This window comes from Mobula hypostoma, chromosome 4 (genome assembly GCF_963921235.1).
Source record: "Mobula hypostoma chromosome 4, sMobHyp1.1, whole genome shotgun sequence".
Lineage (NCBI taxonomy): Eukaryota > Metazoa > Chordata > Chondrichthyes > Myliobatiformes > Myliobatidae > Mobula > Mobula hypostoma.
This window is the reverse complement of record NC_086100.1, coordinates 204,452,731-204,596,909: the sequence shown is the minus strand read 5'-3', so window position 1 is coordinate 204,596,909 and position 144,179 is coordinate 204,452,731. Positions and strand designations below refer to the sequence as shown.

Below are 144,179 nucleotides of genomic sequence, written 5' to 3'. Positions count from 1 at the left end.
CTTTGACAGATAAGAGTAATGTACAATGCTTAATCAGTTCATCTGCCATTACCTTGCACCCCCACCCCATTACTACCTCTCCAGCATCATGGTCTGATATCCACTTCCACTTTTACTGTATATGTACCCGAAGAAAAATTTAGTACTCTCTTCTATATCACTGCCTAGCTCACCTATGTATTCCATCTTTTCCTTAATTATTTTGTATTCTGTTTGTTTTTAAAAGCTTCCCAATCCTCTAACTTGCGAGTAATTTTTGCTCTATGCCCTCTCTTTGGTTTTTATGTTGTCTTTGGTTTCTCTTATCAGCCACGGTTTTGTCACCTTACCTTTAGAATACTAATTCCTCTTTGCGTGTGCGTGTGTACACACACTGTGCCTTCTGAATTGCTTCCAGAAATTCCAGCCATCGCTGCTGTTTTCATCCCTGCCTGTGTTATTTTCAAATCATTTTTGACCAATTCTTCTCTCGTGCTCAAATTCTCTTTATTCCACATCTGACTTTAGCTTCTTCTCTAATGTCAAGGTGACTTTGATAATATTAAGATCACTTGCCCCTAAGGGTTTGTTGAACTTAAGTGACCTAATTAATTCCAGTTCATTACAACACCCAATCCAGAATAGCTGATCCCCAACTGGGCTCAACCACGAGCTGCTCTAAAAAAGCATCTTGCAGGCACTCAGGGAATTCATCTTCTTGAGACCAACACCATCCTAATTTTCCTAATCACCTGCATGACAATCCTCCCATGACTATTGTAACATTGCCCTTTTGGCACATTTTCTATCTCCCATTAGCAAGTATGTGGTCCACAAATTACACTGTTTGGAGGTCTCTATACAATTCCCATCAGGATTTTTTTAAAACATTTGCTGTTCCTTAATTCTACCCACAGATTCTACACCTTCCAATGCTATGCCCCCTTGTTCTAATGATTTTATTCAATATTTTACCAACAGAGCCACACTACCCTACTACTGGCTTGTTATTTCAAGAAACACAAGTATCTGGGAAACAAGAGGACCTGCAGATGCAAGAAATCTACAGAAATACACACAAAGTGCTGGAGGAGCTCAGCAAGTCAGGCAGCATCTATGGATGGGAATCAACATTTTGGGCCAAGATCCTTTTTCAGGACTCTTGATACCCAAGTATTTGGAATATCAATGAACAAAGAAAATAAAAAGTAGTGTGAAATACAGAAAACCTTTGATAAAATTTAGTCAAGGCTTAAAAAAAACTGCCAAACAGAGCTAAATAGTTAACAAACACAACAAAGGCAATAAACACTTTCATCAATACCGACACTGACTTTTTTTAATGAAAAGATCTTGGTCCTATTTCAATTAGTAAAATTTACAAAGAAAAATAACAACTGCAATGACAACTTTAGAGAAGACTATTTACACTCAAACCTACTTAGGTTTACACTACCTTGGACAGATGGAGGAAGAGGAATAACACACATGAACAAAAATCACACAACAGTCAAATAAAACAGAATTCTAAGTATATATTTTCATCAAAAATGAACATGATTCAATGCTCTGTGTGTGTATATGCAATTGTGATAAGAAATACAGACCAGAAAACTTAAATGAGAAGCTAACTCAGAAAAAAATGAATCATCACTATGGAAGAAAACATTAACCAGTGGAATGAGTATGACCCTCCATGGGAGACATCCCAATGATCTGAGCAGATGAGATGGTGACAAGGAAGCATCGAGCACCTGCCTGAGAGTTGGAGACCTCTTCCCAGAAACGGAGGGATTCCTTGCAGAAACACAGGACAAGGTGGTTAACAAAAAGAAAAAAAATCAAAAATACACACAATACAAACAAACAAGGCAGTAAATGCAGAAAATGCCAGGAGAAACCAGACACAATCCAACACATTCCAGGATCCTGCAGCAGTTTAACTCAATCTGATTACTTATGAAGGTACAATCAAGTGGCAAATATCATTCACCAAAATATAGCTTTAAAATACAAACTCTTGAATTACCACCATAACTTCATTAAGGCACCATAAATTCAGGCCTGATCCAGTTAGGGACAGAATTTCACAATTTATCTGGTAATCAATACATTATTACAGATGGGATAATCTAAAACAACCATCCACATATAATATTACAGGATAAACAAGCAGGAACAACTCCCTCAATAGATAAAACCATTCTCACCAGTGGAGCACCTCACCACATGCATTGTTTGTGTCATCAGTCAGACAACTGAATTATTTTCTGTCAGATCAGCTTCCAAATGTTACTACTCTGTCACTCACTGCCATGCCTTGCTGTTGATTCCCTTCTCCTCATCATACGTTCCTACTCCGACCATCGTCTAGAGCCCCAATCTCTGGCCTGTACAGAACTGCCTCTGGTTTCTGACCCTGCTTCGGTGAACATTCAACTGATGCTTTCCCATTCTGCTTTCAGCCTTTAGAGGACAGTGGTGTTTTCAACAACCCTTTAGAAGTAGGGAAAATGATCCATAATGTGGAAATGAGTCATGACTAAGGAGGTTAACTACCAATGTTATTCTTCCTCAGCCCAGAGATTAGAGGGGCGAAGAACTTCTCAGACAGAACTGCAGTCAGCTCGACTTCTTCAGTCTGCAGAAAATTCAAGGGAAACCGCTTCACCCACAGAGTGGTGACTGCAACCCATCACCACACGGACAGCGAGAGATGAATAACAGGGGAGGATTTAAAAGGACTTTCGTGGAACTGAATCACTGGCAGGTTCCAGCAGGCCTGAGTACACTAGCTGTGTTATAAATTCACTAAGTACCAAAGACATGGTTTAAATTTGAACCGATTTATTTTGTCTCAGATCTAGAACATTAAGCTCCAGTCACATTAAAGATGAATGTGCAGCAGAAGAATCTCCTCCCATGCCCAGTGACCAGGGTGCAGAACTGGGTGTGGTGAGCAGCAGCAATAATAGCAGAGTTCAGCACCGACAGTCACTCTCGAAATTGCATTCAGCACAGTGATGGATAAATATCCAACATGCAGCTTATTGCAAGTTTCTCCCCAGTGTGAAACGGGTAGTGTGTCGTAAGTGTAACATGCTATAAGGTTTCACTGCTCATGTAATGGCTCTCTGTAATGTTTCACTGCTGAGGTAATGGTTTCCCTGTAGCAGCAATGTTTAGATTACGGCTAGAGATAACAGAGTTTTGGAGTGCGGGGCTATCCAGTGACAGAAATGTTCTTTCTTGTCAGTCTGGAAGACAGATTTTCGTGGTTTTTTGCTGGGGAGAGATGAGAAGACGTGAATGGAGAGAGTTGGCCCTTTTTCTTTTTTTTGTTTACTTCACTAACCCTACAGTCAAAGTAAGAATGATAAAGCTCAATCGTTTAATCCCATATTGTGTACTGTTTGTTATTTTGGGGTACTGATTTGTAACAGGGCACACATCATGCAGCATCCACCCAAATGAGATTTCTTAAGTTCGGCCGGGCTGGGGGGCTATCACCCCCTATATTAAGCTGCGAGAGTTACACAAGGTTAGATGACTGAGTGAATCGCTTCCTGCATTCACAGCAGGTGAACAGCCTCTCCCCAGTGTGAACTCAATGATGCACATTTGGTTGATTTGGCTGAGAGAATCTCTTCCCTAAGTCTGAGCAGGTGATCAGCCTCTACCCAGTATGAACTTGCTGGTGTCTCAGTAGATGTGATGACCGAGTGAATCCCTTCCCACACACTGAGCAGGGGAATGGCCTCTCCCCAGTGTGAACACGCTGATGTACCTTAAGTTGAGATGACGAAGAGAATCCCTTCCAACAGTCTGAGCAGGGGAACGGCCGCTCCCCAGTGTGAGCAGACCAGTGTGCTTGTAGGTGGGATGACTGAGTGAATCCTTTCCCACATTCTGAGCAGGTGAACGGCCTCTCCCCAGTGTGAACTCGCTGATGTACATTTAGTTGAGATGACAAAGTGAATCCCTTCCCACAGTCTGAGCAGGTGAATGGCCTCTCCCCGGTGTGAACTCGCTGATGAACCTTCAGTTGGGATAAGCAAATGAATCCCTTCCCACAGTCTGAGCAGGTGAACGGCCTCTCCCCAGTGTGAACTCGCTGGTGTACCTTCATTTGGGATGAGCAAGTGAATCCCTTCCCACAGTCTGAGCAGGTGAATGGCCACTGCCTGGTGTGAACTGACTGGTGTCTCAGTAGCTGAGATGACAAAGTGAATCCCTTCCCACAGACCGAGCAGGTGAATGGCCTCTCCCCAGTGTGAACTCGCTGATGCACCTTCAGTTCAGATGAGCATGTGAATCCCTTCCCACAGTCCGAGCAGGTGAACGGCCACTCACCGGTGTGAACTCTCTGATGTACCTTCAGTTTAGATGACCGAGTGAATCCCTTCCCACAGTCTGAGCAGGTGAATGGCCTCTCTCCATTGTGAACTCGTTGATGTAGCTTCAGTTTAGATGAGCAAGTGAATACCTTCCCACAGTCCGAGCAGGTGAACAGACGCTCCCTGGTGTGAACTCGCTGGTGAGCCATTAGGGTGGATGACCGAGTGAATCCTTTCCCACAGTCTGAGCAGGTGAATGGCCTCTCTCCAGTGTGAACTAACCGGTGTCTCTGTAGGTGAAATAACTTAGTGAATTCCCTCCCACAGTCTGAGCAGGTGAATGGCCTCTCCCCAGTGTGAACTCTTTGATGTACCTTCAGTTGACATGACTGAGTGAAACCCTTCCCACAGTCTGAGCAGGTGAATGGCCTCTCTCCAGTGTGAACTCGCTGATGTACCTTCAGTTCAGATGAGCAAGTGAATCCCTTCCCACAGTCCAAGCAGGTGAATGGCCTCTCCCCAGTGTGAACTGACTGGTGTCTCAGTAGGTGAGATGATTTAGTGAATCCCTTCCCACAGTCCGAGCAGGTGAACGGCCGCTCCCCGGTGTGAACTCGCCGGTGAGCCATTTGGTGAGATGACCGAGTGAATTCTTCCCCACAAATTCAGCAGATGACCAGCCTCTGCCCAATGTGAACTGACTGGTGAGTCCACAGGTGGGATGACCGACTGATTCCCTTCTCACCCATAGAACAGATGAATGGCCTTGTCCCAGTGTGAACTTGCTGACATACCTTCAGCTGAGATGACAGATGAATCCATTCCCACTGTCTGAGCAGATGATTGGGTTCCCCCCTGTGTAAAATGACGGGCGTACCAGTCGGTCAGATGATCGAGTGAATCCTTCCCCACAGTCTGAGCAGGAAGGATGATCCAGCGATTCGCTTGCTCCACTTCTTAAATATCTGGACAGAGACAACAAAACTGGTGTGTCGTGTTCGAGATTCCCGTAGACAAATTCCTTGTCATTTTTAACCTGTAAAAAGATTTACAAAATCTATCAATGGGTGTAGGACAACATTTCAGATGAGATCACTTGAGTTGTTAAGGTGTGATCTGGCATCACACTGTTACAGTAAAGTTCAAGCCAAGTTGCGGAGAGAAATCATCTTCTAAATGGGCAAAGTGCTGGTATCTGGAATGACCATCAAATTCTCTGATGCTCTTCCTGTCTCTAGAAGAATGGGGCATTTCTGCCTTCTCCAATCTGTGACCTGGCTCAGTTTGACTCTCTCCATTGGTATTATTCCCTGTTCCCAATGAGCTGCATGGGTTTCTGGCCCCACAGTAACTGAAACACTCTCACGCAAATAGCCGGCAGTGCATTCCACGCACCCACCACTCTCTGTGTAAAAAACTTACCCCTGACATCCCCTCGCAAGCACCTATCTCCAAGCACCTATCTTCAAGCACCTTAAAACAATGTTCCCTCGTGTTAGCCATTTCAGTCCTGGGAAAAAATCCTCTGGCTTTCTACACAATCAATGCCCTCATCATCTTATACATCTAAAAAAGGCTCTAAACACAAGCAAGGAAATTATACATTGCTTTGAGGATTTGTTAGAAGTTATCAAAATTATGAGGGTATAGATAGGGTAAACGCAAGCAGCTTTTTCCACTGAGGTTGGGTGGGATGACTATCAGAGGTCATGGCTAAGTGGGGAAGGTGAAAATTTAATGGGAACATTTGGAAAAGCTCTTTACTGAAATTGTTCTGAAAGTGTGGAATGAGATGCCAGCAAAAGTGTTGAATATGAGCTGGGTTTCACTATTTAAAAGAAGTTTGGATGGGAGCCTGGATGGTAGGGGTATGGAGGGCGATGGTCCCGGTGCAGGTAGTTGCATTAGACAGCTTAAATGTTTTTTCACCATTGACTAGATGGGCCAAATAGCCTGTTTCTGTACTGAACTTCTCCATGTTTCTATGACAGAGAAGCTGGCCAAACTTGTTTGGAAGGGAAAACTGGTAGGAGTGAAAATGGAGCAGCAATGGATGGAGTTTCTGGGAGCAATTTAGAAGCTGAGTGATAGATACATCCCAAAGAAGTAGAAGCATTCGAAAGGCAGGAGGACACAAATGGGGCTGAAATGAGAAGCCCAAGCCAACATAAAAGCCAAAGAGAGGACAAACAAATGAGCAAAAAGTATTGGGAAGCCTTTAGAAATCAACAGAAAAAAAATCCGATGAGCTCAGGGTGTGAAGTTATGATACTGCAGTCATTAATGAGTCTTGGCAGCACCCAACAGTCTGAGGCATTTAGAGGAACAAAATATCCGGGGTCTCAATATCTCCTGAAAACCAAGGTACCCTGCACCAGTTACCTTTCAACCTTTATTGTGGCAGGCACGTATAAACTCTACACCGTCAAAATTTCACTTCTGAAGTCCTCCCACTTACCAAGTACTGCTTTGCCAGAAAACAGCCTGTCCCAAACCACACTTGTCAGATCCTTTCTCATACCATCAAAATTGACCTTTCTCCAATTTAGAATCTCAACCCGTGGTCCAGACATCTCTTTTTCCATGTTTACTTTGAATTTCATGGCATTATGATGACTAATTTCTGTCACTTCAGCCCTGGATCATTTCCTAACAGCTTACTGCACACTTCTACGTCAGGAATTCTACGTACTGATTAAGGGCACATTTGACAAACTCTACCCCTCTAGTCCTTTTACAGTATGGGAGTCCCAGTCAATATACGTAAAGTTAAAATCACTTACTGAATCAACCTTTGTTTCTTGGCATGGTCTGCGATCTCTCTACAAATTTGTTCCTCTAAATCCCTCAGACTGTTGGGTGCAACCAAGTCCCAATAATGGCTACAATATCATAATTCCCTGTCCTGAGCTCATCTGGCTTTCCTACAATGCTTCTTGCATTGTGATATACAGAGCTCAGAACATTCATCGCACCATTCTCTGACTCTGTCTGAGGTCTGAACAACACCTGACAAGAAAACAAACTCTCCCTCATTGTCACAAAGACAAAGGAGCTGATTGTGGATTACAGGAGGAATGGAGACAGGCTAAACCCTATTGACATCAATGGATCTGGGGTTGAGAGGGACATCACCAAGGATCTCACATGGTCTGTACATGCCGGCTGTGTTGTGAAAAGAGCACAGAGCACCTCTTTCACCTCAGATGGTTGAAGAAGTTTGGGATGAGGCCCCAAATCCTAAGAACTTTCTACAGAGACACAATTGAGAGCATCCTGACTGGCTGCATCACTGCCTGGTATGGGAACTATACTTCCCTTAATTACAGGACTCTGCAGAGAGTGGTGCGGACAGCCCAGCGCATCTGTAGATGTGAACTTCCCACTATTCAGGACAGTTACAGAGACAGGTGTGTAAAAAGGGCCCAAAGGATATTGGGGACCCAAATTCACTACAACCAGAAACAGTTCCTGCTGCTACCATCCAGGAAACGGTACCACGGCAAAATACCAACAGGCACCGGGACATCATCTTCTACCAGGCCATCAGACTAATTAACTGATTTCTATATTATATTGACTTCCTATGTACAAACTATTTATTATAAATTACTATAAATTACACATTGCACATTTAGACAGAAACCTAACATAAAGAATTCTACTCCTCATGTCTATGAGGGATGTATGTAATAAAGTCAGTTCAATTCAATTCACCCTCTCCACTATCTGTTCTGTCATTCTGGTTCCCATTTCCCCTGCAACTTATTTTAACCACATCACCCCACCCCACCCCACACACACACTAGTTCCAGGAAGCTTTACCACTAGGATATTAGTCCCCTTCCTGTTCTGACCCCCTAACTAACGAATCTCCTATCACCCCTTTGACTTTACACTGCCAGGTAATCCCTCCCAACAGTTTCTAAAGTGGTCCACCTGTTGTTGTGGGGGATGGCCACAAGAGAACTCTGCGATGGGTATTCAACCTCATTCCCCTTCCTGACCTCTCACGCAGTTTCCTGAATCTTCCACCTTGGGTGTAACTCACCTCTCTTCATGTCATATGTATCATCCGCTCCAACTCCTGGATGATCCAGAATTCATCCACTTCCAGCTCCAACTCCTTAAAGCTGAAAATACATCTTGCATGTGTGGTCTCCACACCTTCCCACCAATGTTCCCTCTAATTTGTAATGACCAGTGTGCACAAAAATCTTGTACTGGGCATTTTTTTTTTACCTAGTGACAACATGTGCACAGTGAACTTATATAGAGAGGTATTCATTTTAACAGCTAGCAAATCACTGTCCATAAGAACTTTGATCTCCTCTGAGTTCGATCGAGTTCATCTGCAGCCTCACACAAACTATGTAGCAGGCCTGTAGCGGGTAAAGGATTTTCTCACCAGGGCTATATGTGATTTTTTTTTAAATGATGCTTTAAAATGTCAGATTTTCAAATATCACTCTATTTCTTCCCACTTGCAAATTCTCCAGCAACTTTTGCATTGCGACAATACACACAGGTAACACCAGTTTCTGTATTGGACATAAACATTTCCCCTGAACCCTGCCCCAGGTGACTGACGGTGGTGAACTCATTGATGGCAATGCCAATAAATATGAGGTGAAGGTAACACATATAAAAATTGCTGGTGAACGCAGCAGGCCAGGCAGCATCTCTAGGAAGAGGTACAATCGACGTTTCGGGCCGACACCCTTCGTCAGGACTAACTGAAAGAAGAGCTAGTAAGGGATTTGAAAGTGGGAGGGGGAGGGGGAGGGGGAGATCCAAAATGATAGGAGAAGACAGGAGGGGGAGGGATGGAGCCAAGAGCTGGACGGGTGATTGGCAAAAGGGATATGAGAGGATCATGGGACAGGAGGCCAAGGGAGAAAGAAAAGGGGAGGGGGGGGAAAAGCCCAGAGGATGGGCAAGGGGCATAGTGAGAGGCACAGAGGGAGAAAAAGGAGAGAGAGAAAAAGAATGTGTGTATATAAATAATTAACGGATGGGGTACGAGGGGAAGGTGGGGCATTAGCAGAAGTTTGAGAAATCAATGTTCATGCCGTCAGGTTGGAGGCTACCAAGACGGAATATAAGGTGTTGTTCCTCCATCCTGAGTGTGGCTTGATTATGGGGAGCAAGGACATGGTGAATTGATTATGGGGAGCAAGGACATGGCAGACCAGTTGAATAATTACTTTGGTTCTGTCTTCACTAAGGAGGACATAAATAATCTTCTGGAAATAGTAGGGGACAGAGGGTCCAGTGAGATGGAGGAACTGAGGGAAATACATGTTAGTGGGGAAGTGGTGTTAGGTAAATTGAAGGGATTAAAGGCAGATAAATCCCCAGGGCCAGATGGTCTGCATCCTAGAGTGCTTAAGGAAGTAGCCCAAGAAATAGTGGATACATTACTGATAATTTTTCAAAACTCTTTAGATTCTGGACTAGTTCCTGAGAATTGGAGAGTGGCTAATGTAACCCCACTTTTTAAAAAAGGAGGGAGAGAAAAACCAGGGAATTTATAGACCAGTTAGCCTAACATCGGTGGTGGGGAAACTGCTAGAGTCAGTTATCAAAGATGTGATAACAGCACATTTGGAAAGCGGTGAAATCATCGGACAAAATCAGCATGGATTTGTGAAAGGAAAATCATGTCTGACGAATCTCATAGAATTTTTTGAGGATGTAACTAGTAGAGTGGATAGGGGAGAACCAGTGGATGTGGTATATTTGGATTTTCAAAAGGCTTTTGACAAGGTCCCACACAGGAGATTAGTGTGCAAATTTAAAGCACATGGTATTGGGGTTAAGGTACTGATGTGGATAGAGAATTGGTTGGCAGACAGGAAGCAAAGAGTGGGAATAAACGGGACCTTTTCAGAATGGCAGGCAGTGACTAGTGGGGTACCGCAAGGCTCAGTGCTGGGACCCCGGTTGTTTACAATATATATTAATGACTTGGATGAGGGAATTAAATGCAGCATCTCCAAGTTTGCGGATGACACGAAGCTGGGCGGCAGTGTTAGCTGTGAGGAGGATGCTAAGAGGATGCAGGGTGACTTGGATAGGTTGGGTGAGTGGGCAAATTCATGGCAGATGCAATTTAATGTGGATAAATGTGAAGTTATCCACTTTGGTGGCAAAAACAGGAAAACAGATTATTATCTGAATGGTGGCCGATTAGGAAAAGGGGAGGTGCAATGAGACCTGGGTGTCATTATACACCAGTCATTGAAAGTGGGCATGCAGGTACAGCAGGCGGTGAAAAAGGCGAATGGTATGCTGGCATTTATAGCAAGAGGATTCGAGTACAGGAGCAGGAAGGTACTACTGCAGTTGTACAAGGCCTTGCTGAGACCACACCTGGAGTATTGTATGCAGTTTTGGTCCCCTAATCTGAGGAAAGGCATCCTTGCCATAGAGGGAGTACAAAGAAGGTTCACCAGATTGATTCCTGGGATTGCAGGACTTTCATAAGATGAAAGACTAGATGAACTAGGCTTATACTCATTGGAATTTAGTAGAGTGAGGGGGGATCTGACTGAAACGTATAAAATCCTAAAGGGATTGGACAGGTTAGATGCAGGAAGATTGTTCCTGATGTTGGGGGGGTCCAGAATGAGGGGTCACGGTTTGAGGATAAAGGGGAAGCCTTTTAGGACCGAGATTAGGAAAAACTTCTTCACACAGAGAGTGGTGAATCTGTGGAATTCTCTGCCACAGGAAACAGTTGAGGCCAGTTCATTGGCTATATTTAAGAGGGAGTTAAATATGGCCCTTGTGGCTAAAGGGATCAGGGGGTATGGAGGGAAGGCTGGTACAGGGTTCTGAGTTGGATGATCAGCCATGATCATACTGAATGGCGGTGCAGGCTCGAAGGGCCGAATGGCCTACTCCTGCACCTATTTTCTATGTTTCTATGCTTCATCTTTAGAGTAGAGGAGGCTGTGGATAGACATATCAGAATGGGAATGGGACGGGGAATTAAAATGTGTGGCCACTGGAAAATCCTGCTTTCTCTGGCAGACAGAGCATAAGTGTTCAGCGAAATGATCTCCCAGTCTGCGAGGGGAAGGGAGTCTGTCTCATTGGAGTCTGGCAAATTTGTGCTGTTAATGCTACTTGTTGCCCAGGACAAAGTTGCTTGATATCATTATGTTCCCAGAGAGAATGAGTCAAAACATGTTCTCACGGGAAGAAAGTTCCAGAACAAGAAGAGGTAGAACAAGCAACACACACATACACAATTCTGCAGGAACTCAGCAGGCCAGGCAGCATCTATGCAAAGGGTACTAATGCTGAGTTCCTCCCGCAATTTGTGTGCGTTGCTTGGATTTCCAGCATCTGCAGATTTTCTCTTGTTTGTGATTGGAGGTGCAACAAAGGTGACTTTTTAAACTGCTGATGATGATTTTGTTCCCTTTCTCCGATTCCCAATCCTTGCATTTAGACAGCTGGAGCTCAGCTCTGTCTGAGAGATCCATCGGTTCCCATTCCCTCATCAGCCGGAAGCTCCCCGGGGCCCGTGTACGGATCGTGGGGCTGAGAGAGAGGGACGAGAGCAGGACTGTTCCGGGATTGCGGGCCACGGTGTCCGGAGCTCACAGCAATTGTCTCGAATCCGCAAACTCGACTCTTACCTGTCGCCAAACTCTAAGGCCGTGTGTGTATTGCGCGCATGCGCGATATTCAGGAACATCCGCAACCCTGACGCCTGCGCATTTGATCAGTGCTTCAGCGAAAAGAAAATTGAATCGCAGAGCTTTCTGGGTAATCACAGACCCATTAAAGAATCGGTTCCGTGTCCATACCTCAGTTTTTTTTGTGTAGAAAACTCAGCAGCTCTTTTAACGCAGAAAGCAGCTCCCATAAACAATACACTTAATATCAGCAAACTTCCCGCGTGTCTAATGCCAAAGTAGAAACTTCTTACAAATGCAGATATAAAACACAAGAGATTCTGCTGTTGCTGGTAATGCAGACGCGCACACACAAAATGCTGGAGGAACTCTGCAGTTCAGGCAGCAACTAAGCAGAGAAGTACACAGTCTAGAAATGCTGAAGGGGCTCGGCCTAAACGTTGTCTATTTATTCCTCTCGACATTTGCTGCCTGATCTCTTCTCTGACTAGTTGCAACCTGTCATCACAGGGAGTGAGAAGGGAGCGGCAGGGATAGATTTTGATATACTGATATGGAACAGAAACATGGGCAGGGACAAGATGGGCCGAGTGGCCTCTCTAGTGTACATTCTGAGTGTGGTAGAGATACTAAGTAACTGAGACACGGGATTTGATACAGCCTATCTTTCAAAGCTCTACAATATTAAACACCAGTCTAGCTAGACTAGGGTTCAGTCCTGGGTGCGATGAGCAGCCGCAAGAACTGCAGTATCTGACAGTAACTTCTCCTCATGAACCTGCAGCTGCCTCCAGTCGCCATGATGGTTAAACATTTAACCAGAGCTGATTTGAACTTCCTCCCTGATGTGAAGTTGCTGGTGTTGAAGCAGCGGGGATCATTGAGTAAAACTCTTTGCTCACTCCGAACAGAAATGTGGTCTCTATTTATTGTGAACTCACCGGAGCATCACAAGGTGGGTTAATTGAATGAGTCTCTTCGCACACACAGAGCAGGTGAACTTTCGATTGCCAGTGTGAAGCTGTTAGTGTATCTGCGATGGCCGACTGAATCCCTTCCAAAATGAGAGCCGGTGAATGACATCTCACTGCTATCAACAACAGGGCAATGTATCCAGTCAGATCACGGACATGGACACGTGATTGGGCTCTCCTTGCAGCGAGTGGGGCGCTGTCTTCTCCAGCATCCCCGCCTCCACATTCAAGGATCGGCGACATTCAAGCGCTGGTGAACTGACGGATACAGCAGAACTAAGGTGCTGTTGTGCTGAAGATCCCCATACACAAATCCTTTTACTTTTCTACACTGTTAAAAGTTTACAAAGCATGTCAATGGGTGAAGGACAACATTTCGACTCAGATAATTTTAGTCGTCATGGTGCCTTCTGATAAAAACACTGTCACAGCTCAAAACAATTTGGAGCAACAAGACTTCATCTTCTAACTGGCTACAGTTCCGGCATCAGGCACAATATCAAACTCTCTGCTTCCCTCTCTGTATCAAAATGGATCCTTCCTCCCCTTCATCAGTCTGTGACTTGGCTCAGTTTGTTTGCCTGTCTTCTTCGCATTCTGAGCATGCGCCAAACACCCACTAAGATCACATTTTATTTACACGGCTGCGACTAGAGACTTTCTGATTATTATGTCCCTCCTGGCATTTGACGGTGGTAAACTCAGAGTTAGCAATGGTATTGAACCTCAGGAATAGTTTATTCGACTTTTTCGTTGGAGATCAATAAACTGCCGGTAGTGTGTGGCTGAATGAGCGGGTTGTTTCAGACTGGAAGGAGGTAGCACTTGGAGTAACCCAGAGATCAGTCCCTGACCACAGTTGTTCAGTTTAATGGCTTGGCGGAGGCAGCGAGATGTGAGATGTCCCAGTCTGCTGGTGATGCAGAAAGAGTGGAGTTGGAAGAGGGGAGGCTATTCACATGCAATTTCGTAGCTTTCCCATCAGTTCATAGTGCACTGTGGGACTGCAGTGGTGGGTTCCATTGCTGGGATCAGTGCACAGTCACAGTGGGCAGTGAGGATTTTGTGAATAAAGCGCCCTTCTCCAATTTAGAATCTCAAGCTATGGAGCAAGCCAATCGTTTGTATATTTACTATGTAATTTATAGCATTGTGATAACCGGATGCTATAGACCTCCACGACCTCTCTATCCAGGCCTTTCAATATTCCACTTCATTCATAAATTTGGCCACAGGGCCATCGATACTGTCATCCGATGCACTGACATAGAACATAAACAGAAACGTTGCCAACACAGACCCCTGTAGACCTCTGGGGTAGTAATCTCAGGATTGCTGCCTGCACCACGTGCTAGTGATGAAGGAATAGAATGATCAGCCGTATTAATGTGTGGCTGAGAGACTTGTGTAGGGGGCGGGGATTCAGATTCCTGGATTATTGGGGCCTCTTCCAGGGGAGGTACGACCGGTACAAAAAGGACGGGTTATACCTGAACCCAAACGTGTCCCATATCCTCGCAGGCACATTTAATAAAGCTGTTAGTGAGGGTTTAAACAAATTTGGTGGGGAGATGGGAACCAGAGTGATTGGGCTGAGGAAGGGGAAAACAGAAATAAATCAAAGATAGCATGCAGCAGAGATCACAGAAAGAACAGGCAGGAGACAAAGTTTAATCAAAGCCAGTGGCATGAGTTACAGGGCAATAGAGTCGTGATGCAATTAAAACATAGAGCAAAAAGTACTGGACTGAGAGTGTTGTATTTGAATGCACGCAGCATAAGAAATAAAATAGATGATCTTGAAATTCAGCTACAGATTGGCAAATATGACGGTGTGGCCATCAGTGAAACTTGGCTGAAGAATGGCTGTCATTGGGAGCTGAACGTCCAAGGATATAAGGTGTATCAGAAAGATAGGTTAGTAGGCAAATGAAGTGGTGTGGCCCTGTGTACAAGAAATAATATTAAATGATTGGAAAGAGATGACATAGGATTGGAAGGAGTAGAGTCTCTATAGGTTGAATTAGGAAATGGCAAGGATAAAATGACCCGAATGACAGTTGTATACAGGCCTACAAACAACGGCCGGGATGTGGATTGCAAATTTAGCAAGAGATAGAAAAGGCATGTCAGAAAGGCAATGTCAGAATAATCGTTGGGGATTTTAACAAAAAGTGGATTTGAGAAAACCAGGTCAGTACTGGACCTCAAGAGAGAGAATTTGTTGAATGTCTAAAGGATGGCTTTTTAGAATAGCCTGTTATTGAGCCCAATAGGGGAGTGGCTGTGCTGATTTGGGTGTTGTGCAATGATCTGGAGGTGATAAGAGAGCTTAAGGTTTAAGGAGCCCTTAGGGAACAGTGATAACAGTATGATCGATTTCACATTGAAATCTGAGAGGGAAAAATAAAATGCAATGTGTCAGTATTTCAGTGGAATAAAGGAAACTACAATGGTATAAGAGGGGAACCGGCCAAAGTTGACTGAAAAGGGACATTTGCAGGAAGGACAGCAGAGCAGCAACAGCTGGAGTTTCTGCAAAAAATGAGAGAAGTGCAAGACAGATCTCTTTCCAAATAAGAAGAAATTTTCAAAGGGAAGAAGGACACTACCATGGCTGACAGGTGAAGTCAGAGCCGAAGTAAAAGAAAAAGAGAGGGCATACAAGGAAGCCACAGCTAGTGGGAAGATAGAGGATTGGGGAACTTTTAAAAACTTGCAGAAGAAATCTAGAAAGGTCGTTCAGAAGGAAAAAGTAAATTATGAGAGGAAGCTGGTGACTAATATCAAAGAAGATATTAAAAGCCGTTTTAAGTATATAACGGGTGAAGAGAGTCAAGTGTAGATATAGGACCAATACAAAATGACGCTGGAGATATTGTAATGAGAGATGCAGAGATGGCAGTGGAACTGAATGAGTAGTTTGCATCAGTCTTCACAGTATATCGGACATTCAAGAGTGTCGGGGAAGTGAAGTTTGTGCAGTGAGAATTATGACTGAGAAGGTGCTCAGGAAGCTTAATGATCTGAATGTGGACAAATCTCCTGGACCTGATGGAATGCACCCTTGGGTTCTGAAGGAAGTAGCTGGAGAGATTGCGGAGGCATTAACAATGATCTTTCAAGAATCGATAGATTCTGGCATTGTACCGGATGACTCGAAAATTGGAAATGTTACCCTGCTATTTAAGAGGGTGGGCGACAACAGAAAGGAAAATGTAGCCCTGTTAGCCTGACCACTGTGGTTGGGAAGTTGTTGGAATTGATTGTTGGAGATCAGATTATGGAATACCTGAGACACATGACAAGATATGGTTTCCTGAAAGGAAAATCCTGCCTGAATAACCTATTGCAAATCTTTGAGTAAATTATAAGCAGGGTACACAAAGGAGATGCAGTAAACATGGTGTACTTGGATTTTCAGAAGGCCTTTGACAAGGTGCCGCACATGAGGGTGCATAGCAAGATAAGAGCCCTTGGAATTACAGGGAAGGTACTAGTGTGGGTGGAGCATTGGCTGGTCGGCAGAAAACAGAGTGGAAATAAAGGGATCCTATTCATCCAGAAGCACCAACTGGATTTGAGTAAGAATTTTGATAATGTTCCCCAAATTAAGCCACGTCAAGCTGGCAGGAAGCATAGATCCAGGGGAACTGGGCTTTGTGGATACCGAAATGACCTGACAGAAAAGGCAGAGGATGGTGGTAGAGTGAGCGTATTCTCTCTGGAAGCCGGTACCCAGAAGCGTTCTCAACCGATCTGTTCCGACAACCCTGTTCGCTGTGATTTTTACTTCACTCAGGAGGTGATGTTCTGGATCATGTTGATATTAAGGGAGAGGAGTTTTTAAAATACATTAGGACGGATAAGTCCCCGGGACCTGATGGAATATTCCCCAGGCTGCTCCACGAGGCGAGGGAAGAGATTGCTGAGCCTCTGGCTAGGATCTTTATGTCCTCGTTGTCCAAGGGAATGGTACCAGAGGACTGGAGGGAGGCGAATGCTGTCCCCTTGTTCAAAAAAGGTAGTAGGGATAGTCCGGGTAATTATAGACCAGTGAGCCTTACGTCTATTGTGGGAAAGCTGTTGGAAAAGATTCTTAGAGATAGGATCTATAGGCATTTAGAGAATGATGGTCTGATCAAGGACAGTCAGCATGGCTTTGTGAAGGGTAGATCGTGTCTAACAAGCCTGATAGAGTTCTCTGAGGAGGTGACCAGGCATGTAGATGAGGGTAGTGCAGTGGATCTGATCTATATGGATTTTAGTAAGGCATCGCGACAAGGTTCCACACGGTAGGCTTATTCAGAAAGTCAGAAGGCATAGGATCCATGGAAATTTGGCCAGGTGGATTCAGAATTGGCTTGCCTGCAGAAGGCAGAGGGTCGTGGTGCAGGGAGTACATTCAGATTGGAGGATTGTGACCAGTAGTGTCCCACAAGGATCTGTTCTGGGACCTCTACTTTTCATGATTTTTATTAACAACCTGGATGAAGGGGTAGAAGGGTGGGTTGGCAAGTTTGCAGATGACACAAAGGTTGGTGGTGTTGTAGATAGTGTGGAGGATTGTCAAAGATTGCAGAGAGACATTGATGGGATGCAGAAGTGGGCTGAGAAGTGGCAGATGGAGTTCAACCCGGAGAAGTGTGAGGTGGTACACTTTGGATGGACAAACTCCAAGGCAGAGTAAAAATTAAATGGCAGGATACATGGTACTGTGGCGGAGCAGAGGGATCTCGGGGTACATGTCCACAGATCCCTGAAAGTTGCCTCACAGGTGGATAGGCTAGTTAAGAAAGCTTATGGGGTGTTAGCTTTCATAAGTCAAGGGATAGAGTTTAAGAGTCGCGATGTAATGATGCAGCTCTATAAAACTCTGGTTAGGCCACACTTGGAGTACTGTGTCCAGTTCTGGTTGCATCACTATAGGAAGGATGTGGAAGCATTGGAAAGGGTACAGAGGAGATTTACCAGGATGCTGCCTGGTTTAGAGAGTGTGGATTATGATCAGTATTAAGGGAGCTAGGGCTTTACTCTTTGGAGAGAAGGAGGACGAGAGGAGACATGATAGAGGTGTACAAGATAATTAAAAGAATAGATAGAGTGGATAGCCAGCGCCTCTTCCTCAGGGCACCACTGCTCAATACAAGAGGACATGGCTTTAAGGTCAGGGGTGGGAAGTTCAAAGGAGATATTAGAGTAAGGTTTTTTACTCAGAGAGTGGTTGGTGTGTGGAATGCACTGCCTGAGTCAGTGGTGGAGGCAGATACATTAGTGAAGTTTAAGAGACTACTAGACAGGTATATGGAGGAATTTAAGTTGGGGCCTTATGTGGGAGGCAGCGTTTGATGGTCGGCAAAAGATTGTGGGCCGAAGGGCCTGTACTGTGCTGTACTATTCTATGTTCTATGTATAAATGCGGGTTTAATTGCAACATTGAAGAGAAGTTTGTATGGGTACATGAATGAGGGAGGTATTGACATCTCTAGTCTGGGTGCACGTGGATGGTTCCAGGCAGAAAATGGCACAGACTGGATGGGCTGAAAGTCCTGTTTCTGTGCTGTAAGAGAATGAATTACATTCTGCATCCTACACAAGACCATTTCCCAGAAGACTTAAATTATTCCAACGAAATGTTCTAAAAAACGACAAATACAAGAAACACTCAACAGATAAAGAATATTTGTGGAGAGGAACAAAGTTAATGTTTCAGCTCCAACAGCCTGTGTTGGAATAGCTTCAAACAATTTCTGATCTGATTTCAGGTCTCCAGCATCTTGAGTGTTTCTTTAATTTCCAGCTGCTCACAGACAGACAACAATGAGTGGGAATTTCCAAACACGGTGAGAATACTGAACCCGAGGTAGATAACCAATGAAGCAAACACTGAACAGCTCATTCCAGGTACTCACTACCTCTGTGTATTAAGATTATCTCGCAGGTCTATTCAATCTCTCTGCTCTTTTCTATCTGCCTCCGTTCAGCCCCTCTAACCATCAACAACATGGCAGCTGCTCTCGTAACTCAGCCACGTGTTTCTGCCCGATCCTCATTTCCTCGATCCCTTCGGTCTGCACACATCTGCCGGCCTCAGTTTTATGTGAGGACGATCACTGAGTCTTCACAGCCCTCTGTGGTGGGATTTACAGACATGCACCACCCTCGGAGTGGAGACATTTCCCCTCATCTCAGTCCCGGACAGTCCACCCCCTTTTTCAGAGACTGGGATCCCTGGTTCAACTGGTAATGATGTTCTGCATTTCAATGTGTTCACCTCTCAGTCCTCGATTCTCTAAATGAAAGGTTTATCGCATTTGATCTTTCTTCATATGATGACCCCACCACTCCAGGGATCAGTCTAGTGAATCTTCATTGCACTCTCTATAACAAATACTCACTAACCTCTTTGTTAACCCTCTATGGAATTACAAATGCCCCAACTTCCCTCAGAGGGAAATGGAAATAAATCAAAAACCAGACATTTACTTAGATATTTGTTCCACTTTGAACATGGAACATAGAATAGTACAGCACAGTGCAGGCCCTTCGGCCCAGAAAGTTGTGCCGACCCTCAAACCCTGCCTCCCATATAAGCCCCCACCTTAAATTCCTCCATACCTGTCTAGTAGTCTCTTAAACTTCACTAGTGTATCTGCCTCCACTACTGACTCGGGCAGTGCATTCCATGCACCAACCACTCTCTGAGTAAAAAACCTTCCTCTAATATCCCCCTTGAACTTCCCGCCCCTTATCTTAAAGCCATGTCCCCTTGGATTGATCAGTAGTGCCCTGGAGAAGAGGCACTGGCTATCCACTCTATCTATTCCTCTTATTCTCTTGTACACCTCTAAGAGTAAAGCCCTAGCTCCCTTAATCTCTGATCATAATGCATACTCTCTAAACCAGGTAGCATCCTGGTAAATCTCCTCTGTACCCTTTCCAATGCTTCCACATCCTCCCTATAGTGAGGCGACCAGAACTGGACACAGTACTCCAAGTGTGGCCTAACCAGAGTTTTATAGAGCTGCATCATTACATTGCAACTCTTAAACTCTATCACTTGACTTATGAAAGCTAACACCCCATAAGCTTTCTTAACTACCCTATCCACTTGTGAGGCAACTTTCAGGGATCTATGGACATGTACCCCCAGATCCCTCTGCTCCTCCACACTACCAAGTATCCTGCCATTTACTTTGCACTCTGCCTTGGAGTTTGTCCTTCCAAAGTGTACCACTTCACACTTCTCCAGGTTGAACTCCATCTGCCACTTCTCAGCCCACTTCTGCATCCTACCAATGTCTCTCTCCAATCCTTGACAATCCTCCACACCATCTACAACAGCACCAACCTTTGTGTCGTCTGCAAACTTGCCAACCCACCCTTCTACCTCTACATCCAGGCCGTTAATAAAAATCATGAAAAGTAGAGGTCCCAGAACCAATATTTGTAGGACCCCACTAGTCACAACCCTGCAAATGTATTACCTCCACCACGACCCTCTGCCTTCTGCAGGCAAGCCAATTCTGAATCCACTTGGCCAAATTTCCCTGGATCCTATGCCTTCTGACTTTCTGAATAAGCCTACCGTGTGGAACCTTGTCAAATGCCTTACCTAAATAGATAGAATCCACTGCACTACCCTCATCTATATGCCTGGTCACCTCCTCAAAGAACACTATCAGGCTTGTGAGACATGATCTTCCCTTCACAAAGCCATGCTGACTGTCCCTGATCAGACCATAATTCTCTAAATGCCCATAGATCCTATCTCTAAGAATCTTTACCAACAGCTTTCCCACCACAGACGTAAGTCTCACTGGTCTACAATTACCCGGACTATCCCTACTACCTTTTTTGAACAAGGGGACAACATTCACCTCCCTCCAATCCTCCGATACCATTCCCGTAGACAATGAGGACATAAAGATCCCGGCCAGAGGCCTCGTGAAGCTTCCAGAATAGTTTTTTGTTAGTTGGAATGCCAGAAGGTCATCAGGTACCAGTTCTGTTTGCATTTGTGTGGAGGTGCTAGTTTTTTAACAGTGACTGGCTGACACACTACAGCATTTTACTGGCAGCAAAGCTACTGGGAGAGTTGGTGCTTGGGCTATAATCCTGTGATCTACATTCCAGGCATATGGAACTGTCGGTGTTTTGGCTTTGACTTTGGTTAGTGCTTCTACAGATGGGGCTGGATGGTTGTCCTTCTGCAATGAAGCAGAAATTTCATGCAGCTGGACTTTGGTTGTGGGGAAATCCCAGATTTCACTACTCAGTGTGAGATGCGGGGACGATGTGTGAGACTCTCAGGGTCAGTGAGTGGCAGATTCAGCTGTGTGACTCTGTGAGGTTGGGTCCTTGGATATCACAGTTTTTGATCCAGGTAAAATGGACCCAGGGATCGAGTTGCTTGGGCTTATAAGGTGTTGAGCAAGAATTTCTGGTCTGGGATCAGATGCTTGTTTGTGGAGTTCTTTTGGAAGAAATGACTGCTAATCTGAGGAGAGGATGAGTTCCCATTCCAACAGGGAGAAGCTTTGAGTAAATGGGCTGTTCTGTGTTTGGACCACAGTTCCTCGCCTCACTTCCCTGGGTGTTATTTGAGAAAACTCAGGCTGAGAGTTCCTCACTCTGGTTGAGCGGGATTACTGACATTGGAATCATAGTTTTACCATGCTGCGGAAATTCGACACAAACCCAGCAGGCCCCTAGTTCTACCTGTTTGGCATAGGTGTGACAGAGAGACAGAAAGGTGTTAACATGGGGGCCCCCGGATGCTGGGGTGAGCCCTCTCAAAGACACAAACACCACTATCAACCAATTCATTTTCCTTTAGTCCGACAGACTCCTTCTACTCAGTTCCTTCAGTAACGCGTTTGTTGTCTGTTCAATGTATCCACCGAGATTGCCCCTTCAGTTTCACAGCCGTGGGAGTGGTCAGTAACACCTGATATGTTCCTCTCCACCGAGGTCCGAGTTTCCCTCAATCCCATTTCTTGACCAGGACAAAATTCCCAGGTTCTATGGTGGGATAGTCACTCCTGTCTGTGGAGTAGTTCCCTTCCTTGTAAGCCTGTTGTACCTGTGAATGTAATGCTTGGAAAATTTTGGTTAGTTGGCATATATATTTCCCCATCTCTTCCCCTAGGGTATGCATATCCAATTTTTCTGGTAGACTTTCTGGGAGCAATGGTACACAAGGTCTTGGTCCCCAGGGTGTCCTCATGGGCTGTTCATAAATTATTTTAGCTGGTGACAACTCTGTTTTCCCCTGTGGGGTAACCAACATGTGGAATAGGTCGGACCTTCAACCAAGTGAGTCCAGTCTCCACTGTTAGTTTGGCCAATTTGCTCTTTAGAGTGCGATTAGCTCTCTCCACAATGCCAGCGGCCCGTGGGTGGTGTACACAGTGGAATTGTTGCTTGATAGCTAGTTCGTTACATACCTCTTCGTTTACTTTCACCACAAAGTGTGGGCCATTGTCAGAGCTCAGCGTCTCTGGCTGGCCGTACCTGGGAATTATTTCCCGTAATAATACCTTCGCAACAGTCATAGCAGTATTATTGGTAGTTGGAATAGCTTCAATCCATCTACTAAACACATCTATAATAACTAAGCAGTATCTATAGCAAAGTACTCTAGACAATACAATAAAATCAACTTGTAGACATGAAAAAGGTCCACCTAGCAAGGGAGTCGTACCCGGTGTTCGCGGTACAGGTTACCAACCATTCCCTCCTTTTCCAGGTGTGTACAATCATGTATATAATCAACCAATATTTGTAAAAGCTGTGTAGGAACACAAACCTGTCCTACTGAGGTGACCCAAAAGCCTAGGTCAGTGTCTTTCTGGCACCCCATCTGGGACCACAGTTTGCACTCCTCCTCAGAGGCGTCCCCCTGAAAAGTACGTACCTCCAGCATATCTGGAAAACCCGTTCTGCTTGAGTCACGGAGGGTTGCTTGACGGGAACCCGAGGGGACTACAACTACCGAGGATTGTGTTGCACTTTTCGCTGTCTTATTTACTAAAGCATTGCCTTTAGTGACCCGGTCGGACATGCGGGTGTGGGCCGCACATTTAATAATAGCCAAAACTCGAGGTAGCTGTAGAGCGGTGAGGAAGTTGTTTGCAAAGATGGCATTACTAATGGGGTGGCCAGAGGAAGTCAGGAATTCCCGATGTTCCCAGAGAGCCCCGTAGTCATGTACAACTTCAAATGCATAACGGGAGTCTGTGTAAACGTTTGCACTTTTGTCTGTTGCTAGGATACAGGGATGAGTCAGAGCAATTAGCTCAGCCTTCTGGGCGGAGACAGCTGCTTCAAAAGAGGCCTGCTCAACTATTTCACTGCCCGTCACTATCGCACAGCCAGAATATCGTTTTCCTGCTGGATCCACAAAAGAGCTTCCATCCTCATAAAACGTTGCCTCGGGTATTGCGGAATGGATGGGAGAGTCTGTCCTTCTTCCACAGTGATCTGGACAGGGGGGCAGTTAGTGCGGCTGAATTACATAGAACATAGAATAGTACAGCACAGTACAGGACCTTCAGCCCACAATGTTGTGCCGACCCTCAAACCCTGCCTCCGATTTAAGCCCCATCTTAAATTCCTCCATATACCTGTCTAGTAGTCTCTTAAACTTCACTAGTGTATCTGCCTCCACCACTGACTCAGGCAGTGCATTCCACGCACCAATCACTCTCTGAGCAAAAAACCTTCTTCTAATATCCCCCTTGAACTTCCCACCCCTTACCTTAAAGCCATGTCCTCTTGTATTGAGCAGTGGTGCCCTGGGGAGGAGGCGCTGGCTATCCACTCTTATCTATCCCTCTTATTATCTTGTACACCTCCATCATGTCTCCTCTCATTCTCCTTCTCTCTAAAGAGTAAAGCCCAAGCTCCCTTAATCTCTGATCATAATGCATACTTTCTAAACCAGGCAGCATCCTGGTAAATCTCCTCTGTACCCTTTCCAATGCTTCCACATCCTTCCTATAGTGAGGTGACCAGAACTGGACACAGTACTCCAAGTGTGGCCTAACCAGAGTTTTATAGAGTTGCATCATTACGTCGCGACTCTTAAACTCTATCCCTCGACTTATGAAAGCTAACACCCCATAAGCTTTCTTAACTAGCCTATCCACCTGTGAGGCAACTTTCAGGGATCTGTGGACACGTACCCCGAGATCCCTCTGCTCCTCCACACTACCAAGTATCCTGCTATTTACTTTGTACTCTGCCTTGGAGTTTGTCCTTCCAAAGTGTACCACCTCACACTTCTCTGGGTTGAACTCCATCTGCCACTTCTCAGCCCACTTCTGCATCCCATCAATGTCTCTCTGCAATCTTTGACAATCCTCCACACTATCTACAACACCACCAACCTTTGTGTCATCTGCAAACTTTCCAACCCACCCTTCTACCCCTACATCCAGGTTGTTAATAAAATTCACGAAAAGTAGAGGTCCCAGAACAGATCCTTGTGGGACACCACTAGTCACAATCCTCCAATCTGAATGTACTCCCTCCACCACCACCCTCTGCCTTCTGCAGGCAAGCCAATTCTGAATCCACCTGGCCAAACTTCCCTGGATCCCATGCCTTCTAACTTTCTGAATAAGCCTACCGTGTGGAACCTTGTCAGATGCCTTACTAAAATCCATATAGATCACATCCACTGCACTACCCTCATCTATATGCCTGGTCACCTCCTCAAAGAACTCTATCAGGCTTGTTAGACACGATCTGCCCTTCACAAAGCCATGCTGACTGTCCCTGATTAGACCATGATTCTCTAAATGCCCATAGATCCTATCTCTAAGAATCTTTTCCAACAGCTTTCCCACCACAGACGTCAGGCTCACTGGTCTATAATTACCCGGACTATCCCTACTAGCTTTTTTAAACAAGGGGACAACATTCGCCTCCCTCCAATCCACCGGTACCATTCCCGTGGACAAAGAGGACATAAAGATCCTAGCCAGAGGCTCAGTAATCTCTTCTCTCACCTCGTGGAGCAGCCTGGGGAATATTCCGTCAGGTCCCGGGGACTTATCTGTCTTAATGTATTTTAACAACTCCAACACCTCCTCTCCCTTAATATCAACATGCTCCAAAACATCAGCCTCACTCATATTGTCCTCACCATCATCAAGTTCCCTCTCATTGGTGAATACCAAAGAGAAGTATTCATTGAGGACCTCGCTCACTTCCACAGCCTCCAGGCACATCTTCCCACCTTTATCTCTAATCGGTCCTACCTTCACTCCTGTCATCCTTTTTTTCTTCACATAATTGAAGAATGCCTTGGGGTTTTCCTTTACCCTACTCACCAAGGCCTTCTCATGCCCCCTTCTTGCTCTTCTCAGCCCCTTAAGATCCTTTCTTGCATCCCTATATTCCTCAATAGACCCATCTGATCCTTGCTTCCTAAACCTCATGTAAGCTGCCTTCTTCCACCTGACTAGATTTTCCACCTCACTTGTCACCCATGGTTCCTTCACCCTACTGTTCTTTATCTTCCTCACCGGGACAAATTTATCCCTTACATCCCGCAAGAGATCTCTAAACATCGACCACACGTCCATAGTACATTTCCCTGCAAAAACATCATCCCAATTCACACCCGCAAGTTCTAGCCTTATAGCATAATTTGCCTTTCCCCAATTAAAAATTTTCCTGTCCTCTCTGATTCTATCCTTTTCCATGATAATGCTAAACGCCAGGGAGCAGTGGTCACTGTCCCCTAGATGCTCACCCAATTCATGGCCGGAAATTGCCCAGAGATGCGGGACAACATCTTGAATTCAGTCAAGATTAAAAGAGCGTCTTACCACATGTCCCATCTTCTGTGGATTCTCCAGGAGGCGCTCATGGAGTGAGGTTGTTTTTGGCTTTGCTCCATTATCGTTACTTTTTTCTTAACCTATGATCACCCTTATTTAATTTATTTTACCTAATCTAGAAGATTTATTCTGCACTATTGATTTATCCTTGAACTGTAACTGTGAAATTTGAAGAAATGAGCAAAGAAATAAGTACAAGATCCAAAGTGCGAGATCCTAAAAATGGGAAAGATTCCGATGGGAACAGGAGGGAAAAAGGTGAATGCAAGCAATCTGAACTATTTTATGACATTCTGCTGAATGTTTTAAATGAAAAATTTGAACAACAACGTCAAAGTTTTAAAGAAGATTTAAAGTCAATTAAGGATTCTTTGGAATCGCTTGGTTGTGAAGTTAAACAGAAACAAAGTAAAATTACTGAATTGGACAACAAAGCTCGGAAGATTTGAAAATTGAGAGTTTGGAATAGAAATTGTCTTATACAACTAAATAGCTAGAGCGTTTTAAATCCAAGATTATTGATCTTGAAAACCGATCTAGAAGACAGAACTTACGTATAATTGGTCTCCCCGAGGATGTCGAGGAAGGGGGCCCTTTAAAATTCTTCTCTCAACTTTTAAAGGATGCGGTTAGCTCTGTATTCCCGGACGATCCTCCATTGCTTGACCGTGTTCACTCTACATTGCGTCCCAAACTGACCTCCGAATTTAAACCGAGGCCAGTGATCCTCCATTTCCATTACGTTCATGTTAAGGAGCATCTCATCTGAATTGCCCGTCGGTAAGGTATGATTAAATTTCAACATTATCAGTTCCGTTTAGTGGAGGACTGCAGTCCAGAAGTGATGAAGGAGCAGCTGGCTTTCAAACCTCTGATGTCAGAATGCTGCCAAAAAGGTCTCAGACGAGCCTTATTGTATCCTGCCTGTTTAAGAATTTCTCCTTCAGAGGGACCACGCCGTGTCTTCTATTCCACAAGTGCGGTTCGAAGTTTTTTGGATGAGCACTATTCAACTGCTACGGATACTTTGCTCTAATTAATGTATGGCTCTAGCAGCATTGGCTCTGTTTTTACGTGCTTTTTCTTTAAAGCCTATAATCATTGTACTAAGATGGACTTTTATAAGTTCAAGCTTTTCGTTTCTGGTTCATAGACATTTTTCACATTTCAATTAAAGTTTTTTTTCTTGTTAATGAATTCATTTTTTTTAACTTTGTTAGTTCCTAATTATTTGATTTCTGATATTGTTACTAATGATTTGATGGTGAATTTCTAATGTATGGAGGAATATCTTGTTTATTTTTTTCGCTTTGTATGATTAAGATGGCGGTCTGTCTCCCTTCTTTCAGAATACCTTTTGTCTTTTTACTATGCCATTTTTTCATGTTCCTTCTCCCCATAATTCCTTTCTTTTCTGAAGTGCCATTTTCAATTATTTATATTTGTAATTAATTAAAAATATGTGTCGGCACTTACTTTTTTTTCGTTCATTTTAGAAATCACAATTTGAAGATTATTATAGTACAATGTTTAATTTTTTTGGATTTCGGGGGGGTGGTTCTTTTTAACATATATCTTTGGAGTTGCCTTCTGGAGAAATGGGGGTAGATTTAGTATTAGTTCTTAGTTCTTTTTCTAGCCCTTTCTGGCGTAGGTTCGGGACTTTATGGGTAGAGGGCAGGGGGTACTTTACTTTTGTTATTAGACTTTTCTATTGGGCTGATTCAGAACTACAAAGATGTCTGCAGTGTCGTGACTTCCGGTTCCGCTCTGAATATTTATTCCTCTTCTGATTTCACGTGTTTACCTTAAGCTTAACTTTTTATATACCAAAGGGTTGTCTTTAAACTATGGCTCAGATTATTAATTTTGTCTCTTGGAATACAAATGGCTGAAACCATCCAATAAAATGGAAAAAGATTTTTCAAGTATTCCACAGACTGAATGCTCATATTATTTTTGCACAAGAAACTCATGTGAAGAAAGAGGATAATCAATGTTTCTTTAGGTTTTGGAAGGAATAAAAGTATCACTCAAACTCTCAGGCCAAAGCCATTGGAATAGTTTAGATTAGATTAGATTAGATTATGAGGACACTCAGTCCTCGTTTATTGTCATTTAGAAATGCATGCATTAAGAAATGATACAATGTTCCTCCAGAAAGATATCACAAAAAAAGGGACAAACCAAAGACTAACACTGACAAGACCATATAATTATAACATATAGTTACTGCAGTGCAAAGCAATACCATAATTTGATAAAGAGTAGACCATGGGCACAGTTTCAAAAAAGGTCTCAAAGTTCCGATCGACTCCCGATAGTCCCTGATAGCAGGTGGCAAAAGGGAGAAACTCTCCCTGCCATAAACCTCCAGGCGCCGACAACTGCTGATGCGGCACCCTGGAAACATCTGACCACAGCCGACTGAGTCCGTCCGAAAACTTCGAGCCTCCGACACCAAGTACCGAGCACCATCTCTGCCGAGCGCCTCGACCCTGCCCCGGCCGCTCAGCAACAAGCAAAGCCAAGGACTCGGAGCCTTCTCCGGAGACTCTGGATCACACAGTCGCAGCGGCAGCAAAACAGGCATTTCAGAAGTTCCTCTGTTCTCTCACGTCTGTCTCCATCAATTCAGGATTGTGCACGGCACCCTACTTGACAGATTACAGATATCATTCACCAGAGTGGCCGCTGCGCGCTGTGACACGCTGTCATCTTCTCCTCTTCCAGTCTCAATTTTTATAGATTCCTCAATTACATTTGTTCATCATGACATCGTTTCATATCCAAGTGGTAGCTTTTTGTTAATTACTGGGTTACTTTTTAATAAAAAAAGTTGCTATGGTCAATGTTTATGCTCCAAACGTGGATTTTTCCGAATTTTTTAAGCATTTATTTACTTCTTTTCCTAATTTAAAAAAGAATATGTTGATAACGGGTGGAGATTTTAATTCCTGTTTAAATCCCCTGATGGATAGATCCATATCTAGTCAGGCTTTACCGAATAAGTCAGCTACTCTTATCAAATCTTTTATGATTGTTTCTGGACTTTCAGAAATTTGCAGATTTTTATATCGTAAGGATAAAGAGTTTTCATTCTTCTCACATGTTTATCATTCTTATTCTCGAATTGACTACTTTTTTATTGACTCTCGTTTAATTCCATCTGTAATTGACAATAATTAGAACATTATCGCCATTTCTGATCATGTTCCAATGAAACTTTCTATCAAGTTAATGGATACTTCTCTGAGTATTAGACAATGGCGATTTAATGCTAATTTGCTCCAAGACCTGGATTTTGTTAAGTTTATGAAGGAACAGTTTGATCTCTTCTTTTCAACTAATATTACGGAAGAAATCTCCAACGGAACAGTATGGGACACTTTTAAAGCATATATCCATGGACAGATTATTTCTTATTCTGTTGGTTTGAAAAAATGTATTAAGAATGAAACACTTTTGTTGGTTGATAAAATTAAAGAAATTGATAAGAAATATTCTATTGCTCCTAGTAAGGAGCTTTATAAACAGAGAGTCCAGCTTCAAATGGAACACAACTTATTATTAACATCCTCAATTGAAAATCAATTAATGAAAACTAGAATTGAGTTTTATATACATAGTGACAAATTGGGTAAATTATCAGCTAACCAATTGAAAACTGCTTCGGTTAAACATCAAGTTATTAAGATTCGCAAACATGATGATACCTTGACAGTTAATCATGACGACATAAACAAATCTTTTCAAGAATTTTATACCTCATTATACCATTCTGAATTTCCTCAGGATCCCAACACCATGCATGACTTTTTAAGGTAATTGAATTTTCCGAAATTATCACCCGAAGAATGTTTAATATTAGAAACTCCTATTACGGATGAAGAAATAACCATATAACTATATAACAATTACAGCACAGAAACAGGCCATCTCGGCCCTTCTAGTTCATGCCGAACTCTTACTCCCACCTCGTCCCACCGACCCGCACTCAGCCCATAACCCTCCATTCCTTTCCTGTCCATATAGCTGTCCAATTTAACTTTAAACGACAACATCGAACCTGCCTCAACAACTTCTGCTGGAAGCTCGTTCCACACAGTTACCACTCTCTGAGTAAAGAAGTTCCCCCCCCCCGTTCCCCTGAACTTTTGCCCTTTAACTCTCAACTCATGTCCTCTTGTTTGAATCTCCCCCACTCTCAATGGAAAAAGCCTATCCACGTCAACTCTATCTATCCCCCTCATAATTTTAAATACCTCTATCAAGTTCCCCCTCAACCTTCTACGTTCCAAAGAATAAAGACCCAACTTGTTCTACCCATCTCTGTAACTTAGGTGATGAAACTCAGGTAACATTCTAGTAAATCTTCTCTGTACTCTCTCTATTTTGTTGACATCTTTCCTATAATTTGGTGACCAAAACTGTACACAATACTCCAAATTTGACCTCACCAATGCCTTGTACAATTTCAACATTACATCCCAACTCCTATACGCAATGCTCTGATTTATAAAGGCCAGCATACCAAAAGCTTTCTTCATCACCCTATCCACATGAGATTCCACCTTCAGGGAACTGTGCACCATTATTCCTAGATCCCTCTATTCCACTGCATTCTTCAATGCCCTACCATTTACCATGTATGTCCTATTTTGATTAGTCCTACCAAAATGTAGCACCTCACATTTATCAGCATTAACCTCCATCTGCCATCTTTCAGCCCACTCTTCTAACTGGCCTAAATCTGTCTGCAAGCTTTGAGAACCTACTTCATTATCCACAACTCCACCTATCTTAGTATCATCTGCATACTTACGAATCCAATTTACCACCCCATCATCCAGATCATTAATGTATATGACAAATAACACTGGACCCAGTACAGATCCCTGAGGCACAGCACGAGTCACCGGCCTCCAATCTGACTTACAGTTATTCACCACTACTCTCTGGTGTTGCCCATCCAGCCACTGCTGAATCAATTTTACTACTTCAATAGTAATACCTAACGATTGAACCTTCCTAACTAACCTTCCGTGTGGGACTTTGTCAAAGGCCTTTCTGAAGTCCATACATACAACATCCACCGCTTTGCCCTCGTCAACATTCCCACTAACCTGTTCAAAAAAATCAGTAAGATTTGTCAACCATGACCTTCCCCGCACAAATCCATGTTGACTGTTCCTAATCAGACCCTGTCTATCCAGGTAATTATATATACCATCTGTAAGAATACTTTCCATCAAGTTACCCACCACTGACGTCAAACTCACAGGCCGATAATTGCTCGGTTTACTCTTAGAACCCTTTTTAAACAAAGGAACAACATGAGCAATACGCCAATCCTCCGGCACCATCCCCGTTTCTAATGACATTTGAAATATTTCTGTCAGAGCCCCTGCTATTTCCACACTAACTTCCCTCATGGTCCTAGGGAATATCTTGTCAGGACCTGGAGACTTATCCACTTTTATATTCCTTAAAAGCTCCAGTACTTCCTCTTCTTTAATTATCATGGTTTCCGTAACTTCCCTACCTGTTTCCCTTGTCTTATACAATGCAATATCCTTCTCCTTAGTCAATACCGAAGAAAATAAATTGTTTAGAATCTCCCCATCTCTTTTGGCTCCACACGTAGCTGTCCACTCTGATTCTCTAAGGGACCAATTTTATGCCTCACTATCCTTTTGTTGTTGATATAATGGTAGAAACCCTTGGGATTTATTTTCACTTTACTTGCCAAAGCAACCTTGTATCTTCTTTTAGCTTTTCTGATTTCTTTCTTAAGATTCTTTTTGCATTCTTTATATTCCTCGAGCGCCTCATTTACTCCATGCTGCCTATATTTATTGTAGATCTCTCTCTTTTTCGGAACCAAGTTTCCAATATCCCTTGAAAACCATGGCTCTCTCAAACTTTCAACCTAACGGGAACATAACGATTCTGCATTCTCAAAATTTCACCTTTAAATGACCTCCATTTCTCTATTACATTCTTCCCATAAAACAAATTGTCCCAATCCACTCCTTCTAAATCCTTTCGCATCTCCTCAAAGTTAGCCTTTCTACAATCAAAAATCTCAACCCTGGGTCCAGACCTTTTCTTCTCCATAACTATACAGCTGTTATTTCCTCAATGAATTCTTGCAAAGCACCGGGTCCAGATGGTATTACAGGGGAATTTTTAAAGTTTTTTTCTTCTATCCTTTCTCCTTGGTTGTCTAAAGTTTTTGAAGAAGCTATCAGATTAGGTAAATTACCACAATCATTTTATGGAGCTTCTATTTTTTTAATTCTTAAAAAGAATGAAGATCCTACTGGTTGTGCATCATACAGACTGATATTTCTCCTGAATGTAGATTCTATTTTTTTTCTAAAGTATTAGCAACTAGGTTAGAGAAAGTATTACCTCAAATTATCTCTGTGGACCAAACTGGATTTATTAAAAATCGTTATTCATCTTTTAATATTAGGAGGTTAACGAATATTGTTTATACTCCTTCACTTAGTACTCCAGAATGTGTTATGTCATTAGATACTGAAAAAGCTTTTGACAGAGTTGAATGGCCATATCTATTTAGTGTGCTTGAGAAATTTAATTTTAGTCTGATATTTATATCTTGGATTAAATTGATATATCATACCCCTGTAGCTTCGGTTTGTACTAACAATAAAAGATCTTCCTTTTTTTACTTAGCTCGGGTTCTAGGCAGGGATGTCCTCTTAGTCCATTATTATTTGATATTGCCCTTTAGCAATTGCTATCCAAGACTCACCTAACATTTTTGGTATTACCCGTGGGAAAGAAATACATAAGTTATCATTAAATTCAGATGGTTCGTTATTATACATTTCTAATCCTGAGAAATCCATTCCCGCTATTTTATTCTTGTTTGCTCAGTTTAGTAATTTTTATGGTTATAAATTGAACCTTAATAAGAGTGAATGATTTCCCCTAAATGTGCAGGTTCCAATTTATGGTTGTTTACCATTTAAATTGGTACCGACTTTTTCACTTATTTAGGGGTTAAAATTACAAAAAAAAAGTATTTATTTAAGGCTTTTTTTTTTAAACTATTAATTGATCAGATTAAACTTCTGTTTACTAAATGGTCACCAAAGTCTCTCTCATTGATCGGTCGGATCAATGCTGTCAAGATGATTTTTTGTATTTATTTCAAGCAGTGCCAATTTTTATTCCAAATGCCTTTTTTGATAATGTTGATTCCAAAATTTCCTCATATATATGGCAGAACAAAAATCCTAGGTTAGGTAAAAGATATTTACAGAAATCTGAAAAGGAGGGGTATTTGGCATTGCCGGATTTTAGATTTTACGATTGGGCAATTAATATTCCATATTTAAAATTTTGATGATGGGACTCTGACGTAACTTCAGGTCCACATTGGGTAAATCTTGAATGTAATTCTTTACAAGGGCTTTCATTGGGTTCTATTTTAGGGACTTTGTTTCCCTTTAGTCTTTCTACATTGTATAAACAAATGGATAACCCAATAGTGAAATATACTTTATGAATATGGTTTCAATTTTGAATTTTTCTTTGGGTTGAATCAATTTTTTCTAGCAAGTCCTATTATATCTAATTTCTTCTTTCAACCCTCTATCATATTTGGCTTGGAAAACTAAAAGTATAGTACGATTTTGTGATCTATTTTTGGATAATTGTTTCATGTCCTTTGAACAATTATTTAAGAAAAATATAACTTGCCTACATCACATTTCTTTAGATGTTTACAGATTAGAAACTTTGTAAATACTGTTTTTCCTACCTTCCCGAATTTATATTCAACAGATATTTTGGAAAATATTTTAGATTTAAACCCTTTGCGGAAAGTTGTAATAGCAACTATTTATAATATAATTATGAAAATACATCCAGACGTATCTAATAAAGTTCAGACTGCTTGGGAAAGGGAACTTAAGATTATTTGGAAGAGGTACAGTCGACGTTTCAGGCCGAGATCCTTTGTCAGGACGAAGGGTCTCGGCCTGAAACGTTGTCTGTACCTCTTCCTAGAGATGCTGCCTGGCCTGCTGCATTCACCAGCAACTTTGATGTGTGTTGCTTGAATTTCCAGCATCTGCAGAATTCCTCGTGTTTAAGATTACTTTACCGATTGAAAAATTTGAAAAAATTCTTCAATTAGTTAACTGATCCTCTATATGTGCTAAACATGCGTTGATGCAGTTTAAAGTAGTGCAAAGGGCTCATATGTCTAAGGATAAATTAGCTTGTTATTACTCTCATATAAATCCTGTATGTGTTAGATCTCACTCTGAGATAGCTTCTTTAACTCATATGTTTTGGTCATGTCCTGTTTTGAAAAAATATTGGAAAGACATTTTTGATATTATTTCAACTGTTCTGAATATTGATTTACAACCTCACCCTATTACTGCAATTTTTGGGTTACCAATGATAGAATCAAGTCATTTAACCTCTTCAGCTCGTCGGATGGCTGCATTTCTTACATTAATAGCTAGAAGATCCATTTTGCTGAATAGGAAAGAGATTAATCCTCCCACCACATTTCATTGGTTCTCTCAGACTATGTTGTGTTTAAACTTAGAAAATATTAGAATTGTTATTTATAATCCCTCTATTAAATTCAAAAAGACTTGGAGGCCATTTATTCAACACTTCCATGTGATGTAATTTGACCTTATCCAAACCTATTCTATTTCTTCTTTATATATTGAGAGGAGCGGAGGCGACGACACTAATGGTTCTTTTTTCGTTTTGATATTACATAACAGCCCTTGTCTTTTTTTCCCCTTAGTTTAGTTAGTTAACATTCTTTAGGTTAGTTTTTCTTTTGGGGTATATATATTTTTTTCCTTTTTCATGTTATATATTTTTAAATTTTTTTGTATATTATATTTGTATCCTGTATGATTGGGACGTTTAATACCCATGTGTCAACTGGGTTTATATTTAAATTTGTTAATTACAACAATGTAATCCCAATAACTTTGTATCAATACTATGTTATGTTTATTATTATGAAACCAATAAAAAGATTGCAAAAGAAAGAAAGAGAGTGGTTGCGGTTGCCCCCATATCATAAATGGAATCAGAATTCCAGCAACTTGCAATATTACATTGGGCCCTTCCTGAGGAGTAGTACTTACGGTGGGAAGTTTCCTTGCTTGTCAATTTCTAAATGGGTTGTTGTCCCCACTTGTACCTTGGTAGGTTTTTGTTCCCATTTCTGATCCCCAGATCCAGCCCGCTCGCATCCTTCTTCCCGCTGAACATATTCACCTTTAATATTAGTTCCCTTCGAGGCTGATCAGGATTCGAAAGCCGAGTCCCGATAATATGTCAAAGCATTCGATTTCGGTCATTGTCAGGCCAATCCATATTATTTGCTTTAATCATGTTGGCTAACTTTGCTGGTAAGCATTGGAGCAGCAAGACATTAAACTGCGGGGATGGATTCCCATCATTAAAGTCTTAGTCTTCTGCGAAAGTGCCGTAGCAGGCCACAAATCGCTCCCAATAGACTGGTCTCGATTCCCCAGGCTTAGGTTTGCATTCAAGTACTTTAGTGACGTTTGCAGGTTGCTGGAGAGCCCTTTCCAAGGCTTGAATAATCTGGTCTGTCTGTTCATTCTCATTATGGTTTCCCGCCTGCAACTCCTGATAGGTATGGTATCTCAATTCAGCTTTCCATTTCCGCCCCTCATCAGCTGAGAGAATCATGCAGCAGAGACCTGCAGTACCTACCTCTATCCCTTTGTCACATGCATAATTCCTCCAACTTGCTAATAATATACTGTTCCACTTTAGATCTGCCTTTTCCTTCCGTTCCCTTTTCAACAACTTCCACTTCTTTCCACAGTTCTTTTTCCATATCAAATTTGCTGCTTGTTCTCATGAGGTAATATCCCACATTCCATCCCCAGTGGACACATTTTGTTCCCCAATTTCTTATTCAGTGCTGCACTCAACATTCGCAAATCTTTCCTTGTCTGGAACACTCTCACACATATTGTGCAGGACTGCTTCTAGCCGACTCGTATCAATCGACTGCAATTGACCCATGTTATCTAAGTAATTTACCCGGCACAAAGCCTCCTGCTCAATTAACAATCAGATAAATTTACCAGGCTGGCACCTCCTGCTCAATTGATAAATTTGCACGGCACGTCTTCCTCCTGCCCACTTAGTAAAATTTACCCGGTACCGCCTACTACCCACTTCGTAAAATTCTGCCTACTTGATACGAGTCTCCTGACAGATTCTTTTCAGATTCCGTCAAGGTATGTGATCAGCCTTGGGCGAGGGACCGTACCTCCAAAGCAACTAACGGACAACATCAAAAGGTAAAATACCTATTAGGCGCCTGGTCGGTCTCCACAGTCCCCAGAGTGGTCCAACCGCTTACTAAGTCCGCCTGAACATAGAACATAGAATAGTACATCACAGTACAGGCCCTTCGGCCCACAATGTTGTGCCGACCGTCAATCCCTGCCTCCCATATAACCCCCCACTTCAAATTCCTCCATATACCTGTCCAGTAATCTCTTACACTTCACTAGTGTATCTGCCTCCACCACTGACTCAGGCAGTGCATTCCACACACCAACCAATCTCTGAGTAAAAAACCTTCCTCTAATATCCCCCTTGAGCTTCCCACCCCTTACCTTAAAGCCATGTCCTCTTGTATTGAGCAGTGGTGCGCTGGGGAAGAGGCGCTGGCTATCCACTCTATCTATTCCTCTTATTATCTTGTACACCTCTATCATGTCTCCTCTCATCCTCCTTCTCTCCAAAGAGTAAAGCCCTAGCTCCCTTAATACTGATCATAATCCACACTCTCTAAACCAGGCAGCATCCTGGTAAATCTCCTCTGTACCCTTTCCAATGCTTCCACATCCTTCCTATAGTGATGCAACCAGAACTGGACACAGTACTCCAAGTGTGGCCTAACCAGAGTTTTATAGAGCTGCATCATTACATCGCGACTCTTAAACTCTGTCCCTCGACTTATGAAAGCCAACACCCCATAAGCTTTCTTAACTACCCTATCCACCTGTGAAGCAACTTTCAGGGATCTGTGGACATATACCCCCAGAACCCTCTGCTCTTCCACACTACCAAGTATCCTGCCACTTACTTTGTACTCTGCCTTGGAGTTTGTCCTTCCAAAGTGTACCACCTCACACTTCTCCGGGTTGAAATCCATCTGTCACTTCACAGCCCACTTCTGCATTCTATCAATGTCTCTCTGCAATCTTTGACAATTCTCTACACTATCTACAACTCCACCAACCTTTCTGTCATCTGCAAACTTGCCAACCCATCCTTCTACCCCAACAACCAGGTCGTTAATATAAATCACGAAAAGTAGAGGTCCCAGAACAGATGCTTGTGGGACATCACTAGTCACAATCCTCCAATATGAATGTACTCCCTCCACCCCGAACCTCTGCCTTCTGCAGGCAAGCCAATTCTGAATCCACCTGGCCAATCTTCCCTGGATGCCATGCCTTCTGACTTTCTGAATAAGCCTACCGTGTGGAACCTTGTCAAATGCCTTGCTAACATCCACATAGTTCACATCCACTGCACCACCCTCATCTATATGCCTGGTCACCTCCTCAAAGGACACTATCAGGCTTGTTAGACACGATCTGCCCTTCACAAAGCCATGCTGACTGTCCCTGATCAGACCATGATTCTCTAAGTGCCCAGAGATCCTATCTCTAAGAATCTTTTCCAACAGCTTTCCTGCCACAGATGTAAGGTTCACTGGTCTATAATTACCCGGAGTATCCCTACTACCTTTTTTGAACAAGCGGATAACATTCGCCTCCCTCCAATCCTCCGGTACCATTCCCGTGGACAACGAGGACATAAAGATCCTCGCCAGAGGCTCAGCAATCTCTTCCCTCGCCTTGTGGAGCAGCCTGGGGAATATTCCATCAGGCCCCGGGGACTTACCCGTCCTAATGTATTTTAACAACTCCAACACCTCCTCTCCCTTAATATCAACATGCTCCAAAACATCAACCTCACTCATATTGTCCTCACCATAATCAAGTTCCCTCTCATTGGTGAATACCAAAGAGAAGTATTCATTGAGGATGTTGCTCACTTCCACAGCCTCCAGGCACATCTTCCCACCTTTATCTCTAATCGGTCCTACCTTCAATCCTGTCATCCTTTTTTTCTTCACATAATTGAAGAATGCCTTGGGGTTTTCCTTTACCCTGCTTGCCAAGGCCTTCTCATGCCCCCTTCTTGCTTTTCTCAGCCCCTTCTTAATCTCCTTTCTTGCTTCCCTATATCCCTCAATAGACCCATCTGATCCTTGCTTCCTAAACCTTATGTACGCTGCCTTCTTCCACCTGACTAGATTTTCCACCTCACTTGTAACCCATGGTTCCTTCACCCAACCATTCTTTATCTTCCTCACCGGGACAAATTTATCCCTAACATCCTGCAAGAGATCTCTAAACATCGACCACATGTCCATAGTACATTTCCCTGCAAAACCATCATCCCAATTCACACCCGCAAGTTCTAGCCATATAGCCTCATCATTTACCCTTCCCCAATTAAAAATTTTCCTGTCCTCTCTGATTGTATCCTTTTCCATGATAATGCTAAAGGCCAGGGAGCAGTGATCACTCCCCCAGATGCTCACCCACTGAGAGATCTGAGACCTGACCCGGTTCATTACTACCTAGTACTAGATCTAGTATGGCTTTCCCCCTAGTCAGCCTGTCCACATACTGTAACAGGAAACCGTCTTGTACACACTTTACAAACTCTGCCCCATCTAAACCCTTGGAACTAATCAGGTGCCAATCAATATTAGGGAAGTTAAAGTCACCCATGATAACAACCCTGTTATTTTTGCACCTTTCCAAAATCTGCCTCCTAATCTGCTCCTCTGTATCTCTGCTGCTACCAGGGGGCCTGCTTGGTACTCCCAATATCGGGATCCTGTTCGTGACGCCAGATGTTAAAGTTGAATCTGAATAAAACTCGGGAGAGGACCTTCTTATCGTCACCGCAGTTTATTGCGCATTCTCCTGCAGGAGTTAGAGACCCAGTTGCCAAAGCGAACGCACGTAAGCACTGCTACCATCTTATAAGTGGACTGAATTAGTCAGGTTACAGCCGTATATTTATACATAGTATGATACATACATTATGATTGCAGGATGTTATTTGAACTGGTATGCCCACCAAGTCTGTTGGTGCAAAACTTAATTACGTAGATAAGAGAGTTCACTAAATCAAGTTTTTAATTACAGATGGATGTACTGTCGAGTCCCCATCAGTTATTCCCTTTGCAGGACCCTGACTTAATTACAGACAGAAGTTCATTCCTGTCCTTTTCGGCGAGCCCTCCTCCCTTTACTCAAACGAGGTTACAATGTATAATCCTTCCAGGTGAGGCGACACTTCAGCTGTGAGTCGACTGGGGTGATATACTGCACCCGGTGCTCCCGATGTGGCCTGCTATAGATTGGCGAGACCTGACGCATACTGGGAGATCGTTTTGCTGAACACCTATGCTCTGTCCGCCAGAGAAAGCAGGATCTCCCAGTGGCCACACATTTTAATTCCACATCCCATTCCCATTCTGACATGTGTATCCACGGCCTCCTCTACTGTAAAGATGAAGCCACACTCAGGTTGGAGGAACAACACCTTATATTCTGTCTGGGTAGTCTCCAACCTGATGACATGAACATCGACTTCTCTAACTTCCGCTAATGCCCCACCTCCCCCTCGTACCCCATCCGTTATTTATTTTTATACACACATTCTTTCTCTCTCTCTCCTTTTTCCTCCTCTGTCCCTCTGACTATACCCCTTGCCCATCCTCTGGGTTCCCTCCCCCCCTTGTCTTTCTCCCTGGGCCTCCTGTCCCATGATCCTCTCATATCGCTTTTACCAATCACCTGTCCAGCTCTTGGCTCCATCCCTCCCCCTCCTGTCTTCTCCTATCATTTTGGATCTCCCCCTCCCCCTCCAACTTTCAAATCCCTTACTCACTCTTCCTTCAGTTAGTCCTGACGAAGGGTCCCGGCTTGAAACGTCCACTGTATCTCTTCCTAGAGATGCTGCCTGGCCTGCTGCGTTCACCAGCAACTTTGCTGTGTGTTGCTTGAATTTCCAGCATCTGCAGAATTCCTCGTGTTTACAATGTATTGTGTTATCAATTAACGAGGGTACAATGTAAAATGTTATCAGCTCGCAGTGTCTCTCTCTGCAAGTCGCAGGGAACTGGTAATGAGCCTGTGTTAGCTAACCGCTGAAGACAGAGTTTACTTCAGTTCAAAAATTCTGATTCAGTCCCAATTATTCTTTCAGCCAGAGGTTACATAGTTCGAAATGATTTGTTTATGTATCCTCAATTCCTCTGGAGGGTCCAGGGGAAATATTTATGTCCGATACAGAAACTGGTGTTACCTGTGTGTAAAAGTTGCTGGAGAATTTACAAGTGGGAAAAAGTGGACTGATATTTGGAAAACTGACTTTTTAAAGCAAAATTTAGGAAGCAAACCACATATGGACAATGTGCAAAAGCTCTGGTGAGAAAATCCTTCATTACCCATTACAGGCCTGCTACATAGGTTGTGTGAGAGTGCAGATGAACTCGATCGAACCGAGAGGAAATTGAAGTTCCTATCGACAGTGATTTGCTAGCTGGTAAAATGAATACCTCTATATTTAAAATTCACTGTGCACATGTTGCCACTGGGTTAAAAATGCACAGTACAACATTGATGTGCACACTGGACATTACAAATTAGAGGGGACATTGGTGGGAAGGTAGGGAGACCTCCACTGTCCCTGATCCCCTCACCTACAAGAAGTGCAATCTGCCGCAGCTTGTAACCCTGCACTTTAAGGAGTTGGAGCTGGAAATCGATAGATTTCAGATCATCCGGGAGGTGGACCGGGTGATAGATATGACATGAAGAGAGGTGAGTTACACCCAAGGTGCAGGGCACAGGTGTTACGATATAGATTTCGACTTCGACTTTGAAACTGACCAGCAGCAATAGATGTGAATTTGAGTTGGGTTGTTATGAATAAGCAACGTTATTTATTAACCTCAACTCAAAACACACAAAAATAAACATAGAAACATAGAAAATAGGTGCAGGAGTAGGCCATTCGGCCCTTCGAGCCTGCATCGCTATTTATTATGATCATGGCTGATCATCCAACTCAGAACCCTGCACCAGCCTTCCCTCCATACCCCCTGACCCCCGTAGCCACAAGGGCCTTATCTAACTCCTTCTTAAATATAGCCAATGAACTGGCCTCAACTGTTTCCTGTGGCAGAGAATTCCACAGATTCACCACTCTCTGTGTGAAGAAGTTTTTCCTAATCTCAGTCCTAAAAGGCTTCCCCTTTACCCTCAAACTGTGACCCCTCGTTCTGGACTTCCCCAACATCGGGAACAATCTTCCTGTATCTAGTCTGTCCAATCCCTTTAGGATTTTATACGTTTCAATCAGATCTCCCCTCAATCTTCTAAATTCCAACGAGTACAAGCCTAGTTCATCCAGTCTTTCTTCATATGAAAGTCCTGCCATCCCAGGAATCAATCTGGTGAACCTTCTTTGTACTCCCTCTATGGCAAGAATGTCTTTCCTCAGATTAGGGGACCAAAACTGCACACAATACTCCAGGTGTGGTCTCGCCAAGGCCTTGTACAACTGCAGTAGTACCTCCCTGCTCCTGTACTCGAATCCTCTCGTTATAAATGCCAGCATACCATTCGCCTTTTTCACCGCCTGCTGTACCTGCATGCCCACTTTCAATGACTGGTGTATAATGACACCCAGGTCTCGTTGCAACTCCCCTTTTCCTAATCGGCCACCATTCAGATAATAATCTGTTTTCCTATTTTTGCCACCAAAGTGGATAACTTCACATTTAGCCACATTAAATTGCATCTGCCATGAATTTGCCCACTCACCCAACCTATCCAAGTCACCCTGCATCCTCTTAGCATCCTCCTCACTGCTAACACTGCCGCCCAGCTTCGCGTCATCTGCAAACTTGGAGATGCTGCATTTAATTCCCTCATCCAAGTCATTAATATATATTGTAAACAACTGGGGTCCCAACACTGAGCCTTGCGGTACCCCAGTAGTCACTGCCTGCCATTCTGAAAAGGTCCCGTTTATTCCCACTCTTTGCTTCCTGTCTGCTAACCAATTCTCTATCCACATCAATACCTTACCCCCAATACCGTGTGCTTTAAGTTTGCACACTAATCTCCTGTGTGGGACCTTGTCAAAAGCCTTTTGAAAATCCAAATATACCACATCCACTGGTTCTTCCCTATCCACTCTACTAGTTACATCCTCAAAAAATTCTATGAGATTCATCAGACATGATTTTCCTTTCACAAATCCATGCTGACTTTGTCCGATGATTTCACCACTTTCCAAATGTGCTGTTATCACATCTTTGATAACTGACTCCAGCAGTTTCCCCACCGCCGACATTAGGCTAACCGGTCTATAATTCCCTGGTTTCTCTCTCCCTCCTTTTTTAAAAAGTGGGGTTACATTAGCCACCCTCCAATCCTCAGGAACTAGTCCAGAATCTAACGAGTTTTGAAAAATTATCAGTAATGCATCCACTATTTCTTGGGCTACTTCCTTAAGCACTCTGAGATGCAGACCATCTGGCCCTGGGGATTTATCTGCCTTTAATCCCTTCAATTTACCTAACACCACTTCCCTACTAACATGTATTTCACTCAGTCCCTCCATCTCACTGGACCCTCTGTCCCCTACTATTCTGGAAGATTATTTATGTCCTACTTAGTGAAGACTAACAACTAACTAAAACGGTAGTTAACAGTGCTAAGCGTCTATAGCGATCAACAGTTCAACATCGAAACTTAGCAAATTCTTAGCAGATCTTACTCAAACACAGTCTTATAATGTTAGTTCAAGCAGTCCATGATTTACGAAGTTGACGAGAGGACAGACTTTCCAAATACCAGCGATTACCAGAAAGACGAATCAGCCGATGCAGATTTCCGCCGAGAAATTCCTTGCCCCCAAGGAGCACTTCCGCCGAATGTAGTAATTTCTCACATTGACTAGCCTTTCCCAAATGTGGTTACCACACAACAATATCCAACTATGTCGGAACTCAGCCAAAATTGCGTGCCACGGAATCAAATGCCAGTCACAGACTTTCCTGCACTTCTGGGTCTCGATTGAAGCTGGGCATTTCTTCACTCTCACTCTCTTTCTTATTCTTCCCAGTAAACTTAACCACGATGGTTAGCGAAAACACCACCGGTCTCTTCTCCACCTAACTCCTTAAACAAACTGCGCAATAGTTTCCCGCCTTCCTCTTTTATCTCGAAATCGATCATCACGTGACCTCACCCCCCCCCCATCACAAGACAATTACATCATCGATCACGACGGAAACATATCAGAATATACAATGTTCCTGAAGGAGCGGAGGGGTTGTCTATGATGGATTTTGTAGAAAAGTTGCTGAGGGACGCGCTTGAGATTCCTCCGACTATGGAGCTTGAAATTGAGAGAGCGCATTGCGGCTTGTCCTGAGGCCTTCTGGAAACAGAGAGGATAAAGCACGCTCAGTAGTAATTTGAATCCTTCGATATAATACCAAGGCAGAGATTCTGGGCCTGGGGAAAGAAGAGGGTGCTTTTTGGACGGGAAATTAATATATTTCGACCAAGATTACCCCCCAGCGGTTCTGCAGAAACAGAAGGAATACTCGGAGGTGAAACAACATTAAAGCAAGAAAAGATTAAATTCCAAACCCCGTACCCCGCTAAACTGCGAGTATTTTACAACAACGGAACGCAACTGTATCAGACAGTGCAAGAGGCGACTACAGACATGAAAAACAGAGAGTTGCCCGTCAGAGTGGTCAAACCAAGGGAAAGCCCAGCTGAATAGTTATTCTGATCTGCCTGGGAAATAGAGAATCGAGGAAGCAAGGAATGGGAGGAGGATGAGAGAAATATATCAGGAAGAGACTGTGAGTTTTCCGAAGACAGCCCCCACCCCCTCCAGAAGATTCATAAGGTCTGGGTACTTTCAAAAGTGTTGATAAGGTAACTTCTCCGTGGATTGTCACCTTGTTGCGGTGGAGAGGCTTGTGTGGTCCTGAGATCTTGAGAGCGGTGCCGTCTGGAGCTATGCTCCTGGTAGGGTCACCCATGGGGGTAAGGTAGAGGGTGAGGTCCCTAACAAAGAACAATCCAACCAAGACCTCAACGGTGGAACAGGCGGACGAAGTTACCTCGAACTCAAGTTCTCAACTCAAGTCACCTCTCGTCCAATGTCGACCTTAACGAAGAGATCCAACATCGTTTTAAATGCACTGGAACAGCTTTTGGACGTCTCCGAACAAGAGTCTTTCACGATTGTGACATCCGAACAGACACCAAAATGTTAGTGTACAAAGAAGAGGTAATCCCAACGCTCCTGTATGCATTAGAAGCCTGGACAACATACCGACGACATCTGAAGGCACTTGAAAAGTTCCATCAACGCTGTCTTCGAAACACCTTAAATATCAGCTGGGAAGATAGAAGAACCAATGTCAGCGTGCTAAATGAAGCAAAAACAACAAACATTGAAGCCTACCTTATCAAGAACCAACTAAGATGGAGCGGTCATGTTGTCCGGATGAAAGACGTACGTCTGCCGAAACAAATCTTCTACTCCCAGCTTAAAGAAGGCAAATGTAAAAGAGGCAGACAACAGAAGAGATTCAAAGACGTCTTAAAAGCCAACATGAAGAAACGTAACGTCAACATCAACAATTGGGAAACCAATGGCAAGGACAGGAAACTCTGGCAATCCATCATCCGAGAAGGATCAGCAACTTTCGAAGCCAACAGATGTGCAGAATTAGAAGAAAAGAGAAGAAAATGGAAAGAGAGGCAGCAACAACCAAAGCCCAATCTGCCACCTGGAACTACCTGTCCGAAATGTGGAAGAACCTTCAAAGCCAAGATTGGACTCATAAGCCACTTGAGAGCCCATAAGTAGATCAACAGAATGAAGACCATCATCCTCGACCTCGAGGGATAACCACGATGATGACGACGATAAAATAAGCAGAAGCAAAAATATATTGTGCTATACTTATCTCAAGAAATACTTACTACAGTGTGAATTTTATATTACTCAATTATTTTAGTTTTTATTTGTACATTCACTCCTTCTTCCCTCTTAAATGAGAATAAATACATGGGAGGAATACACGGGGAAATCTTTTCTGTGTAATGCACATAGATTTTTTCACTTACTTTTATAGGTACTGCAATGGGGGCCCTCAACTCACAGGTAGGAGGGGCTATCCCCCATGGCTAGACGTTTCCACTAGCTCAACCCAGGGTCATCTGCTAGACACCTCAGCCTTCACATCATGCCTTTGTTGCCTTTTTGTTCATTATTCGCGTTTCTTGGTTCTTGTTTGTTCAAGGAGGAGGTCGATTAAGTTTTATTCTGCTAATTTCAGTGATATACTGACATAAATACACATGGCTAAGAGCAAAGTAAAATTCATTTCTTTTAATGTCAATGGGCTGTGAAATCTATCAAACGCAGTAAAATTCTATACAAAATGAAAAAAAGAACAAGCCCATGTAGTATATTTACATGAAACTCACAAGTGACAACGAGCATAGAAAACTAAAGAGAATGGGCTTCACTAATTTGTTTTTCTCCTCATATAAATCAGTACATAGGAGAGGAGTTGCTATTCTCATCTCAAGCAAACTAAATTTTGAAAAAATATTCGAAATGGGAGATATGGAGGGTAGATATATTCTGGTAAGGGGGAATATAGATGGAAATTCAGTTACTCTATTCATAGTCATAGACATAATCATAGTCATACTTTATTGATCCCGTGGGAAATTGGTTTTCGTTACAGTTGCACCACAAGTAATTAAATAGTAATAAAACCATAAATAATTAAATAGTAATATGTAACTTATGCCAGGAAATAAGTCCAGGATCAGCCTATTGGCTCAGGGTGTCTGACCCTCCTATATATATAATACATATTGAAAATATAGGCACCCCCAGAAAGTGATATTGGTTTCTTTCAGAAAATTACTAATATTATGGTAATGGAAACAGAAGGTCTCCTGATATGTGGGGGAGACTTAAATTTACAATTACAACCAAAGTTAGACTCTTCCAATAGAAGAACGTATGAAACAAGATCCTTACCAAAGAAAGTCAATACACTTTTTGAGGATGTTGCTCTAATTGATATATGGAGGGACCTTTTCCCCGACAGAAGGGATTACACTCATTATTCTGCTCCCCCCCCCCATTCTGTATATACAAGAATGACTATTTCATAACATTTGGAAAAGACAAAGACAAAATAAATACCTGTGGAATTGGTTAAATAGATGTGAGTGACCACACACCTATATATTCATCTGTTGATTTAGACCTACAACTAAAGAAAACAATTTGGAAACTGAATTCAACTCTAGTCAATAATCCCTATTTTAAGGAACAAATTAAAAAAGAAATTGGTCTTTACTTCGAATTCAATGATAATGGGGAGGTTTCACCTCCCATTCTATGGGATACTCTGAAGGCTGTCTTCAGAGGGAAATTTATAGCGATATCATCATATAAGAAAAAAATAAGGAATAAAACATTGGAGGAATTACAAAATAAACTGAAGGAACTAGAAAAAACACAAATTGAGTTTGGCACAGGATACACTAGAGGAAATTTTAAAAATTAGGATTGAAATTAATTGTTTGGCTACGCAAGAAATCAGGAAAAATTTAATGTTTCTGAAACAGAGACATTATGAAAGTGGATCTAAGTTGATGAAAATGCTGGCGTGAAAATTGAAAAAAAAAGATAGCAGAAAATACAATTCATAGAATAAGGTATCCAAGAACAAAAGTGATTAAAAAAATAAGCTAAGTGAAATTCAAGAAGCTTTTGAAATGTTTTACAAAACTCTATATTCCAAAGTTCCAGGGGGAAGCATAACCCAAAATGACACCTTCCTGAATTCTCTAGAGTTACCCACTTTAAAGGAAGAACAAAATAGAACGATGATTTCTGACATAACTGAAGCTGAACTAAAAACTGCAGTTAGTAGGCTTAAATTAAGCAAGTCACCAGGATTGGATGGGTATACGGCAGAGTAGTACAAAGAATTTAAAAATGAGTTCATTCCTGTCTTACTCCCTACACTGAACTGGGCTCTAACAAAGGCGCAAATGCCACCCAGCTGGAAGGAAGTGATGATCTCAGGTATACCGAATGAAGGCAAGGATAACATGGAATGTGGGTCTTTTAGACCAATATCTGTTCTTAATGTAGATTATAGATTATTTACCTCAATCATGGCCAAATGATTAGAAGAGTTTCTACCAATACTGATACATAATGATCAGACAGGTTTTATACAACAACGCCAAACACAAGACCATATACGAAGGACACTTCACATTATGGATTATATACAAAAAAATAAAATTGAAGCAATAGTGATGAGCGTGGACGCTGAAAAGGCATTTGATTCGGTTAATTGGAATTTTCTTTACAGAGTTTTACATAGATTTGGTTTCCATAACGCAATTACTAACACTATACAGGCACTATGTGACAATCCTATTACTAGGATTAAAATCAATGGATAATTATCTAATGGTTTTACCCTAGAAAGGGGCACGAGACAGGGTTGTGCATGGTCACCGCTACTCTTCACATTATATCTGAAACAATTAGCTCAATACATCAGACAAAATGAAGATATCAGGGGAATTACTATTAAACGGACAGAGCATAAATTGGTTTGTTACACAGATGACATTTTGATCTATCTGGGGCAACTAACATACTCTTTACTTAAATTCATGCAATCCTTTGAACAATATGGTCAATTATGAGGATACAAGATGAACATAGATAAAACACAATTACTTTCATATAACCATAGCCCACCAAGAGATATTGAAAGTAAATATCTCTGGGCATGGCAAACAGAATCTTTCAAATATTTGGGCATTATTATGCCGAAAGATTTGGCAAAACTATCAGAATGCAATTATCAGCCTAGATTTAAAAAAATTAAGAAAGAGATAACAAGATGGAACCTAATTCCTTTTTTTGGTCTCAGTTCAAGGATTGAATCTATTAAAATGAATATACTGCCCACACTATTATCTCTCTTTCAGACCCTACCAATAGAGATTAACCAAAATCAATTCAATAAATGAAACAAAATGTTATGAAGATATATATGGCAAGGTAAAAGGCCTAGAGTTCATCTCAAAATATTCAATTCGCCAAGGATGGGGCTTACCTTCTCTTAGAGTTATTATTTTGCAGTACAGTTGACAGTTGATATGTTGGTGCAACTCATCATATGACGTTCAATGGAAAAACATTGAGGAGGGGATACCTCCCATCCCTATACAGCCAATTTTGGCTGATAACAACCTACAACCTTCAGTCATGGTAACATATAAGCTGTAGGAACAGAATTAGGTGACTCGATCCATCGAGTCTGCTCCACCACTCAAACTTGGCTGAGATTTATTACAACACCATATTCCTGCCTTCCTCCTGTAACCCTGAAGCTACTGAGCAATCATGAATAGAAACATAGAAAATAGGGGCAGGAGTAGGCCATTCATCCCTTCGAGCCTGCACCGCCATTTATTATGATCATGGCTGATCATCCAACTCAGAACCCTGCACCAGCCTTCCCTCCATACCCCCTGATCCCAGTAGCCACAAGGGCCAAATCTAATTCCCTCTTAAATATAGCCAATGAACTGGCCTCAACTGTTTCCTGTGGCAGAGAATTCCACAGATTCACCACTCTCTGTGTGAAGAAGTTTTTCCTAATCTCGGTCCTAAAAGGCTTCCCCTTTATCCTCAAACTGTGACCCCTCATTCTGGACTTCCCCAACATCGGGAACAATCTTCCTGCATCTAGCCTGTCCAATCCCTTTAGGATTTTATACATTTCAATCAGATCCCCCCTCAATCTTCTAAATTCCAACGAGTACAAGCCCAGTTCATGCAGTCTTTCTTCATATGAAAGTCCTGCCATCCCAGGAATCAAACTGGTTAACCTTCATTGTACTCCCTCTATGGCAAGGATGTCTTTCCTCAGATTAGGGGACCAAAACTGCACACAATACTCCAGGTGTGGTCTCACCAAGGCCTTGTACAACTGCAGTAGTACCTCCCTGCTCCTGTACTCGAATCCTCTCGCTATAAATGCCAGCATACCATTCGCCTTTTTCACCACCTGCTGTACCTGCATGCCCACTTTCAATGACTGGTGTATAATGACACCCAGGTCTCGTTGCACCTCCCCTTTTCCTAATCGGCCACCATTCAGATAATAATCTGTTTTCCTATTTTTGCCACCAAAGTGGATAACTTCACATTTATCCACATTAAATTGCATCTGCCACCCAGATGCATCTCCTCACAGCTAACACTGCCACCCAGCATATATTAATCTCTGTCAAAAATATACCCAAATGACAGCCTCAACCACCCTCTGTGGCAACAAATTCCACAGATCAGCCATCTGTTGGCTGAAGACATTTTTCTCATCTCAGTTTTAAAGGGAAGTGTTTTTATTCTGAGACTGTGCTGTCAGATCACTGACTCTCCGTGTAATGGAAGCATTCTCGCCATGTCCACTGTAACCAGGCTTTTCAGCATTCAGTAGGTTTACACAACCACACACCCCCTTTCACCGCGCCCCCCCCATCTGACCTCCATTGAGCACAGCCCCATAAACATCAAATGTTCCTCATACATAAAGCCGATCAATCCGGGATTTCCCCACAACCAGTGTCCAGCTGCTCGAAATTTCTGCTTCATTTCAGAAGGACAACCATCCAGCCGCATCTGTAGAAGCACTAACCAAAGTCAAAGCTGACAGTTGCATATGCCTGGAGTGTAGATCACAGGATTATAGCCCAAGCACCAACTCTCCCAGTACTCTTTGCTGCCAGTAAAATGCTGTAGTGTGTCAGCCAGTCACAGTTCAAAAACTAGCAGTCCCAGACCAATGCGCAACAGAACTGGTACCTGATGATCCTCTGGCATTCCAGCTAACAAAAAATGATTCTGGAAATAACTCAGCGAGGCCAAAGGTGTAAAAGAACACTTCACAATGAAGACAAAGGTTTCGAAGAAAGATTGCTGACATATAACATTGAGCTGGTGGGATACAGTGTGCACCGAGGTTGACCCAGATGGTGGATTCATATCACTGAAGTGGTGGTGGGGGGGTGGAAAGTTGGGGTTGGGAGTCTGGACAGAGGTTGAACAAGATGGGCAGGGATAAGCAGATGGAACCAGGTGGGAGAAGGGATCAAGGACAATCACTGATGGTCCTCCAGTAATACACAGATACTGAATTACTAGTACATACTACTGTATAAAAGTTCTGAAATGACAAAGCACAAACAAGAAGAAATTTGCCATATATACTTTGACCCTCACCCAATTTTTATCAACACACCACAGAAAGTTTCCCATCCGGATACTTCACGCTTTGCGTGGTATCTACTCGGCCTGTGACTGCGAGGAACTGCAGAGATCTTTGGAGGGTAAAGCAGGCAGTGAAATCAATGATATCCACAATCTGGGAAGTTCTCCTTTCTCACTCACTCCAATCGGGGAGAAGACAGAACAGCCATAAAGCTCAAAGACGAATGTCAGGAGCCTCAGGAAGCGAGGTAAGTTAGGGGAAGTTAACGGGACTCAGTGGCCAGCATCAGATTTTCCCAACACAGCATGGAGAAAGCATCACCACCCATCCAGGGATTCCTACAGACCACGTGATCTTGCGACACAGAGCGGAGGACGGGGCGGATCTGCGGCACACAGCCTCACGTGACCGGTTGGCGGGACGTCCATTTCAATTCTGCAGAAATAGACAACCTGGGCTCCTGATTTGGATCATTCAATGCAGAATAAGTGAAGTCTACACATTTTTGACCAGCCCAGATAACTGAAAAATAAATGAGTAATTGGCTCTCAGTTCGGGGCTCACGGCTAACATCGGATCTCCCCGCTCGGGATCGGTCTCAATGCTCACCGATGGGAAATTCATATCTTCAGCCTGCAGACAGTGATCCCGACCCCCGGCAACCCACCCAAGAGGCGAGGATCCGTTCCCGATCCTGCAGACAATCGGCTTCAGCACTGAGCGGAAAGGAAAACAGCCCGCACCCGGAGAGGGAGTGAGCATGCGCAAAGTGAATGTTGCGTCATCCGGAGGGCGGGGCCTCTGAAACAGACGCGCTGATGAGGCCCATCTGCGGTTAAATGGGGGGGGGGCAAACGTGATCACGTGACCACAACGCAGGCAGAGCAAGTTTGTAAACAACAGGAATTCTGCAGATGCTGGAAATTCAAGCAACACACACCAAAGTTGCTGGTGAACGCAGCAGGCCAGACAGCATCTCTAGGAAGAGGTGCAGTCGACGTTTCGGGCCGAGACCCTTCGTCAGGACTAACTGAAGGAAGAGTGAGTAAGGGATTTGAAAGCTGGAAGGGGAGGGGGAGATCCAAAATGATAGAAGACAGGAGGGGGAGGGATGGAGCCAAGAGCTGGACAGGTGATAGGCAAAAGGGATATGAGAGGATCATGGGACAGGAGGTCCGGGGAGAAAGACAAGGGGGGGGGAACCCAGAGGATGGGCAAGGGGTATAGTCAGAGGGACAGAGGGAGAAAAAGGAGAGTGAGAGAAAGAATGTGTGTATAAAAATAAATAACGGATGGGGTACGAGGGGGAGGTGGGGCATTAGCGGAAGTTAGAGAAGTCGATGTTCATGTCATCAGGTTGGAGACTACCCAGACGGAATATAAGGTGTTGTTCCTCCAACCTGAGTGTGGCTTCATCTTTACAGTACAGGAGGCCGTGGATACACATGTCAGAATGGGAATGGGATGTGGAATTAAAATGTGTGGCCACTGGGAGATCCTGCTTTCTCTGGCGGACAGAACGTAGGTGTTCAGCAAAGCAGTCTCCCAGTCTGCATCGGGTCTCGCCAATTTATAGAAGGCCACATCGGGAGCACCGGACGCAGTATATCACCCCAGCCGACTCACAGGTGAAGTGTCGCCTCACCTGGAAGGACTGTCTGGGGCCCTGAATGGTGGTAAGGGAGGAAATGTAAGGGCATGTGTAGCACTTGTTCCGCATACAAGGATAAGTGCCAGGAAGGAGATCGGTGGGGAGGGAGGGGGGAGACGAATGGACAAGGGAGTCGCGTAGGGAGCGATCCCTGCGGAAAGCAGAGAGAGATGGGGAGGGAAAGATGTGCTTAGTGGTGGGATCCCATTGGAGGTGGCAGAAGTTACGGAGAATAATATGTTGGACCCGGAGGCTGGTGGGGTGGTAGGTGAGGACCAGGGGAACCCTATTCCTAGTGGGGTGGCGGGAGGATGGAGTGGGAGCAGATGTACGTGAAATGGGGGAGAGCAGAGTTGATAGTGGAGGAAGGGAAGCCCCTTTATTTATTTTTATACACACATTCTTTCTCTCACAAACAACAGGAATTCTGCAGATGCTGGAAATTCAAGCAACACACATAAAAGTTGCTGGTGAACGCAGCAGGCCAGGCAGCATCTCTAGGAAGAGGTGCAGTCGACGTTTCAGGCTGAGACCGTTCGTCAGGACTAACTGAAGGAAGAGTGAGTAAGGGATTTGAAAGTTGGAGGGGGAGGGGGAGATCCGAAATGATAGGAGAAGACAGGAGGGGGAGGGATAGAGCCAAGAGCTGGACAGGTGATAGGCAAAAGGGATACGAGAGGATCCCCTGTCCCATGATCCTCTCATATCCCATTTTGCCAATCACCTGTCCAGCTCTTGGATTCATCCCTCCCCCTCCTGTCTTCTCCTATCATTTTCTGATCTTCCCCTCCCCCTCCAACTTTCAAATCCCTTACTCACTCTTCCTTCAGTTAGTCCTGACGAAGGGTCTCGGCCTGAAACGATGACTGTACCTCTTCCTAGAGATGCTGCCTGGCCTGCTGCGTTCACCAGCAACTTTGATGTGTGTTGCCAGAGCAAGTTTGTGCAACCTCGCGTTACAGCTCATGCCCTCTAATCCAGACAATATCCTGATAAACCTTTTCTGCACCCTCGTCAAAGCCCCGACATCCTTCCGAGAATGGGGTGACCAGAACTGTATGAAACACTCCAGATGTGGTCTAACTCATTTTATAAAGCTGCAACACAACTTCCTGACTTTTGAACTCAGTGCTTCAACTGATAATGACAACCATACCATTTGCCTTCTGAACCACCCGATCAATCGGTGCAGTCTCTTTCAGGGAACGATGAACTTCGACTCTAAGATCCCTCTGATCATCAACACTGTTCAGGGTTTTGCACTTAACAGTGTACTGTCTCTTAACATTCGACGTACCGAGTTGCCAAGATGATCATCACGAATCAAATCTCACTGAATTCTCTCAGGTCCTGTTGAATTTATTCCCAAGTGCACAAGTACGGGAAGGTACAGGTACAGAGAAACATTGACTTGTAGCAGCATCACAGGCACGTACATTCAGATAAGACACGGAACATAAATTATACAATTCTCTGACAGTAACAATCTATAAATATGTTTTTCTGTCATTAATATTGTATAAAATACATTGTGTCATGATCAACATTAAAATGTGCATTTTGTGTCAATAACAGACTTGGAAATGTTAAATTTGGTCCCTGTCTCCATTCCTCCTGTAGTCTACAACCAGCTCCTTTGTTTTTGTCACAATGAGGGAGAGGTTGCTTTCTTGACACCACTGTGTTGGGGTGATGATTTCTTCTCTGTAGGTTCCCTCGTTATTATTTGAGTTTAGACCAATCAATGTAGGGTCGTCAACGAATTTAATTAGCAGATCGGAGCTGTGGATGGCGACACAGTCATGGGAATACAGAGAGTAAAGAAGGGGGCCAAGGAGACAACCCAGTTGGGTATGTGTGTTGAGGGTCAGAGAGACAGAGGTGAGGGAGCCCACTCTTACGACCTGCCGGCGATCTCGCAGGAAGTCCAGCATCCAGCTACACAAGGCAGGGTGAGGGCCGAGGTCTCAGCTTCTTGTCGATGCTTCATGCCTTCGTAGGGCTACTGCTCTGCCCATGGCTGCAAGGAACTGCAGAGAACTTTGGGGAACAGAGAACATCAGAGAAACAAGCCTCCCGTCTATGGACTCTTCCTACACTTCCCCTGCGTCGGAAAAGCAGGCCATGTACTCAAATATCTTCACAACCTGGACATTCTCACTGCAAACCCGCTCCCCCATCGGGGAAGAGAGACAAAAGCCTGAATGCGCGTACCACCAGGCTCGAGGACAGCTTCTTGTCTCTGGTTCCAAGCCACTTGAAAGGTCTCCAGTACGATAAAATGGACTCGACCTCACAATGTAACTCGACGAAACCCTGCACCACATGTCTATCTGCACTGCACTTTCTCTGCAGCCATAATGCTTTGTTACAGTTATTGTTTTGTCATATATCAGCTCAATGTACTGTCATAATGTATTAATCTATGTGGGTGGTACGTCAGGCAAGATTTTCACTGTAGCTCAGTACGTGATAAGAATAAAGAAATTCCCCATTTTAATTGTGTGGAAATATTAGACAGACTGAGCTGCTTTGGATCCTCAGAAGGAAACAACTGAACTGTTGTCATTTCTGAGGAATGCAAATAAATGGAAAAGGCTTCAATCTCGCATTACGACCTCCGGTAACCGGGATCAGGTGACCCGTGGTGGGTCTCCCATACCAATTATCAGAATCAGGTTTAATAGCACCGGCATATGTCATGAAATCCGTTGTCTCTGCAGCAGTAGAACCTAATTCATAACAATAGATTTTAACAGCTATGAATTACAATAATATGCATATTAAATAGTTAATTACATAGTAGTGCAAAAATAAAAATAAAATATGTAATAAACTCTTTGAATTGTGTGGAAATTCTGGTCCAAAGGTTAACTAAATTGAACACAGTTATGAGAAGCTCAGAAAAATAGAAAATGCTAAATTTTCATATGAATGGGTCATATACCCAGAAATATTGGCTGCACTTTGGCATGTGAAAACAGTGGAATAGACCATAAGAGCCATAACATATTGGAGCAGAAGTACGCCATTCGGCCCATCGAATATGCTCCGCCATTCAATCATGGGCTGATCCAATTCTTCCAGTCACCCCCACTCCCCTGCCTTCACCCCATACCCTTTTATGCGCTGGCTAATCAACAACCTATCAATCTGTGCCTTAAATACATCCAATGACTTGGCCTCCACAGCTGCTGATGGCAACAAATTCCACAGATTTACCACCCACTGACTAAAGTAATTTCTCCGCCTCTCTGTTCTAAATGGGCGTCCTTCAATTCTGAAGTCATGCCCTCTTGTCCTCGAGTCCGCTACCATGGGAAATAACTTTGCCATATCTAATCTGTTCAGGCATTTTAAATTTCGGAATGTTTCCATGAGGTCGCCCTCATTCTCCTGAACTCCAGGAAATACAGTCCAAGAGCTGCCAGACATTCCTCATACGGTAATCCTTTCATTCCTGGAATCATTCTCGTGAATCTTCTCTGAACCTTGTCCAATGTTAGTATATCCTTTCTAAAATAATGATCCCAAAACTACACACATTCGTCTGTGTAATGTCATGGGTGTCTCACGGAGCATCCCCATTGCATCCTTGCTCTTATATTCTATACCTCTAGAAATGAATGCCAACAATGCATTTGCCTTCTTCACCACTGACTCAACCTGGAGGTTAACCCTTAGCGTATCATAGAAATATAGAAACATAGAAAATAGGTGCAGGAGTAGGCCATTCGCACTTGGAGCCTGCACAGCCATTCAGTGTAATCATGGCTGATCATCCAACTCAGAACCCTGTACCAGCCTTCCCTCCATACCCCCTGATCCCTTTAGCCGCAAGGGCCATATCTAACTCCCTCTTAAATATAGCCAATGAACTGGCCTCAACTGTTTCCTGTGGCAGAGAATTCCACAGATTCACCACTCCCTGTGTGAAGAAGTTTTTCCTAATCTCGGTACTAAAAGGCTTCCCCTTTATCCTCAAACTGTGACCCCTCGTTCTGGACTTCCCCAACATCGGGAGCAATCTTCCTGCATCTAGCCTGTCCAATCTATTGTTTTGTCATATATTAGCTCAATGTACTGTAGTAATATATTGATCTGTGTGGATGGTACGTCAGGCAAGATTTTCACTGTAGCTCAGTACGTGATAAGAGTAAACAAATTCCCCATTTTAATTGTGTGGAAATATTAGACAGACTGAGCTGCTCGGAAGGAAACTTAACTGTTGTTATTTCGAAGGAATGCAAATAAATGGAAAGGGCTTCAATCTCGCATTACGAACTGCGGTAACCGGGATCAGGTGACCGGTGGTGGGTCTCCCATACCAATATCAGAATCAGGTTTAACAGCACCGGCCCATGTCATGACATTCATTGTCTCTGCTGCAGCAATAGAACCTAATTCATAACAATAGATTTTAACAACTGTGAATTGCAATAATATACATATTAAGTAATTAAATTATATAAGTAGTGCAAAAATAAAAATAAAAAGTGTAATAAACTCTTAATTGTGTGGAAATTCTGGAGCTAAACTAAATTCTAACTAAACTGTACACATTTATGAGAAGCTCAGAAAAATAGAAAAGGCTAAATTCTCATTTGAGTGGGTCACATACCCAGAAATATTGGTTGCACTTTGGCAGGTCGATCAGTGGAATAGACCATAAGATCATAAAATATTTGAGCAGAAGTAGGCCATTCGGCCCATCGAGTCTGCTCCGCCATTCAATCATGGGCTTTGGGTTCCGGAAAGAGGTGGGGTCTAGAGTTTACGAGGAGGAGGAAGAGGAATCAGATCAGCAGGATGTGCCTGCAAATGAAAGATCAGAAACATTTGGAAACTGATTGATTGAAAAAAATGTGATTAATTTCTGCAAAATAATGGATGAAATTAGCAGATCAGGCAACAAATGTGGAGAGGAGTAAATAGACAACGTTTAAGCAGAGCTCCTTCAGAATGCCTAGACTGTGTACTTCTCTGCTTAGTTGCTGCCTGAACTGCAGAGTTCCTCCAGCATTTTGTGTGTGCATCTCTGTATTTCCAGCAACTGCAGAATCTCGTGTTTTATATCTGCATTTGTAAGTGGATCGTACTTTGGCATTAAGCACACGGAATACCTGTTGATATTGAGTATATTGTTTTTGGGAGCCGCTTTCTGCGTTGAAACAGCTGCGGAGTTTTCTGTGCAGACAAAAAAAAGCGGTATGGACATGGAACTGGAACTTCTAATGGCAACTTGATTACCCATAAAGTGCTGCGTTCAAAAATTTCGTCGTCGCCGAATTACCGATCAAATGCGCAGGCGTCAGGTTTGATGACGTCATGGATATCGCGCATGCGCAAAACAGACAAGAGGCCTGACGCTACCGACTGCAGGTAAGAACCGATTTCAGAGGGTTTTTAACACCGACTGCGGGACAATTGCTGTGAGCTCCAGACACCGTGGCCCGCAATCCCGGGACAGTCCTGCTCTCTTCCCTCTCTCTCAGCCCCACGATCCGTACACGGGCCCCGGGGAGCTTCCGGCTGATGAGGGAATGGGAACCGATGGATCTCAGCCACAGCTGAGCTCCAGCTGTCTAAATGCAAGGATTGGGAACTCGGAGAAAGGGAACAAAATATTTTACATCAGCTGTTGAGAAAATCACCTTTATTCCACCTCCAGTCACAAACAAGAGGAAATTTACAGATGCTGGAAATCCAAGCAACACACACAAAATGCCGGAGGAACTCAGCATTAGTACTCTTTTCTATAGATGCTGCCTGGCCTGCTGAGTTCCTCCAGCATTTTAGATTTAGATTAGATGAGATTCAACTTTATTGTCATTGTGCCAAGTACAGATACAAAGCCAATGAAATTCAGTTAGCATCTGACCAAAAATACAAAGAATAGTGTTATTTACAAAATAGCTGCGAATGAAAAGTAAGTGCTACAGCACACAAATATAAAAGTACTGAGACAGTACAATATGAATGCAATACTACTTAGCGCTGTGATGTGAGGTTCAGCAGTGTGTGTGTTGCTTGTTCTACTTCCTCTTGTTCTGGACCTTTCTGCCAGTGAGAACCCATTCTCTCTGGGTACATAATGATATCAAACACCTTTGCCCTGGGCAACAAGTAGCTTTCACATCACAAATGTGCCAGACTCCAATGAGACAGACTACTGCCCTTCCCTTCATATTCATTGGCATTGCCATCACTGAGTTCACCACCGTCAGTCACCCGGGGGAGGGTTCAGGGGAAATGTTTGTGTACAATACAGAAACTGGTGTCACCTGTGTGTATTATAGCGATGCAAAAGTTGCTGGAGAATTTGCAAGTGGGAAGAAGTGGAGTGATAGTTGGAAATCTGACTTTTTAAAGCATCATTTAGCAAGCAAGTCACCTATGGACAATGTGCAAAAGCTCTGGTGAGAAAATCCTTCATAACCCGTTACAGACCTGCGTGAGGGTGTGAGAGTGCAGATGAGCTCGATCAAACCCAGAGGAGTTCTTATTGACAGTGATTTGCTAGCTGTTGATATCTTGGACAATGGCTCCCATCCACTACATAATGTACTGGTTGGGCACAGTAGTACATTCAGGCAGAGACTCATTCCACCGAGATGCAACACAGAGCGTCATAGGAAGTCATTCCTGCCTGTGGCCATCAAACTTTACAACTCCTCCTTTGGAGGGTCAGACGCCCTGAGCCAATAGGCTGGTCCTGGACTTATTTCCTGGCATAATTTACATATTACTATTTAATTATTTAAGGTTTTATTACTATTTAATTATTTATGGTGCAACTGTAACGAAAACCAATTTCCCCCGGGATCAATAAAGTATGACTATGACCATGACTATGACTATGAATACCTCTATATATAAAATTCAGCGTGCACATGTAGTTGTCACCATGCAAAGAGAAATGCACAACGCAAGATTTATGGGCACACTGGTCCTGAATGGAAAATGTAGGGAGCTAGGAAGGGAGTTGAGAAAAAGGACCGCAAAGGTAGTAATCTCGGGATTACTGCCTGTGCCACACGACAGTGAGAGTAGGAATGGAATGAGGTGGCGGATAAATGCGTGGCTGAGGGATTGGAGCAGGGGGCAGGGATTCAAGTTTTTGGATCATTGGGACCTCTTTTGGCGCAGGTGTGACCTGTACAAAAAGTACGGGTTACACTTGAATCCTAGGGGGATCAATATCCTGGCGGGGAGATTTGCGAGGGCTACAGGGGAGACTTTAAACTAGAATGGTTGTGGGGTGGGAATCAAATTGATGAGACGAGGAGACAGGAGGTTATTTCACAAATAGAGAAAGCTAGTAGACAGTGTGTGAGGGAGGATAGGCAGGTGACAGAGAAGGGGAGCACTCAGACTGATGATGTAGGGGAGAAGGAAGAAAAAGATAACAAAGTTGTTTGCTCCATTAGGGATAAACGGAGAGTAAGGGGTGGACAGTTTCTTAAATGCATCTATTTTAATGCTAGGAGCATTGTAAGAAAGGTGGATGAGCTTAGAGCATGGATTGATACATGGAAATATGATGTTGTAGCTATTAGTGAAACGTGGTTGCAGGAGGGGTGTGATTGGCAACTAAATATTCCAGGATTTCGTTGCTTCAGGTGTGATAGAATAGGAGGGGCAAGAGGGGGAGGTGTTGCATTGCTTGTCTGAGAAAATATTACAGTGGTGCTTTGGCAGGATAGATTAGAGGACTCGTCTAGGGAGGCTATTTGGCTGGAATTGAGGAATGGGAAAGATGTCGTAACACTCATAGGGGTGTATTATAGAACACCTAATGGGGAGCGAGAATTGGAGGAGCAAATTTGTAAGGAAATAGCAGATATTTGTAGTAAGCACAAGGTTGTGATTGTGGGAGATTTTGATTTTCCACACATTGACTTTGAAACCCATTCTGTAAAAGGACTGGATCGTTTGGAGTTTGTAAAATGTATGCAAGATGTTTTTTGAAGCAATACATAGAGGTACCAACTAGAGAAGGGGCAGTGTTGGATCTCCTGTGAGGGAATGAGATAGGTCAGGTGACGGGGGTATGTGTTGAGGAGCCCTTCTGGTCCAGTGATCACAATACCAATAGTTTCAATATAATTATGGAGAAGGATAGGACTGGACCCTGGGTTGAGATTTTTGAGGCTAACTTTGAGGAGATGTGAAAGGATTTAGGAGTGGATTGGGACAATTTGTTTTATGGGAAGGATGTAATAGAGAAATGGAGGTCATTTAAAGGTGAAGTTTTGAGAGTACAGAATCTTTATGTTCCTGTTAGGTTGAAAGGAAAGGTTAAAAGTTTGAGAGAGCCATGGTTTTCAAGGGATACAGGTTTCTCCTGCCATCTTAAGGTAGAGCGTTCCTATGAAACGGTTTGTAAGCCAGAATGTTGTAAACTGAAGATGCAATTACCATTATTTATATGGGAAAAATTTTGAGCGTTCGCAGACCCAAAATCTAACCTACCAAATCATACCAAATAACACATAAACCTAAAATAACAGTAACATATAGTAAAAGCAGGAATGATATGATAAATACACAGCCTATATAAAGTAGAAATACTTTTCTACAATCATTGCTGCACTGTTCTCCGTAGTGAAAATCTCACGCAAGCGCTCTCGGCAGAAACACTCTCTCCGGTAACCTTTAAGCTATGAAGCTGCCAAATCATACCAAATAACACATAAAAATACACAGCCTATATAAAGTAGAAATAACGTATCTACAGTGTAGTATCACTTACGGGAATTGGGAAGACAGTGCCGAGCACACTGATGATGCTGTGTTAGCCTGAGTTGTTGGATGTCGTGGTGGTGCAGTGGCACCCACCCTCTGGGCAGCGAACTGATACCGATCTGCAAAGCATGCAGTGGTGCAGCGGTGGCCGGGATGCACCCAGCATATCTTTAAGAAAAAAGCCAAAATAAACAAGCTAATTAATTATGTGCTGGGTGGCACCTAATTAATTAGCTTGTTTATTTTGGCTTTGTCTTAAAGATGTGTTGGGTGCGTCCTGGCTACCGCTGCATTCTCCACAGCAATGTATCGGTCTGCGGCCCGGGGGTTGGGGAGGTGGGACACTGGGGTGTCATCTCATTGTCGTCTGTTTCCATCAGGACAGGCAGGTCATCTTCTTCTATGTCTGCCTGCCTCGATGTCAAAGTTCGAGGTTGGTCGTCTGCTGTAGCTGATGTGGAAGGCTTGAAAAACGACAGTATGCTTGACTGCTTAGCCTCGCGCATTTTTCTATCATCTCATGCAGTTGCTTCACATTCAGTTCCTGGATGACATCACTTTCGGTCTGTTCGCTACTGCGTTCGGTTTTGATTGTTATCTTTTCCTCTTCCAATTGTATCAGCTCTTCATCGGTAGCATATGGAGTAAAGAGTAAACCTAGCAATTATCGGCCTGTGAGTTTGACGTTAGTGGTGGGTAAATTAATGGAAAGTATTCTTAGAGATGGTATATATAATTATCTGGATAGACAGGGTCTGATTAGGAACAGTCAACATGGATTTGTGCATGGAAGGTCATGTTTGACAAACCTTATTGAATTTTTTCATGAGTTGACAAACCTTATTGAATTTTTTCATGAGGTTACCAGGAAAGTTGACGAGGGTAAAGCGGTGGATGTTGTCTGTATGGACTTCAGTAAGGCCTTTGACAAGGTTCCACACGGAAGGTTAGTTAGGAAGGTTCAATCATTAGGCATTAATATTGAAGTAGTAAAATGGATTCAGCAGTAACTGGATGGGAGACGCCATAGAGTAGTGGTGGATAACTGTGTGTCAGATTGGAGGACGGTGTCTAGCGGTGTGCCTCAGGGATCTGTACTGGGTTCAATGTTGTTTGTCATATACATTAATGATCTGGGTGATGGGGTGGTAAATTGGATTCGTAAGTATGCAGATGATACTAAGATAGGTGGAGTTGTGGATAATGAAGTAGGTTTTCAAAGCTTGCAGAGAGATTTAGGCCAGTTAGAAGAGTGGGCTGAAAGATGGCAGATGGAGTTTAATGCTGATAAATGTGAGGTGCTACATTTTGGTAGGATTAATCAAAATAGGACATACATGGTACATGGTAGGGCATTGAAGAATGTTGTAGAACAGAGGGATCTAGGAATAATGGTGCATAGTTCCCTGAAGGTGGAATGTCATGTGGATAGGGTGGTGAAGAAAGCTTTTGGTATGCTGGCCCTTATAAATCAGAGCATTGAGTACAGGAGTTGGGATGTAATGTTGAAATTGTACAAGGCATTGGTAAGGACAAATTTGGAGTATTGTGCACAGTTCTGATCACCGAATTATAGGAAAGATGTCAACAAAATAGAGAGAGTACAGAGAAAATTTACCGGAATGTTACCCGGTTTCATCTCCTAAGTTACAGCGAAAGGTTGAACAAGTTGGGTCTTTATTCTTTGGAGCGTAGAAGGTTGAGGGGGGATTTGATAGAGGTATTTGAAATTATGAGGGAGATAGATAGAATTGACATGGATAGGCTTTCACCATTGAGAGTAGGGGAGATTCAAACAAGAGGACATGAGATGAGAATTAAATGGCAAAAGTTTAGGGGGGTAACACGAGGAGGAACTTCTTTACTCAGAGAGTGGTAGCTGTGTGGAACAAGCTTCCAGCAGAAGTGGTTGAGGCAGGTTCAATGTTGTCATTCAAAGTTAAATTGGATAGATATATGAACAGGAAAGGAATGGAGGATTATGGGCTGAGTGCAGGTCGGTGGGACTAGGTGAGAGTAAGAGTTCAGCACGGACTAGAAGGGCCGAGATGGCCTGTTTCCGTGCTGTAATTTTTATATGGTTATATTACAAATTAGAGAGGACATTTGTGGGAAGGTGGGGAGACCTCCAGTGTCCCTGATGCCCTCACAGAACAACAAGTGAACCACTTTAGAAAGTGTTGGAGGAAATTAGCTGGCAGTGGAATGTGAAAGGGGTGATACAGGATTTGTTTGTTAGGGGAACAGAACTAGAAGGGGACTAATATCCTAGGGGTAAGGCTTGCTGGTGCTAGTGGGGGGAGGGAGGAGGTTAAACTAAAGTTACAGGTGGATGGGAGCCAGAATGTCAGAACAGATAGTGGAGAGGGTGAATTGAATTGCATTGACTTTATTACTTATATCCTGCATATACATGAGGTGTAGAAATCTTTGTTACATCTCCATCTAAATGTGCAATGTGCAATTTATAGTAATTTATAATAAATTGTATGTACAACAGGACAGTCAATATAACTTTGAAATACAGTTCTTTCAGCATTGAATTAATCAGTCTGATGTACTGGTGGAAGAAGCTGTCCCACAGAGGTTGTTTTGACACCGGACAGATGTTGTTCAGACCTCAGACAAAGTCCGCAATCAAAAGGTTGAGCATGGTGTGACGACTGTCCTGAGCTCTGTATATCACAATGCAAGAAGCATTGTAGGAAACCCAGATAAGCTCGGGACAGGGAATTATGATATTGTTGCCATTACTGGGACTTTGTTGCACCCAACAGTCTGAGGGATTGAGCGGAACAAATTTGTAGAGAGATCGCAGACTACGCCAAGAAACAAAGGTTGATATAGTAAGTGATTTTAAGTTTCCGTATATTGACTGGGACTCCATACTGTAAAAGGACTCGATGGGGTAGAGTTTGTCAAATGTGCCCTTAATCAGTACGTAGAATTCCTGATGTAGAAGTGTGCAGTAAGCTGTTAGGAAATGATCCAGGGCTGGTGACAGAAACTAGTGTATGGGAACACTTTGTACCTAGTGATCATAATGCCATGAGATTCAAAGTAAATATGGAAAAAAAGAGGTCTGGATCATGGGTTGAGATTCTAAGTTGGAGAAAGGTCAATTTTGATGGTATCAGAAAGAATCTGACAAGTGTGGTTTGGGACAGGCTGTTTTCTGGCAAAGGAGTACTTGGAAAGTGAGGGGCCTTCAGAAGTGAAGTTTTGAGGGTGTAGAGTTTGTATGAGCCTGTCAAAATAAAGGTTGAAAGGTAACTGGTGCAGGGAACCTTGGTTTTCAAGAGATATTGAGGCCCGGATATTTTGTTCCTCTAAGTGCCTCAGACTGTTGGGTGCTACCAAGACTCATTAATGACAACAACGCCATCATTCCACGCCCTGAGCTCATCTGACTTTTTAGTTGGTCAAATGAACTCAGGTTGGTTTCTAAAAGCTTCCCAGTAGTTTTTGCTCTTTTGTTTGCTCTCTCTTTGGCTTTTATGTTGGCTTTGGTTTCTCATTTCAGCCACCATTGTGTCCTCCTGCCTTTCAAATGCTTCCATTTCTTTGGGATGTATCTATCAGTCAGCTCCCGAATTGCTCCCAGAAACTGCAACCATTGCTGCTCTGTCGTCACTCCTACCAGTTTTCCGTTCCAAGCAAGTTTGGCCAGCTTCTCTGTCATAGAAACATGGAGAAGTTCAGTACAGAAACAGGCTATTTTGGCCCATCTAGTCAATGGTGAAAAAACATTTAAGCTGTCTAATGTAACGACCTGCATCAGAACTATCGCCCTCATACCCCTACCATCCAGGCTCCCAGCCAAACTTCTTTTAAATGGTGAAACCGAGCTCATATTCACCACTTGTGCTGGCATCTCATTTCACACTCTCACGACCATTTCAGTTAAGAGCTTTTCCAAATGTTCTGGTTGAATTTTCACCTTCCCCACTTACCCGTGATCTCTAGTTGTTGTCCCACCCAACCTCAGTGGAAAAAGCTGCTTGCATTTACCCTATCTATACCCTCATAATTTTGTATACTTCTAACAAATCCTCAAAGCAATGTATAATTTCCTTGTTTATTTTTAGAGCCTTTTTTAGGTGTATAAGATGATGAGAGGCATTGATCGTGTGGATAGCCAGAGTTTTATTCCCAGGGCTGAGATGGCTAACATGAGGAGGCATAGTTTTAAGGTGCTTGGAGATAGATACTGAGGGGATGTCAGGGGTAAGGTTTTTACACAGAGAGTGGTGGGTGAGTGGAATGCACTGCCGGCTATTTGTGTGAGAGTGTTTCAGTTACTGTGGGGCCAGGAACCTGTGCAGCTCAGCAGGAACAGGGAATAATACCAATGGAGAGAGTCAAACTGAGTCAGGTCACAGATTGGAGATGGCAGAAATGCCCCATTCTTATAGAGACAGGAAGAGCATCAGAGAGATCATTCCAGATACCAGCACTGTGCCCAGTTACAAGATGATTTCTCTCTCACTGTAACAGTGTGATGTCAGATCACACCTTGACAACTCAATCTGAAATGTTGTCCACTCATTGATGGATTTTGTAAATCTTTTTACAGGTTAAAAATGACAAGAAATTTGTCTACGGGAATCTAAATACAACACGCCAGTTTTGATGTCTCTGTCTGGATATTTAAGAAGTTGAGCAAGGGATTCACTCGATCATCTTTCCTGATCATCTGACTGACTGGCACGCCCGTCATTTTACACAGTGTTGTTCACCTGCTCAGACAGTGGGAATGCATTCACTTGGTCATCTGAACTGAAGGTACATCAGCAAGTTCACACTGGACAGGGCCATTCACCTGTTCTGTGTGTGAGAAGGGATTCAGTCAGTCTTCCCACCTGTGGACACACCAGTCAGTTCACATTGGGCGGATGCTGGTCATCTGCTGAATTTGTGGGGAAGGATTCACTGGGTCATCTGACCTAATGACTCACCAGCGAGTTCACACCGGGGAGCGGCCGTTCACCTGCTCGGACTGCGGGAAGGGATTCACTTGCTCATCTAAACTGAAGGTACATCAGAGAGTTCACACTGGAGAGAGACCGTTCACCTGCTCAGACTGTGGGAAGGGATTCATTAAATCATCTCAGCTACTGAGACACCAGTCAGTTCACACTGCAGAGAGGGATTTTTGCTGCTCAGACTGTGGGAAGGGATTCACTCATTCATCTCGACTGAAGGAACATCAACGAGTTCACAATGGAGAGAGACCGTTCACCTGCTCAGACTGTGGGAAAGGATTCACTTGGTCGTTTCAGCTAAAGGCACATCAGAGACTTCACACTGGGGAGAGGCCGTTCATCTGTTTGTTGTGTGGGAAGGGATTCACTCAGTTACCTAACCTACAAGCACACAAGACAGTTCACACTGGGGAGAGGCCGTTTACCTGCTCAGACTGCGGGAAGGGATTCACTCATTCATCTCGACTGAAGGAACACCAGTCAGTTCACACTGGGGAAAGGCCGTTCAGCTGCTCAGTCTGTGGGAAGGGATTCACTCGGTCATCCACCCTACTGAGACACCAGTCAGTTCACACTGCAGAGAGGGATTTCACCTGCTCAGAATGTGGGAAGGGATTCACTCGATCATCCACCCTACAGATACACCAGCGAGTTCACACTGGGGAGAGGCCGTTTAAATGCTCAGACTGTGGGATGGGATTCACTTCGTCATCTCACCTACTGACACACCGGTTAGTACACACGGGGGAGAGACCGTTCACCTGCTCAGTCTGTGAGAAGACATTCACTCAGTCATCCAACCTACAGAGACACCAACGAGTTCACACTGGGGAAAAGCCATACATCTGCTCAGAATGTGGGAAGGGATTCACTCGGTCATCCGAACTACTGGCACACCAGTCAGTTCACACTGGGGAGAGGCCGTTCACCTGCTCAGAATGTGGGAAGGGATTCACTCGGTCATCCCAACTACTGGCACACCAGTCAGGTCACACTGGGGAGAGGCCGTTCACCTGCTGTGAATGTGGAAAGGGATTCACTCAGTCATCTCACCTACAGAGACACCAGCGAGTTCACACTGCATAGACCTGCCAGACATTCACCTGCCCAGACATTGGAAAGAGATTCTGTCAGCCAGATCAACCAAATGTGCATCATTGAGTTCACACTGGGGAGAGGCTGTTACCTGCTGTGAATATGGCAAGGGATTCACTCAGTCATCTAACCTTGTAACACATGACCTGGTTCACACTGGGGAGAAAGTTTCAATAAGCTGCATGCTGTATATTTGTCCATCCCTGTTGCTGAATGCAATTTTGAGAGTGACTGTCGATGCTGAACTCTGCAATTATTGCTGCTGCTCACCACACACAGTTCTGCACCCTCGTCAGTAGGCATGGGAGGAGTTTCTTCTGCACATTCACCTTTAATGGGACTGGAGTTTAATGTTCTGGATCTGAGAGAAATAAGTCAGTTCTATTTTAAAATCTGTCTTCAGTACTTAGTGAATTTATAACGCATCTAGTGTATAGTAGAGAGTCAACTCAGGCAGGCTGGACCCTGCCAGTGATTCTGTTCCTCGACAGTTCTTTTCTTTACCAATATTTTTTATTGATTTCTATATAGAAGAATACGGAGTTCAAGAGAATACATATTATAAAACAAAACAAAAAATATAATAATACCAGATACAGTATATTGAATTACATTAACGAACTCCTTACTCTATATTCATATGGATTAGATTAATTTGTATATTAGAATATAAAGAATTTATTCAAAAAAAAGGTTCTAGACTCACTACCAAAGTTGAAGCTGTTTGGGAAAAAAAAAGAGAAAAAAAAACTTATCAGATAATAAGATACACTATTAACCAACTTCTATATTTTAACAAGAAGTCAAAGATTATGAAAATAATTTAATAACAGCCCCCACAATTTTTGAAAATCTTGGTTAGATTCAGGAATTGATCAACGTATCTTTTCTAAATTTATGCATGCCATAACATCCCGTAACCACTGAGCATGATTAGGCAAGACAGCATCCTTCCATTTCAACAAAAGCGTCCTTCTAGCCATAAGAGAAATAAAAGCCAGAATGTGCAGATCAGATGTCTTCAAAATGATATCTTTCCTTCCAACAATACCAAATAGGTCAGTCAAAGGATTAGGCTTAAATTTTACTTTAAGGAGTACAGTAAAAGTTTGGAATGCTTCCTTCCAATATTTTCCAAGACTTGGGCATGTCCAAAACATATGAACAAGTGAAGCTTCTCCATTGTTACACCTATCACAGTAGGGAGATATATCCATATAAAAACGAGATAACTTATCCTTGGTCATATAAGCCCTATGAACCACTTTGAATTGTAGGAGGGAATGACGAGCACATAGCGATGAAGTATTAACCAATTTAAAAATCTCATTTATAGCAAGAGGATTCGAGTACAGGAGCAGGGAGGTACTACTGCAGTTGTACAAGGCCTTGGTGAGACCACACCTGGAGTATTGTGTGCAGTTTTGGTCCCCTAATCTGAGGAAAGACATCCTTGCCATAGAGGGAGTGCAGAGAAGGTTCACCAGATTGATTCCTGGGATGGCAGGGCTTTCATATGATGAAAGACTGGCTGAACTAGGCTTATACTCGTTGGAATTTGGAAGATTGAGGGGGGATCTGATTGAAACGTATAAAATCCTAAAGGGATTGGACAGGCTAGATGCAGGAAGATTGTTCCCGATGTTGGGGAAGTCCAGAACGAGGGGTCACAGTTTGAGGATAAAGGGGAAGCCTTTTAGGACCGAGATTAGGAAAAACTTCTTCACACAGAGAGTGGTGAATCTGTGGAATTCTCTGCCACAGGAAACAGTTGAGGCCAGTTCATTGGCTATATTTAAGAGGGAGTTAGATATGGCCATGGTGGTTAAAGGGATCAGGGGGTATGGAGGGAAGGCTGGTACAGGGTTCTGAGTTGGATGATCAGCCTTGATCATACTGAATGGCGGTGCAGGCTCGAAGGGCCGAATGGCCTACTCCTGCACCTATTTTCTATGTTTCTATGTTTCTATTCCAAATTTCTTCAGAAATTGAGGTCTGTAAATCTTGTTCCCAAAGATTTTTAATCTTGTGTTACATACCTCATGGATATCTTGTGACTGTCTTATGAGGATGATGTAATGGTCTTTTGGAGATCACCTGATATAATTTTCCTGCCGACGTGAGGTCACGTGATGACATGTTCACCACGGGTATAAAAGGAGACCCCTGGGTTTTCCAGTTAGAACGTTAGCTAGAGACTCCGCTCCATTGCATATTTGCCTTATGGCGCAGTTTCAATTTAAAATTGAGTTTTACGTTCTATTGTAAGGTACAAAAGTGCTGGACCGGCAGTTTGACCACTTTCTGCCAGGTTTGTTGATGTATCTTTTCAGTAATATTGGAGAGTGAAAACAGGACCCTGAAGGAGTCGTTCGACAGTTGAAAGGATCGACCATTATTGAATTCATTCAAGAAAGAGTGATCTGCATGAGATAGCCTCTGCTAAAAGTGGCAGAAAAGGCTATGCAGAATCTGTTATCCAGAGGGAATGTCAGTGCCTTCAAACTGTTTTATTTCCGTCATCGTGAATCCTACGGACATGGCAGGATCTGGCTGGGAGCGGCAGTGACGTCGTGTCTTTGAGGAATTCTTTGCTTCAGGAAAGTCTCTCCTAATTGACTGTATAAATCTCTTGGACTTTCAAACTTACCATTCTACAAACTGTTCGAATTTACCACTTTAAGAACTGTTTTCGCATTTATCTCTTTAAGAACTGAAACTGAGTGGCGGTTTGTTAAATGGCCACATAGCAGTTTACTTCCGGTTAAGATTTTTTTTTAATATTGAGCAGAGTTTAATAAATGTTTGATTGTTTTTATAAATCCTGACTCAATTCAATTCTATATTCATTGTTGCCAGTCACGTGACACTTGTATAAAGAATCATTTCTCATTCCCAGCAACATATCATAAATATTGGATATTGAACCATTATAGAATAGTTCCATATTAAGATTTTCATCTAATACGTTCTTATCAGGTCTATTAGGAAATGTATATAATTGAAATCACAGAAAATCTCTAATTTGTAAGTACCGAAAAAAGTGGGGTTTTGGTAAACTTTATTTAGTTGACAATTGTTCAAACGAAGAAAGACTTCCTCACACAAACAGATCCCGGAAGCATGTAATGCCCAATCTTTCCCATTGTTTAAAGACTACATCAGTCATAGAAGGCTTAAAAAATAATTTTAATAAATGGGACTAGAAAGGGAGAATCTCAATAAACCAAAGTGTTTTCTAAATTGTATCCAAATCCTCAAAGTGTGCTTGTCTACCACATTTTCAGTTATCTTACTTAAGGATAAAGGAAGTGAAGATCCCAATAGGGAGATAAGAGAAAATTTATTAACCGACTTAGCTTCTAAAGAAACCCACCTGGGACAGTCCTCGTGATTAATGTAGTATAACCAAAACGTGAGATTCCGTATACTGTATTAGCTGCCCAGTAATAAAACCTAAAATTTGGTAAGGCTAAACCTCCATTCTTTTTAACTTTCTGGAGATGGACTTTATTCAGTTGACGATGTTTATTTTTCCATATGTAGGAGGATAAAACAGAGTCCAGAGAGTCAGAAAAGGATTTAGGAATAAAAATGGGTAACGCCTGAAAGAAATATATAAATTTAGGTAAAACATTCACATTTCGTTAAAAATGAATGGATAAACAAAGCTGATTTATTAAGTGTCACTGGTTTAGAAGAGGACCGATCTAAAACTAGGTCTAACCAGCAATTACAGTCTCCAGCCATCACTAATGAATACACACTCAGATCATGCAAAAACGAAAAAAAAATCGCTCAAGAGTCCTGGATCATCTATATTTGGGGCATAAACATTGGCAAATACCAACAATTTATTCTCTAACTTCCCTGATACTATAACAAATAGTCAATTAGTATCAGAAACAACCCTGTGTTGAACAAAAGGAACTGTATTTTCTATAAAAATCTAAACACCTCTTGCTTTGGCCTGAAAGCTTGAATGAAAGTGCAATACTCTCCATCTGTCACGGTCTGGTCCGTATTCCGGTTCACTGTCCAGTCCATAGTTCCTTATTTCAGGGTTTCTGGTTTTCCCCAGTTTTTGTTGTAGGCACATGATTCTCGTTTTGGGGCTGAGACATAAATACCTCTGCAAATCAGGGATTCCGTGCTGGACTGTTCTGTTCCCCTCCCTGTCCTTTCCCCCCTCGCTTGACTCTCTGCCTGCTCACCTCGCCTGACTCTTTGCCTGGATACCTCACCTGACTCTCTGCCTGGATACCTTGCCTGACTCTCTGCTTGGATACCTCACCTGACTCTCTGCCTGCTCACTTAGCCTGGATACTCCACCTGTATATCCTGCCTGTATCGCTGAAGTTTTGTCACCAGAGCAAGACTGGAACCTTGTCAGTTCAAGATCAGGAACTGTTTTTCGTTGTCTGAAATTGTCTCTCTGTGTCCATGCCTTCGCTAGGTAGGTCTGGCCATTTGCCGCTACCTAGTGTTGGGAACTGTCTCTGTGTCCACGCCTTCGCTAGGTGGCTCCGGCGTTTGCCGCCACCTTGTGTTGGGATCCGTCTCTTCATGTTCAGTGTTCTGTGTATGAGTCCCAGCCCTATGTCCTGTTCCCAAGGAGGGGTCCCGGCTCTGTGTCCCGTGCTCCCACCTCTTCTAGTCCAAGGCTCCATGCTCCTGTAGGCCCTCGTCCAGTCCATGCCTAGTCCAGTCCTATCCGAGTCCTGTCCATGTGCCTTTACCTGTCCTTGTGTCTCACCTTACCCAGGAGTTCCCCACACAAGCCATGTCCAGTCCTGTAGCCTCGTCTTGTCCTCGCCTAGTTCTGGAGTCCGAGGCAGAGTCAAGTTCCAAGTTCTGGGTCCTTGCCCAGTCTCTGGCTCGGAGTCCATATGCAAGCCTCGAAGTACCCCAGACCCGAGACCCAAGACCCTAAGCCTGTCTCCAAGCTCAAGGCTCAAGACACCAAGCCTGTCTCCAAGCTTCAAGGCTCATGACCCCAAGCTTGTATCCAAGCCTCAAGCCTCAAAACTTCAAACCTGTCTCCAAGCCTCAAGCCTGAATACATCAAGCCCATCTCCAAGCCTTAAGCCTCAAGACCCTAAGCCTGTCTCCAAGCCTCAAGACCCCAAGCCTGACTCCAAGCCTCAAGATCCCAAGCCTGTCTCTAACCCTCAAGCCTCTAGACCCCAGCCTCCAGTCCTGCAGTCCTGTCATGTCCTCGCTTGGTTCTGGGGCCCGAGCCTGAAGCAAGACCCAGGTTCTGGGTCCTTGTCCAGTCTCTGGCTCGGTCCAAGCCCAAGTCTCCGGTCTTGTCCCTGCTCCTTGTCTGTATCCTGTCACGTCCCTACTCTAGTCAAGTCCTGTTCCTTGTACCTCAGTGTCTGTGTCTTGCATTTGGGTCTGTTCCCAACGCCCCCGTTGTGACACTATTGGCTAAAAAGGCGTGAGTTATCAGAATTACGTACGTGTGTTTCTTGTAAAAAAAATAATTGGGACCTTATTTTTTTTAATATAGGCAAAAATTTTATTTTGTTTCAAAGGATGATTTAATCATTTCATGTTAAGACTAAGTAATTTATATTATAATCCATTTCATTATTATTTTAAAAAGAATTTAAAAGGATAATCCTTAAAAAGATTAATAAAACTAAACAATGACATATGAGATAAGAAAACCAAACAACAGGTTTGACTAAAAATCCCAAACAGCTTCCAAGAAAAAAAACCCAAACACCTCCCCCCCCCCCAAGAGAGAAAGTCGACCAAAGAAAGTCGATGCCTACAACTAATGACGACATCCCTCCAAAAATCCTGCTGGCTTAGCTCCAAATAAATTACAAGGTTAGAATATTCCAACCTAGTCAAAACAACAGATAATAAAGAGACGGTTAATTCTGGTATCAGAAAAAAACTCTCGAAAAGTAAGTATGTTATAAAATAATACGAACACACAGAATATTTGCTCATTAAAATCTTAATCTCAAAGTAAAACCTTAAGAGGTTCTGAAAGAAAATTGACTACAAGATTCACCAGAGGCAAAATACACAATTATTCATGTGAGTATTTGTTAAACATCTCCAACATGACACTTTTCAACTTAACAAAGTCTTATTCTCAAAATAAATCCTTAGAAAGTTCAAAAAGAAAGAGTTAAGTACAAAGTTTAGCAAATGTAAAATAAAAAGTTATTCATGTAACAAATAATAAGCAGTCACTTTACAGACTTTAAATATTCCTGAGCCTGGAAACTCGGAACTGAACCATTTTTGCGATCCATCCTGCAGTGTAATTCTGAGCTTCGCCGGGTACCGTAAGGAAGGTTTAAAATCTTTTTTGTAGAGCTCTGACATGACACTTTTGAATTTAGCACGTTCCCTCATAATCTCTGCTGAGAAATCTTCAACGACTCTAATCATTTTTTCATTAAAATCAATCATACCTTTCCGATGAGAATCACAAATTACACGGTCCTTTGAAACTCATGAAAAGCGATTAACACTGAGCGAGGTTTGCTTGTAAACATTCTGTTCCCAGGTATCCTGTGCGCTCGGTGGATCATTGGTGCTCATTTTAAAATATCAGGAAATAACTGAACCAGAAAGTTTGCAAAAAATTCCGTTGGATGATCGCCTTCAGTTAACTCTTCAAGACCAAGAATTCGTACGTTATTCCTTCTACTTCTGTTTTCCAAGTCAATAATCCTCTGCCTTAGTTCGTCATTAACCTTGGATTGATTCTCATAACGCTTTTGCAGGTCGTCCATTTTCTCACCCAGAATCGACAAGGTTTCTTCATTCTCTTTTATTCATTTACCGTGCTCATTTGGTGTTTCTTGAATTGAATCCAGTTTGGTGCTTAATTGTTTAATTTCAGAGCCAAGTTGTTGAAACTCTTCGGAGGATTCCTTTCTGAATCGCTGCAATTCCTCGGACGCTTCCTTTCTGTGCTTTTGCATCGAATCATTAATATAATCCAAAGATGTAGAAGAATCTTCTTTTTTTACCTTTAGCAGTTCTCGTAGTCATAGTGTCAGATCAGGTTGGAAAGTAGGAAAAGTAAAGTAAACTGGTAACGGCTGTAAAATGCCGCTATTCCATCCACCGCCAACCAGAAGTCCACGACAGTCCTTTTAAATCCTCCTCTGTTGTTCCCCTCTCCCTCTCCCTGTGGTGATGGGTGCCAAACAGTCACCACTCTGTGGATGAAGAGGTTTCCCTTGAATTTCCTGCAGAGTGAAGAAGTCGAGCTGACTGCACTTTTGGCTGACATATTCTTCGCCCCTCAAATCTCTGGGCTGAGGAAGAATCAGATTGGTAGTTAACCTCCTTATTCACGGCTTATTTCCACATTATGGGTCATTTTCCCTGCTTCCAAAGGGTTGTTATAAAACACCACTGTCCTCTAAAGACTGAAAGCAGAATGAGAAACCATCTGTTCGATGTTCAATGAAGGAGGGTCAGAAACCAGAGGCGGTTCTGCACAGGGCAGAGTTTTGGCTCTGGACGATGGTTGGGGTAAGAACATATGATGAGGAGAAGGGAATCAGCAGCAGGGCGTGGCAATGAATGACAGAGTAGCAACATTTGGAAGCTGATTGACAGAGGAAATAATTCGGTTGTCTGACTGATGACACAAACAGTACCCCTGGTGAGGTGCTCCACTGGTTGAGGAACATGTGTGTGTTGGGAATGGTTTTATCTACTGAGGGAGTTGTTCCTGCTTGTTTATCCCGTAATATTATATCTGGATGATTATTATGGATTGTCCTATATGAAATATTGTATTAATTATGATATAATTTGTAAGATTTTGACTCTAAAACTGGATCAGGCTTGAATTTATGGTGGCTTTATGAAGTGATGAAGGGCATTCATGAGTTTGTATCTTAAAGCAAGATTTTGGTGAATGATATTTACACCTGATTGTACCTTTGTAAGTAATCAGATTGAGTTAAACTGCTGCAGGATCCTGGAATGTGTTGGATTGTTTCTGGTTTCTCTTGGCATTTTCTGCAATTGCTGCCTTGTCTGTTTGTATTTCATGTATCTTCGATTTTTTTTCCTTTTATTAACCACCTTGTGTTAATGTAACGTTGAGACTTTATAAAGCTCTTGGCTTATTCTCAGCAGTTTTGCACCCCTTATCTCAGAAAGGATGTGCTGACACTGGAGGGCGTTCAAAGGAGGTTTATGACAATGAGTACAGAATTGAATGGCCTGTCATATGAAGAGCATATGATTGCATTGAATCCTATCGAATGGTGAATGGCCTTGATCGAGTGGATGTGGAGAGGATGTTTCCTGTATTGGGAAAGTCCAGTACCAGAGGACAAAGCCTCATATTAAAGGGGATAGAGGGGCATTCTTTTAGAAATGAGATGAGGGGGAATTTCTTTAGCCAGAGAGTGGTCAATCTGTGGAATCCTTTGCCACGGGCAGCTGTGAAGGACAGGTATTTATGAGTATCAAAGGCAGAGGTCGCTAGATTCTTGACTGATGTCGGGTTACAGGGAGAAGGAAGGAGACCGGGACTGAGGAAAATTGGAACAGGAATGATTAAATCGCAGAACAGGTGCGATGGGCCAAATGGCCTAACTTTGCTCCTATGTTTTATGGTTTTATGTAGGGGTACCAGAATGACATCATATGTGGGTGTGAGTTTGTATTCAAAAACTGTTTAATGGACAGTTTTAATGATTTCAGGGGGTGAACAAAGGAAACAACAGTTTTTATCAATGAATCCAACATTGTGTGATTTAAAGTCCACTGCAAGATACCCTGCTCTGCCATGTTGTCCGTAGAGTGGGCGGTGTGGTGCTTGTCTCGGGTTGGATCACAAAACCCCAATGTTTCTGAGGAGGACTTTCCAGGGTGATCTGGTCCGGGGTGGTTCAGCCAGTGCAGTGTCTCGTTGTTTAGTATTTTCAGAATCAACAGTTTTACTAATATAAACTGGAATTGCCAGCAGGGTAAAGACGGGTCCATATCAGCTAACAGAAGACCTCTCGTCCCTGCAGTCCCTGTCTCCCGGCAATCTAAACACCCCGACAGTGTAGGTACCCCTTCCTCTAAAAGTGAGTGAATCATTCAGATAGCTGATTGTTGAGAGGAGTTATATTTTTTGGTTGTTAAAGTTCATCCAGATTTGGCTGGATACAGTTATGCAGAGTTTGGGGGTGTCACAGTGAAAGAACTGAACAGCCAAATCCTCTATGTTGTCCCTCTGGCCTCCGGCCACTGGTGGCACCGCGGGGACCTCCTGCAAATCACAGCACAGTGCCGATCCCAGCAGTTGTCGGCGATTCTCCTGGTTGGGCGGCGATGAGGAAGGGGCTGATCTCGGGTTTGTGTAAATCGAAGATCGATTGCAGTGGGAAAGCTGTGAGAGTGGATGTCAGTGACGTGATCTGTTTACACGTATGGGTATGGGGTAAATGGTGGGAAAGTTGTGGGGCTACTGGTGGGATGGAGGGAGGTTGGGGATGTGGGTTATCGGACACAGTGTGACCTGAGAGGGTGGGTCCTAGGGCAGATTACGTTGTAAGCAATGGAGGATCTGGTCCATTGCATCAGACAGCTTTCAGGAAGCAATTATATTAATCACCGTCTAATCTTGCTGCTAACATTGTGTTTGTCACAGAACCCAGAGTCTGGGATGGTTGGACCCAGTGCCTCGTGGAGTTCCCCAGGGTTACGCCCATTGCTACTTGTCATCTAAATCAATTATCTGGTCGAGAATGTACAGGGTATGGGGAGTGAGTTTGCAGCAAGCAATTTGAAGCAATTACTTCTTTTTGGAAGATAGTAATATAAACACCCCTCTTTCCCTCTCCACACTCAGAACCGACCAAAGCTACTTCAGGAGATGCAAGTTCTTCAAATGAGCAAACACTGAGGGAATATCTGTGAGATTAAAGAGCTGGGATACTGACAGTACATTAGCAGATCTGGAGTGATTGCATCTGGGTCTGACAGAGACATAACTGGTATTTCTGGGCATTTTCAATCTCACCAAAACTATTTCCTACCTTACTTTGTACAGAAATGTAATGTCTAAAGGATCAGAGTTTGAGTAAATGAGACTCACCGAACTTTCTCCTGATTGAATCAATGGAAACCCTGAGTCAGAATGGTTCTCTACAGTTGGTGCTCTCAGTCCTCGGGCTGGTTCACTTGCTGCTGTTCCCTCATCATCAGTTCTGGTTTGCTTCCAGTTGTGGGTTCTTCTTCCAATAAATCTCTCACCACAGGCCTAACTTTAACATGAAACATAATGAAGCACGTTAACAATACAAAGGAGAACAAAATATTTCTGCTCACTGAAATCTAAACATTGAAGACAAATATAATGATCTCAGTGAACAAAACTGTAATTGTCCCCGACATGTCACAAGACCTGATTGGGATAGCAAGGAGTCATGGTTCAGTCATGGTGAGAAAAAAGATGTAGGAACAGAATTAGGTGACTCGATCCATCGAGTCTGCTGCACCACTCAACCTTGGCTGATATTTATTACAACACCGTATTCCTGCCTTCCTCCTGTAACCCTGAAGCTACTGAGCAATCATGAATATATTAATCTCTGCCCTAAATATACCCAAATGACAGCCTTAACCACCCTCTGTGGCAACAAATTCCACAGATCAGCCATCTTTTGGCTGAAGACATTTTTTCTCATCTCAGTTTGAAAGGGAAGCATCTTTATTCTGAGTGTGCTGTCAGATCACAGACTCTCCGTCTAATGAAACCATCCTCCCAAGTCCACTGTATCCAGGCTTTTCAGCATTCAGTAGGTTCACTTAACCACACACCCCCTTTCACCGCCCCCCCAGTCTGAACTGAGGACAGCCCCATAACCATCAAATGTTCCTCGTACATAAAGCCGATCATTCCTGAGATTATTCATATGAACCTTGTGAGCAAGAACTGCACTGAACACATCACCAAGCATAACAGACAATCAGGAAATTTAAACCATTCCAGAGTGAATGTAATGAAAATACTGGAATCACGAGAATTGCTCAACAGGTAAGGAACTGCTGTGGGGAGAACAACAAACTTAACGATTCAGGTTCACAATCCTTTGTCAGAATGGATTCAGAATTTTCTATTTTTAGTGCATATCTCCAGCAACTTGAGCTTCTGTTTGATTTCCACTGCCTGTGAGACAGGTGACAGTGAGGAGGGTTTTCCAAACACTGAACCCCCAGGTCTATTTCTACTGGTGCAAACACAAAACAGCCCATTTAATCACAGCCTCCCCTTGTGAGGAATGGAATACAGAACTCTTTCTCTCCTCAGATTAGCCGTCATTGCTTTCAAAAGAACTCCAGAAACAAACATCTGATCCCAGACCAGAAGTACTCCCTCAACACCTCATAAACCCGGGCAGCTCGATGCCCAGGTGCATTTTACTTTGATCTAAAACTGTGATATCTCAGGATCCAACCTCAGAGCGTCACACAACTGAATCTGCCACTCACCAACCCTGAGGGTCTCACACATCGTCCCCACATCTCACAATGGGTAGTGAAATCCAGGATTTCCCCACAACCAAAGTCCAGCTGCTCGAAATTTCTGCTTCATTGCAGAAGGATAAACATCCAGCCCCATCTGTAGAAGCACTAACCAAAGTCAAAGCCAAAACACCGACAGTTCCATATGCCTGGAATATAGATCACAGGATTATAGCCCAAGCACCAACTCTCCCAGTACTCTTTGCTGCCGTAAAATGCTGTAGTGTGTCAGCCAGTCACAGTTCAAAAACTAGCACCTCCAGACCAATGCACAACAGAACTGGTACCTGATGATCCTCTGGCATTCCAGCTAACAAAAAACGATTCTGTTAACTACTCAGCAAGGCCATACGTGTAAAAGAATAGTTCACAATGAAGACAAGGGTTAGAAGAAAGATTGCTGATCTTTAACATTGAGGTGGTGGGATAAAGGGTGGACCGAGGTTGACCCGGATGGTTGATGTATATCACTGAAGTGGTGGGGGGGTGGGAAGTTGGGGTTAGGAGTCTGGACAGAGGTTGAACCAGATTTGCAGGGATAAGCAGATGGAACCAGGTGGGAGATGGGATTGAGGACAATCACTGATGGTCCTCCAGAAATACACAGATACTGAATTAATCGTACACACTACTGTATAAAATATTCTAAAATGACAAAATTATAACAAACAACAAGAACTTTGCTGTATACTTTGATCCTCACCCACTTACGACTAAGGTGCTGAGGACCCTATCAACATACCATAGAAAGTTTCCCATCTGGTTACGTCATGCTTTTTTATGGTAACTGCTCTGCCCGTGACTGCGAGAAACTGCAGAGACCTTTGGATACAGATCAGCACATCACTGAAACCATTCTCCCCCCCAGGCTTCCCAGTCCCTCGGTAAAGCAAGCACTGAAATCAATGATCCCCACAACCTGGGATATTCTCCTTTCTCACCCACCCCAATCCGGGAGAAGACACAACAGCCATAAAGCTCAAGGACAAATGTGAGGAGGCTCAGGAAGCGAGGCGAGTTGGGGGAAGTTAACGGGACTCAGTGGCCAACATCAGATTTCCCCAACACACCGTGGAGGAAGCATCACCACCCTTCCGCGGACTGTATGGAGACCACGTGATCTTGCGTCACAGAGCGGAGGGCGGGGCAGATCCGCGGCACACAGGCTCAGGTGACCTGTTGGCGGGACTTCCATTTCAATTCTGCGGAAATGGACGGCCTGGGGTTCTGGTTTGGATCGTTCAATGCAGAATAAGTAAAGTCTGCACATTGGTGACGAGCTCAGATAACTGGAAAATAAATGAGTAATTAGCCCTCAGTTCGAGGCTCCCGGCCAACATCAGATCTCCCCGCTTGGGATTGGTCTCAATACTCACCGATGGGAAAGTTATACCTTCGGCCCGCAGACAGTGATCCTGACCCCCGGCAACCCACCCAAGAGGCGAGGATCCTTTCCCGATCCTGCAGAAGAGCCGCTTCGGCACTGAGCGGAAACACCGCACACCCGGAGAGAGTGAGCATGCGCGAAGTGAACGTTGCGTCTCCGGAGGGCGTGGCTTCGTATACAGACGCGCTGATGCTGCCCATCTGTGGTTAAATGGGAGGGGCGAACGGGATCACGTGACCGCACCGCGGGCAGAGCAAGTTTGTGCAACCTCGCGTTACAGCTCATGCCCTCTAATCCAGACAAGATCCTGATAAGCAACATACATCAAAGTTGCTGGTGAACGCAGCAGGCCAAGCAGCATCTATAGGAAGAGGCGCAGTCGACATTTCAGGCCGAGGTCCTGACGAAGGGTCTCGGCCTGAAACGTCGACTGCGCCTCTTCCTATAGATGCTGCTTGGCCTGCTGCGTTCACCAGCAACTTTGATGTATGTTGCTTGAATTTCCAGCATCTGCAGAATTCCTGTTGTTTACAAGATCCTGATAAACCTTTTCTGCACCCTCGTCAAAGCCCCGACATCCTTCCGAGAATGGGGTGACCAGAACTGTATGAAACACTCCAGATGTGGTCTAACTCATTTTATAAAGCTGCAACACAACTTCCCGACTTTTGAACTCAGTACTTCAACTGATAATGACAACCATACCATTTGCCTTCTGAACCACCCGATCAATCAGTGCAGTCTCTTTCAGGGAACGATGAACTTCGACTCTAAGATCCCTCTGATCATCAACACTGTTCAGGGTTTTGCATTTAAAAGTTTACTGTCTCATACATTCGACCTACCGAGCTGTCAAGATTATCATCCACTGCTCATCTCACTTGAGTTTTCTCAGGTTCTGTTGAATTTACTACCAACTGCACAAGTACAGGAAGGTGAGAAACACTGACTTGTAGCATCCTAGAGATGCTGCCTGGCCTGCTGCGTTCACCAGCAACTTTTATGTGTGTTGCTTGAATTTCCAGCATCTGCAGAATTCCTGTTGTTTGACTTGTAGCAGTATCACAGGCAAGTACATTCAGATAACACACAGAACATAAATTATACGATTCTCTGTCAGTAACAATCTATAGATATGTTTTTGTCAGTAACAATGTATAAAATACATTGTATCATGATTAGTATTAAAATATGCATTTTGTGTCAATAACAGACTTGGAAATGTCGAATTTGGTCCCTGTCTCCATTCCTCCTGTAATCCACAACCAGCTCCTTTGTTTTGGTCACAATGAGGGAGAGGTTGTTTTCTTGACACCGCTGTGTCGGGGTGATGAATTCTTCTCTGTAGGTTCCCTCGTTATTATTTGAGTTTTTGCCAATCAATGCAGTGTGGTCAGCAAATTTAATTAGCAGATCGGAGCTGTGGATGGCGACACAGTTGTGGGAATACACAGAGTAAAGAAGGGGGGGGCCAAGGAGACAACCCTGTGGGGTATGTGTGCTGAGGGTCAGAGAGACAGAGGTGAGGGAGCCCACTCTTACGACCTGCCGGCGATCTCGCAGGCAGTCTAGAATCCAGCAATGCAAGACAGGCCGAGGTGTCTCAGCTTCTTGTCGATACTTTACGCCTTCGTAGGGCTACTTCTCTGCCCGTGGCTGCAAGGAACTGCAGAGAACTTTAGAGAACAGAGAACATCAGAGAAACAAGCCTCACCACCATGGACTCCTCCTACACTTCCCCTGCCTCGGAAAAGCATTTACTCAAAAGCCATGTACTCAAAGATCCTCACAACCTGGACATTCTCACTGCAAACCGCTCCCCCATCGGGGAAGCCTTAAAACGGGTACCACCAGGCTCAAGGACGGCTACCGGTCTGCGGTTATACGCCAAATGAATGGTCTCCAGTACGATAAAATGGTCTCGACCTCACAATGTAACTCGACGAAACCCTGCACCACATGTCTATCTGCACTGCACTTTCCCTGCAGCCATAATGCTTTGTTACAGTTATTGTTTTGTCATATATCAGCTCAATGTACTGTCATAATGTATTAATCTATGTGGGTGGTACGTCAGGCAAGATTTTCACTGTAGCTCAGTATGTGATAAGAATAAAGAAATTCCCCATTTTAATTGTGTGGAAATATTAGACAGACTGAGCTTCTTTGGATCCTCAGAAGGAAACAACTGAACTGTTGTCATTTCTGAGGAATGCAAATAAATGGAAAAGGCTTCAATCTCGCATTACGACCTCCGGTAACCGGGATCAGGTGACCCGTGGTGGGTCTCCCATACCAATTATCAGAATCAGGTTTAATAGCACCGGCATATGTCATGAAATCCGTTGTCTCTGCAGCAGTAGAACCTAATTCATAACAATAGATTTTAACAGCTATGAATTACAATAATATGCATATTAAATAGTTAATTACATAGTAGTGCAAAAATAAAAATAAAATATGTAATAAACTCTTTGAATTGTGTGGAAATTCTGGTCCAAAGGTTAACTAAATTGAACACAGTTATGAGAAGCTCAGAAAAATAGAAAATGCTAAATTTTCATATGAATGGGTCATATACCCAGAAATATTGGCTGCACTTTGGCATGTGAAAACAGTGGAATAGACCATAAGAGCCATAACATATTGGAGCAGAAGTACGCCATTCGGCCCATCGAATATGCTCCGCCATTCAATCATGGGCTGATCCAATTCTTCCAGTCACCCCCACTCCCCTGCCTTCACCCCATACCCTTTTATGCGCTGGCTAATCAACAACCTATCAATCTGTGCCTTAAATACATCCAATGACTTGGCCTCCACAGCTGCTGATGGCAACAAATTCCACAGATTTACCACCCACTGACTAAAGTAATTTCTCCGCCTCTCTGTTCTAAATGGGCGTCCTTCAATTCTGAAGTCATGCCCTCTTGTCCTCGAGTCCGCTACCATGGGAAATAACTTTGCCATATCTAATGTGTTCAGGCATTTTAAATTTCGGAATGTTTCCATGAGGTCGCCCTCATTCTCCTGAACTCCAGGAAATACAGCCCAAGAGCTGCCAGACATTCCTCATACGGTAATCCTTTCATTCCTGGAATCATTCTCGTGAATCTTCTCTGAACCTTGTCCAATGTTAGTATATCCTTTCTAAAATAATGATCCCAAAACTACACACATTCGTCTGTGTAATGTCATGGGTGTCTCACGGAGCATCCCCATTGCATCCTTGCTCTTATATTCTATACCTCTAGAAATGAATGCCAACAATGCATTTGCCTTCTTCACCACTGACTCAACCTGGAGGTTAACCTTTAGCGTATCATAGAAATATAGAAACATAGAAAATAGGTGCAGGAGTAGGCCATTCGCCCTTGGAGCCTGCACAGCCATTCAGTGTAATCATGGCTGATCATCCAACTCAGAACCCTGTACCAGCCTTCCCTCCATACCCCCTGATCCCTTTAGCCGCAAGGGCCATATCTAACTCCCTCTTAAATATAGCCAATGAACTGGCCTCAACAGTTTGCTGTGGCAGAGAATTCCACAGATTCACCACTCCCTGTGTGAAGAAGTTTTTCCTAATCTCGGTACTAAAAGGCTTCCCCTTTATCCTCAAACTGTGACCCCTCGTTCTGGACTTCCCCAACATCGGGAGCAATCTTCCTGCATCTAGCCTGTCCAATCTATTGTTTTGTCATATATTAGCTCAATGTACTGTAGTAATATATTGATCTGTGTGGATGGTACGTCAGGCAAGATTTTCACTGTAGCTCAGTACGTGATAAGAGTAAACAAATTCCCCATTTTAATTGTGTGGAAATATTAGACAGACTGAGCTGCTCGGAAGGAAACTTAACTGTTGTTATTTCGAAGGAATGCAAATAAATGGAAAGGGCTTCAATCTCGCATTACGAACTGCGGTAACCGGGATCAGGTGACCGGTGGTGGGTCTCCCATACCAATATCAGAATCAGGTTTAACAGCACCGGCCCATGTCATGACATTCATTGTCTCTGCTGCAGCAATAGAACCTAATTCATAACAATAGATTTTAACAACTGTGAATTGCAATAATATACATATTAAGTAATTAAATTATATAAGTAGTGCAAAAATAAAAATAAAAAGTGTAATAAACTCTTAATTGTGTGGAAATTCTGGAGCTAAACTAAATTCTAACTAAACTGTACACATTTATGAGAAGCTCAGAAAAATAGAAAAGGCTAAATTCTCATTTGAGTGGGTCACATACCCAGAAATATTGGTTGCACTTTGGCAGGTCGATCAGTGGAATAGACCATAAGATCATAAAATATTTGAGCAGAAGTAGGCCATTCGGCCCATCGAGTCTGCTCCGCCATTCAATCATGGGCTTTGGGTTCCGGAAAGAGGTGGGGTCTAGAGTTTACGAGGAGGAGGAAGAGGAATCAGATCAGCAGGATGTGCCTGCAAATGAAAGATCAGAAACATTTGGAAACTGATTGATTGAAAAAAATGTGATTAATTTCTGCAAAATAATGGATGAAATTAGCAGATCAGGCAACAAATGTGGAGAGGAGTAAATAGACAACGTTTAAGCAGAGCTCCTTCAGAATGCCTAGACTGTGTACTTCTCTGCTTAGTTGCTGCCTGAACTGCAGAGTTCCTCCAGCATTTTGTGTGTGCATCTCTGTATTTCCAGCAACTGCAGAATCTCGTGTTTTATATCTGCATTTGTAAGTGGATCGTACTTTGGCATTAAGTTACTCTCTCACCTCTTTTTTAAAAAGTGGGGTTATATTAGCCACCCTCCAATCCACATGAACTAGTCCAGAATCTAAAGAGTTTTGAAGAATTATCACTAATGCATCCACTATTTCTTGGGCTACTTCCTTAAGCACTCTGGGATGCAGACCGTCTGGCCCTGGGGATTTATCTGCTTTTAATCCCTTCAATTTACCTAACACCACTTCCCTACTAATGTGTATTTCCCTCAGTTCCTCCATCTCACTGGACCCTCTGTCCCCTACTATTTCTGGAAGATTATTTATGTCCTCCTTAGTGAAGTCAGAACCAAAGTAGTTATTCAATTGGTCTGCCATGTCCTTGCTCCTCATAATCAATTCACCTGTCTCTGTCTGCAGAGGACCTACATTTGTCTTAACTAATCTTCTCTTTTCACATATCTATAAAAGCTTTTACAGTCAGTTTTTATGTTCCCTGCCAGTTTTCTCTCGAAATCTTTTTTCCCTTTCCTAATTAAGCCCTTTGTCTTCCTCTGCTGGATTCCGAATTTCTCCCAGTCCTCAGGTGAGCCACTTTTTCTGGCTAATTTGTATGCTTCTTCTTTGGAATTGATACTATCCCTAATTTCCCTTGTCAACCACGGGTGCACTACCTTCCGTGATTTATTCTTTTGCCACACTGGGATGAACAATTGTTGTAATTCATCCATGCGATCTTTAAATGCTTGCTATTGCATATCCACCATGAACCCTTTCAGTGTCATTTGCCAGTGTATCTTAGCTAATTCACGTCTCATACCTTCAAAATTACCCTTCTTTAAGTTCAGAACCTTTGTTTCTGAATTAACTATGTCACTCTCCATCTTAATGAAGAATTCCACCATATTATGGTCACTTTTACCCTAGGGGCTTCTCACGACAAGATTGCTAATTAACCCTTCCTCATTGCTCAATACCCAGTCTAGAATAGCCTGCTCTCTAGTTGGTTCCTCGACATGTTGGTTCAAAAAACCATCCTGCATACATTCCAAGAAATCCTCTTCCTCAGCACCCTTACCAACTTGGTTCACCCAATCTACATGTAGATTGAAGTCACCCATTATAACTGCTTTTCCTCTATTGCACGCATTTCGAATCTCCTGTTTAATACCATTCTCAACCTCACTACTACTGTTAGGTGGCCTGTACACAACTCCCACCAGCGTTTTCTGCCCCTTAGTGTTATGCAGCTCTACCCATTTCGATTCCACATCCTCCCAGCTGATGTCCTTCCTTTCTATTGCGTTAATCTCCTCTCTCACCAGCAATGCTACCCACCTCATTTTCTTTCATGTCTATCCCTCCTGAATATTGAATATCCCTGAATGTTGAGCTTGCATCCTTGGTCACCCTGGAGCCATGTCTCTGTGATCCCAACTCTATCATATTCATTAATAACAAATTGCACTTTTAATTCATCCACCTTTTTACAAATGCTCCTTGCATCGACACACAAAGCCTTCAGGCTCGCTTTTACAACTCTCTTAGCCCTTATACAATTATGTTGAAAAGTGGCCCTTTTTGATGCTTGCCCTGGATTTGCCGGCCTGCCACTTTTACTTTTCACCTTACTACTTTTTGCTTCTACCCTCATTTTACACCCCTCTGTCTCTCTGCACTTCTTCCCATCCCCCTATTGTGAACTAACCTCCTCTCTCCTAGTCTCTTTAATTTGATTCCCATCTCTCAACCATTCTAGTTTAAAGTCACCTCCGTAGCCCTCGCAAATCTCCCTGCCAGGATATTGGTCCCCCTAGGATTCAAGTGTAACCCATCCTTTTTGTACAGGTCACACCTGCACCAGAAGAGGTCCCAATGTTCCAAAAACTTGAATCCCTGCCCCCTGCTCCAATCCCTCAGCCACGCATTTATCCTCCACCTCATTGCATTCCTACTCTCACTGTTGCGTAGCACAGGCAGTAATCCCGAGATTACTACCTTTGCAGTCCTTTTTCTCAACTCCCTTCCTAACTCCCTATATTCTCCTGTCAGGACCTCTTCCCTTTTCCTACCTATGTCATTGGCAACTATATGTACCACGAACTCTGGCTCCTCACCCTCCCACTTCAGGATATCATGGACGCGATCAGAAATATCCCGGACCCTGGCACCAGGGAGACAAGCTACCATCCGGGTCTCTGGACTGCGTCCAGAGAATCGCCTATCTGACCCCCTTGCTATCGAGTCCCCTATTACTACTGCCCTCCTCTTCCTTTCCCTACCCTTCTGAGATACAGGGCCGGACTCTGTGCCGGAGGCACGGCCACTGTCGCTTCCCCCAGGTAAGCTGTCCCCCCCTCAACAATACTCAAACAGGAGTACCTATTGTTAAGGGGCACAGCCACCGGGGTATTCTCTATTACCTGACTCTTCCCCTTCCCCCTCCTAACCGTGACCCACTGGTCTGCCTCCCGTGGCCCCGGTGTGACCACCTGCCTGTAACTCCTCTCAATCAACTCCTCACTCTCCCTGACCAGACGAAGTTCTTCGAGCTGCTGCTCCAGTTCCCTAACGCGGTCTCTTAGGAGCTGCATCTCGGCGCACCTGGCGCAGATGTGGACGTCTGGGAGGCTGGAAGGCTGGGAGACTCCAGGACCTCCCACATCCGGCACTGAGAACAACAAACTGCCCTCACACTCATACTTCCCCCTCTCCTCAAATAACAACAAAAAATGAATACCAAACCTTCCTCGCCTCGCCCTTTTCCGCTTAAGCCCATTGAGCCGAAGCCCTTAAGCCTTCACTCTGCTCCAGGCTCACTCCGCCGCCCGCAAACTACGTTGCCCGTTGTATAAGGCTGTGTTCCTTTTAAATCTTCCGCGCTTCACTGCCCGTCGTCACGCGCCTGCGCAGTTCCGCCTCTCTGAATGCCGATGGGAAAAAAACCCGAAAAATTTAAAAATGGCTTCCTCCACACTCCCGCTCCGATTCTCAGACTTCCTTCTCCGAATCCTGCACAAGGACTCCTTATCCTTATCCTGCACAAGTCCATTTGCATCTCTGCATTTTGAATTCTCTCCCCATCTAAATAATAGTCTGGCCTTTTTGTTTTTCCACCAAAGTGCATGTCCATACACTTTCCAACTTTGCATTTCATTGGCCACTTCTTTGCCCATTCCCCTAAACTATCTAAGTCTCTCTGCAGGCTCACTTTTTGCTCAACACTACCCGCTCCTCCACCTATCTTTGTATCATCGGCAAATTTAGCCACAAATCGTTTAATACCGTGCAAATCATAGACATACATCTTAAAAAGTAATGGTCCTAACACTGATCCCTGTGGAACTCCACTGGTAACCGGCAGCCAGCCAGAATAGGATCCCCTTATTTCCACTCTCTGTTTTCTACCAACCAGCCAATGCTCCACCCACGCTAGTAACTTCCCTATAATTCCATGGGCTCTTATCTTGCTAAGCAGGGTCATGTGTGACACCTTGTCAAAGGCCTTCTGAAAAACCAAGTACACCACGTTTACTGCATCTCCTTTGTCTACCCTGCTTGTCATTTTCTCAAAGAATTGCAGTTGGTTTGTCAGGCAGGATTTTCCTTTCAGGAAACCATGCTGGCTTTAGCCTATCTTGTCATGTGCCTCCCAGTATTACATAATCTCATCCTCAACAATCAATTCCAACAACTTCCCAACCACTGCTGACAAGCTAACAGGTCTACAGTTTCCTTTCTGCTGCCGCCGACCCTTCTGAAATAGCGGGGTAACATTTCCAATTTTCCAGTCATCTGCTGCAATCCCAGAATTTATCAATTCTTGAAAGATCATCGTTAATGCCTCTGCAATAACTCCAGCTACTTCCTTCAGAACCCAATGGGTGCATTTTATCAGGTCCTGGAGATTTATCCACACTCAGACCATTAAGCTTCCTGAGCACATTCTTAGTTGTAATTTTCACTGCACAAACTTCACTTCCCTGACACTCTTGATTGTCTGATATACTGCAGACGTCTTCAACTGTGAAGACTGATGCAAAATACTCATTCAGTTCCACTGCCCTCTCTGCATCTATCATTACAATATTTCCAGAGTCATTTTGTATTGGTTCTATTTCTACCTTTGAATCTCTTTTACCCTTTATATACTTAAAAAAGCTTTCAGTATCTTCTTTGATATTAGTCACCTATTTCCTCTCATAATTCATCTTTTCCTTCCAAAGGACCTTCCTGGATTTCTTCTGCAAGTTTTTAAAAGCTCCCCAATCCTCTATCTAGCTGTGGCTTCCTTGTATGCCCTCTCTTTTGCTTTTACTTTGGCTCTGACTTCACTTGTCAGCCACCGTAGTGTCCTTCTTCTCTTTGAAAATTTCTTATTATTTGGAAAAAAAAATCTGTCCTGCACTTGCCTCATTTTTCGCAGAAACTCCAGTCATTGCTGCTCTGCTGTCCTTCCTGCAAAAGTCCCTTTCCAGTCATCTTCGGCCAGTTCTCCTCTCATACCATTGTAATTTCCTTTATTCCACTGAAATACCGACGTATTGGATTTTCTTTTTCCCTTTCAGATTTCAGTGTGAACTCGATCATATTGTGATCACTGTTCCCAAGGGGTTCCTTAACCTTAAGCTCTCTTATCACCTCTGGATCATTGCTCAACACTGAATCCAACACAGCTGATCTCCTAGTAGACTCAGCAACAGGCTATTCTAAAAAGCTATCCTCTAGACATTCAAAAAATTCTCTCTCTTGAGGTCCAGTACTGACCTGGTTTTCCCAAATCCACTTTCTTGTTAAAATCCACAACGATTATCATGACATTGCCTTTCTGACACGCCTTTTCTATTTCTTGTTAAATTTGCAATCCACATCCCAGCTGCTGTTTGTAGGCCTGCATACAACTGCCATTAGGGTCCTTTTACACTTGCCATTTCTTAATTCAACCCATTGAGACTCTACTCCTTCCAATTCTATGTCATCTCTTTCCAACGATTTAATATTATTTCTTGTACACAGGGCCACATGACTTCATTTGGCGACTAACCTATCTTTCTGATGCACCTTGTATCATTGGATGTTCAGCTCCCAATGACAGCCATTCTTTAGCCAAGTTTCACAAATGGCCACAACGTCATATTTGCCAATCTGTAGCTGAATTTCAAGATCGTCTGTTTTATTCCTTATGCTGCATGCATTCAGATACCACACTCTCAGGCCAGTATTTGTTGCTTTATATTTTAATGGCATCACGACTCTATTGTCCTGTAACTCATGCCACTGGCTTTGATTAAGCTTTATCTCCTGCTTGTTCTTTCTATAATCTCTGCTGCATGCTATCTCAACCTAAGCAAGGCTGCAGGACCGGATAGTGTCAGCACCAGGGTGCTCAAAGCCTGTGCCCCTCAGCTATGTGGAGTACTTCACCATGTATTCAACCTGAGCCTGAGGCTCTGGAGGGTTCCTGTACTGTGGAAGACGTCCTGCCTCGTCCCTGTGCCGAAGATGCCGCGCCCCAGCGGCCTCAATGACTACAGACCGGTGGCATTGACCTCCCACATCATGAAGACCCTGGAGAGACTTGTTCTGGAGCTGCTCCGGCCTATGGTCAGGCCACACTTAGATCCCCTCCAGTTCGCCTACCAGCCCCGACTAGGAGTTGAGGATGCCATTGTCTACCTGCTGAACTGTGTCTATGCCCACCTGGACAAGCCAGCGAGCATTGTGAGGGTCATGTTTTTTGACTTCTCCAGTGCGTTCAACACCATCCGCCCTGCTCTGCTGGGGGAAAAGCTGACAGCGATGCAGGTGGATGCTCCCCTGGTGTCATGGATTCTTGATTACCTGACTGGCAGACCACAGTACGTGTGCTTGCAACACTGTGTGTCCGACAGAGTGATCAGCAGCACTGGGGCTCCACAGGGGACTGCCTTGTCTCCCTTTCTCTTCACCATTTACACCTCGGACTTCAACTACTGCACAGAGTCTTGTCATCTTCAGAAGTTTTCTGATGACTCTGCCATAGTTGGATGCATCAGCAAGGGAGATGAGGCTGAGTACAAGGCTACTGTAGGAAACTTTGTCACATGGTGTGAGCAGAATTATCTGCAGCTTAATATGAAAAAGACTAAGGAACTGGTGGTAGACCTGAGGAGAGTTAAGGTACCGGTGACCCCGTTTCCATCCAGGGGGTCAGTGTGGACATGGTGGAGGATTACAAATACCTGGGGATACGAATTGACAATAAACTGGACTGGTCAAAGAACACTGAGGCTGTCTAGAAGAAGGGTCAGAGCCGTGTCTATTTCCTGAGGAGACTGAGGTCCTTTAACATCTGCCGGACGATGCTGAGGATGTTCTGCGAGTCTGTGGTGGCCAGTACTATTATGTTTGCTGTTGTGTGCTGGGGCAGCAGGCTGAGGGTGGCAGACACCAACAGAATCAACAAACGTATTCGTAAGGCCAGTGATGTTGTGGGGATGGAACTGAACTCTCTGACGGTGGTGTCTGAAAAGAGGATGCTGTCTAAGTTGCATGCCATCTTGGACAATGTCTCCCATCCACTACATAATGTACTGGGTGGGCACAGGAGTACATTCAGCCAGAGACTCATTTGTCCAAGATGCAGCACAGAGCATCATAGGAAGTCATTCCTGCCTGTGGCCATCAAACTTTACAACTCCTCCCTTGGAGGGTCAGAAACCCTGAGCCAATAGGCTGGTCCTGGACTTATTTCATAATTTACTGACATAATTTTACATATTACTATTTGACTATTTATGGTTCTATTACTATTTATTATTTATGGTACAACTGTAACAAAAACCAATTTCCCCCTGGGATCAATAAAGTATGACTATGACTATCTTTGATTTATTTCTGTTTTCTCCTTCCTCAGCCCAATCACCCTGGTTCCCATCTCCCTGCCATATTAGTTTAAACGCTCACTAACAGCTTTATTAAATGTTCCTGCTATGATATTGGACCCCTTTGTGTTCAGGAGTAACCCGTCCTTTTGGTACCGGTCATGCCTCCCCTGGAAGAGGCCCCAGTGATCCAGGAATCTGAAGCCCTGCCCCCTACACAAGTCTCTCAGCCACACATTAATACGCCTGATCACGCTATTCCTTCATCGCTGGCACGTGGCGCAGGCAGCAATCCTGAGATTACTACCCCAGAGGTCTGCAGGGGTCTGTGTTGGCAACGTTTCTGTTTACGTTCTATGTCAGTGCATCGGATGAGTGTTGATGGCCCTGTGGCCAAATTTACGCATGATAGCAGTGAGATGTCATTCACTGGCTCTCATTTTGGAAGGGATTCAGTTGGCCATCGCAGATACACCAATAGCTTCGCACTAGGAAGCGGCCGTTCACCTGCTCCGTGTGCAAAGAGGCTCATTCAGTTAACCCGATGCTCCAATGAGCTCACAATAAATAGAGACCACATTTCTGTTCGGAGTGAGCAAATAGTTTTACTTAATCATCCCCGCTGCGGCAACACCAGCAACTTCACATCAGGGAGGAAGTTCAAATCAGCTCTGAGTTAAATGTTTAACCATCATGGTGAGTGGAGGCAGCTGCAGGTTCATGAGGGACTATTACTGACAGAATCTGCAGTTCTTGTGGCTGCTCATCGCACCCAGGACTGAACCCTGGTCACTGAGCGTCTGTTCTGCTGATGTTAGCCTAAACCTACACTGGTGTTTAATATTTTGGATCTGTGAAAGATAAATCAGTTCTGTACAAATCCCGTGTCTCAGGTACTTACTGTCTCTATCACACTCACAATGTGCATTGGAGAGGCCACTCGGCCCATCTGGTCCCTGGCTATGTTTCTGTTCAGTATTTTCAAATCTATCCCGACCGTTCACCTCTCACTTCCCTGTTGCAACTAGTCACCACTCCGTGGGAGAAGAGACTTCCCTTGACTTTCATAGAATCATAGAAATCCATAGAACATTACAGACCCTTTGACCCACAATGTTGTGCCGACCATATAACCTACTCTAGAAAACGCCTAGAATTACCCTACCATATAGCCGTCTATTTTTCTAAGCTCCATGTACCTATCTAAGAGTTTCTTAAAAAGTAAACGATTGTGTAACGTTCAGTTATATTGGCTCGAATATGTCTAGGAGAAATCCCACCCAGCATCTGCCTCAACACTCCCCACAGGGTCGGTTCCCGCCCGAATCAAGCCCAAACATCAATCATCAGCCAGCACACCCAGTAAATTTTAACAAGTACACTTTATAGATATTACTAATTCTATGACATTAATATAAATTCGATACAGAAAGGGAAGTAATGAAAAAAAAAGGCGCCAAGACTTATCAAAGTCCAAGTTCTTCGCGCGCAACGTTTGGAGCTCAATCGATTCCTGACGACCACCCGGATCCTGTCGACTCACGGCTCGCTACCACCCGAAGTGATCGACCGGAGCCTTTCAGCACGTCCACCGTCCTCCTCGTCTCTCCTCCGACTCCCCTCGGACCACCTCGACCGGCCGCCTGGGACCAACAACGGTGGTCGACCAGACGCGCCACCTTAGTCCGTCTCCGTCTCCGTCTCCGTCTCCGTCTCCTCGCCGAACGCCCTCCTCGGGTCCGACCCCGTTAGCGGACATCACAGCACTTCGTCCATCCTCTGTCTCGCTCTCCCGCCTTCGCCCCAAAACCCCGCGCATACAGTATCTTCAAATAAATCAAAAACGTAACAACTATCCCAATTGGGTAAAGATACATTTCTTATCACACTCTAAACCAAAACAAGCTGTTAGCGCAAACTTTCTCAGCGTTTAAATCAACAAAGCCGCATTCCCCAGATTAACATAACAAAGACGCCATTTTAATTAGCCTCCGCAGTAATATAAAAGTCGAAACCCCCTTGCAATTATATCCGCCTCTACCAGCATCGCTGGCAGTGCATTCCACAGACACACCACTCTTTGTTTAAAAAACTTAGCTCTGATACCTCCTTTGTACCTACTTCCAAGCAGCTTAAACCTCTGCCCCTTCGTGTTAGCTGTTTCAGCCCTGGGAAAAAGCCTCTGGCTATCCACACAACCGATGGCTTTCATCATCTTACACACTTGCATGAATTTCCTGCATGATTTTCTCCAGGCTGAATAAAACGATGAGCTCACTGTGATTTTGACGTTCCCCAGGGCTCCGGACGAAGGTGTTTAATCTCCTTCTCCGCTCTTTTCTACGTTTTGGGTCATTTGCACTAATTTCAAAGGACTGTGCCTCAGACAGCTGGGTTGTTGCAATGCGCCTCTAAAGTCTGACGGCAGACTAGCGAATGAATTTTCGATGGAGCGTATTCAGAAACCAGAGTTGCCAGCCTGAGTCAGGGCTTTGGGGCTCCAGAGAAAGATGGGGTCTAGAGTTTATGAGGAGGAGGAGAAATCAGTCCAGCAGGATATGGCTACCAATGAAAGATCAGAAACATTTGGAAACTGGTTGAATGAAAAAATGGTGGTTAATTTCTGCAAATTACTGGTGGAAATCAACAGATCTGGCAGCAAATGTGGAGAGGAATAAATAGACAAAGTTTAGGCAGAGCCCCTTCAGCATGGACAGTGTACTCCACTGCTTAGTTGCTGCCTGAAGTGCAGAGTTGCTCCAGGATTGTGTGTGTGTGTGTGTGTGTGTGTGTGTGTGTGTGTGTCTCTGTATTTCCAGCAACTGCAAAATCTCTTGTGTTTCACATCTGCATTTGTAAGAGGGTTGTACTTCGGCATTAGTTACGCGGAATACCTGTTGATATTAAGCAATTTTTTTATGGGAGCTGGTTTCTGCGTTAAAACAGCTGCTGAGTTTCCTACACAAAAAAAACTGAGGTACGTCAATAGAACCGGAGCCTGCAGGAACATTTAATGGCACCATGATTACCCAGAAAGCTATGCGCAACAATTGACGCCGTCGCCGAGGCAACGATCAAAATGCGCAGGCGTCAGGGCTGCGAAAGTTCTCGAAATATTGCGCATGCGTGCAGTATTCAGTGGGCCTGGGAAAGTCGCCACCAGGTAAGAGATGATTTGCGGGCGGGGTTTTCAAAACAGACTTCGGGACAATTGCTGTGCCTTTGGTCTCGCAATCCCGGGACAGTCCTGCTCTCGTCCCTCTCTCTCAGCCCCACGATCCGTACACGGGCGCCGGGGAGCTTCCGGCTGATGAGGGAATGGGAACCGATGGATCTCTCAGACAGAGCTGAGCTCCAGCTGTCTAAATGCAAGGATTGGGAACTCGGAGAAAGGGAACAAAATCTTTTACATCAGCTGTTAAGAAAATCACCTTTGTTCCACCTCCAGTCACAAACAAGAGGAAATCTGCAGATGCTGGAAATCCAAGCAACACACACAAAATGCTGGAGGAACTCGGCATTAGTACTCTTTTCTATAGATGCTGCCTGGCCTGCTGAGTTCCTCCAGCATTTTGTGTGTGTTGCTTGTTCTACCTCCTCTTGTTCTGGACCTTTCTACCCGTGAGAACATGTTTTGACCCATTCTCTCTGGGTACATAATGATATCAAACACCTTTGTCCTGGGCAACAAGTAGCTTTCCATATAACCATATAACAATTACAGCACGGAAACAGGCCATCTCGGCCCTTCTAGTCCGTGCCGAACGCTTATTCTCACCTAGTCCCACCGACCTGCACTCAGCCCATAACCCTCCATTCCTTTCCTGTCCATATAGCTATCCAATTTAACTTTAAATGACAATATCGAACCTGCCTCAACCACTCCTGCTGGAAGCTCGTTCCACACAGCTACCACTCTCCGAGTAAAGAAGTTCCCCCTCATGTCACCCCTAAACTTTTGCCCTTTAACTCTCATCTCATGTCTTCTTGTTTGAATCTCCCCTACTCTCGACGGAAAAAGCCTATCCACGTCAACTCTATCTCCCTAATAATTTTAAATACCTCTATCAAGTCCCCCCCTCAACCTTCTACAGTCCAAAGAATAAAGACCCAACTTGTTCAACCTTTCTCTGTGTTACGTACCCCGTAACTGGGTTGCCAAACCAGCAGAAATGGATCACTAGTTGGAGTCTGGAGTACTAGAACTAAGAAAGTTTTATTAAAGAAATAAGCAACACAGTAATCAAAAGGATAATAAATGCAACAGTTCAGCAATGATAAACACACATGTGCACAGAATTAAGATAACAGCATCAATCAAGCTCTATCGTTGTCTAGGGGTAAATGATCAAATTTCAAAGTGACTCAAAGTTCAGTCCAGTTTAGTAGTTCAGGTCACAGTAATCGTTGCCATGGCGATGGACAACGTGGGGGGAGAGAGAGAGAGAACAGGAACAACTGATCATTCAGACACGGCTTCACTCACAGACCGACGATATGGCTCACAAGCAACTTTTGGGCAGGTCCTTGGTGATGTCACCTGAGGTCACCGACTGTGACCCCTCCTCCAGATGCGGTCGATCCTCTGCAGTGAACCCAGCACCCAGGCAAGGGCGGACACACACCGGGTTCCCGCTGATCGTACCTTTCCACCCTGGCCGTTGTCTGGTACTTCCCACCAACTCGTGAGAGGCGCACCGCTTCCAGGGTCTCGTTACCTCGTGTGTGTGTCGCCTTAGCGAGCCGGTCCCTTTTTATCCCCCTGCTGGGGTATCGCCTGTCGATCACTTCAAACAGTTCAGGGTTCAAAGGGGGAGCCGCTCCAGACAGCTCTCTCTCCCACGTCCCTTCATTACACATCTCCAGACGCTGCTCCATTGTTCCTTATCTCTCCTTCCCCTGAGGGCAGGTGGCAGACCACTTGCTGATGTCACTGATGCTAACCTAGGCCAGCAAACATCTTAATTTTATGTGTATTCTCGTCACACTTCCCCCCTTTAAGGATTTTTACCGGGAGGTAAAAATTACAAACATGAATACATTATTTGATACATACACAAATATACATCTTTATCAGCTATTTGGCTAACACAGCGAGTTTGAAGCTGTCAACACCTTGACAGACAGTCATCACATTTTCTGTTCCTTTTACACATGTTATTAATAATCCCTTAGACCAGGCTCCAACTCAGCAAACTTCATAGTGGCCAAAAACACTGATGAATTGCGACCAATGTAACCTCTCATTTGGTTTTGTCCCGGACCACAATAACAAGGGTCGTCCCATTCCGACTCAGTTTTCTCTCGCAAGGGCTTAGTAGGAGGGGGACGGGTATTGACCGCAGAGTTATTGTAAAACTTCCTGCAGTACCCCACCATCTCCAAGAGCCTTCTGAGGGCCCTCTTGTCTGTCGGGGTTGGGAGGTCAGCGATAGCCTGCACTGTAGCTTGCATCACTGCCAGCTGCCCCTGTGTCACCACAGTTCCCAGGTAAGTGTGGCCGAATTCATTTTTTTCAAGGTTCACTATCAAGCTGGCTTCAGACAGCCGTATTAAATTGCCAATACACACCTCTGTGTTCATCAGCCCTTTAGTCACTGAATTACTCATTATATATGCGTGTTGTTTGCTAGGCTGACCTATTGTAACAGACATCACCCAATGTCCCAGTTCTTTGCATTGCCTCGGGACAATCAAACACACGGGTGCGAGTCGTTTAATTACTTCTTCTAAAGATTCGCTTTGTTCGGGGATTAAAGGAGAGACCTTATCAGTAGACCTGGCCAAAACAATAGCCTTCTCCCATCTGATCGATCCCATACTAATCTGTTCAAAATGGTTTTTTCCTCTTATCAGGGGGCCCCTAGCTTCATTGATTTCCACGCTAACACCGACTAGGTTTGTTAGCATATCAAAAGCCGGTGACCGTCTCAGTTCGCGTCGGTCATGATCAATAACATTTTTCCCCCTGGGCAGCCGGTAAATCTCTTTCATGATTCCACCAACTGTTTCCTCCAGCACCGCAAAATGTCCACCGGGGGGTACCTCGTGGGCCATGTTAAAAACCTCATCCCCATAACGCTTTTGCACCACCCCCCATTCCTCATCTGCGGGTACTGTCCTTGATTTCCCTTTTTCCCTTAGCACTTCCTCCTCCACACAATAGTCTACTAGTTCCCTTGTTAAAGCTGTGTCAGAGAGAGCTGTCTCTGCCAAAACCATCAGCCCCTCGTCTCGCTCCTGCGTCTGCACAAATTCTTTCCTGGCTACTGCTACGTCCGTCCCAGCTCCCTCACTACCTCTTGTCTCACTACACCCCGTCTCATACAAGGTTGGCAGAAACGTTTCAGCTAAATTCACTATCGCGGTCCTGTGATGAACCTGTGAGTCCATGGGCGGGGCCTCAATGCTGGCAGGCTGACTTGTCAATCTCACGACTGGGAACATGATTCCTCCGGCGATGTCATTACCGAGCAAGACTTCCACGTCTTTCATCGGTAATTCAGACCTCACCCCGATCGTGACTAGTCCAGAGACCAGGTTGCTTTGTAAGTGTATCTGGTGCAAAGGGACTGGCTCTGTCCCTTCCCCAACACCTTTGACCTCTACCTCCCCAGTCTGGGTCTCTGAGCTAAACTCTAATACGCTCTTCAGTATTAGTGACTGACACGCTCCCGTGTCTCTCCAGATCCGCACTGGAACTGGTTTTAACCCCTCCTTCACTGACGCCAACCCGGCCGAGATAAACCTCTCGCGCCCTTCCTGGACTTTTTCAGACCTGTCCTTCCCTAGCGGTTCGCTTAACAGCTCGATACAGCCATTCAACATTGCCGTTTTTCCGTTTCCCGCCTCCTTCTTTGGGGCAAAGCACCTGGACGCAAAGTGTCCGGCTTTCCCACAATTATAACAGACGACCCCAGGAGACTTCCTACCAGACTATTTCCGGTCTACCTTATCCTTTTCACTAGTCCCCGGCTTACTTTCTGACTTTTCTGGCAGACTCTCCCCGCCGTCCTGACTACCCTTCTGGTAGCCTTTACTCGGGGCAAACTTCATTTTATGCGTCAACGCATACTCATCCGCTAACTTAGCAGTTGCGGCTAACGTGGCTGCCTCTTTCTCATCGAGGTAGGGTCTCATACCCTCAGGGACACAACCTTTAAACTGCTCAATCAGGATCAGTTGTAGCAGTCTGTCATAATCCCCCTCTACCCCCTTCGAGGCGCACCAACGCTCACAATATGTCTGCATCTCACGGGCAAACTCCAAATACGTGCGGTCCCACTGTTTCCTCGCATTCCGGAACCTCTGCCGGTATGCCTCCGGGACCAACTCATAAATCCTGAGGATGGCCTCTTTCACCACCTCATACCTCTGGGCATCTTCCGCGGACAAAGCTGAGTGAGCTTGTTGGGCTTTCCCTTTCAGTACACTCTGAAGTAAGACAACCCACTTATCCTTTGGCCAGTCCTGACTTATAGCCACTTTTTCGAAGTGGAGAAAGTACCGATCCACGTCGGTATCGTCAAATGGGGGAACCAGCCTAACCTCCTGGGTCGCCCGGAACCCTCCAGCTTGGTTCGGCATGAGCCCCTGCTCGGCCCTTATCTTTAACTTCTCCAGCTCAAATTCCCTTTCCCTCTGTTTCTCCTCTCTCTCCAACTGTCTGTCCCTCTCTTTCTCTTCTCTCTCCAACTGTCTGTCCCTCTCTTCCTCTTCCTGTTCTAACTGCCGTACCCAGAACTCGTGCTCGAGTCTCAGTTTTTCAAGCTGTACCTGTACCGCGTCTCCAGCAGGTTTTTCAATAGACACCACCCCCAGCTCACCTTGGGGAAACACACCTTTAGATACATAGTGCTCTACAATAGCTCTGTGTATCTCCTCTCTCCTCATTGTTGACTTCACCTTAGCAAGATTCAACCGTTTGGCCACAGCTATCAATTCCGATTTCCTGGCATCCTCTAATGCCTCCAAGGTCGGCGCCTTTATAAATTCCTCAGCCTCCATTTCTGCTGTTTGTCTTTTCTTTCTTTCGGGAATTTTAACCCAATCAATTTACTCCGTCCCAAATTTAGCGTTCAAAATCGCGGACGAGAACCCCACTTATGTTACGTACCCCATAACTGGGTTGCCAAACCAGCAGAAATGGATCACTCAGTTGGAGTCTGGAGTACTAGAACTAAGAAAGTTTTATTAAAGAAATAAGCAACACAGTAATCGAAAGGATAATAAATGCAACAGTTCAGCAATGATAAACACACATGTGCACAGAATTAAGATAACAGCATCAATCAAGCTCTATCGTTGTCTAGGGGTAAATGACCAAATTTCAAAGTGACTCAAAGTTCAGTCCAGTTTAGTAGTTCAGGTCACAGTAATCGTTGCCATGGCGATGGACAACGTGGTGGGAGAGAGAGAGAGAACAGGAACAACTGATCATTCAGTCACGGCTTCACTCACAGACCGGCGATATGGCTGACAAGCAACTTTTGGGCAGGTCCTTGGTGATGTCACCTGAGGTCACCGACTGTGACCCCTCCTCCAGATGTGGTCGATCCTCTGCAGTGAACCCGGCACCCAGGCAAGGGCGGACACACACCGGGTTCCCGCTGATCGTACCTTTCCACCCTGGCCGTTGTGTGGTACTTCCCACCGACTCGTGAGAGGCGCACCGCTTCCAGGGTCTCGTTACCTCGGGTGGCGTGTGTGTCGCCTTAGCGAACCGGCCCCTTTTTATCCCCTGCTGGGGTATCGCCTGTCCATCACTTCAAACAGTTCAGGGTTCAAAGGGGGAGCCGCTCCAGACAGTTCTCTCTCCCACGTCCCTTCATTACACATCTCCAGACGCTGCTCCATTGTTCCTTATCTCTCCTTCCCCTGAGGGCAGGTGGCAGACCACTTGCTGATGTCACTGATGCTAACCTAGGCCAGCAAACATCTTAATTTTATGTGTATTCTCGTCACACTGTAACTTAGGTGATGAAACCCAGGTAACATTCCAGTAAATCTTCTCTGTACTCTCTCTATTTTGTTGACATCTTTCCTATAATTCGGTGACCAGAACTGTACACAATACTCCAAATTTGGCCTTACCAATGCCTTGTACAATTTCAACATTACATCCCAACTCCTATACTCAATGCTCTGATTTATAAAGGCCAGCATAGCAAAAGCTTTCTTCACCACCCTATCCACATGAGATTCCACCTTCAGGGAACTATGCACCATTATTCCTAGATCCCTCTGTTCTACTGCATTCTTTAATGCCCTACCATTTACCAAGTATGCCCTATTTTGATCAGTCCTACCAAAATGTAGCACCTCACATTTATCAGCATTAAACTCCATCTGCCATCTTTCAGCCCACTCTTCTTACTGGCCTAAATCTCTCTGCAAGCATTGAAAACCTATTACTTCATTATCCACAACGCCACCTATCTTAGTATCATCTGCATACTTACTAATCCAATTTACCACCCCATTATCCAGATCATTAATGTATATGACAATCAACATTGGACCCAGTACAGATCCCTGAGGCATACTACTAGTCACCGGCCTCCAATCTGACAAACAGTTATCCACCGCTATTCTCTGGCATCTCCCATCCAGCCACTGCTGAATCCATTTTACTACTTCAATATTAATACCTAACAATTGAACCTTCCTAACTAACCTTTCGTGTGGAACCTTGTCAAAGGCCTTACTGAAGTCCATATAGACAACATCCACCGCTTTACCCTCATCAACTTTCCTAGTAACCTCTTCAAAAAAATTCAATAAGATTAGTCAAACATGACCTTCCACGCACAAATCCATGTTGACTGCTCCTAATCAGATCCTGTCTATCCAGATAATTATATATACCATCTCTAAGAATACTTTCCATCAATTTACCCACCACTGACGTCAAACTCACAGGCTGATAATTGCTAGGTTTTCTCTTAGAACCCCTTTTAAACAATGGAACAACATGAGCAATACGATAATCCTCGACACCATCCCCGTTTCTAATGACATTTGAAATATTTCTGTCAGAGCCCCTGCTATTTCCACACTAACTTCCCTCAAGGTCCTAGCGAATATCCTGTCAGGACCCGGAGACTTGTCCACTTTTATATTCCCTAAAAGCACCAGTACTTCCTCTTCTGTAATCATCATTGTTTCCATAACTTCCCTATCTGTTTCCCTTACCTTACACAATTCAATATCCTTCTCCTTAGTGAATACCGAAGAAAAGAAATTGTTCAGAATCTACCCCCATCTCTTTTGGCTCCACTCATAGCAGTCCACTCTGATTCTCTGAGGGACCAATTTTATCCCTCACTATCCTTTTGCTATTAATATAACTGTAGAAATCCTTCAGATTTATTTTCACCTTGCTTGCCAAAGCAACCTCATATCTTCGTTTAGCTTTTCTAATTTCTTTCTTAAGATTTTTTTTACATCTTTATATTCCTCGAGCACCTCATTTACTCCATGCTCCCTATATTTATTGTAGATCTCTCTCTTTTTCCGAACCAAGTCTCCATCTCCAATATCCCTTGAAAACCATGGCTCTCTCGAACTTTTAACCTTTCCTTTCAACCTAATAGGAACATAAACATTCTGTCCCCTCAAAACTTCATCTTTAAATGACCTCCATTTCTCTATTACATCCTTCCCATAAAACAATTTGTCTCAATCCACTCCTTCTAAATCCTTTCGCATCTCCTTAAAGTTAGCCTTTCTCCAATCAAAAATCTCAGCACTGGGTCCAGACCTATCCTTCTCCATAATTATATTGAAACTAATGGTATTGAGATCACTGGACCCGAAGTGCTCCTCAACACAAACCTCCATCACCTGACCTATCTCATTCCCTAACAGGAGATCCAACACTGCCCCTTCTCTCGTTGGTACCTCTATGTATTGCTGCAAAAAACTATTTTACCCACATTATACAAACTCCAAACCATCCAGCCCTTTTACAGTATGGGCTTCCCAGTCTATGTGTGGAAAATTAAAATCTCCCACAATCACAACCTTGTGCTTACTACAAATATCTGCTATCTCCTTACAAATTTTCTCCTCCAATTCTCGCTCCCCATTTGGTGGTCTATAATACGCCCTCATAAGTGTTACTATACCTTTCCCATTCCTCAATTCCACCCAAATACCCTCCCTAGATGAGCCCCCTACTCTATCCTGCCAGAGCACCGCTGCAATATTTCCTCTGACAAGCAATGCAACACCTCCCCCTCTTGTCCCTCTGATTCTATCACACCTGAAGGAATGAAATCCGGGAATATTTAGTTGCCAAGCACACCCATCCTGTTACCATGTTTCACTAATAGCTACCATATCATACTTCCAGGTATTAATCCATGCTTTAATTTATCCACCATTCTTATAATGCTGCTAGCATTAAAATAAATGCATTTAAGAAATTTCCCACCTCTTACTCTCTGTTTATCACTAACCGTGCAAACAACTTTACTATTTTCTTTTTCTTCCTTCTTCCCTGCATCTGTTCCTACACTCTGGTTCCCCTCCCCCCTTGTATCTAGTTTAAATCCACCAGAGCCTCTCTAGAAAACCTATCTGCAAGAATATTTGTCCCCCTCCAGTTCAGATGTAAACCGTCCTGCCGGAACAGGTTTCACCTTCCCTGGAAAACTGCCCAATTATCTGTAAATCTGAAGCCCTCCCTCCTGCACCATGTCTTCAGCCACGTGTTGATCTGCGTTATTTTACTATTTCTAAACCTGCCTGCACGTGGCACTGGTAGCAATCCTGAGATTGCTATCCTGGAGGTCCTGTCCTTTAACTTGGTGCCTAACTCCCTAAACTTACCTTTCAGGACCTCCTCACTCTTCCTACCCATGTCATTGGTCCCTACATGAACCACGACATCTAGCTGCTCACCCTTCCTCTTGAGAATACCGAGAACTCAATCTGAGATATCGCGGACCTTGGCAACAGGGAGGCAACAGACCATCCGGGATTCTCGATCTCTTCCACAGAATCTCTTACTTATCCCCCTGATTATTGAATCCCCTATCACTAATGCTCCCCTGTTTTCCCTCCTTCCCTTCTGAGCTGAGGGTCCGGTCTCGGTGCCAGAGGCGCAGCCACTGCAACTTGTCCCTGGTAGGTCGTCCCCATCAACAGTATCCAAAATGATATACGTATTATTGGTGGGAACAGCCACAGGGGTGCTCTGCTCATTCTGTTTATTCCCCTTCCCTCTCCTGACAGTCACCCAGCTACCTGTCTCCTGACTCTTAGGGGTGACTATCTCCCTGTAACTCTTGTTTATTTCTGCCTCTGCCTCCCAAATGATCGGAAGTTCATCCAGCTCCAGCTCCAGTTCCCTAACTGGGTTTGTCAGGAGCTGCAGCTGGACGCACCTTTTACAGGTGTAGTCATCAGGGACGATTGTGCTCGACCTGACTTCCCACATACTGCAAACAGAGCACTCAATTGCTCTAACTGCTGCCTCCATTACCTACCCTTAAGGTAATTAGATTTATTAAAGGAACTTACCCGGCCTTACCTCACTGGGAGTGAAGCTCGTCCTCAGCCTCTGCTCGCCGAAGCCTCGGAGCCAAAGCCTTCCTACTCTGTCGCCCTCTACAACGTCGCCGGCTCCGTAAAGCTTCTCGCTTTTAAACACTCCCGCTGCCTCACGGTCCGACTTTCACATCACAAATGTGCCAGACTCCAATGAGACGGACTACTACCCTTCCCTTCATAATCATTGGCATTGCCATCACTGAGTTCACCACCGTCAGTCACCTGGGGCAGGGTTCAGGGGAATATTTATGTCCAATACTGAAACTGGTGTTACCTTTGTGTATTGTGGTGATGCAAAAGTTGCTGGAGAATTTGCAAGTGGGAGGATGTGGAGTGATATTTGGAAATCTGACTTTTTAAAACGTCATTTAGCAAGCAAATCACATGTGGACAGTGTGCAAAAGGTGGAGTGAGAAAATCTTTCATAACAGTCTTCGGGCCTGCTACATAGGTTGTGTGAGAGTGCAGATGAAATCGATCAAACCCAGAGGATATCAAAGTTCTTATTGACAGTGATTTGCTAGCTGTTAAAATAAATACCTTTCTATTTAAAATTCAGTGTGCACATTTTGTTGTCACTGGGTAAAAATTGCACAGCACAAGATTTTTCAGCACACGGCTCATTACAAATTAGAGGGGACATTGGTGGGAAGACTTCCAGTGTCCTTGACGCCCTCACCTACAAGATATGCATCCACATGCACGTTACAGAGTTGGAGCTGGAAATGGGTGAATTCCAGATCATCTGGGAGTAGAAGTGGGTGATGGATATGACATGAAGAGAGGTGAGTTGGAGCTGACGGATTCCCTTTCACTGATCCTCCTTCGCCAGCCGGCTCCTGGGCTCTCACCCTGAGCCCAGGCCCAGCGGGTCCGGCAACTGTCTCCTCAAGCCACGTCTTCTCTCTTCACGAGGAATTCTGCAGATGCTGGAAATTCAAGCAACACACATCAAAGTTCACCTTTGTCCCCCTTCGCCCACACCTCAGCGAGTTCCGCGTTCGCCATGATGCGGAACTTTTCTTCCGCCATCTCCGTCTCCGAACCTACTTCTTCGACAAGGACTCTTCCACCCCCACCGATGACCCCTTCTCCCGTCTTCAACCCTCCTCCTCTTCATGGACACCCCACTCTGGTCTTCTGCCTGCTCTGGATCTCTTTATTGCTAACTGCCGACGGGACATCAACCGTCTCGACTTCACCGCACCTCGTTCCCATTCCAACCTTACTCCTTCCGAACGCTCTGCTCTCCACTCCCTCCGCACTAATCCTAACCTTACTATTAAACCCACTGTTAAGGGGGGTGCTGTTGTAGTCTGGCGTACTGACCTCTACCTTGCCGAGGCACAGCGACAACTCGCGGATACCTCCTCTTATTTACCCCTCGATCGTGACTCCACTAAGGAGCACCAGGCCATTGTGTCCCACACCATCACCGACTTTATCCGCTCAGGGGATCTCCCTTCCACTGCTGCCAACCTTATAGTTCCCACACCCTGCACTTCCCGTTTCTACCTCCTACCCAAGATCCACAAACCTGCCTGTCCTGGCAGACCTATTGTCTCAGCTTGCTCCTGCCCCACCAAACTCATTTCTGCATACCTCGATACGATTTTATCCCCCCTTGTTCAATCCCTTCCCACCTATGTTCGTGACACTTCTCACGCTCTTAAACTTTTCGATGATTTTAAGTTCCCTGGCCCCCACCGCTTTATTTTCATCATGGATGTCCAGTCCCTATATACTTACATCCCCCCATCAGGAAGGTCTCAAAGCTCTCGGCTTCTTTTTGGATTACAGACCTAATCAGTTCCCCTCTACCACCACTCTGCTCCGTCTAGTGGAATTAGTCCTTACTCTCAATAATTTCTCCTTTGGCTCCTCCCACTTCCTCCAAACTAAAGGTGTAGCTATGGGCACCCGTATGGGTCCTAGCTATGTCTGCCTTTTTGTTGGCTTTGTGGAACAATCTATGTTCCAAACGTATTCTGGTATCTGTCCCCCACTTTTCCTTCACTACATCGACGACTGCATTGGCGCTGCTTCCTGCACGCATGCTGAGCTCGTTGACTTCATTAACTTTGCCTCCAACTTTCACCCTGCCCTCAAGTTTACCTGGTCCATTTCCGACACCTCCCTCCCCTTCCTAGATCTTTCTGTCTCTATTACTGGAGACAGCTTATCTACTGATGTCTACTATAAGCCTACTGACTCTCACAGCGATCTGGACTATTCCTCTTCTCACCCTGTCTCTTGCAAAAATGCCATTCTCTTCTCTCAATTCCTCCGTCTCCGCTGCATCTGCTGTCAGGATGAGGCTCTTCATTCCAGGACGAGGGAGATGTCCTCCTTTTTTAAAGAAAGGGGCTTCTCTTCCTCCACTGTCAACTCTGCTCTCAAACGCATCTCCCCCATTTCACGCACATCTGCTCTCACTCCATCCTCCCGCCACCCCACTAGGAATAGGGTTCCCCTGGTCCTCACCTACCACCCCACCAGCCTCCAGGTCCAACATATTATTCTCCGTAACTTCTGCCACTTCCAACGGGATCCCACCACTAAGCACATCTTTCCCTCCCCACCTCTGTCTGCTTTCCGCAGGGATTGCTCCCTACACGACTCCCTTGTCCATTCGTTCCCCCCATCCCTCCCCACTGATCTCCCTCCTGGCACTTATCCTTGTAAGCAGAACAAGTGCTACACATTCCCTTACCACCATTCAGGGCCCCAGACAGTCCTTCCAGGTGAGGCGACACTTCACCTGTGAGTCGGCTGGGGTGATATACTGCGTCCGGTGCTCCCGATGTGGCCTTCTATATATTGGCGAGACCCGACGCAGACTGGGAGATCATTTTGCTGAGCACCTACGCTCTGTCCGCCAGAGAAAGCAGGATCTCCCAGTGGCCACACAGTTTAATTCCACATCCAATTCCCATTCTGACATGTCTATCCACGGCCTCCTCTACTGTAAAGATGAAGCCACACTCAGGTTGGAGGAGCAACACCTTATATTCCGTCTGGGTAGCCTCCAACCTGATGGCATGAATATTGACTTATCTAACTTCCGCTAATGCCCCACCTCCCCCTCGTACCCCATTCGTTATTTATTTATATACACACATTCTTTCTCTCTCTCTTCTTTTGCTCCCTCTGTCCCTCTGACTATACCCCTTGCCCATCCTCTGGGCTTTCCCCCCTCCCCCTTTACCTTCTCCCTGGGCCCCCTGTCCCATGATCCTCTCATATCCCTTTTGCCAATCAACTGTCCAGCTCTTGGCTCCATCCCTCCCCCTCCTGTCTTCTCCTATCATTTTGGATCTCCCCCCCCTTTCAAATCTCTTACTCACTCTTCTTTCAGTTAGTCCTGATGAAGGGTCTTGGCCTGAAGCGTCGACTATACCTCTTCCTAGAGATGCTGCCTGGCTTGCTGCGTTCACCAGCAACTTTGATGTGTGTTGCACCTCATGTTTTGTCCGTTAGTATTTCAGTGTTCTTCCATTCATCCCCTTGAAGGAGTCTATTTATCTTTCTCTTTAGCCTGGTGCCACCGACAGCATTCAGCAGCTGCAGCCGAGATGACTTGATGAGGACCCTGCTTTACGGAAGTGGATTTTGTCTCTTCAACATGCCCAATATGGAGCAGCTGGTGGGAGGTCCGAAGTGTGGCAACATGTCACTCTTACTAGTGCTTCCTTCAATTAGTCCTGATGAAGGGTCTCGGCCCGAAACGTCGACTGTACCTCTTCCTAGAGATGCTGCGTGGCCTGCTGCACTCTTCTCTCTTCATCCTCCTCACGCCTTCCCCCCTAAGCCCACGCAAACTAACAGCTTTCACACAAACAGAAAGAATAACATCTATCCTAACTGGTTAGCAAATGAATACAAGTCCCGTTATCACTAATTATAACCCAAACATGCTGCTACAGAGAACATTACCTCATCAGTTAATATTACAGAGAAGCCATTTTATTGTAGCACTACAGAGAAGCTATTTTATTAGCCTTAGCATGTAACATGAAAGAAGAAACCCTTACAGTAAGTACATAGGACAGTCATTATAACATAAAAATACAATTGTATCAGCATGAATTAATCAGTCTGATGGCCTGTTGGAAGGAGCTGTCCAGGAGCCTGTTCGTCCTGGCTTTTATGCTGTGGTACTGTTTCCCGGATGGCAGCAGCTAGAACAGTTTGTGGTTGTGGTGACTCGGGTACCCAAAGATACTTCGGGCCTTTTTATGCACCTGTCTTTGGAAATGTCCTGAATAGTGGGAAGTTCACATCTACAGATGCGCTGGGCTGTCCGCACCATTCTCTGCAGAGTCCTCTGATTGAGGGAAGTACAGTTCCCGTACATGGCAGTGATGCAGCCAGTCAGGATGCTCTCAATTGTGCCCCTGTAGAAAGTTCTTAGGAGTTGGGAGTCATACCAAACTTCTTCAAGCATCTGAGGTGAAAGAGGCGCACAGCGATATACCACACAGACAGTATGTACAGACCACATAAGATCCTCGGTGATGTTTATGCCGAGGAACTTAAAGCTGTTCATTCTCTCAACCCCAGATCCATTGATGTCAATAGGGGTTGGCCTGTCTCCATTCCTTCTGTGGTACACAACCAGTTCCCCTGTTTCTGTGACATTGAGGGAGCGATTGCATTCTTGACACCCAGACAGATGTTGTTCAGACAAAGTCAGCAATCAGAAGGTTGAGGCTGAGCTGTGTATATCACACTGCAGGAAGCATTTTAGGAAAGCCAGATGAGCTGAGGGCATGGAATCATGATATTGTAGTCATTATTAGGACTTGGTTGCACTCAACAGTCTGAGGGATTTAGAGGAACAAATTTGTAGAGAGATCGCAGACCATGCCAAGAAACAAATGTTGATTCAGTAAGTGGTTATAACTTTCCATATATTGACTGGGACTCCCATGACTGTAAAAGGACTAGATGGGGTAGAGTTTGTCAAATGTGCCCTTAATCAGTACGTAGAACTCCTGACGTAGAAGTGTGCAATAGCTGTTAGGAAATGATCCAGGGCTGGTGACAGAAGTTAGTGATCATAATGCCATGAGTTTCAAAGTAAATATAGAAAAAGAGAGGTCTGGACCACGGGTTGAGATGCTAAATTGGAGAAAGGTCAATTTTGATGATATCAGAAAGGATCTGACAGGTGTGGTTTGGGACAGGCTGTTTTCTGTCAATAGAGTACTTGATAAATGGGCGTCCTTCAGAAGTGGAATTTTGAATGTATAGAGTTTGTATGAGCCTGCCAAATTAAAAGTTGAAAGGTAACTGGTGCGTGGAACCTTAGTTTTCAAGAGATATTGAGGCCCCGGATATTTTGTTCCTCTAAATGCGTCAGACTGTTGGGTGCTACCAAGATTTATTAATGACTACAAATCATAATTCAATGCCCTGAGCTCATCTGATTTTTTTTTAAGTTGTCTTCTGTTGGTTTTAAAAACTTTCGAATAGTTTGTGTTCTATTATTTGCCATCTCTTTGCCTTTCAAAAGGCTTTTGACAAGGTCCCACATAGGAGATTAGTGTGCAAACTTAAAGCACACGGTATTGGGGGTAAGGTATTGGTGTGGGTGGAGAATTGGTTAGCAGACAGGAAGCAAAGAGTGGGAATAAACGGGACCTTTTCAGAATGGCAGGCGGTGACTAGTGGGGTACCGCAAGGCTCAGTGCTGGGACCCCAGTTGTTTACAATATATATTAATGACTTGGATGAGGGAATTAAATGCAGCATCTCCAAGTTTGCGGATGACACGAAGCTGGGTGGCAGTGTTAGCAGTGAGGAGGATGCTAAGAGGATGCAGGGTGACTTGGATAGGTTGGGTGAGTGGGCAAACTCATGGCAGATGCAATTTAATGTGGATAAATGTGAAGTTATCCACTTTGGTGGCAAAAATAGGAAAACAGATTATTATCTGAATGGTGGCCGATTAGGAAAAGGGGAGGTGTAACGAGACCTGGGTGTCATTATACACCAGTCATTGAAAGTGGGCATGCAGGTACAGCAGGCGGTGAAAAAGGCGAACGGTATGCTGGCATTTATAGCGAGAGGATTCGAGTACAGGAGCAGGGAGGTACTACTGCAGTTGTACAAGGCCTTGGTGAGACCACACCTGGAGTATTGTGTGCAGTTTTGGTCCCCTAATCTGAGGAAAGACATCTTTGCCATAGAAGGAGTACAAAGAAGGTTCACCAGATTGATTCCTGGGACGGCAGGTCTTTCATATGAAGAAAGACTGGATGAACTGGGCTTGTACTCGTTGGAATTTAGAAGATTGAGGGGGGATCTGATTGAAACGTATAAGATCCTAAAGGGATTGGACAGGCTAGATGCGGGAAGATTGTTCCCGATGTTGGGGAGGTCTAGAACGAGGGGTCACAGTTTGAGGATAGAGGGGAAGCCTTTTAGGACCGAGGTTAGGAAAAACTTCTTCACACAGAGAGTGGTGAATCTGTGGAATTCTCTGCCACAGCAAACTGTTGAGGCCAGTTCATTAGCTATGTTTAAAAGGAAGTTAGATATGGCCCTTGTGGCTACAGGGGTCAGGGGGTATGGAGGGAAGGCTGGGTTCTGAGTTGGATGATCAGCCATGATCATAATAAATGGCGGTGCAGGCTCGAAGGGCCGAATGGCCTACTCCTGCACCTATTTTCTATGTTTCTATGTTTCTATGTTTTATGTTGGCTTTGGCTTCTCATTTCAGCCATGATTGTATCCTCCTGCATTTCCAATGCTTCCACTTCTTTGGGATGTATCTATCACTCACCTCCCAAATTGCTCCCAGAATCTCCAGCCATTGCTGCTCCATCGTTATTCCTATCAGCCTCTCCCTCCAATCAAGTGTGGCCAGCTCCTCTGTCATAGCAACATGGAGAAGTCCTGTGAAACAGTCCACTTGGCCCATCTAGACAATGCCGAGAATATTTAAACTCTCTAATGCAACGTCCTGCACTGGGACCGCAGCTGTCCATACCCCTACCATCCAGGTACCTATTCAAACTTCTCTTAAATGGTGAAACTGAGCTGGCATGGACCACTTGTGCTGGCATCTCATTCCACACTCTCATGACCATTTCAGTGAAGAGTTTTTCCACATGTTCCCCTTGATTTTCACCTTTCCAACTTACCCATGACCTCTGGTTGTCGTCCCACCCAACCTCAGTGGAAAAAGCTGCTTGCATTTACCCTATTGATACCCTCATAATTGTATATACTTCCAACAGATCCTCAAAGCAATGTATAATTTTCTTGTTTATGTTTAGAGCCTTTTTTAGGTGTGTAAGATGATGAGGGGCATTGATCATGTGGATAGTCGGAGTATTTTTCCCGGGGCTGAAATGGCTAACACGAGGGGGCACAGTTTTAAGGTGCCTGAAAATGTGTTCCAAGGGGATATCAGGGGTAAATTTTTCACTCAGAGAGTGGTGGATGTGTTAACTTAAAAAGGTTGCCGGACCAATAATCACACCACACAGTTATTAACTTTAACCTCTTCACCAGTTTATTGTTCGAGCTCAGCCGGCGAGAAAACTCAAAGCCAGACATCAAAGAGACAGAGTTTATTTCTCTGTCCCTCTGGCAGCTCAACGAGCTTCTGATTTAAATAACAGAAATGCTACAATTTATAGAATGAGCAGACAAAGAACGCTCAGTTACAATGGTATGCCAAGTCAGTTAGAGCGAAACCCAATTACTTTGATAAGAGAATCCACTAAATCAGAGTTCAATTACAAATAGATATATTGTCCACCTGTATCAGTCATTCCTCTTGCTAGGCTCCTGACTTAATTACAGACAGATGGCTTTATCATTGAGCCTCTCCAAAGAAAAGATTTAAGTCAGTGGAGCAAAACAATAAGGCATGACCGATGTGAGCTCTGAGTAATTCCAGCCCTCATGTCACCTTGAAAAGGCAGCTACAGGCTATTAATCAAGCAAGCTATTAATCTAAACAAACTGTGGGCATATTCTTCAGCAAAAGCAACAGAATTTATTCACTAACCCACATAGGGTGACACTTAAGTTTTTAACCCATTATTTACAAGAGTCCAAGAATCATGTCTTACTTCCCTAACATCCTTAAACTTTATCATTCCCTCCTTTTTATCATCACATTATAACTTTCAGAACAGATTGTCGCTTCTACAACATGATACAATACATGGCCACAAGCACATAGGGTACAGATAATAATCAAAGTTAATACAATCAGACTTCTGACATGCATAAACACCACTATCAATCAACACATTTTCCTTTAATCCAAGAGAGTCCTTCTGCTCAGTTCCTTCAGTATCACTTTTGCAGTCTGTTCGATGTATCCTCCAAGAGTGCCCCTCCACAAATGCACTGGGTGGCTTATGGTACACAGGGGCCAATGTTCCAATATGGAAGATTAATTCTTCAGGGAGCATTGGCTCAATAAGATCAGTTTCTTCTGCAATTAGAGGTTTATCTGCCAATACAACTTCTTTTGCTGCCACTGGATCTCTAGAACGTAGACGCCAGTATATATAGCCACAGTCTTTCAAGTCAAGGTTGTCAGAATCCTGTGTCGCTAAGCTTAGAACTTGCTGCACCAGCTCTTGTGTCTCAGTCATTTTTAAAAAAAAAAATAGTTTCACAATAGCAGTCAAAAGTTGAACCCATGTGCTCTCTTCATGGAATTCTTCCAGGAAGCTCTCTAATAGCTCATCAGCATTGTCAGTTCTTTCGACATACTCTCCAACTATCCGTATCATCGCTGCTCTTGCTTCTGGTTCATCCAGTGAGTCCAGATTTTCACAAAGTGTTGCAATAACACTTTCATACTTGTTTGGGTATTTACAGAAAATGTCCTTTATTACTACAATAGCTTCTTGAACGACGTAGTTTTGTCTGAATGAGGTCAAGTAGCGTACTCACGCAGCATTCTGCTCATTGCTCAACTTTGATTGCACATCATCCAATTGCACGCACAGCTTTTTATACAAAGTCAACATCTACTTCAGTGGCATACTCCTTCAATTCTGCCAAAACCTGTGCAATGTTGGCTTGAGAAGCCAGTCGAATCACAATATCCAGTTTTTCCAGTTTCACATATATCTTTACAAAGAAAACCTTCATTTTGTGCTTAAGAATCTCAGAACTTTTCTGTACAATGAGGTTGATGTTCCGGAGGGCAACGTATTGGAGTTCTGGTTCTGCAGACAACAGCGTTACCAGTGGGGGAGCCAGTTTCTTCAACAAAGTGCCATAGTAATCCAAGTCCTTTGAAAGCATTTCCATGAATTTCATCAGAACCTTTACAGGCAACAGGCCAACAGCTGAGTTGGCGTGAGATAAACGTGGCGTCACAGGCTCACAGATGCCTTGAGTTTCTCGGTCATCCTTTGGGCTACAATTGGCCAAACAATCAAGGATAAATATCTGGCCCCATTCAGTACATTCATTTAAGCCTGTTAAAAGCTTGTTGATTGTCTGAAAATTGAGATTTAACAAGTTACTGTTTGGATGAGGTTCTGCGATCTCCAACAGAGCAGCCACAGCATTTGCAACGACCATTGGATTAGAGTCAGATATCAGATCCTTTAGAGTGTCCAGAAATCCCTGATCTTCTACCAGCTGTGCATTGATGTCATGTAGCGTGGCTTCACAGACAGCAGCAGTTTTTCGTACATAAGGATCTTCATCGTTTAGACATTTTCCGCAGGGGCTCACACAAATACTCAGTAATTTTATGCACACGGGTGCAGCCTGTTGTTCTCACGGCTAGCACTCCGATAAATGGATTGGGATCTCCACAGTCCTTAACAAAAGTGTTGACAGCCATAATTGCCATATCTGGTTGGCTGTTTGCATAGTTCATTAGACAGAGGTACACCAGCTTCTTCAACTCCAAATTGTCTTGTCTGCATAGAGTTTACGACATCAGGAAAGAGGGCACTGACATTTTTGCCACCGGTAATTGATGTAATCACTTTCTTTCACTGCTTCTTTCTTTTTCTCCTGCTTGTCACTGTTGAGTTCTGCTTTGAGTTCAAAGATTTCTCCTTTCTTGGTTGTTGTGAAATATTCAGAATCAGTCATGGTGAGTGTGGTCCTCTCCACCGAGGCCTGAGTTTCCCTGGATCCCAATTCTTGATCAGGACAAAATCTCCAGGCTCACTCGTGGGGTAGTCACCTCTAGGCTGGGTTTTGTCTTCCCGGTAGGCCTGTCGTACCTGTAAATGCAAGCTTTAGAACGTTTTAGTTAATTTACATGAATATTTTCCCATCTTCTCCCCCAAGGTATGCATATCCAATGTTGCAGGTAAGCTCTCAGGGAGGAGCAGCAAACAAGGTCGGGGTCCCATGGGGTTGTCAAAGGCTTCCCGTAGATAATTTCTGCAGGTGAGAACCCCGTCTTACTTGATAGCATGATTTTCATATGGAATGGGGCTAAGGGTAAAACCTTCAACCAGGTCAATCCAGTTTCTTGTGTAAGTTTGGTCAACTTTTCTTTCAAAGTACCATTGGCTCGCTCCACTATGCCAGATGCTTTCGGATGATGGGTGCAGTGGATCTGTTGTTTTATAGCCAACTCCTTGCAAATTTCCTCATTTATTTTGGCAACAAGATGCGGTCTATTATCCGAGCTTATCATTTCTGGAAATCCATAGCGAGGAATTATTTCTTTTAGCAATATTTTCACAACAGTCACAGCGGTATAATTAGTTGTAGGAACAGCTTCAATCCATCTGCTAAATACATCTACTATCACTAAGCAATACTTATAACAATGTACTCTAGGTAATTCTATAAGATCAAGTTGTAAACAAGAGAAAGGTCCACCAGGCAAGGGGGTAGTTCCAGAAACACAAGGCATCCCTTTTCCAGCATTCGTTTTTTTAACAAATTAAACATGCTGTGGCTTGCTTTCTGGAAATCAGGGTGACCCCAAGATTGTGATAATGTATTAACCATTCCCTCCTTTCCCAAGTGTGTACAATTATTTACATAATCTATCAAAATAAGTAAAAACGCAAGGGAACACAGACCTGTCCCGCAGGGGTCACCCATAAATTGGTCTGAGGTTCAGGGTGGCAACTCATTTGGGACCATAGTTTGTGCTGTCCTTCAGCGGCGTCCCCCTGTGAACGTATGTATTTCCCCCATATCTGGCATATCCGTCCTTAGATTTTGTGTAATAGGAGCTTACCAGGTTCCCGAGGGGACTAAAATTGTGGGGTCCAAGGCTGTCCATTTTGCTGCTGCACCAGCCGAGCATTACCCTTAAATATCTCATCAGATTCCCCAGTATGGGCTACACATCTAATAATAGCCAAAACTTGAGGTAGCTGTAGAGCGGTGAGTAAGTTGTTTACAAAGGTAGCATTACTAATGGGGGGGGGGTGGGTGCAGAGGAAGTCAGGAATCCCCGAAGTTCCATAGTCAGGTCATAACGGGCATAATGTAAAAGTCCGCACTTTAATCTGTTTGATATTTCTTTTCCACAGGCTTTTTCATTTTAAAATTTGAAAAGTTAATCAAAGAGGATTCCAGCTTAGGCTTGTATTTTTGGCTCCTCCACTGAAGCCCTCATTCAGGCCCTTTTTATTTCGTTCCAGATAGTTGTGGACTGCCTCTTCAAAGTCATCTTCATTTATGACTTTGCGTTTTTTTTTCAGGTCTTCCACAAAGAATTGGTTTTGTGGTGGATTCTTCAAAATCAGAACTGAGTAGTCTGTTGCTAGGATACAGGCATGAGTCAGGGCAAATAGCTCAGCTTTCTGGGTGGAGACAGCTGCTGCAAAGGAGACTTGCTCAATTTCTTCACTGTCGTCACTTATCGCATAGCCAGAACATCGTTTACCTGCTAGATCCACAAAAGAGCTTCCATCCTCATAAAATGTTGCCTCGGGCTTGAGGGAGTATTGCAGAAGGGATGGGAGAGTCTGTCCTTCTTTCATGGTGATCCGGACGGGAGTGGGGGGGTGGTGGGGTGGGTGGAGTTGGTGCGGCCGACTTCATGGCCTGAAATTGCCCAGAGATGGGGTACAAGCTCTTGGGTTCGGTCAATGTTAAAAGAGTGTCTTACCAGATGTCCCGTCTTCACCTTTGACTCCTTCCAGAATCGGAGTTGGCCCATGGCCAAGTCTTGCCAATCTCTCACGGTGCTGGAGGCTTGTTTCGTCAGGGTGCAGGCAAGGAACCCTAGGCTCTTTGGCTTGAACCCAGGGTGAAACCTAACGGTGGTATGGGAAACCACCAGTCCTGTCTGTTGCCAAAGGGAATCCGGAACTTCGGCCAGTAATGCACTGCCCTCTTTTCCTTTAACCTCTCCAAACACCGTGACTGGGAACATCTGTCCCTCGAGGGGCGCATAATATTGGCTTTCCTCAGTGGCGCACCCTGTAGGGTCATAGCACAGGGTCACATGGGGGCCGACTGCTGGCTATGGGAGCTCAAACAAAAAGGAGTCCAGGTTAAGTGCCTGCGACTGGCGGGTCGGGTAACTGGTGAAGCTGTCGGTTGTTCACTAGTCCCAGGGTGATACCCTTGTCTGTGCTTAGAATCTCGACTTCCAACAGACAGAGCAAATCTCACTCTGCTAGATTACACTCCATACTGGTGGTGGCTGTAAATGAAGCCTCACACTGGGTCCCCCCGGAATTCCATGTGCATTCTGTGTTTCGGTTCCCATTTCTGATCCCCAGATATAGCCCGCTCGCATCCTTCTTCCCGCTGAACATATGCACCTTTAATATTAGTTCCCTTCTGGGTTGATTGGGATTGGAAAGCCGGGTCCCAGTATTATGTCAAAGCTCATCACATTCGATTTCGGTCATTGCCAGGCCAATCCGTAGTATTAGTTTTAATCATGTTGGCTAACTTAATTAGTAAGCAGTACGGCATTAAACTGTGGGGACGGAGTCCCATTATTTAAACAGAGAACATACAAACGTTTATAGAATAGTATAGCACATTTCGCGAATTGGCCTGGACAGACAGGAACAGCAGGGCTCTCACAGCTAACGGTACGAGCTAACAGTTCAAAAAGTTTGTCTGTTTGGCGAGGTAAGTGGGTGAGTAGACTTACTTTTCTTGTTTCATTCCTGTAGAATTAGATAGCATGCCTGCAGGGTTAGTGCTTTGCTCAGGGTGTCAGATGTGGGAATCCTGGGAGACCTCCAGTCTCCCTGATGGCCACATCTGCGCCAGGTGCACCGAGATGCAGCTCCTCAGAGACCGTGTTAGGGATCTGCAGCTGCAGCTTGATAAGCTACTGCTTATCAGGGAAAGTGAAGAGGTGATAGACAGGAGCTACAGGGAGGTAGTCATCCCGAGGATACAGGGGTCAGTAGTCATCCCTAGGCTACAGGAGTCAGAACACTGGGTCACTGTCAAGAGAGGGAAGGGAAATGCCCGGATAGTGGAGAGCACCCCTGTGGCTGTCTCCCTCAGCAACAAATATCTTGTTCTGGATGCTGTTGAGGGGGATGACCTGACAGGGGACGCCCACGGTGACCGGGTCTCTGGCACTGAGCCTGATGCTGTTGTGCAGGAGGGAAGGAGGGAGAAGAGGAATGCAGTAGTCATAGGGGATTCCATAGTCAGGGGAACGGACAGGAGATTCTGCGAGCCTGATAGAGATACCCGTATGGTGTGTTGCCTCCCAGGTGCCAGGGTATGGGATGTCTTGGATCGGGTTCTGAATATTCTAAAGGGGAAGGGTGAGCAGCCAGTTGTCTTGGTACATATTGGTACCAATGATATAGATAGGACAAAGGAGGAGGTCCTGAAGAGAGATTTCCAGGAGTTGGGAAGGAAGCTGAGAAGCAGGACCTCCAGGGTAGTAATCTCGGGATTGCTACCTGTGCCACGGGCTAGCGAGAGCAAGAATAGTCAGATCAGGCAGATGAATGCGTGGCTGAGAGACTGGTGCAGGGGGCAGGGCTTCAGATTCTTGGATAATTGAGATCTCTTCTGGGGGAAGTATGACCTGTTCAAAAAGGACAGATTACACCTGAACCCGAAGGGGACCAATATCCTGGCGGGAAAGTTTAATAGAGCTGTTAGGGAGGGTTTAAACTAATTTGACAGGGGGATGGGAACCGGAATGACAGAGCGGAGGAAGGGGAAAACAGAAATAAATCTAAGATAGTGAGCGGTAAAGATGTCAGACAAGACAGGCAGGTGATGGGGCAAATTTGTAGCCATTGGGATGAGTTGCAGTGCAATAAAGTTGCAGTGAAATCAAAACGAAAAGTATGAAATACTGGTGTTAAGGTGTTGTACTTAAATGCACGCAGCACGAGGAATAAGGTGGATGATCTTGTCGTACAGCTACAGATTGGCAGGTATGATATTGTGGCCATCACTGAGACGTGGCTAAAGGATGCATGTCTCTGGGAGCTGAACGTCTAATGATACACGATGTATCGGAAGGATAGGAAGGTAGGCAGAGGGGGAGGCATAGCTTTATTGGTAAGAAATGATATTAAATCATTAGAAAGAGGCGATATAGGATTGGAAGGTGCAGAATCTTTATGGGTTGAGCTAAGAAATAGCAGGGGTAAAAGGACCCTGATGGCAGTTATTTATAGGCCTCCAAACAGCTGCAGGGATGTGGAATACAAATTACAACAGGAAATAGAAAAGGCTTGTCAGAAGGGCAGTGTTATGATAATTGTGGGGGGTTTTAACATGTGAGTAGATTGGGAAAATCAGGTCGGCACTGGATCTCGAGAGAGAATTTGTAGAATGTCTGCGAGATGGCTTTTTAGAACAGCTTGTTGTTGAGCCCACTAGGGGATCGGCTGTACTGGATTGGGTATTGTGTAATGAACCGGAGGTGATTAGAGAGATTGAGCTGAAGGAACCCTTAGGAGGCAGTGATCATAATGATTGAGTTCACTGTGAAATTTGAAAAAGAGAAGCCAAAATCTGATGTGTCGGTATTTCAGAGGAGTAAAGGAAATTACAGTGGCGTGAGAGAGGAACTGGCCAAAGTTGACTGGAAAGGGACACTGGCGGGAAAGGCAGCAGACAGGCAGTGGCTGGAGTTTATGCGAGAAATGAGGAAGGTGCAAGACAGGTATATTCCAAAAAAGAAGAAATTTTCGAGTGGAAAAAGGATGCAACCGTGGTTGAGAAGAGAAGTCAAAGCCAAAGTTAAAGCAAAGGAGAGGGCATACAAGGAAGCAAAAATTAGTGGGAAGACAGAGAATTGGGAAGTTTTTAAAACCTTACAAAAGGAAACCAAGAAGGTCATTAAGAGGGAAAAGCTTAACTATGAAAGGAAGCTAGCAAATAATATCGAAGAGGATACTAAAAGCTTTTTCAAGTATATAAGGAGTAAAAGACAGGTGAGAGTAGATATAGGACCAATAGAAAATGATGAAATTGTAATGGGAGATAAGGAGATAGCAGAGGAACTGAACGAGTATTTTGCATCAGTCTTCACTGAGGAAGACATCAGCAGTATACCGGACACTCAAGGGTGGCAGGGAAGAGAAGTGTGCGCAGTCACAATTACGACAGAGAAAGTACTCAGGAAGCTGAATAGGCTAAAGGTAGATAAATCTCCTGGACCAGATGGAATGCACCCGCGTGTTCTGAAGGAAGTAGCTGTGGAGATTGCGGAGGCATTAGCGATGATCTTTCAAAAGTCGATAGATTCTGGCATGGTTCCAGAGGACTGGAAGATTGCAAATGTCACTCCGCTACAAGAAGGGGGCAAGGAAGCAAAAAGGAAATTATAGACCTGTTAGCTTGATATCAGTGGTTGGGAAATTGTTGGAGTCGATTGTCAAGGATGAGGTTACAGAGTACCTGGAGGCATATGGCAAGATAGGCAGAACTCAGCATGGATTCCTTACAGGAAAATCCTGCCTGACAAACCTATTACAGTTTTTTGAGGAAATTACCAGTAGACTAGACAAGGGAGATGCAGTGGATGTTGTATATTTGGATTTTCAGAAGGCCTTTGACAAGGTGCCACATATGAGGCTACTTAACAAGATCAGAGCCCATGGAATTACGGGAAAGTTACATACGTGGATAGAGCGTTGGCTGATTGTCAAGAAACAAGAGAGTGGGAATAAAGGGATCCTATTCTGGTTGGCTGCCGGTTACCAGTGGTGTTCCACAGGGGTCCGTGTTGGGGCCGCTTCTTTTTACATTGTACATCAACTATTTGGATTATGGAATAGATGGCTTTGAGGCTAAGTTTGCTGACGATACGAAGATAGGTGGAGGGGCTGGTAGTGCTGAGGAAATGGAGAGTCTCCAGAGGGACTTGGATAGATTGGAAGAATGGGCAGAGAAGTGGCAAATGAAGTACAATGTTGGAAAGTGTATGGTTATGCACTCTGGCAGAAAAAAATAAACGGGCAGACTATTATTTAAATGGGGAAAGAATTCAAAGTTCTGAGATGCAACGGGACTTGGGAGTCCTCGTACAGGATACCCTTAAAGTTAACCTCCAGGTTGAGTCAGTAGTGAAGGAGGTGAATGCAGTGTTGGCATTCATTTCTAGAGGAATAGAGTATAGGAGCAGGGATGTGATGTTGAGACTCTATAAGGCGCTGGTGAGACCTCACTTGGAGTACTGTTGGCAGTTTTGGTCTCCTTATTTAAGAAAGGATGTGCTGATGTTGGAGAGGGTACAGAGAAGATTCACTAGAATGATTCCGGGAATGAGAGGGTTAACATATGAGGAACATTTGTCCGTTCTTGGACTGTATTCTTTGGAGTTTAGATGAATGAGGGGAGACCTCATGGAAACATTTCGAATGTTGAAAGGCATGGACAGAGTGGATGTAGCAAAGTTGTTTCCCAGGATGGAGGAGTCTAGTACGAGAGGGCATACCTTAAGGATTGAAGGGTGCCCATTCAGAACAGAAATGCAAAGAAATTTTTTTAGTCAGAGGGTGGTGAATCTATGGAATTTGTTGCCACGGGCAGCAGTGGAGGCCAAGTCATTGGATGTATTTAAGGCAGAGATTGATAGGTATCTGAGTAGCCAGGGCATCAAAGGTTATGGTGAGAAGGTGGGGGAGTGGGACTCAATGGGAGAATGGATCAGCTCATGATAAAATGGCGGAGCAGACTCGATGGGCCGAATGGCCGACTTCTGCTCCTTTGTCTTATGGTCTTATTACAGGCCCTTCGGCCCACTAAGTTGTGCTGACCCTCAAACCCTGCCTCGCATATAAGCCCCCACCTTAAATTCCTCCATATACCTGTCTAGTAGTCTCTTAAACTTAAGTAGTGTATCTGCCTCCACCACTGACTCAGGCAGTGCATTCCACGCACCAACTACTCTCTGAGTAAAAAACCTTCATCTAATATCCCCCTTGAACTTCCCACCCCTTACCTTAAAGCCATGTCCCCTTGTATTGAGCAGTGGTGCCCTGGGGAATAGGCGCTGGCTGTCCACTCTTATAGAAACATGGAAACATAGAAAATAGGTGCAGGAGTAGGCCACTCGGCCCTTCGAGCCTGCACCGCCATTTATTATGATCATGGCTGATCATCCAACTCAGAACCCCGTCCCAGCCTTCCCTCCATACCCCCTGACCCCCGTAGCCACAAGGGCCATATCTAACTCCCTCTTAAATATAGCCAATGAACTGGCCTCAACTGTTTCCTGTGGCAGAGAATTCCACAGATTCACCACTCTCTGTGTGAAGAAGTTTTTCCTAATCTCGGTCCTAAAAGGCTTCCCCTCTATCCTCAAACTGTGGCCCCTCGTTCTGGACTTCCCCAACATCGGGAACAATCTTCCTGCATCTAGCCTGTCCAATCCCTTTAGGATCTTATACGTTTCAATCAGATCCCCCCTCAATCTTTTAAATTCCAACGAGTACAAGCCCAGTTCATCCAGTCTTTCTTCATATGAAAGTCCTGCCATCCCAGGAATCAATCTGGTGAACCTTCTTTGTACTCCCTCTAAGGCAAGGATGTCTTTCCTCAGATTAGGGGACCAAAACTGCACACAATACTCCAGGTGTGGTCTCACCAAGGCCTTGTACAACTGCAGTAGTACCTCCCTGCTCCTGTACTCGAATCCTCTCGCTATAAATGCCAGCATACCATTCGCCTTTTTCACCGCCTGCTGTACCTGCATGCCCACTTTCAATGACTGGTGTATAATGACACCCAGGTCTCGTTGCACCTCCCCTTTTCTTAATCGGCCACCATTCAGATAATAATCTGTTTTCCTATTTTTGCCACCAAAGTGGATAACTTCACATTTATCCACATTAAATTGCATCTGCCATGAATTTGCCCACTCACCCAACCTATCCAAGTCACCCTGCATCCTCTTAGCATCCTCCTCACAGCTAACACTGCCACCCAGCTTCGTGTCATCTGCAAACTTGGAGATGCTGCATTTAATTCCCTCATCCAAGTCATTTATAAATATTGTAAACAACTGGGGTCCCAGCACTGAGCCTTGCGGTACCCCACTGGTCACCGCCTGCCATTCTGAAAAGGTCCCGTTTATTCCCACTCTTTGCTTCCTGTCTGCTAACCAATTCTCCACCCACACCAATACCTTACCCCCAATACCGTGTGCTTTAAGTTTGCACACTAATCTCCTATGTGGGACCTTGTCAAAAGCCTTTTGAAAATCCAAATATACCACATCCACTGGTTCTCCCCTATCTACTCTACTAGTTACATCCTCAAAAAAATTCTATGAGATTCGTCAGACATGATTTTCCTTTCACAAATCCATGCTGACTTTGTCCGATCATTTCACCGCTTTCCAAATGTGCTGTTATCACATCCTTGATAACTGACTCCAGCAGTTTCCCCACCACCGACGTTAGGCTAACCGGTCTATAATTCCCCGGTTTCTCTCCCTCCTTTTTTAAAAAGTGGGGTTACATTAGCCACCCTCCAATCCTCAGGAAATAGTCCAGAATCTAACGAGTTTTGAAAAATTATAACTAATGCATCCACTATTTCTTGGGCTACTTCCTTAAGCACTCTAGGATGCAGACCACCTGGCCCTGGGGATTTATCTGCCTTCAATCCCTTCAATTTACCTAACACCACTTCCCTACTAAGATGTATTTCGCTCAGTTCCTCCATCTCACTGGACCCTCTGTCCCCTACTATTTCTGGAAGATTATTTATGTCCTCCTTAGTGAAGACAGAACCAAAGTAATTATTCAATTGGTCTGCCATGTCCTTGCTCCCCATAATCAATTCACCTGTTTCTGTTTGCAGGGGACCTACATTTGTCTTTACCAGTCTTTTCCTTTTTACATATCTATAAAAGCTTTTACAGTCCGTTTTTATGTTCCCTGCCAGTTTTCTCTCATAATCTTTTTTCCCCTTCCTAATTAAGCCCTTTGTCCTCCTCTGCTGAACTCTGAATTTCTCCCAGTCCTCAGGTGAGCCACTTTCTCTGGCTAATTTGTATGCTTCTTCTTTGGAATTGATACTATCCCTAATTTCTCTTGTCAGCCACGGGTGCACTACCTTCCTTGGTTTATTCTTTTGCCAAACTGGGATGAACAATTGCTTATCTATTCCTCTTATTATCTTGTACACCTCTATCATGTCTCCTCTCATCCTCCTTCTCTCCAAAGAGTAAAGCCCTAGCTCCCTTAATCTCTGATCATAATGCATACTCTCTAAACCAGGCAGCATCCTGGTTAATCTCCTCTGTATCCTTTCCAATGCTTCCACATTCTTCCAAACTCCAATCCTCCCAGTACTCAAATACGGTGGCCGCTCGGGTAAAACAGCGGCGGCAGGGAAGGGGAGGTTTGTCTATACCCTGAGATCCAGGAAGAGAATACCGAGGTTTATTCCGAGACAGTGAGGCAACCAGATCTGGACACAGTAGTCCAAGTGTGGCCCAACCAGAGTTTTATAGAGCTGCATCATTACGTCGCGACTCTTAAACTCTATCCCTCGACTTATCAAAGCTAACACCCCATTAGCTTTCTTAACTACCCTTGGTCTCCTGCGAAAGTGCCGTAGCAGGCCACAAATCGCTCCGGATTTCTCAGGCTTAGGTTTGCATTCAAATACTTTAGTGATGTTTACAGGTTGCTGGAGAGCCCTTTCCAAGGCTTGAATAATCTGGTCTGTCTGTTCATTCTGATTATGGTTTCCCGCCTGTAACTCCTGATGGGTTTGGTTTCTCAATTCTGCCTTCCATTTCCACCCCTCATCAGCTGAGAGAATCATGCCGCAGAGACCGAATAAATCTTGCGGGGTCACAATATACACTTGTAGAGTACTGCGGACATATTGAGCAAACTGTGCTGATTGTTCTCTTCTGTCTGGGGCCTGATTTATGATCAATATCAGTTCTTGAGGCTTCCAGGACGCATACACAGGAATTACTGAGGGCTGTCGCTCTTTGGCTACTCGTGGACTGGGCAGCATTCAGGTGGGCAATTGTCTTTGTGGAGCCATTAACTCTGGGGTTTTATTGGATTCTTCCCTCCGTGTCTCGGAATAAACCTCGGTATTCCCTTCCTGGATCTCAGGGTATAGACAACCTCCCCTTCCCTGCCGCCGCTGTTTTACCCGAGCGGCCACCGTATTTGAGTACTGGGAGGATTGGAGTTTGGGAACACTGGGTGCACTTGGCCCCTGGTAAGGTGGGGGACGGTGAGTGCCCAATCCTCATCGCGGTCACTGTCCTCAAATAGGGTTGGTATGCCATACATGGGTTCGGGATCCCGTATTGGCCATAGATCTTGCACGCGGCACTGCCGATTTTAAAACTGCCTTTCCCTGTTTACTGTCCTGACGAAGGGTCTCGGCCTGAAACGTCGACTGCGCCTCTTCCTATAGATGCTGCTTGGCCTGCTGCGTTCACCAGCAACTTTGATGTGTGTTGCTTTCCCTGTTTACAGTGCTTTCAGTGTCTCCCAACTCTTGGGAGTGCCGTCACCTGTACATACCGCTACACCCCTTTATCACATGCATTGTTCCTCCAACTGGCCAGTAAAGTACTATTCCATTTGATATCAGCTCTATCTTTCCATTCTTTAATCAATAATTTCCACTTTTTACTGCAATTCTTTTTCCACATTAAATTTACTGCTGGTTCACAAGCTTCTCTGGTGGCCACACACCATTTCCCAGTTTTTTTTCAGCGCTGCGCTTAACCTCTAGAGGCGTCTGTCACCTGTGCTGGTTATTCGCTTATACAGCTTAATCGACTGGGCCAAAGGCCTGTTGCACAATTACTGTTGCCCAATTATACAAATAGACCGGGCCTGTTCCTTGCCCGTTGCCCAATTAGTTAAGTCGACTCAATTATACAGCTTAATCGACCAGACCAAAGACCTGTTGCCCAATTAGTTTAATCGACCAGGCCAAAGACCTGTTGCCCAATCCTTCAGCACCCGCAGACTTTAATGCTTACAAAACAACTGCTTGCCTTATTCTCCTGGTCCGGGTGGTTCACTGGATCCCGTCAAAGTACAGGTTCCTCGGGGCGAGAGGCAGGAGTTTTTCAAATGAGTGGAAGGGACAGTCAGAGGTAAAACACCTCGGGGCACCCTACCGCCTGTTTACACTCACCCAGAATCCCCCGTCACTTATTCAGCCCATAGGGACTTTCCCTATGTTGGGATCTGAGTCACGGCACCAAATGTTAACCTAAAAAGGTTGCTGGACCAATAATCACCCCACACAGTTATTAACTTTAACCTCTTCACTAGTTTATTGTTCGTGCTCAGCCGGTGAGAAAACTCGAAGCCGGACATCAAAGAGACAGAGTTTATCTCTCTGGCCCTCTGGCGACTCAACGAGCTTCTGATTTAAAAAAACAGAAATGCTACAATTTACAGAATGAGCAGACAAAGAACACTCAATTACAATGGTATGCCAAGTCAGTAAGAGTGAAACCCAATTACTTTGATAAGAGAGTCCACTAAATCAGAGTTCAATTACAAATAGATATATTGTCCACCCGTATCAGTCATTCCTATTGCTAGGCCCCTGACTTAATTACAGACAGATGGCTTTATCATTGAGCATCTCCAAAGAAAGGACTTAAGTCAGTGGAGAACACAATAAGGCATGACCGATGTGATCTCTGAGTAATTCCAGCCCTCATGTCACCTTGAAAAGGCCGCGACAGGCTATTAATCAAGCAAGCTATTAATCTAAATAAACTGCGGGCATATTCTTCAGCGAAAGCAACAGAACTTGTTCACTAACACACATAGGGTGGCACTTAAGTTTTTTAACCCATTAGTTACAAGAGTCCAAGAATCATGTCTTACTTCCCCAACATGGTTAAACTTCATCAGATGCATGGAATGTACTGCCAGCGGCAGTGGTAGAGGCGGATACAATGGGGTCTTTTAACAACTTCTTAGATAGGTACATGGAGCTTAGAAAAATAGAGGGCTATGCGTTTGGGAAATTTTGGGCCATTTCTAGAGTAGGTTACATGGTCAGCACAACTTTGTGGCCTGAAGGGCCTGTGATGTGTTGTAGATTTCTATGTTCTATGTTAAACAGCGAAACAGCATTGGCTGTTTTCCAATCCTCTGTTACATAGAAACATAGAAACATAGAAAATAGGTGCAGGAGTAGGCCATTCGGCCCTTCGAGCCTGCACCGCCATTTATTATGATCATGGCTGATCATCCAACTCAGAACCCAGCCTTCCCTCCATACCCCCTGACCCCTGTAGCCACAAGGGCCATATCTAACTTCCTTTTAAACATAGCTAATGAACTGGCCTCAACAGTTTGCTGTGGCAGAGAATTCCACAGATTCACCACTCTCTGTGTGAAGAAGTTTTTCCTAACCTCGGTCCTAAAAGGCTTCCCCTCTATCCTCAAACTGTGACCCCTCGTTCTAGACCTCCCCAACATCGGGAACAATCTTCCTGCATCTAGCCTGTCCAATCCCTTTAGGATCTTATACGTTTCAATCAGATCCCCCCTCAATCTTCTAAATTCCAACGAGTACAAGCCCAGTTCATCCAGTCTTTCTTCATATGAAAGACCTGCCATCCCAGGAATCAATCTGGTGAACCTTCTTTGTACTCCCTCTATGGCAAAGATGTCTTTCCTCAGATTAGGGGACCAAAACTGCACACAATACTCCAGGTGTGGTCTCACCAAGGCCTTGTACAACTGCAGTAGTACCTCCCTGCTCCTGTACTCGAATCCTCTCGCTATAAATGCCAGCATACCGTTCGCCTTTTTCACCGCCTGCTGTACCTGCATGCCCACTTTCAATGACTGGTGTATAATGACACCCAGGTCTCGTTGCACCTCCCCTTTTCCTAATCGGCCACCATTCAGATAATAATCTGTTTTCCTATTTTTGCCACCAAAGTGGATAACTTCACATTTATCCACATTAAATTGCATCTGCCATGAGTTTGCCCACTCACCCAACCTATCCAAGTCACCCTGCATCCTCTTAGCATCCTCCTCACTGCTAACACTGCCACCCAGCTTCGTGTCATCCGCAAACTTGGAGATGCTGCATTTAATTCCCTCATCCAAGTCATTAATATATATTGTAAACAACTGGGGTCCCAGCACTGAGCCTTGCGGTACCCCACTAGTCACCGCCTGCCATTCTGAAAAGGTCCCGTTTATTCCCACTCTTTGCTTCCTGTCTGCTAACCAATTCTCCACCCACACCAATACCTTACCCCCAATACCGTGTGCTTTAAGTTTGCACACTAATCTCCTATGTGGGACCTTGTCAAAAGCCTTTTGAAAATCCAAATATACCACATCCACTGGTTCTCCCCTATCCACTCTACTAGTTACATCCTCAAAAAATTCTATGAGATTCGTCAGACATGATTTTCCTTTCACAAATCCATGCTGACTTTGTCCGATCATTTCACCGCTTTCCAAATGTGCTGTTATCACATCCTTGATAACTGACTCCAGCAGTTTCCCCACCACCGACGTTAGGCTAACCGGCCTATAATTCCCCGGTTTCTCTCTCCCTCCTTTTTTAAAAAGTGGGGTTACATTAGCCACCCTCCAATCCTCAGGAACTAGTCCAGAATCTAACGAGTTTTGAAAAATTATCACTAATGCATCCACTATTTCTTGGGCCACTTCCTTAAGCACTCTGGGATGCAGACCATCTGGCCCTGGGGATTTATCTGCCTTCAATCCCTTCAATTTACCTAACACCACTTCCCTACTAACATGTATTTCGCTCAGTTCCTCCATCTCACTGGACCCTCTGTCCCTTACTATTTCTGGAAGATTATTTATGTCCTCCTTAGTGAAGACAGAACCAAAGTAATTATTCAATTGGTCTGCCATGTCCTTGCTCCCCATAATCAATTCACCTGTTTCTGTTTGCAGGGGACCTACATTTGTCTTTACCTTCCCCATCACCAAGGATGATTTAATTATCTCTGCTAGGGCCCCGACAATTTCTGCACTCGCCTCCCTTAGGGTCCGAGAAAGCACTTTGTTATGCCCTGGAGATTTATCCACCCTCATCTGCCTCAGGATAGCAAACACCTCCTCTTCTTTAATCTGTACAGGGTCCACGATGTTAATGCTGTTTCCCACACTTCCATAGACTCTGTGTCCATCTCCTGAGTAAATAGAGATGATATTCCCTATCTGCTTTGGGTCCAAACATGGATTACCATTCTGGTCTTCTAGAGGACCAACTTTGACCCTTGCAATACTTTTGCTCTTAATCTATCTCTAGAATCCCTTTGGTTTATACTTCATCTTTTCTGTGAGGGCAACCTCATGCCTTCCTTCAGCCATCCTGATTTATTTCTTATGCATTCTCTTGCATTTCTTATACTCCATAAGAACCTGCCTGCCTATCCCTGTTATGCAACTCCATTTTGTGCTTCACCAGGGTTTCAATATCTCTTGAAAACCAAGGTTCCCTACAGTTTCTATCTTTACCTTTTATTCTGACAAGCACACACCCGCTTTGTACTTTCAAAATTTTGCTTTGAAGGCCGCCCATGTACCAAGCACACGTTTGGCATAAAGAGCCTGTCCCAATCCACAGATGCCAGATCCTAGTGTCATAATTCCAGGTGTTGATCCATGCCCTGAACACATCCACCTTTCCTACTCTGCTCCTTGTATTGAAATATACCGGGCTCAGCATATTCACTGCACCATGCTCATGTTTTTCATTCCTAACTTCGTCTGAGGACTGAACAACATGTCTCCACAACCCCTCCACTATCTGTTCTATCATTTCTGCTCCCATTCCCCCTGCAACTTTTGTTTCACAGACTCCACCCACCGTGCAGCACTAGCAAGACTTACCACTGGGCTATCAGACACATTCTTGTTCTGTTCCCCAAACTCATGAATCCTCTGTCATCCCTTTGGCTTTCCTCTTGCAGATCAAAAAGCAAGGAGGTGCATACCAGGTACAGGCAGATAGGAACAACCGGGGTACCGATGAATTACAGGAAATTCAAACGAACACTTATGAAAGAAATAAAAGAAGGCATGAGGTTGCCTCAGCAGACAAGGTGAAGGAGAATCCTCAGGAAATCTGCAGATATGATAAGAGCAAAAAGACCAAAATGAATCCTCTGGAAGATCAGAATGGTAATCCATATGAGGAGACAAAATAGATGGGGGAGATTTTTCTTTGCTTCTGTATTTACTCAGGAGATGGACACACAGTCGATTGAAGTGAGGAAAAGCAGCATCAACTTCATTGACCCTGTACAGATTACAGAGGTGGAGGTGTTGCTGTCTTAAGGCAAATTACCATGGATAAATCCCCAGGGCCTGACAAGTTGTTTCCTAGGACCGTGCGGAAGACAAGTGCAGAAATTGTCAGGGCCCAAGCACAGATATTTAAATCATCCTCAGTGACTGGTGAGGTACTGGAGGATTGGAGGACAGCCAATGTTGTTCTGCTGTTTAAGAAAGGCTCTGACAATAAACTAAGAGATTGCACGTTGGTGAGCTTGACATCAGTAGGGGGAAAGTTATTGGAACATGTGTGCAGGAACCGGATATATAAGTATTTGGATAGATATGAACTGATTAAGGATAGGCAGCATGGCTTTGTGCATGGTAGGTCATGTCTAACCAATCTTACAGAGTTTCTCGAGGAAGTTACCAGGAAAGTGGATGAAAGCAAGACAGTGGATTTTGTCTACGTGGACTTCAGCAAAGCACTTGACAAAGTCTCATCTGGGAGGTTTGTCAAGAAGGTTCAGTCACTCAGCATTCAAGGTGCGATAGTAAATTGGATGAGACACTGGTTTTGGGAGAAGCCAGACTGTGGTAGCAGATGGTTGCCTCTCTGACTGCAGGCCGGTGACTAGTGGTGTGCCACAGGGATCAGTGCCGGATTTGTTGTTGTTTGTCATCTATATCAGTTATCTGGATGCTAACATGGTTAGCTGGATCAGCAAATTTGTGGATGACACCAAGATTGGTGGTGTAGTGAACAGTGAGGAAGACTATCATGGCTTGCAGTGTGATCTGGACCAGCTGGAAAAATGGTTTGAGAAATGGAATTTAATGCAGACAACTGTGAGGTGTTGCACTTTGGTAGGACCAAGGTCTTACACAGTGACTGGTCGGGCACTGAGGGGTGCTGTAGAAGGAAGGGATCTGGGAATACAGGTCTGTAATTCACTGAAAGTGGTGTAACAGTTAGATAGGGACAGAAAGAAAGATTTTGGCCCATTGGCCTTCATAAACCAAAGTATTGAGTACAGGAGATGGATGTTATGTTGGTGTTGTAGAAGACATTGGTGAGGCCTAATTATACTTTATACTTTATTGTCGCCAAACAATTGATACTAGAATGTACAATCATCACAGCGATATTTGATTCTGTGCTTCGCACTCCCTGGAGTACAAATCGATAGTAAATTTGGAGTGTTGTGTGCAGTTTTGTCACCTACCTACAGGGAAGATGTAAAAGAGGCTGAAAGAGTTCAGAGAAAGTTCACAAGGATGTTGCCAGGTCTGGAAGACTTGGACTATAAGGAAAGATTGAACAGGTCTGGGCTTTATTCCTTGCAATGTAGAAGACTGAGGGGACATTTGATGGAGGTGTACCAAAATTATGAGGGGTATAGATTGGGTAAATGCAAGATGGCTTTTTTCACTGAGATGGGGTGGGACTACAACCAGAGGCCATGGGTTAAGGGTGAAAGGTGAAACGTTAAGGGGAACATGAGGGGAAACTTCTTCACACAGACAGTCATCCGGATGTGGAATGAGCAGCCAGCACAAGTGATGCATGCGAGCTCAAATGTAACATTTAAGAGATTCGTATAGGTACCTGGATGGTAGGGGTATGGGAGTAGAAAGTTTAAATAGCTCGGCACAAACTAGATGGGCCAAAGGGTCTGTTTCTGTGTCGTACTTTTCTATGACTCGTAAGTAATACTAATATTCACTCTAGTTCCTTTTAACAGCTGTGCAGATCAACCATACATTTGAGTAGGAGATATTTACATGGCATTAAAACTGTGGCACTTTAAATTAACAGTACATAAATGAAAATCTCAGCTGCACATCAACAAGGGCTATTTGCGTGAGAGTGTTTCAGTTACTGTGGGGCCAGGCACCCATGCAGCTCAGTGGGAACAGGGAATAATACCAATGGAGAGAGTCAAACTGAGCCAGGTCACAGATTGGAGATGGTAGAAATGCCTGATTCTAATAGAGACAGGAAGAGCATCAGGGAATTTGATGGTCATTCCAGATACCAGCACTATGACCAGTTAGAAGATGATTTCTCTCTCCAACTTGCGTTGAACCTCACGGTAACAGTGTGATGTCAGATCACACCTTGACGACTGAAGTGATCTCATTTGAAATGTTGTCCACACATTGATGACTTTTGTAATCTTTTTACAGGTTAAAAATAACACGGAATTTGTCTACGGGAATCTTGAACACAACACGCCAGTTTTGCTGTCTCTGTCCAGATATTTAGAATTGGAGCAAAGGTTTCACTCAATCATCCTTCCTAGTCAGACAGTGGGAATGGATTCATCTGTCATCTCAGCTGAAGGTACTTCAGCAAGTTCACACTGGGGCAAGGCCATTCACCTGTTCTATGGGTGAGAAGGGAATCAGTTGGTCTTCCCACCTGTGGACACACCAGTCAGTTCACATTGGGCAGAGGCTGGTCATCTGCTGAATTTGTGGGGAAGGATTCAGTCGGTCATCTGACCTGATGGCTCACCATCGAGTTAATACCATGGAGCGGCTGTTCACCTGCTCAGAATGTGGGAAGGGATTCACTCAGTCATCCGATCTACTGGCACACCAGTCAGTTCACACTGGGGAGTGGCCGTTCACCTGCTCAGACTGTGGAAAGGGATTCACTCGGTCATCTGATCTACTGAGACACCAGCGAATTCACACTGGGGAGAGGCCATTCACCTGCTGTGAATGTGGGAAGAGATTCGCTCGGTCATTCCATCTACAGATACACCAGCGATTTCACACTGGGGAGAGATCGTTCACCTGCTCAGTCTGTGGGAAGGGATTCACTCAGTCATCTGATCTGCTGAGACACCAGCGAATTCACACTGGGGAGAGGCCATTCACCTGCTGTTAATGTGGGAAGGGATTTGCTCGGTCATCTCATCTCCAGATACACCAGCGATTTCACAGTGGGGAGAGACCGTTCAGCTGCTCAGTCTGTGGGAAGGGATTCACTCAATCATCTGACCTTCAGAGACACCAACGATTTCACACTGGGGAGAAGCTGTTCACCTGCTCAGACTGTGGAAAGGGATTCACTCGGTCATCCACCCTACTGGCACACCAGTCAGTTCACATTGGGGAGTGGCGTTTCACCTGCTCAGAATGTGGGAAAGGATTCACTCAGTCATCCGAACTACTGGCACACCAACGAGTTCACAGTGGGGAGAAGACGTTCACCTGCCCAGACTGTGGGAAAGGATTCATTCAGTCATCTCAACTACAGAGACACCGGTCAGTTCACACTGGGGAGTGGCGTTTCACCTGCTCAGAATGTGGGAAAGGATTCACTCAGTCATCCGAACTACTGGCACACCAGTCAGATCACAGTGGGGAGTGGCCATTTACCTGTTCAGACTGTGGGAAGGGATTCACTCGGTCATCTGATCTACTGAGACACCAGCGAATTCACAAGGGGAAGAGGCCATTCACCTGCTGTGAATGTGGGAAGGGATTCGCTCGGTCATCTCATCTACAGATACACCAGCGATTTCACAGTGGGGAGAGACCGTTCAGCTGCTCAGTCTGTGGGAAGGGATTCACTCAATCATCTGACCTTTAGAGACACCAGCGATTTCACACTAGGGAGAAGCCGTTCACCTGCACAGACTGTGAAAAGGGATTCACTCGGTCATCCACCCTACTGGCACACCAGTCAGTTCACACTGGGGAGTGGTGGTTCACCTGTTCAGACTGTGGGAAGGGATTCAGTCGGTCATCTGATCTACTGAGACACCAGCGAGTTCACACGGGCGAGAGGCCATTCACCTGCTGTGAATGTGGGAAGGGATTTGCTCGGTCATATCATCTACAGATACACCAGCGATTTCACACTGGGGAGAGATCGTTCACCTGCTCAGTCTGTGGGAAGGGATTCAGTCAGTCATCTGATCTACTGAGACACCAGCGAGTTCACACTGGGGAGAGGCCATTCATCTGTTGTGAATGTGGGAAGGGATTCACTCGGTCATCTCATCTACAGATACACCAGCAATTTCACAGTGGGGAGAGACCGTTCAGCTGCTCAGTCTGTGGGAAAGGATTCACTCAATCATCTGACCTTCATAGACACTGGGGATTTCACACTGGGGAGAAGCCGTTCACCTGCTCAGACTGTGGAAAGGGATTCACTCGGTCATCCACCCTACTGGCACACCAGTCAGTTCACACTGGGGAGTGGCGTTTCACCTGCTCAGAATGTGGGAAAGGATTCACTCAGTCATCCGAACTCCTGGCACACCAGCGAGTTCACACTGGGGAGAAGCCGTTCACCTGTCCAGACTGTGGGAAAGGATTCACTCAGTCATCTCACCTGCAGAGACACCAGCGAGTTCACACTGGGGAGAAGCCGTTCACCTGCTCAGAATGTGGGAAGGGCTTCACTCAGTCATCTAAACTACTGGCACACCAGTCAGTTCACACTGGGGAGATGCCATTCACCTGCTCAGATTGTGGGAAGACATTCACTCAGTCATCCAACCTACAGAGTCACCAACGAGTTCACACTTGAGAGAAGCCGTTCACTTGCTCAGACTCTGGAAAAGGATTCACTCGATCATCCACCCTAATGGCTCACCATTCAGTTCACATTGGGGAGAGGCCATTCACCTGTTCAGAATGTGGGAAGAGATTCACTCAATCATCCAACCTACTGAAACACCAGCGAGTTCACACTGGGGAGAGGCCGAACACCTGCTCAGACTTTGGGAGGAGATTCTCTCAGCCATCTCCACCAAATATGCATCATTGTGTTCACACTGGGGAGAGGCTGTTCACCTGGTGTGAATGTGGGAAGGGATTCACTCAGTAATCTAACCCTGTGACGCACTACCGGGTTCACACTGGGGAGAACGTTTCAATAAGCCGCATGCTGGATATTTGTCCATCACCATTGCTGAATGCAATTTCGAGAGTGACTGTCGGTGCTGAACTCTGCAATTATTGCTGCTGCTCATCACACCCTGTTCAGCACCCTGGTCACTGGGCATGAGAGGAGTTTCTTCTGCACATTCACCTTTAATGGGACTGGAGTTTAATATTCTGGATCTGAGACAAATAAATCAGTTCTATTTTAAACTCTGTCTCTGGTGCTTAATGAATTTATAACACACCTAGTGTACAGTAGAGAGTCACCTCAGGCCGGCTGGACCCTGCCAGTGATTCAGTTCCACAACAGTCCCTTTAAATCCTCCCCTGTTGTTCACCTCTCTCTCTCCCTGTGAGATTCAATTTTGTCACGAATATAGAAATAACTGTTGCTGGAGATAGTGTGATACATGATCTGCTGTTAGGGAATGAGACAGGTCAGATGACAGAAGTTTGTGTAGGGGAACACTTTGTATCTCATGATCACAAAGCCAGAGTTTCGAAATGAATATGCTAAACAATAGGTCTTGTCCGCAGGTTGAAATTGTAAATTGGAGAGAGGACAGTTTTGATTGTATTAGAAATGATCTGACAAGTGTCGATTTGGGGCACGCTGCCTTCTGGCAAAGTTGCACGTCGTAAATGGGAATTCTTCAAAAGTCTAATTTTGAGAGTACAAAGCACTTGCCTGTCCTTCACCTGCACAGGTTTACGGATCCTTGGTTTCCATTTGAGGCCCCTGTTAAAAAAGAAAAGGAGTTTCAAAGCAGTTAGAGGCAGGTAGGAAATAAGAGAATGCTTATGCGTACAGGCAAGCAAGAGAACATGTATTAAAAAAGAACTCTGGTGGATTAAAGGGAGGCACAATGTTTCCCAGGCAGACAAGGTGAGGGAAAATCCTAAGGGGACGTACAGGTATGCCCTGCGCAAAAGGGTTACAAAAGGACGATATTGCTCCTCTGTGAGATCAGAACCCATTGTGTGGAGCCAAAAGAGATGAGGGAGATCTGAAATCATTATTTATTTTTCTAATTCTGCAACTGCATTTTCTCAGGAGATGGACCAAGAGTCTTTAGATGTGAGGCAAGGTAGAAGGTCATGGCCACTGTACAGATTAGGGAGGAGGAGCTAGTTGCTGTCTTGAGGTGAATTAGAGTGGTTAAATCTAATGGACTGCCAGATTGTTCGATCGGACCCATGGGAGGCATGTGCAAAACTTTCGGGGCTCTATCAATGATGTTTGAAAGATAAAAGTAAATTTATTGTCAAAGAACAAACATCTCAATATTCAACCCTAACATGATTAGGAAAAGCTTCTTCACACAGGGAGTGGTGAATCTGTGGAATTCTCTGCCACAGGAAACAGTTGAGGCCAGTTCATTGGCTAAATTTAAGAGGGAGTTAGATATGGCCTTTGTGGCTAAAGGGATCAGGGGGTATGGAGAGAAGGCTGGTACAGGGTTCTGAGTTGGATGATCAGCAATGATCATACTGAATGGCGGTGCAGGCTCGAAGGGCTGAATGGCCTACACCTGCACCTATTTTCTATGTTTCTATGTAACATTCATTTTCTAGTAGCCATACTCATCAAATCGATAAAATAATAACTATAATAGGATCAATAAAAGATGAACCAGAGTGCAGAAGACAATGCGCTATTAAAATACAAATATGAATAAGATAAAATACAAATATGAATAAATAAGGAAGCCATGAGATAAAGAGTGGTCCTGTCTTCACTAAGGAGGACATAAATAATCTTCCAGAAATAGTAAGGGACAGAGGGTCCAGTGAGATGGAGGAACAGAGTGAAATACATGTTAGTAGGGAAGTGGTGTTAGGTAAATTGAAGGGATTGAAGGCAGATAAATCCCCAGGGCCAGATGGTCTGCATCCTAGAGTGCTTAAGGAAGTAGCCCAAGAAATAGTGGATGCATTAGTGATAATTTTTCAAAACTCGTTAGATTCTGGACTAGTTCCTGAGGATTGGAGGGTGGCTAATGTAACCCCAATTTTTAAAAAAGGAGGGAGAGAGAAACCGGGGAATTATAGACTGGTTAGCCTAACGTCGGTGGTGGGGAAACTGCTGGAGTCAGTTATCAAGGATGTGATAACAGCACATTTGGAAAGCGGAGAAATGATCGGACAAAGTCAGCATGGATTTGTGAAAGGAAAATCATGTCTGACGAATCTCATAGAATTTTCTGAGGATGTAACTAGTAGAGTGGATAGGGGAGAACCAGTGGATGTGGTATATTTGGATTTTCAAAAGGCTTTTGACAAGGTCCCACATAGGAGATTAGTGTGCAAACTTAAAGCACACGGTATTGGGGGTAAGGTATTGGTGTGGGTGGAGAATTGGTTAGCAGACAGGAAGCAAAGAGTGGGAATAAACGGGACCTTTTCAGAATGGCAGGCGGTGACTAGTGGGGTACCGCAAGGCTCAGTGCTGGGACCCCAGTTGTTTACAATATATATTAATGACTTGGATGAGGGAATTAAATGCAGCATCTCCAAGTTTGCGGATGACACGAAGCTTGGCGGCAGTGTTAGCAGTGAGGAGGATGCTAAGAGGATGCAGGGTGACTTGGATAGGTTGGGTGAGTGGGCAAACTCATGGCAGATGCAATTTAATGTGGATAAATGTGAAGTTATCCACTTTGGTGGCAAAAATAGGAAAACAGATTATTATCTGAATGGTGGCCGATTAGGAAAAGGGGAGGTGCAACGAGACCTGGGTGTCATTATACACCAGTCATTGAAAGTGGGCATGCAGGTACAGCAGGCGGTGAAAAAGGCGAATGGTATGCTGGCATTTATAGCGAGAGGATTCGAGTACAGGAGCAGGGAGGTACTACTGCAGTTGTACAAGGCCTTGGTGAGACCACACCTGGAGTATTGTGTGCAGTTTTGGTCCCCTAATCTGAGGAAAGACATCTTTGCCATAGTGGGAGTACAAAGAAGGTTCACTAGATTGATTCCTGGGATGGCAGGACTTTCATATGAAGAAAGACTGGATGAACTGGGCTTGTACTCGTTGGAATTTAGAAGATTGAGGGGGGATCTGATTGAAATGTATAAGATCCTAAAGGGATTGGACAGGCTAGATGCAGGAAGATTGTTCCCGATGTTGGGGAAGTCCAGAACGAGGGGTCACAGTTTGAGGATAGAGGGGAAACCTTTTAGGACCGAGATTAGGAAAAACTTCTTCACACAGAGAGTGGTGAATCTGTGGAATTCTCTGCCACAGGAAACTGTTGAGGCCAGTTCATTGGCTATGTTTAAGAGGGAGTTAGATATGGCCCTTGTGGCTCCAGGGGTCAGGGGGTATGGAGGGAAGGCTGGGGCGGGGTTCTGAGTTGGATGATCAGCCATGATCATAATAAATGGCGGTGCAGGCTCGAAGGGCCGAATGGCCTACTCCTGCACCTATTTTCTATGTTTCTATGTTGAAAGTAATGTGATTGGTTGCTGGAATGTTTCAATGATGGGGCAAGTAAATTTGAGTGTAGTTGTCCCCTTTTAATAGAAAGCCTGGTCCTCAGAGGGCAATAACTGTTCTCGAACCTACCTGGGGCCTTGCCTCTGACACTGAGTCTGGCCCTGTGACTCAGAGGAGTAGGGAGCGGACGAGCATGGCAGCGGTAATTGGGGACTCTATAGTTGGGAAAATATTGGAGAATCTCTGAGCGCGAAAAAGAACAAGGATGGTAGTTTGCCTTCCAGGTGCCAGGGTTCGTGATGGTTCTGAGCGTTTCCACAATGTCCTGAAATGGGAGGGTGAGCTGCCAGAAGTCGTACTACATATTGCTACAAACGATATAGATAGGAAAAAGGGTGGAAGCCCTGAAAGCAGAATACAGGGAGTTAGGAAGGAAGCTGGGTGGCAGGACCTGAAAGGTAGTAATATAGGTATTTCTGCCTGTGCCACGCGACAGATAGGTGGAGGATAAATGCGTGGCTGAACGATTGGAGCAGAGGGCAGGGATTCAGATTTTGGAATCATTGGGACCTCGTCTGGGCCATGTGTGACCTGTATAAACAACGAACGTATTGCACTTGAATACGAAGTGACCAATATCCTGGCGGGGAGGTTTTCAGATACAGTTGGAGAGGGTATAATCTAGATTTGCAGCGGGGTGGGAACTACAGTGAAGAGGCAAAGGATCGGGTGGTTTGAAACAAGTAGAGACAGCTTTTAGGGAGTTTGTGAGGAAGGATAGGCAAATGTCAGAGCAAAGATGCACTCAGCGTGGTGATTTGAGATGTGTCTATTTTAATTCAAAGAATATCATAAACAAGATGGATGAACTTAGAGCGTGGATGAAATACGTGGAACTATGACGGTGCGGCCAACACAGAAACCTGGATATCTCAGGAGCAGAAATAGCTACTGAATGTGCCAGACAAAAGAGCATGGCATTTCTAATTAGGGAAAGTGTCACGGCTGCAGAAAAGGAGCAGGTCATGGTGGGATGGTCTATTGAGTCAGTGTCGAAAGACTGTAGATAACTTTGAGCCATCTAGAACTTTTTTTCTGTTTGCAGCATTTAAATGAACTTATTGCTTTTTCGCTTTGTGTGCTTTTGCTAAGAACTTTTAAGTAAATATTCGGGTTTCTTTATGTTTTAAAGATGGATTTAATAATTTAAAGATGGCGATTGCTTTTCTCCTGAGCAAATATTTCGATGATATTGTTGGACGTGTTGTTTTTTTCTTCCTTATCTAATATTATGAAGGTTACTTTCAAACTGAAGGTCGTTTCTAATAACTGTTCTTTCCAACGCAATTGTAATGAGCTGTATGTCGACTGTAATGAGTTGTATATCCGGAAAAGGGAGACAGAGATCACTCTTTCAATTTCTATCTTTTATTCAGGCAGGGGGAGTTTATAATTGCTTCATATGCATTCTTTGGGGCTTGCGTCAATTGATATCGACTTATTTCCGGGCTTTGTAGGTTGGATGAATTTTCTCCTTTTTTCTTTTCTTATTTTCTATCCCGATTATGGAATTCCGGAGTGTATGCAAATAATTATTATTGTTGTTTATCTCCGCCATTCTCGATTACCTTATCCTGACATGCATCTAACTAAAGTCTCATGGTGATATTTAAACAATTAAATGTTTTAAGTTGGAATAATCCTATTAAGCATAAGAAAACATTTAAAACTATTAACCGATGCCAACCTGATATAATTTTTGTACAAGAGACGCATATGTGATAAAAATCGATTTTAAAAAAAATTTTGGAAGGATCCTCCGTTTCATGCAAATTCTCAAAGTAAAATTAGAGGTGTTTCCATTTTAATTGATTCCAATATTCTTTTCAATCAAGAGGATATTATATCTGATATCAATGGTAGATTTTTGATTGTTATAGGAACTATTTACAACAGCAAAATGGTTTTGGTTAATATATATGGAGCAACTGCTGATGATCCCTCATTCTTTAAAGATGTTTTTGGTCTTTTACCTGATCTAAATGTATATATGTTATTAATGGGTGGTGATTTGAATACTTGTTTAAATCCTTTAATAGATAATTCATCATCCAAACATCAATTTCCTAATCGCTCTGCATCACTTATTAATTCCTTTTTAATTGATTATGGCTTAAATGAAATTTGGAGAGATATGCATCCCAGTGATATTCATTTTTCTCACATGTTCATAATAAATATTCGAAAATCGACTATTTTATAGTCGACCCTCGACTTCTATTTAATGTTCAGAAATGTGAATATGATGCAATTGTTATTTCTGATCACTCTCCCTTAAACCTAATATTTGATTTGAAAGACGTTGTTTCTACAAGACCACCTTGGCGTTTTCCAGAACATTTGTTACAAAGTTCAGATTTTGTTGAGTTTACACAGTTTGAGGATAGAGGGGAAGCCTTTTAGGACCGAGATTAGGAAAAACTTCTTCACACAGAGAGTGGTGAATCTGTGGAATTCTCTGCCACAGCAAACTGTTGAGGCCAGTTCATTGGCTATGTTTAAGAGGGAGTTAGATATGGCCCTTGTGGCTACAGGGGTCAGGGGGTATGGAGGGAAGGCTGGGTTCTGAGTTGGATGATCAGCCATGATCATAATAAATGGCGGTGCAGGCTCGAAGGGCCGAATGGCCTACTCCTGCACCTATTTTCTATGTTTCTATGTTTCTATGTTTATTGAAACTCAGATAAAAGAGTTTTTTCTCTTTAATAATACAGGAAACGTCTCAAGCGTGATCAGATTATTTCGTATTTAGCTAAGCTAGAGAAACAGACAAGAATGGAATTAGATAAAATGTCTAAACAAATTAAAGGTTTAGATAACATCAATGCAATCTCTCCAAATGTTGATTTGTTTAAAAGAGTGGAATTACAATTACAATATAATTTATTATTAACTTATCCTATTGAAGGATATTTGCTTACATTGAAAAGTCAGTTTTATATTTTTTTGGATCAAATAATAGGCACTCAGCTTCACAACTGAGGGCCGCGAGAGATAAAAGACAAATTCTAAAGATTCATAAAGACAATGGAGATATAGTAAATAATCATGAAGACAATAATATTTTTCAGGATTTGTATTCTGATCTTTATAAATCTCAATTTCCTGCAGACTCCTCCAAAATGAGTGCTTTTTTACATAAGATTAAATTTCCTCAAATTACTGTTGAAAATCAACAGATCCTTGATGCTCCAGTTGTTGAGCATGAAATTCAGAAAGCTGTGTTGTCAATGCAATCAGGTAAAGCTCCTGGACTTGATGGTTATTTGGTAGGATTTTACAAAAAATTGAAAAATTACTATCTCCATATCTTTTGGAAATATCTCATGAATCTTTTGAGCAGGGTAATTTACCTCCTTTTTATGAAGCTTCTGTTTCCTTAATCCTTAAGAAAGATAAAGATTCTACTGAATGTTTATCATATAGGACTATTTCGCTATTAAATATGGATGCAAAAAATCTTTCTAAGATAGAAACATAGAAACATAGAAAATAGGTGCAGGAGTAGGCCATTCGGCCCTTCGAGCCTGCACCACCATTTATTATGATCATGGCTGATCATCCAACTCAGAACCCAGCCTTCCCTCCATACCCCCTGACCCCTGTAGCCACAAGGGCCATATCTAACTTCCTCTTAAACATAGCCAATGAACTGGCCTCAACAGTTTGCTATGGCAGAGAATTCCACAGATTCACCACTCTCTGTGTGAAGAAGTTTTTCCTAATCTCGGTCCTAAAAGGCTTCCCCTCTATCCTCAAACTGTGACCCCTCGTTCTGGACCTCCCCAACATCGGGAACAATCTTCCCGCATCTAGCCTGTCCAATCCCTTTAGGATCTTATACGTTTCAATCAGATCCCCCCTCAATCTTCTAAATTCCAACGAGTACAAGCCCAATTCATCCAGTCTTTCTTCATATGAAAGACCTGCCATCCCAGGAATCAATCTGGTGAAGATGATGGCTAACCGTTTGGAAAATATTTTAACTGAAATCATCGCTATGGATCAAACCAGCTTTATTAAAGGCCGTTACTCTTTCTCCAATATTCGGAGACTGATGAACATTATCTACATTATATACGTTACTTTTTTTTTCTCGGCGGTTGATCGGGGCAGGACTGCGCAAGCGCGTGTAAGTCGGTCAATGAGGCAGCGGGAGTATTTAAAAGAGATCAGTTTGACGGAGCGGGCGAAGGAGTAGAGGGACACAGAGTAGGAAGGCTTTGGCTCGAGAGTCTTCAGCGAGCAGAGGCTGAGGACGAGCTTCACTCCGAGTGAGGTAAGGCCGGGTAAGTTCCTTCAAGAGGAGAACGGTCTGCATCGGTATTTTATTTGAAGCAAGGAAGGCGGCGAGGCTATAGCGTATTGGCTAGGTCATGACAACTGAGATAGGCCCCGTGGTTTCTTCCTCCTGCAGCATGTGGGAAATCAGGGATACTTCCAGTGTCCCTGACGACTATGTGTGCAGGAAATGTGTCCAGCTGCAGCTTCTGGCAGACCGCATTGAGCGGCTGGAGCTGTGACTGGATTCATACTGGAGCATCCGCGATGCTGAGAAAGTCGTGAATAGCACGTTCAGTGAGTTGGCCACACCGCAGATACACAGTCAGAAAGGGAATGGGTGGCCACTAGACAGCGTAGCAGTAGGCAGGTAGTACAGGAGTCCCCTGAGGTCCAAAAGATCATAAAACAAAGGAGCAGAAGTCGGCTATTCGGCCCATCGAGTCTGCTCCGCCATTTTATCATGAGCTGATACATTCACCCATTTAGTCCCTCTCCACCACCTTCTCACCATAACCTTTGATGTCCTGGCTACTCAGATACCCATCAATCTCTGCCTTAAATACACCCAATGACTTGGCCTCCACTTCTGCCCGTGGCAACAAATTCCATAGATTCACCACCCTCTGACTAAAAAAATTTCTTCGCATTTCTGTTCTGAATGGGCGCCCTTCAATCCTCAAGTCATGCCCTCTCGTACTAGACTCCCCCCATCATGGGAAACAACTTTGCCACATCCACTCTGTCCATGCCTTTCAACATTCGAAATGTTTCTATGAGGTCTCCCTTCATTCTTCTAAACTCCAAGGAATACAGTCCAAGAGCGGACAAACGTTCCTCATATGTTAACCCTCTCATTCCCGGAATCATTCTAGTGAATCTTTTCTGTACCCTCTCCAACGTCAGCACATCCTTTCTTAAATAAGGAGATCAAAACTGCCCACAGTACTCCGAGTGAGGTCTCACCAGCGCCTTATAGAGCCACAACATCACATCCCTGCTCCTATACTCTATTCCTCTCGAAATAAATGCTAACATTGCATTCGCCTTCTTCAATACCGACTCAACCTGGTGTCATAAGGAGGTGGCTGGGAACGGACCCAAGTCAAGACACAGACACTGAAGTACTAGGGACAGGACTACGATACAGAGCGATGGCCAGACTTGGGCTAGGGAAAGCGGGACCAGGACTAGAAACCATGGACTAAGCGACAAGGTTTCGACTGCGAGTCCGAGACTGGACAAGGACCCAGAACCTGGGTCTTGCCTCGGGCTCAGACCCCAGAGCCAGACAGGGAAATGACATGGCTTCAGGACAGGATGTGGTTGCGGTCTAGAGGCCTGCGCTTGGAGGCAGGCTGGGGTCTTTGCTCTTGAGCTTGGCTGCAGGCTGGGGTCTTGGTCTGGAGGCTTGCGTTCCTGAAGCTTAGCTTGAGATCCTCGAGGCTTGGGTTCCTGGAGCTTGGCTTGGGATCCTTGAGGCTTGGGTTCCTGGAGGTTCTCCTGGGCAGGACATGGAACTTCACCCCACGGAGGCAAGGACAGGAAGGGACAGAACCAACCGCAGGGTAACGGCAATTATGGCCTGGCTTACCCGACGGAGGCAAGGACAGGTACGGAGCTCAATCCAGGATGGCTCTGAGTCTCAGGGCAGCCAGCAACCTAGGCTGGCTACAGAAACGGCCAAATCCATACCACGATGACTTCTTCGACCAGTGGCAACAAGGCTCCATTAAGCAGTGGTCCTCCAACAAGGCCTAGAGATCACGAATGGTTTCACTAGCCTTCCATCAGCAGGTTGCTCCAAGGGGGACTGACAAGACAAACCAGCAGCTCACACTCGACCCCAAGGCCACTTATATTTCAAGACCCAAGATGGGAATCAGGTGCCTATTTTTAACTCAACAAAACGAGGGATGGCTGGAAGACCCGGAGTCCTGAGCCCACGGACCAGACCGTAAACCGGAATGCGGACTACACGGACCGAAC

The 144,179-nt window shown here is 44.3% G+C and overlaps 6 protein-coding genes and 1 long non-coding RNA gene across 11 annotated transcripts; 4 read left to right on the top strand and 3 right to left on the bottom strand.

Moving 5' to 3' along the window:
• Positions 1-1,308: 1,308 nt before the first annotated feature.
• LOC134345041 (zinc finger protein 229-like) lies at positions 1,309-13,037 on the bottom strand. 3 transcript variants are annotated; one of them, XM_063045177.1, is made up of 3 exons: positions 12,910-13,037; positions 3,767-5,352; positions 1,309-1,776 (listed from the first exon to the last, which is right to left on the bottom strand). In XM_063045177.1, the coding sequence occupies exons 2-3, from the start codon at positions 4,943-4,945 to the stop codon at positions 1,648-1,650; spliced, it is 1,308 nt and encodes a 435-aa protein (XP_062901247.1). In that variant the 5' UTR covers positions 4,946-5,352; positions 12,910-13,037; the 3' UTR covers positions 1,309-1,647. The 3 variants fall into 3 exon arrangements, with proteins under 3 accessions (XP_062901247.1, XP_062901248.1, XP_062901249.1); XM_063045178.1 differs by lacking the exon at positions 12,910-13,037 and adding an exon at positions 11,969-12,022; XM_063045179.1 differs by having other exon boundaries at positions 1,640-5,352.
• Positions 13,038-57,346: 44,309 nt separating this feature from the next.
• On the top strand, positions 57,347-66,804 carry LOC134345920 (zinc finger protein 229-like). Its single transcript, XM_063047272.1, has 2 exons — positions 57,347-57,364; positions 65,307-66,804. The coding sequence occupies exon 2, from the start codon at positions 65,680-65,682 to the stop codon at positions 66,799-66,801; it is 1,122 nt and encodes a 373-aa protein (XP_062903342.1). The 5' UTR covers positions 57,347-57,364; positions 65,307-65,679; the 3' UTR covers positions 66,802-66,804.
• Positions 63,110-93,703, bottom strand: LOC134345922 (uncharacterized). The gene is made up of 5 exons (XR_010017792.1): positions 93,405-93,703; positions 76,898-77,066; positions 73,251-74,105; positions 67,081-67,171; positions 63,110-64,405 (listed from the first exon to the last, which is right to left on the bottom strand). It is a non-coding gene; the product is annotated as an uncharacterized LOC134345922 (long non-coding RNA).
• Positions 93,704-94,375: 672 nt separating this feature from the next.
• Positions 94,376-132,536, top strand: LOC134345917 (oocyte zinc finger protein XlCOF20-like). 3 transcript variants are annotated; one of them, XM_063047269.1, is made up of 3 exons: positions 94,411-94,446; positions 107,379-107,494; positions 131,687-132,536. In XM_063047269.1, exon 3 carries the CDS (start codon positions 132,009-132,011, stop codon positions 132,393-132,395), a length of 387 nt encoding a protein of 128 aa, XP_062903339.1. In that variant the 5' UTR covers positions 94,411-94,446; positions 107,379-107,494; positions 131,687-132,008; the 3' UTR covers positions 132,396-132,536. The 3 variants fall into 3 exon arrangements, with proteins under 3 accessions (XP_062903338.1, XP_062903339.1, XP_062903340.1); XM_063047270.1 differs by lacking the exon at positions 107,379-107,494 and adding an exon at positions 114,135-114,236 and having other exon boundaries at positions 94,436-94,446; XM_063047268.1 differs by lacking the exon at positions 107,379-107,494 and having other exon boundaries at positions 94,376-94,446.
• Positions 112,005-114,175, bottom strand: LOC134345916 (AP-1 complex subunit beta-1-like). The gene has a single exon (XM_063047267.1). The coding sequence runs from the start codon at positions 113,406-113,408 to the stop codon at positions 112,830-112,832; it is 579 nt and encodes a 192-aa protein (XP_062903337.1). The 5' UTR covers positions 113,409-114,175; the 3' UTR covers positions 112,005-112,829.
• Positions 132,537-132,982: 446 nt separating the features above from the next.
• LOC134346020 (gastrula zinc finger protein XlCGF8.2DB-like) lies at positions 132,983-134,051 on the top strand. The gene is made up of 2 exons (XM_063047357.1): positions 132,983-133,003; positions 133,104-134,051. The coding sequence occupies exons 1-2, from the start codon at positions 132,983-132,985 to the stop codon at positions 134,049-134,051; spliced, it is 969 nt and encodes a 322-aa protein (XP_062903427.1).
• Positions 134,052-134,108: 57 nt separating this feature from the next.
• Positions 134,109-134,351, top strand: LOC134345919 (zinc finger protein 239-like). Its single transcript, XM_063047271.1, has one exon. The coding sequence runs from the start codon at positions 134,109-134,111 to the stop codon at positions 134,349-134,351; it is 243 nt and encodes an 80-aa protein (XP_062903341.1).
• The last annotated feature ends 9,828 nt before the right edge of the window (positions 134,352-144,179 follow it).

Bases quoted from the DNA above. Each gene is read 5' to 3' on its own strand.
- LOC134345917 (XM_063047268.1), top strand. From the start codon at position 132,009: ATGGCTCACCATCGAGTTAATACCATGGAGCGGCTGTTCACCTGCTCA.
- LOC134345919 (XM_063047271.1), top strand. From the start codon at position 134,109: ATGGCTCACCATTCAGTTCACATTGGGGAGAGGCCATTCACCTGTTCA.
- LOC134345041 (XM_063045177.1), bottom strand. From the start codon at position 4,945: ATGGCTCACCGGCGAGTTCACACCGGGGAGCGGCCGTTCACCTGCTCG. The intron at 1,777-3,766 runs GTACATCAGCGT...TGTTTCTGCAAG, and splicing joins CTTCGTCATCTCAACTTAAG to GAATCCCTCCGTTTCTGGGA.
- LOC134346020 (XM_063047357.1), top strand. From the start codon at position 132,983: ATGTGGGAAGGGATTCGCTCG. The intron at 133,004-133,103 runs GTCATCTCATCT...TCTGACCTTTAG, and splicing joins TGTGGGAAGGGATTCGCTCG to AGACACCAGCGATTTCACAC.
- LOC134345916 (XM_063047267.1), bottom strand. From the start codon at position 113,408: ATGGTCGTTGCAAATGCTGTGGCTGCTCTGTTGGAGATCGCAGAACCT.
- LOC134345920 (XM_063047272.1), top strand. From the start codon at position 65,680: ATGACTCACCAGCGAGTTCACACCGGGGAGCGGCCGTTCACCTGCTCG.